Source organism: Sitophilus oryzae, unplaced genomic scaffold (genome assembly GCF_002938485.1).
Source record: "Sitophilus oryzae breed Bouriz unplaced genomic scaffold, Soryzae_2.0 scaffold_1508_pilon_pilon, whole genome shotgun sequence".
Taxonomy (NCBI): Eukaryota; Metazoa; Arthropoda; class Insecta; order Coleoptera; family Curculionidae; genus Sitophilus; species Sitophilus oryzae.
This window is the reverse complement of record NW_022146179.1, coordinates 1,576,824-1,721,002: the sequence shown is the minus strand read 5'-3', so window position 1 is coordinate 1,721,002 and position 144,179 is coordinate 1,576,824. Positions and strand designations below refer to the sequence as shown.

At 32.1% G+C, this 144,179-nt stretch overlaps 6 protein-coding genes across 7 annotated transcripts; 4 read left to right on the top strand and 2 right to left on the bottom strand.

Annotated features, from left to right (window-relative positions):
- The first annotated feature begins 5,185 nt into the window (after positions 1–5,185).
- On the top strand, positions 5,186–8,696 carry LOC115878315. The gene is made up of 2 exons (XM_030894768.1): positions 5,186–5,428; positions 8,439–8,696. Exons 1-2 carry the CDS (start codon positions 5,292–5,294, stop codon positions 8,662–8,664), a joined length of 363 nt encoding a protein of 120 aa, XP_030750628.1. The 5' UTR covers positions 5,186–5,291; the 3' UTR covers positions 8,665–8,696.
- Positions 8,697–33,882: 25,186 nt separating this feature from the next.
- Positions 33,883–75,952, top strand: LOC115878378. The gene is given in 7 exon segments (XM_030894855.1): positions 33,883–34,035; positions 49,735–49,883; positions 53,180–53,431; positions 63,777–63,907; positions 63,909–64,073; positions 67,938–68,217; positions 75,511–75,952. Coding segments are annotated over 6 exon segments (933 nt in total). The 5' UTR covers positions 33,883–34,035; positions 49,735–49,792; the 3' UTR covers positions 75,525–75,952.
- A 6,525-nt stretch (positions 75,953–82,477) lies between these two features.
- On the bottom strand, positions 82,478–90,171 carry LOC115878299 (odorant receptor Or2-like). The gene is made up of 6 exons (XM_030894755.1): positions 90,160–90,171; positions 88,471–88,700; positions 87,906–88,005; positions 84,533–84,634; positions 84,315–84,473; positions 82,478–82,796 (listed from the first exon to the last, which is right to left on the bottom strand). The coding sequence occupies exons 1-6, from the start codon at positions 90,169–90,171 to the stop codon at positions 82,737–82,739; spliced, it is 663 nt and encodes a 220-aa protein (XP_030750615.1). The 3' UTR covers positions 82,478–82,736.
- Positions 90,172–95,283: 5,112 nt separating this feature from the next.
- LOC115878377 (RNA-binding protein 41-like) lies at positions 95,284–97,260 on the top strand. 2 transcript variants are annotated; one of them, XM_030894854.1, is made up of 4 exons: positions 95,284–95,576; positions 95,633–95,923; positions 96,048–96,745; positions 97,077–97,260. In XM_030894854.1, exons 1-4 carry the CDS (start codon positions 95,431–95,433, stop codon positions 97,175–97,177), a joined length of 1,236 nt encoding a protein of 411 aa, XP_030750714.1. In that variant the 5' UTR covers positions 95,284–95,430; the 3' UTR covers positions 97,178–97,260. The 2 variants fall into 2 exon arrangements, with proteins under 2 accessions (XP_030750714.1, XP_030750713.1); XM_030894853.1 differs by having other exon boundaries at positions 96,045–96,745.
- LOC115878376 (RAC serine/threonine-protein kinase) lies at positions 97,182–116,264 on the bottom strand. The gene is made up of 12 exons (XM_030894852.1): positions 115,951–116,264; positions 115,038–115,158; positions 114,711–114,917; positions 114,427–114,551; positions 114,078–114,313; positions 113,840–114,021; positions 113,669–113,781; positions 112,115–112,209; positions 111,912–112,057; positions 111,302–111,389; positions 107,836–108,077; positions 97,182–98,339 (listed from the first exon to the last, which is right to left on the bottom strand). Exons 2-11 carry the CDS (start codon positions 115,148–115,150, stop codon positions 107,841–107,843), a joined length of 1,542 nt encoding a protein of 513 aa, XP_030750712.1. The 5' UTR covers positions 115,151–115,158; positions 115,951–116,264; the 3' UTR covers positions 97,182–98,339; positions 107,836–107,840.
- A 733-nt stretch (positions 116,265–116,997) lies between these two features.
- On the top strand, positions 116,998–126,570 carry LOC115878375 (atypical kinase COQ8B, mitochondrial). The gene is made up of 11 exons (XM_030894850.1): positions 116,998–117,116; positions 117,170–117,277; positions 117,347–117,635; positions 117,770–118,164; positions 118,216–118,429; positions 118,486–118,613; positions 120,744–120,927; positions 121,043–121,219; positions 121,269–121,471; positions 122,862–123,014; positions 126,183–126,570. Exons 3-11 carry the CDS (start codon positions 117,359–117,361, stop codon positions 126,456–126,458), a joined length of 2,007 nt encoding a protein of 668 aa, XP_030750710.1. The 5' UTR covers positions 116,998–117,116; positions 117,170–117,277; positions 117,347–117,358; the 3' UTR covers positions 126,459–126,570.
- Positions 126,571–144,179: the final 17,609 nt, after the last annotated feature.

The following is a 144,179-nucleotide window of genomic DNA, read 5'->3' as shown; positions in this document are numbered from 1 at the left end:
ATGTAAAAGGCATTATGTGGAGTTCTACCTCGAAAAGCAGCTACAATAATTTCTCTCATGTTGTCGACAATAGTTGGTCTAGTTTTGTAAACACTGTGTTTAACATATCCCCATAAAAAAACCCAGACTAGATAAAATCAGGAGCATTTAAGTATTCTATTAATTGGTGAATGCACACTGCATTCACCAACTAAGAGAATCATATCAATTCTCTCTGATGTAGGATAAGTTTGAATTTTTTTTGTTTTAACTGACATAAAATGATAAACTAGTTGTTAAAGTTGAACTAATTAGACAACTATGTTGAAGTAACGTCAGGCATATCACAGCCACCTAGATTTTATAAAATAATAAAGATCTACTCCGTTCAAGTAATGTAAATTAAAATATCTAGGAAAATCTTTGTTTGAGGGGTAGGCAACCTTAATAGTATTTTGAAGAGATATGAATTCTCCATTGAATATCGGAATAATATACTGGGTGTTCCATTTAAAATAAAAGAGTAACATGCTTTTAAAGGTGACCAATGTTCAATATTAATTTTGTCCCACCCTGTATAACTTTTTGGATCAAGTTTTAATATGATTTAAAGTACAATAGTTAATCTAACTACATATTAGGTTATACTGGGTAAATTCGAATTAAGGTAGCTTTTATTGTAATTTAAAAAATTGTTCTTTATTTCTAGAAAATGTTAAATATGTCAAAATCCTTACATTTTAGTCATATACTTTTGTTATAAAATTTACCTTTATTTTTCTCCCAGAATCCGACAATCAATAAATATATAGGGTGTTCCATTACAAAAAACGAAACTTTGATATGTAACTTTTTTTGGGGACACCCTGTAGAACTCTCTATATTTTTAAAAAGTGCTCTAAATTAAACTACATATGCTCACAAAATTTCATTTCAATACAAACTGTCGATGTCGTTCTCCTTGGAGCCTCCGCGGCGTATGAGAGGCGCAACCCTGTATTACCCACTAATATAATTTATAAACCCTATAACTTTTTTATTTGCCTTTTTGCGGTACATCCTATATTTTACCTAATAATTGTCTGTTTCTATACATAAAAGCGACCCTGTATAAGTTTTATTAACTAACTGTAATAATAATCAATAACATTTTTTTATTGACAACATGAACCAAAACCACCAAATTATTGAGTCTGACCGACATTTTATTGAACCGGAATTTCAGTCAGCCATATTTATCCCCCACTGCGCGTCATCTAAGTTAGTTGATATGCTCCTTCTCTAATATTTTTGCTCAAAACTTATCCTCTATGACAAGCCTTTTAAATTGTATAAAAGTTTCATATAGAACATAGCCGAATACAAAAACTGTCCTTTCTATACAACTGGCAGGAACAAAGGACGCATCCGTCTGTCCGTTCTAGACGTTTGCCCTTAAATAATGGCCGAAATATTCAGAAAGTTTCTGCACCAGAAGAAGCGTTCCGGACGCGACCCGGGACCGGAGCCTCATATTTCCGGGTTTCCGGCCATCGTAATTGCGAGTCTGTGGAGTTATGTCACAGTGCGGCCCCTCGACAATCCAGACTTTGCAGGCAACCGGAAATGCATATCGGGGGATGATTTAATAGAAAATCGGGTAATAATGCGAAATAGATAATTTATTGGTATTTGTAGAGACTCTTACGGGAAACCCCTTCTAAATATAGATATATTGTTTTCCATAGCAACTGTTAAAATTACCTTATATCTATCAAAAATAGTAGATAAAATAGTACTTTTACCGCAAGGGTAGATTAAATGATACTTTAACAGCGAGGATAGGTTGAAAACTTTATTTCTTCTGGCACGTTTTTTAATTGTTTCCATTTTTGAAAATTTTTGTATTCCTTTTCATAAGTTATTCGGGATTTAAATGGAGAGAAGTAGTTTGGGTATGGCGTTTGTCGCCTCAGCCTAAATATCTGTTGGTAATTTACTTATTTCGTTTTGAGCCATTTCTGGCTCCAATTCAATCAGCAATCGACACGAAAGAGAATTAAAAAATATTCACTCAAAACTGACAACTAAAGGGACAGTTTTATTTATTTGTCAAATTACATAGAAACCAACGCCAACCCAGCTCAATATTTTTTCTATTCGTAATAAATTCCTTGAATTAATAATTTCTGAATATTTTTTAAAACGTAACTCGCTATGGAAAAAAAAATATTGTTTTATACATGAGGATAAAATTGCATTATAGTCTCCCGAAATTAATTCACGAGCGATGAAATCGCGAGCCTTTTGACTTGCGAGTTTAATTTAAATTTTACTTACTCAAACCCGTGATAATTGATTGCGAAAAAGTTGCATTAAAAACTAAAAAACTGTGTTGTGAACTGTGAACTGCAAAAACGATCGTAGATCGTGGCATAACGTCGGTTTCCAATGTTTCATAGGTATTTCACATACAATTAAAAAAAGTTTCTTGTATGCAAAACACTGTATATTATGTATAAAATTAAAAGAAAATAATAACAAAATTGAATAGATAATATTTAGCGACATAATTCCGGAAAAAGTTGTTGCATTAAAAACTAAAAACTGTGTTGTGAACTGTAATCTGTGAACTGCAAAAACCATCGTGGATCGTGGTATAACGTCGGTTTCCAATGTTTCATAGGTATTTCACATACAATTAAAAAAGTTTCTTGTATGCAAAACACTGTATATTATTTATAAAATTAAAAGAAAATAATAACAAAATTGAATAGATATTTAGCGACATAATTCCGGAAAAAAGCTGAACCGATCTGAAATTATCAAAAGCTTTTGGGTCGCGACCGTTGCAAGAATAGCGCCAAATAGTATTTACATTGTCCTTATGGGCACTTTCCAATCTAAACTTGCTACCACCTAACAGTTTAAAAAGAAATGCTGCTGTCAAAAAATTATGATAAAAATATATAAAAATCTGACTTAGTAAGTCTGAAGTCATTATTAATATTAATTTGCATAAAGCATGTTAAAAATTATCACTAATTGTAGAAAGATTAAGAAAGGATAGAATGTTTCTATGATAGTGCAACCTTCCAAGTTAAATTAGATGATGACCTCAATACAGAAAAAATACCACTCGGCAAGGGCGTGAGACAAGGAGATACCATTTCTCCTAAGTTATTTACACTGGCACTGGAAAATGTCTTCAAGAAATTAGAATGGGAAATAGAGGTCTAAACATCGATGGGTACACCTTAGCCATCTGAGGTTCGCAGACGATATTGTCTTGCTGGGCACCGACTTTCAAGAACTGAACACCATGCTAAATGAGCTAAATGACCAATCCCAGAAAATTGGCCTTAAAATGAACTAGAAGAAGACCAAGATAATGAGCAACAATATCCATAACATTACCGTAGACAACGCTATTATTGGAAACGTAGATCATTATATACAGGGTGTTTCAAAACAAATGCGAAAAACTTTAAGGGGTGATTCCTTGTTCAAAATAAAGGGCAGTTTGCTTTATAAACATTGGGTCAAAAGTCAACCATTAGGGAGATATCGCGGTACAAAGATGGCGGAAAAATAATGTTTTTATTTTTTATCTTGAAAACGAAAAGAGATAGACTAATGAAATTTTATGGAAGCATTACTGTTATGAAAACACACTTTCAGGTAATTTTTTACTTTTTTAAAATGAGTGGAAGGGGTTGAAATAAACTACCCCTATCATTCTTGTTAACGAAATTTAAAGAAAAATCTTATCAAACACATGTAAATGCTTTAATTTGGATAGTTTAGTTTGTTTAGAAACTTTTTTACCTCTTGTGTTTTTTTGATAAAACTCACCGATTGGAAATTAAAAAATAAAATGCAAAGCATTACATGCCAGGACAAAAAACATTTTCTGATAAAGAATCTAGTGGGCTGCTGTAATTTTTTTAGGAAAAAATCTAGTCGGCCGCTGTTACTTTTTAGGATGTTTCTAATATTATTTTATTTGACATTACTCTACTGCAATACGTTATTATCTAGATGATTATTATTATCACTAGATTCTTAATCTAAAAATGTTTTTTGTCCTGACATGTAATGCTTTACATTTTATTTTTTAATTTCAAATCGGTGAGTTTTATCAAAAAAACACAAGAGATAAAAAAGTTTCTAAACAAACTAAGCTATCCAAATTAATTTTTTTGCATGTGTTTGATAAGATTTTTCTATAAATTACGTTAACAAGAATGACAGGGGTAGTTTATTTCAACCCCTTCCACTCATTTTAAAAAAGTGAAAAAATTACCAGAAAGTGTGTTTTCATAACAGTAATGCTTCCATAAAATTTTATTAGTCTATCTCTTTTCGTTTTCAAGATAAAAAATAAAAACATTATTTTTCCGCCATCTTTGTACCGCAATATCTCCCTAATGGTTGACTTTTGACCCAACGTTTATGAAGCAAACTACCCTTTATTTTGAACAAGGAATCACCCCCTGAAGTTTTTCGCATTTGTTTTGAAACACCCTGTATATTTAGGTCATAAAATCAAGCTGGGCAAGGAAAACCAACATACGGAGATCAAACGCAGGATCCATTTGGCATGGGTAGCATTTGGAAATATGAGCGATATTTTCAAGGATAAAAAGGTGCCCATGAACCTAAAGAAAAAGGCTTACGACAACTGCATTCTACCTGTGCTTACGTATGGTTTAGAGACTATGGCAATTACCCGAAAAACAGCAGAACAACTACGAGTAGCACAAAGAGCCATGGAAAGAATCATGTTGGGAGTCACCATTAGGGAAAAAATACGGAATACCCACATACGTTAAAAAACAAAATTAATAGATGTCGTTAAAAGAGTGGCAAGTCTGAAGTGGCAATGGATAAGACATCTGGCAAGACAGGATCCAGACCGATGGCCCCAAAAAGCAATCCTATGAAGACCTAGGGGAACAACAAGAAGTGTGGGCCGACTAAAAAAGAGATGGGTCGATGTTGTCAGGTCAGTGGTGGGAAGACAATGGATAAGATTGGCTAGAGATTGCGAAGCATGGAAAAACCTAGAAGAGGCCTATATCCAACACTGGATGGAACCAGGCTGAGAAAGAAGAAAGAAGAGGAATGTTTCTAGACACAAAAAATCTATTTCCAAAAAAATTGTTTTTACTAGTAGTATCTAGTATATAGTGGTACTGATTAATAACCTAAAATCTATCAAATCTGTCAATGCCATATATACAATTTGACAGTTCTTATTACTATTGTTTATTTACATTCATATTAACGCATTCTGTTTTCAAACCCATATCGGCTTAATATAAATTAAAATGGCTATACCAAAATCTGAGAAGAAAGTTAGAGACATTATGAAAGCGGACGAAATGTGGAAATCCTTAATACGAACCGAAGATGCATCCAACAAATTATGGGATAACAATTGGGGCTGGATACTAGAGGAATACGCGTAAGTTATACAGGGTGGCGCGGCGCCTCTCATACCGGGAGGCTCCAAGGAGAACGACAGTTTATATTCAAATTGTGATTGAAATGAAATTTTGTGAGTATATGTAGGTGAATTCAGAGCAATTTTTAAAAATATAGAAAGTTCTACAGGGTGTCCCCAAAAAAAGTTACATATCAAAGTTTCGTTTTTTGTAATGGAACACCCTATATATTAATTGATTTTCGGATTCTGGGAGAAAAATAAAGGTAAGTTTTATAAGAGAAGTATATGACTAAAATGTAATGTTTTTGACATATTTAACATTTTCTAGAAATAAAGAACAATTTTTAAATTACAATAACCAAACCAAACTTAACTTGGAATTTGCCCGGTATAGCCTAATACGTAATTAACTTAAGTATTGTACTTTAAATCAAATTAAAACTTGATGCAAAAAGTTGTACAGGGTGAGACAAAATTAATATTGAACATTGGTCACCTTTAAAAGCATATGTTACTCTTTTATTTTAAATGGAACATCCAGTATATTATTCCAATATCCACTGGAGAATTCATATCTCTTCAAAATACTGTTAAGGTTGCCTACTTCTCAAACAAATATTTTCCTAGATATTTTCATTTACATGATTTGATCTAGGTAGATCTTTATTATTTGATAAAATCTGGATGGCTGGTATGTCTGGCGTTACTTCAACATAGCTGTTTAATTAGACCAACTTTAACAACTAGTTATCATTTTGTGTCAGTTAAAACAAAAACATTTCTCAGAAATTTGCTGAAAATGTAAGCTTACCCTACATCAGAGAGAATTGATGTGATTCTATTAGTTGGTGAATGTACACTGCTAAATTGCTAAAAATGCTAAAATTAATAGAATACTTAAATGCTCCTGATTTTATCTAGTCTGGTTTTTTATGGGGATATGTTAAAGACTGTTTAAAAAACTCGATCAACTATTGTCTACAACATGAGAGATACAATATGCCTTTTAAAACTGAAAGAATATGCCTTTTAGTATGGAATACAATATGCCTTTTAAAATGAAAAGTTCCTTTTGAAAAGACAATCATTTTATACAGTTAACAGGGAAGGAAGCATTTTGAGCATTTGATTTCATCTAGCTAATTTTTGTCACATAATTATAGGTTTATATCTAAACCGCCCGTCGAATTAAATACCACAACGATTTTTTTACTCATTTTCAACGAGTAACTGTAACTTTGAAAAAAATGGACCGATTTTGTTGATTTTTTTAGCATATTAAAGATAGTTTTTCGTAGATTGATCTGATTTTTCTAAATTTTGTATGAGATTTAGTTTTCTATGATATACAGGGTGTGAAAAAAAGGAATGTAATTTTTGTAATATTTGTGTTGCCGCCATTTTGCCAAAAAAAAAATTAACTAGAATTATAAGTATTCTGGGTATAGCTAAGACTAATATCTCGGGACGTATATGGAATTTTTACGATAACTCATCTGGAATAAAAGATAATCAATTTTTGCTCTAACTTGTATTTTTTCTACCTTTTTAAGAGATATGCTAACAAAATTGAAATTAACTTTAAAATTGTAGGATATTCGTTACTTTTACAATGTGATATTAAAAAAATGGTTTAACTAACGCAGTTTTTAATTCAGGATCTCTTAAAAATACGACCAGCCAAAAAGTAAAATTATTTTTTAACCTTATGGGCTGTTAAGTTCAGAATATTAAAAAAATAATTTTACTTTATGGCTTGTCGTATTTTTAAGAGATCCTGTATTAAACTGCGTTAGATAAATATTTTTTTTTTAATTTCACATTGTAAAAGTAACAAATAACATTTGTTAGCATATCTCTTAAGAAAGGTAGAAAAAATACAAGTTAGAGTAAAAATTGATTATCTTTTAATCCAGATGACTTATCGTAAAAATTCCAAATACGTCCCCAGATATTAGTCTCAGCTATACCCAGAATACTTATAATTTTAGTTAATTTTTTTTTGGCAAAATGGCAGCAACACAAAAATTACATTCCTTTTTTTCACACCCTGTATATCATAGAAAACTAAATCTCATACAAAATTTAGAAAAATCAGATCAATCTACGAAAAACAATCTTTAATATGCTAAAATAATCAACAAAATCGGTCGACTTTTTTCAAAGTTACAACTCGTTGAAAATGAGTAAAAAATCGCTGTGGTATTTAATTTGACGGGCAGTTTAGTTTTAATTGTCTAAAATAATTAAAATATGTTTTAAACGTGTATCTTTTTATTACCGTTGAGTATTTTACTGTACAATCTTTAATTTTGTCAAGATTTTGTCAAATAATAAAGATCTACTGAAGCAAAATCATAAAAATTAAAATATCTAAAAAAAACCTTGGTCTGAGGGATAGGCAACCTTAATGATATTTTGAAGATATGTAAATTCCCCATCGAACACCGGAATAATATATTGGGTGCTCCATTTAATATAAAGGAGTAAATTGCTTTTAAAAGTTACTAATGTTCCATATTAATTTTGTCTCACTCTGTATAACTTTTCGGGTCAAATTTCAATTTGATTTAACATACAGTGGTTACTGTCATTAAATATCAAGCTATACAAGGTCAACTAAAATTTAGGTAGCTGTTATCGAAATTTGAAATTTACTCTTCATTTTGACAAAATGTGAAATATGTCAAAATTCTTAGATATTAGGTATATGCTTCTTTAATAAAACTCACGTTTATTTTTTTTTCCGAAAATCAATTAATATATAGAGTATTCCATTAGAAAAAACACAACTTTGATGTGCCACTTTTTTTGGGGACACCCTGTATAATTCTATATATTTTTATAAAGCTTTCAGTTGACGTATATATGCTGCCAAACTTTGATTTCGATATAAATTACCGTTCTCCTTGGAGCTTCTGCGGCGTATGAGAGGCGCCATCCTGTATGTTATAAAAAATAATAATCAGATTTTTTTTTTATTATTGTACCTACGCCTGTGAAATATTATATATTTTTATATAACTAGGTGTTTGGAAAAAGCTCTAAAAGAAAAAACTGAGAATTCGGAGTATTTAACACACGTTCTGGAAGAAAAGAAAGAAGATAATAGACAACTCACTAATTTTCCGAATTCTACAAATCACGTGTATGGTTGGCTAGCCGTTCAAAAGGGATTTGAGTTGGATAAATACGGACCAGATATGTTTAAAGCCAAACCTTTACCAGACATCTATTCCGTACCAAAACAATAGCTACAGAAAATATATATCAAATAGTTGAATTATTTTGTATAATTTATTTTACCTCTCCTTCAGTATTTTGCCAAGAATACAAAATTTTGAGCTTTGTGAAAAAATAACAGTACAATAAACAAGTCAGTCGTTTAATTAAATACATTAAAAAAGGAGTCACAATTTACTATTTTAAATCCATACATTAGTCACCAAAGCAACATTATAACCATAACACTATGTTTTGTTTATATATTTTTTTTGTTTTTTTTTTCCTAGACAAATTTGAATTTTTGTTGTTTTTTTGGCGCTTTTCGGTATTTTGTGCAATTTATTTTCACCTCCTTCATTATTTTGTCAAGATTACAAAATTTTGAGCCTTGTTAAAAAACAATACAACAAACAAGCTAGTCATTTAGATAAATAAAAACTAAAAAAAAATCATCATATACTATTTTAAATTCATAGATTAGTCACCAAAGCAACATCATAACAACTTTTGTTTTGTTTACAGTTTTTTTTGTCTTTTTTCTAGACAAATTTGAATTTTTGTTGGTTTTTGGCGCTTTTCGGTATTTATTTTATATTATTTCTTGTTACTCTCATAAAAATCAAGTTCTTTGAATTTTATACAAAATGTATAAATTTGGTGGTACTTTGTATCAGAATTCAAAACAGTCTGATTTTCTTTAAACAACCGGATATACGCTATTAAACCACGCCTTTAGGAATCCAAAAATAAATCAATTTTGTTTTTATCAGAAACTTTTACTTCTTGACGTAGCTGTGTGACGTTTAAAGCTATTTTTAAATCTATTTTTTACTTTTACGATATAAATTGGTAAACATATATAACTTTTACAATGATTTTGTAAATATTCTGAAAAATTGAGCATAGGTATTTCTGTTTCTGTCAAGTTTTCAGAATTAAAACAATATACAGTATGTCCCGGGATTGTCTTTACAAGATGAAAAAAAATTTTGTTGTTGACATTTTAAGAAAAATAAATAAAAAAATGTATAAAAAATTTTCGCTTGTTCTAAAATGGGTCGTAATCCGATTTAAGGTTGATTTTCATGCATCCGTTGTCCGACGATACGTTGATACGATATTAATTTTATTGGTAGAATTTAAAGACTTTCATTGGTTAGAAAATAACGCAGTTTTTAAATTTATTGCATTTTCATGCATCCGTTTATCGGGTATACGTTGGTGTTATTTTATATTTTCGTTTCCATAACGATTTTGCTATTTTACCGATATTTTTATTAAGGTTAGATTAAATTTGTCAAAAAAGTGTCAAAACGTCCGTTATCGTATGAACGGGTCCGTTGACGGGCTGAAGTAAAATATTTACGGATGAAAAGTGGCGCGAAAATGCTATGGCCAATCAGAGCACCGTCGGACCAACGCAACGTACCAACGTATAACGGATGCAAAAAAATCAAGCTTTTCATACTTTTCCAGATTTCCGTATTTTTTTAGAAAAAAAAATGAAATTATTGTTGAATTGGCGTTTCCATGGTAATGTATTTGGTTTTCATTCATTGATAGATTGTTATTGATAAAATTTTAAATAAAATCATATTTTTTACTGTTTGTTAAAGAAGCACAATATTTATTTAGTTACTCGAGAAACGGTGATAATAGTTATCGGAATATGTGATACAAGAGCAAAAACTATGACATTAACAAAGAATGAAATCCTAGATTATATTACCATAGAAACGCCTCTTGGTTTTTAGGACTTTTTTAGAAAAATATCAACCATATTTTCATGCTTTTTTAATTATCTCTAAAACGGTGTGGAAATTTGGAAAAATATAAATGGGATTAAGCATTTTAGAACAAGCAAAACTTTTTATGAAGAATGCATTTTTCTGAAAATGTCAATAATAAAAAGTTTGTCCTCTTGTAAAGACAATCCGGGGACACAGTAATCTATTAAATTATAAATTTGATATCAAAAGTAAAAGTTCATTCAAAGAAAAAAATAAAATATACATATATTGGATGTAATACCATATCATCGAAAACACGGCGTCAGCGATAGCTATGAAATGAATATGGGGAATTTTGTATATATGTATATATGGGGAATGTCATCGATTTTCATTTTATCATAGGTCGTAATTTCCAACATAACTTGATATCTTAATAACGAAAAAATTACATTTGTTTGTTGTTTGGATATTTTTGGCTAGTCATTGTAAATATAAATATCGACATCAGTTTCAGAATTTTTATTTAAAATAACATTGATTTTGGCATACTGTTTTGGCTAAGATATATACAATATGTTATGTTCTAAGGATGTTCTGACACTGAAAAAATCAAAAATAGTTTTATATTCATTTCTCAAACGTGTATAAATATTTTAAAACAATTAATAACTTTCAAATATAATTATTACGTAGTCCCACATCCATATAGTTCAAAAATAGATCATAATTTAGAATCTAATTGAACAATGACGCTAAGTATTTGGTGAACCAAAGCAATGGTTTGTTCGAATACTAAGTAACAGTGGCGCAACTAAGCATAGACTTTTGGGGGCGCTGGCGCTGAGGTCACGTATAAGATAATATAAATTTGAGCTTAAACCCAATATTAAATGATCCTACCGATGGGGACTAATTCTGAAGTTGGTGGCACCTCTTAGACCCCCTCGAGTTGCGCCACTGCTACGTAACTAGTTATACATACTGAAAAAATAAACTGTAACAATAGATAGGGTTTTGTTAGTGAATTTATTTTTAAAACAAGGGGAATAATACTGCAGTACTAATAAGTAAACAGTGGTGATATGTGTCTGAATGCCATTACAAATATTTTTAAAAAAGTGAAGGTTGAATATTTTTATCATTTAGGCACAGTTAAATTCATTCATTACAGTTAGCTTTCTTTGCATGCTTTTGGATATTCGGATTTCACCTATCGGGTCTATTCTCTCACACTTGTCAGTTTACTCTGTTTTTTTTCTCAGGTAAGATTTCAACAGACCACGACAGAAAAAAAGCTTATAAATAGGTTATAATTTTGTGTCAAATTCAATTCATTTTGGACTGTGTTATTACGTGTGTTTCGTGTTTTTTTTTAATTAAATGGAGGAAAACTCTAGGGAAAATTAAGTGTTGACCCAGACAATAGTTTACAGTTAATATTCAGTGCCGAGAGACACAATTTGCCAGAGACAGAGCCAGAGACTTGTATTAGCCACAAATAAAGTTTGTATACCATCTCGTATATGGTACCAAAAACTGGGCCCGTATTCTATAACTTTGACATAAAACGTTACGCTTTCAAAGCGGCGAGCGCAAGTATTCGATCAGCGAAACGCAAGGCAGTCGATTTTGGTACTCTCGTTGCAATGCGAATCGTGTTCCTGATACGCGTTGAGCACATATTGGCAACATCACAATTTCTAATGTAGCTAATAGTCAAAAGTTGATAACTGACGAATGAAAACAATGAAAAATGTCAATGTTACGTGAATTTCATAACCTATTGTTGAGTTATGCCAAGCTATTTTTCTATGGATTTTGTCATTATTCTTATTATAGGAGGGAAGTGTTGAAGAGTCTTTTCAGCATTTTCGATGTTTTGAACAATATTTATAGCTGCCAAGTCGTAAATTATCAATTACTTATTGAGGAATTTACAGAAGAAGTAGTAATTTTCACTAAAGAGCAAGATAACGCACAAAATTACAATTTTTTTGGTTTTCACTGATGACAAGTTCGACAAGCAAAACGATCCTTTAAGGCAACCGTTTTCAAAGCGCTCAGCGCAATCAGTAAAGACGCTAAGCGCGTCAGACGAGAATACCGAAATCGGTGATTAAGTGCGCGCTCAGCGAAAATTAACGTCATGTACGCTGAGCGTCTAAAAGCGCTTAGCGTTTTCAAAGCGGTGAGCACAAGTATTCGATCAGCGAAACGCAAGGCAGTCGATTTTGGTATTCTCGTTGCCATGCGAATCGTGTTCTGGATACGCGTTGAGCACATATTGGCAACATCACAATTTCTAATGTAGCTAATAGTCAAAAGTTGATAACTGACGGATGTAACAATGAAAAATGTCAATGTTACGTGAATTTCATAACCTATTGTTGAGTTATGTTAAGCTATTTTTCTATGGATATGTCATTATTCTTATTATACGAGGGAAGTGTTGAAGACGCTTCTCAGCATTTTCGATGTTTTGAACAATATTTATAGCTGCCAAATCATAAATTATCAATTACTTATTGAGGGTTTTATAAAAGAAGTAGTAATTTTCACTAAAGAGCAAGATAACGCACAATAATAAATAAATTTTAGTACTGCAGAGAGATAATGTCAAAAGATACTGGTTTAAAAAATTAAGATTAAAGTTAATTAACCAACTTTTAATTTTTAAGGTACAAAATTCAGTAAGTGTTATTATTAATAATATATTTTGATTTATTTATGTTGTGTTTTATTTATTTCTTTGCAATATTAATTTTTTTTTACTTGTACATTAGTTATATTGATAAATGTAATAATAAATGCAGGAAGTTGCTTCAGCTTGAAAGTAAGAAATACCTAGTTCTTTTTTATTTGTTTTTGTATAAACCTTTATTTTAACATCCTAAAACATGTCTCAAAACCTACATATGATAGCGTGTGCTTGTAGACTTGTAGATAACTGAGGTCAAAGGTCAAAAAATCGATTTTTTGGGCATTTTTTGCAAATATCTCGTTCCCTTTCACATTTACGCTATTTGTATTTACTACAAATATTGTTCAAAAATTTTTTGTACCTCAAACCGTTTTTGAGATAGAGGGCGGTGAGCGCGCAGTCTTTCATTATGTACGGTATCATTCAAGTTCAACCTGTAGTCTCGGTCAAAAACACGCCGTATAGAGTCCGTTAATTGTTAAAAAATATATAATTATAAATAATTTACATTTTTTCATAAAAGATCATATTGAATATAATAATTTTTTCATAAATTAAGTTATATCTTTATTTAATAACATTTACCTCTTCTTACAATTAGAAAATTATTAACAGAAATACTTTAATTAATTACATTTTAATTATAGTTAGATTTGTACTTACATTTTTTAAGTAAATAAAAGACAAGAAATACATTTTTAATTTTAAAAAATACATACATTTCTCATGGTTGAAATTAAAAAAATTGCGTAAAAATAAAAAGAACTCCATGTTCTTATTTTTAGTTTTTCTTCTTCTTCATCATCATCGTCGTCTTGTCGTTGTGGAATTTCAAATTCTTCTTCATTTTCATCTTCAACGACATTTCATTTGTCTCCAAGTCTTCTAGGATTTCGGGGTCAAATGTACGATCTTCATTGACATCACTCTGATAGGGTGAAGCATTGAGACAAGCTTGCCCATTACACTGGCCACAAGCTAAAGAGCACGGCAACCCTGATTTCCTGCATCCAGATCGCGAACCACAACCATTCTTGCAGTTGCAGAATATTGTGTTCAGCAGATTTTCTGAAGCTGGAGGTAGAATAGCTAGTGGTAGAATACTACTGGAGGTAGAATAGTATGGAAAATGTACGATTTTTTGACCTTTTACCTCAGTTATCTACAAGTCGCGTACACGCTATCATATGTAGGTTTTCAGACATGTTTTAGGATGTTAAAATAAAGGTTTATACGAGTTTACAGCGAGTTATCTCGAATTCCGAGGTGAAACCCCTAAGATGACTGGACTATTCAATTCGTTTTGGATTTAAATTGAAATATAGTTTTAGCAGACACATACATACAATGAAAACGATTAAAATAAGAAATGAAACGATTAAAACGCATTTAAATAAATTTATCCGGAGAGTCTGACCCAAATTGAATACGACAGTAAAAAAAGAAACACTTTATAGCTGGCTGGCATTGGTCAACAGATAGCTGTGTTCCAGTTTAAATGGAATCGGGGACAGATTTTCGAAACTTTAACGATTCAAAAACAAACTTTAGTTTATGTATGCTGTTTCGCATTAGAATATTAAAGGATTTTTGATACATTTAATAATAAAATTGATATGTTGTTTGGAAAAATCATAATTCATATTACAGGGAATTATAATTAATAATTTTTGTTTTGATCGAATGTGTATGAGTTTTTTACGTTTTGTATTAATAATAGTTATTCAGTGCCATAATAGAAAGAAAAGTTTGGAAAATAATGTAATTGTCTTCTTGTCTACTCCTGCAATTGTTAAAAATCACTGGGAGATGCTAGCAATTACCCATTGAACCGCTGAATATCGTATTTTAAAGAAATTTGCTACTACTACTACTTTTACTCGTAATTGTCAGTAGCTGTTAGTGAGAGTGACGTTTGCTAAAAGTTGTCACAGTAAAAACAATTCTATACAATATCACTTCTAAACAGAAAGACCTAGACGCTATCGGGTAAATGAATATCGATCGACACGAAGTTGTATACAGGGTGACGCACTTCATTCGCCTCGGTTGATTATAGGAATCCGGAAAGAAGTAGAAAAAATTTTATTGGGTATATGTAAGGAGGCAATGTGCACATTTTAAAATTATTTTGAAATATACAGGGTGTTTCAGAGCTAAGATCCATACCAAAGTTATATTTTTTCTTATGGAACACCCGGTATTTTATTTCATTTTTGGATTCTTGGGCTCAAAAAAGGTATTTATTATAAGGGTTTGGTTTGGTTTTTAAAAGATATTTAAATATGCATGCTACAATAGACGAGATTACATTTGAGGGTTAGTGAGAATAGAAGAGATTATCAACACCCTATACATTACTTCTTATAATTAATTCTTGTGCTAAGAGTTTAAAGGTAGAGAAATAAATCTACTGAAAAATTTTATTGCTTCTTTAATTTATACAGGAGTACCAAAAATTGCTGATCTATTTTAAATACATATTTTACAGAAAAACTTTGTTATTTCAAATGCAACACCCCATATTTTTTTAAATAAAGCGAAGCAGATTTGAATGATCTTTCAAACTATATCAGGAGAAACCCTACTAAACCGACTAAAAACTATTAACACCCTGTACATTACTTTTCAGAATTAATTCTTATGCTGAGTTTAAAGGTAGAGAAATAAACTTTACTGAAAAATGGTATTGGTTCCTTAAATTTATACAGCGCTATCAAAAGTTGCTGATCTATTTTAAGGATATATTTTATATAAAAACTTTGTTATTTCAAATGCAACGCCCTGTATTTTTTTAAATAAATCGAAGCAAATTCAAATGCTCTTTTAAACTATATTAGAGTTTCCTATACCTATCTATCTCAGATTTTGAATAAAAAGCGATTTTTCAATAAAATGACTGCTGGGTGTCGCCATCGCAATTTTCTAGTGACAGTTGGTAACTATTTTCAAAATCGACATTAGTTTATGGATATTATTATTTAGTTTTATAACAGTTTTCTTAAATTTATCTACAGTACTTTAATAAGTAAGTATTCGTTATTTTATCAAGAAAAATGAAGCAGTATCAGCTGGCGGAACGAATGGATATGTTACTAGTGATTTTAATTTGTGAGGAAAATTGCTTCTTGGTCTTAAGGGCTTATGCCAGGGCCTATTTTTCATCTTGTCGGGCCCTATGGCCCAAGCAAAAATTCGGGCCCTCTTATCCAATAAAATTCAAAATTTCTCTTGTTAGTTTGGGTTAAAAAAATAAAACAATAAAAAAATAAAAATAAAAATAATTGTTTTAATAAAAAAATAAACATTTTAATAAAAAAATAAAAATAATTAATTTTAAAAAATACATTAATTATATCAATCTAAAGCTTATTTTATTTAATTCTATTTCCCTTATCAGAGATAACTGTTTTTTTTTTCTCTGCTATGTAAATTTACATTTGAAATTATGAATATTTTACAACCTTTAACGGGCCCCCCAGACCACCGGGCCCAAGGCCTGGGCCTTATGGGTCTTATGGTAAAATAGGCCCTGGCTTATGCCCAAAGATATCCAAATAGAAATCTTCCTTATAAGTGTTCCTTCGTGTAAAACTACTTGTCCTCTTTAGCAGAGGTTGTAGTGATTTAAAAAACTTATTAGGCAGAAACCTGTCGTTTGGAAGTGAAGAAAATTAATTTGCCCTTTTTAAGATTGCACTTTATTCAAAATCTGAGCTAGATAGATATAGGAAACCCTTATATAGTTTGAAAAAGCATTTGAATCTGCTTCGATCTTTTTTAAAAAATACAGGGTGTTGTATTTGAAATAACGTTTTTATGTAAAATAGATATTTAAAATAGACCAGCAATTTTTGATACTCCTGTATACATTAAACGAAGTAATCAAATTTTTTAGTAAAGTTTATTTCTCTGGCTTAAAGCCAGCACAAGAATTAATTACGAAAAGGAATGTACAGGGTGTTGACAATTTTTTTTATTCTAGTCATTGCTATATTATATTATGTTAATTAAAAATATTTTATATTATGTAAATAACTGATCAAATTTCATTCAACAACTCTGCCATGAGAAAAGTACACCACCCAATGGCGAAACCGAGGTGTTAAACATCACAAAATACATGTCCACACCTTCAAGCCTTAGCAAACATTCGTACTGCTACCATTTCCCATCTCTTCCGAACAAACCTGAACAAATTAAGTGAGGAAATCGTTTGTCTCTCTGTTTCACCGAGGGTGGAGTGTGTTTTTTTGCACCCTCGCACCACGGCAGGGTGCGTGACGTATGCTCACGTCACGTGCCTCGGCCCTAGGTCACGTGCCGAAGATGCTCATTTGTTTGGAAATCGTTAAATGTCGCTTGGTTGGTGTTGGCCGTCGAGGTGAGCTGTGTGTTTAGAAGCACAAACTGAACTTTTGGTGGTTTGGTGTTATATTCTGTCATGGAATTACAAGTAAAGTTAATTATTTTAGTTAAAGATATTTTACTGTTTGACAGTTGTGATAAAAATGTTTTTTGTTTTTTATAATACTTACAGGATGTCCCTTAAATAAGTGTAAGTATTTTAAATAATGGTAGATCTGGACAAAAGAAGCGTATTTTCTATTAACTATTTGTAAAATCAAATAGTTATTTAACTTTGAAAATTTTAAAATACAATTAGGGCGTTATCAATCATATCGACACTAAAGCTTCATTCAGAACCTCGCAATTATTGGAATAAATTAGTGGTTTCAATTAGCATAGAAGTTTGTTCCTTTAATTTCAATGTAAGCATTCAGAACATCAAAATTAGTGGTAGACATATTCAATTAGTAGAAAAAGATATCATACTTTTAGCTTTTCCACTAATTATACTTCAAAATTTACGAGAAATGTCATTTTGGATTTTGACCTTTGGTTATCTTCCGTCAAGAGAAATTGTGGTTAGAAATCAAAAGTTCATTGTTTTATAAGCTAAATTCTCCTTCTTTCTCAGCCTTTCTCTATGGATACAACTGACTAACGCAAGCTGTTGCTAGGATATTCTATTAATTTTAATTGCTAAAAAGTATTAAGCAAAGAATATACCTAGCTAGAAAAAGAATAAACTCTGCCATACTGAAAAATGGTCCTACAGAAGTGGCGCCATCTATTGAGTAGGGCTTGTTTTAAATGGGTCAAAGCGCGAGCTTTTTAAATGAGCTTATTTATTGAATTTTACTCTAAAATAATTAAATTTGATTATTAAATCTTATTTTTTACACAAATTCAACAATACTAATAACAAGTATCGTTGTGATGTGTAAAAAATAAGATTTAACAGTACCTATAATTTATACGATTATTAAATAAAATTAAAGCCAAACATGTGAAATATTATTTATTATTGAAAGTTTTCATTTATAAGTCAAATATTTAAACATCGTTTATTATAATAAAACAAGACCAACGTAATACGCCCAAAGTTTTGTAAATGGAGTAAATATAAATAGGTACTTAAATGATGGCAAAAATAAAAGACTTACATTATATTTTTAGGGCCACAAACAAAAGGAATTGTCTAATTAAAACACATATAACAAATTATAGTTTGAAAAACATTTTGATAATCATTTATTTGATAATATTATGATTGGTGCTATGACAACGACAATATTTTTTGAGAATTTGACAATAATATGACAATGGCCGTTGGAAACTATGGAAACTACAAAAAAATTCTGATTTAACGCCATCTGGCAATAACTAGTAGCAACTTCTTAACCTAAAAATACAGTGACTGTTATAGTCACTGTACCTAAAAATTAATTGCACTACCACCTAGTGGCTAGGGCTGGAACTATTTTATTTGAGATTTCCGTGGAAACGGTGGAACCGCTTTTGCTATTTCACTTTCCCACCCCTGGTATTAAGTGTAATTGAAACCACCAATTTACTCCGCTAATTGCGAGATTCTGAATGAAGCTTAAAGCCTATAAACCTGACTAAATGAAATTTTGCCAAAAATCTTTAAATTTGTGGTATAATTTAAGATACCGAGCAGTTCTTCATTTTACTTTATAGAGCAAATAATTATAACAGATATTTTATATAGATTAAAGCTGAAAAAATTAGTTTAAAGCGATTTTTATTATCGCCATATTGGTCGCCATATTTTTATTATCACCATATTGCATACCATATTGCGCCGCGATCAGCAACGTTGTCGTTTATTATTTGACAATTATCATAATGTCAGTCATTATTTTATATAATAGCGTGTTGTTGTTGAATCTTTGGGAATAATTCTTGTTTTCTTCCCCATTTTTATAGTCTTTTTTTTAAATTGTACTTTAAGCACAAACGGTTCTTTTAAGAACGCCATTTTCGAGTTTTTATATTGCATTTCTTGAAATTGTCTGTTGAAAATATGCCGAAGCATTTAAAAAGTCGAAGCAAAGAGCTTTTAGCTTTCCTGATAAACTATTTTAAACGAGAACGTGACAATGAAGGTCCTTTATTACCCTTGACTGCAGTCAGAAAAGTAAGTTTGACTGGTAAGCACATTATACCACTTTTTCAAGATTTCTACTTATTTCGATGTGTAGCGAGTAGTTGCTGCCTTAAATTTAAATATATCTATTGTAAGTGTGGGTGACTATTGTCATAAATTAATTACTAAAAAATATTAATTATTAAATTAAAAATAAAACTTCACATAATAAATATATTGTTTCCCAATTTTGCATTAAGATTCATCTCATAAATCCATCACAATCTGGCAGCGCTGTCGCCATCTCTTTTCACTCAAAATTGATCACGTGCATCGGAAATTATTTTGCGATTATTTTATAACTACTAGTTAAATTCTTGAGTCTATTTAAGATACCCTGTGTATTATTGTAATATATTCTTTTAAGTCTTCTTCCTCTATTTCGAATTTGAAATTTTCAACAAAAAGTCAAGGTAAAGTTCTTATTTGTTAGTAGATTTTTCACCAAATCTAAATCATAATTTTAGTTTCGTTTAAGAAATCCTACCGACTGCGCCAATTTTCTTCTTTTTTATAATTCTATGAGTATTTCACCTGAAAATCGTGACAATTGGATATTAATTACAACGTTAATGTTAATTTAATAATATTAAAAAATTAACTATTTTTGAATATTATTTCTATGACTACTGATTTTCGATAAGAATTTGATATGAAAGAGATTATCGTCTAAATTCGCATGTATTAATAGATTGTTTTTCATTATTGTGGAAATATTTATCCATTACATAGTAAACAGTCCGAGATAGAAATTGCTTTTACAGTTTTATACGATCCACGCAGACCACCGTTTTCAACGGCTCTGTATATAATCTAAACCGCAAAACCTATAAACTCCGAATTTTTGGATAATTAAATTTCGCATTTTTTAGATTTAGCGTAAACTTAGCGCTAAATCATCATTTTTCTATTGAGTTTGCGGCTTCAACTACATCTAGCATCGGTTCTAAATATAAAACATACGTTTCCTTTGCTAAGAGTGTTTTCTAATAGAATAAAATAAATATGTACATACTCCTGTTTTGTTCAGTAGCGTTCAATAATAAAGAAAAAATATATAAAAAATAATTACTGAAACTAAACCAACTGAAACAATTTATTTTAACCAATGAAATAAATAACATCTACAATGTATTTTTTCTACAAACGTCAGTAAAAATATAATTTTTAACGCATGCTGTCAGTGTCTCTGTCACTGATGGTAAAAGTCGTTTACTTTTAGCACTGGTCCTAAAAGTAAGTCACGTGATTTACTTTTAGCACTGAAGCGATAATTGAAAAAAAAATAAGAAAAATCAGTCAACGTAAAATAATTATTTACTCAAATTAAATGTACAATTAGTGAAATTACAATTAGAATAAGGTATTCCATAGCGAATTTCATTTATAGCTGTAGTACAAGTAGAATGTATCTCTGACGTGAATCTTACCAAGATTTGACCTGCAATATTCGTTTTACTTTGTAAACAGTCTTCTACATAACCCTCCGCCACGGAACTGGACTTCCATCCACCGAGTCGCTTAATTGTATTAAGATTAGCCCCAGAATCTGCCAGCAAACTAACCGAGGATCTTCGGAAGCAATGTCCAGTATAAAGATGAGAATCGGGCAAATTTAGAAATTTAGCAATATTGGCAGGCATCTTACCAAATGTGTTGATTCCAACTGGAGTCGTGGCAAATTTATTCTTAATATATTTTATAAATATTCTTGAATGGTTGACGGTCGCTGGACGGAGAGCTATGTACTTTTTGTAATAATTCAAATATAATGTACCAGTAATAACAAATGTTCATTCCACAATATGCACGATTAATGAAGTTCCTACATCCTCGATATTATTTAATGTTAAGTTGCATAGTTCTTCACGATGGCACACTCCAAATATGCTCTGGTCAATATTTTCGACTTCTTTGGACGATATCCCTCACCTTTTCGCTTCAAAAAAGCAATAAGCCTGTAATATTCGCTTATGTCCTGATTGTTAATCTTTATCATCGCCTTGACCATGGACTAATTTGACCAAAGCGTTGACGATTTCCATATTTTGGACTTTTCTTCGAAGTATGCCAAAAGTACTTTTTCACTGAACTTGCGAGTGCTACTAACATTTTTTAAGTCACACCATCTCAAAATCGATTATATGAAAACTCGTACTTATCCTTGGACTTGCTGGGTAATAAATCAAAAGTAATTCTATTAGCCCCTCCTTCAATTTCTACTGCGAAACACTCAGTTCACTTTCCATCATTTTACAAGAGTTGAGGCACAAATTTGACATTAGTTGACAACAAATGATCAAATGTTTGGAATCTTTCAATTACCCTAGCCACCATAAACTTCATAATTATTTCGAATGATATTCATTAACGTAAAAAGTAATAATACCTTGATATACAGGGTGTGTTTCCTACGATGTTCTCTATAGGTATCTCGAAAACTACTGGAGATAGAGAGTCGGTTAAATGGGGAAAGAATTGCAGTTTTGTGGAGTCATAAATATGCGCCTTTAAAATTTTTGAAAAAGTTCATGGCTTACTAGATATTTCGAAAAAAACAAATTTCGGCTATTTTAAAAATTGTCCCTAATTCCATTATCAGCTATTTTAGACAAAAAGTTTTCAAATAAAAGTTGTAGATCATCATATCCTTTATGAGAATGTGCCCTCCGTTTTCTTCTAAAGCCTGTCATTTTTGACATATGACACAAACATATGTTTTTTTAAATGGAAACCATAGTTGGCCATGACTTCATAAAAAGCGCCATTTTTTAAGCTTTTCAGCGATATAAGCTATAATATGTTTTCTTCGAAAAATTACTGAGTTATAGCCAATTCTTATAATTTTTAAACAATTTCACTTAGTTAGCCATGGAAACAAGTTCAATCGTCGTTGCTCTCGAGTGGCGGTACTAGAGAAGTTTAATTAAGTCGACCGGTCCTTTTATGAGAATAGGTAGTAATTCAGTTTTAAAAAGATACAACTCAAAACAATGGCGGAACATTTTCTAAAATAACTTAAAGTGTATGCAGTGATATTATTTTTTTAAGTTATAGTTTGTTCAATGTAAATTGTAAGGAACCGTTCTTAATATATTGTGACTTTTTATAAGTTATAAATCATAACAGAATAAGAATACCATGCGATCTAATTGAAATTAGTCAAAACAGATAAGAATTGGCTATAACTAAATTTAACTTTCCTAACATGTCTTGAAAACCGTTCTCTAAAAAAAACGTAACATTCACCGGTCAACGTATCCTCGAAAATGTATGGTCAAGAAAAGTTGAACCAATAATCCAACACGCTTTTCTTCATTTGAAAAATTCATATTTACAATTTTTGCTTATTTTAATTTACGAAGTTTGGATGTGACAGCTTCACATTTCTGAGAGCAAAGGTGATTAAACTTGTTTCCATGGCTAACTAAGTGAAATTGTTTAAAAATGATAAGAATTGGATATAACTCAGTAATTTTTCGAAGAAAACATATTATAGCATATATCGCTAAAAAGCTTAAAAAATGGCGCTTTTTATGAAGTCATGGCCAACTATGGTTTCCATTTAAAAAAACATATGTTTGTGTCATATGTCAAAAATGACAGGCTTTAGAAGAAAACGGAGGGCACATTCTCATAAAGGATATGATGATCTACAACTTTTATTTGAAAACTTTTTGTCTAAAATAGCTTATAATGGAATTAGGAACAATTTTTAAAATAGCCGAAATTTGTTTTTTTCGAAATATCTAGTAAGCCATGAACTTTTTCAAAAATTTGAAAGGCGCATATTTATGACCCCACAAAACTGCAATTCTTTCCCCATTTAACCGACTCTCTATCTCCAGTAGTTTCCGAATTACCCATAGAGAACATCGTAGGAAACTCACCCTGTACATATACGAGCATAAACTTGTTTGTAGAAAAATAGTGTATGATATGTGTGCTAAAAGTGATTTTATTTTGTTCGAAGGGATGGGACACTTATATCAATATAATTTATATCATAAATAACTATTAGATAATAAATATGAGTTAAAACAAAATAATTCTTTACCACGGAAGCTATAGTTCGTATCAAATAAACTTTCAGTCACGTCATTAAGCTTGACCGGTATAGCTTGCACATGTAATTTTTAGACGGCCGACTATTTAGTTACAAAAGTGAAAACCATACATTCTCGTGGAGCCCATCTGCACAATATTTTTTATAACCAATATATCTTTATGGAGCAGCGCTTTCATGCAATCAAATAGTCGACCGATCGGCTCCGTAAGCGTAAGTATGTATTATTTTCACTTCTGCAATTAAAAAATCGACCGACTAAAAATTTTAGATCAACGCGTAGGCTTATTATTTTTTTGTTATCTGTTTCGAATTTTTCTTCAGCTTATACAAACTATTTAAAACCGTAAATCAGGGAATTCAGTGTCTTGTTTTTTAAATTAATATTTTTTTTAGAAAATATGTGATAATTGTTTTCAGTAGTTTATTATATATCTATTAGTGGGGTGCTTTAAGCCTTTATGGGATACAAACCTCGGAATTCATTTACTGTGAACGAATTTTTATAAAACTTTTTGCATTGAATTGTCAATAAGATATATTACAAAGTTTACCCATTTAAATTCGTTGCTTTCGCTTTAATATTTATATAACCACACATATACAAATGCATACATACAAGATGGCTCCGTATTCCGGAAAAGCTCTGTATCTAAACTATGTTTAATGGTAGTTCACATTTCAAAAATATTTTTATAGATATACAGGGTGAGTCAAATATATATCTATATTTGTTTAGTTCAGTGAATTTGCTATAAAATTCCGGTTCTAAAAATACCTTAATGCCATTGAGTATGCTAAGTGGTTTTTGAATTATGACCACGTCCATGAGGACGTCAATCTAGACGTCCAGGAACCTTCGTATGAGAACTTCTAATCGAGATGATCGACTTATTGTAAGTTTATCGCTAAGAAACTGCCGTTTGTCAGCTTTTCAAATTGATAATGAATTGCATTTATGGCACGCACATATTAACTAACGAACTATACGAAGAAGACTAAATGAAGCAAATCTTATGTCAAAAAGGCCTGCTTCGGGACCAGAACTTACTAGATGTGTTGACTAGGCCCAAAAGCAAAGACATGGTCTTAATGTAAAAATTACGAAAAAATGTGTGTCTTCTTCAAAAGCGAATATTTCCAACAAAAATAAAGCTAATGAGATGAACCAAAAAGCAAACCATCCAGAAAGGATGTATCTAGATGATAAAATAATTTTTAAATTTTTTGCTGTTTTAACACATTCCACAGGGTGTTTCAAACTTTCCCCAAAATATTAACATTTTGTTTTCCCTCGTATAATTAACGGATGGGGAGTTTCATTTTTAATTTAGAAGAAGACACTAAAAAGTCAAATAATTTGGCTACACACTGATTAGAAAATCATCAAAATCGGCCCATTAAAACAAAATATATTAACCTTTAAAATATATCAAAGTTTTAAGGTGCCCATTTTTCGTGCCGGTGAATGTATTTCAAAAACTATACATTTTAGTCATATACTTTTCTAATGAAACAAACCTTTATTTTTTTACTAGAATTTAAAAATCAATTAATATATAGGGTGTTCCATTACAAAAAACATAACTTTGACGTGTAACTTTTTTTGGGGACACCCTGTAGAAATCTACATAATTTTAGAAAATGCGTTAAATTGGCTTACATAAGCTCACAAAATTTCACTTCAATATAAACTTTTGTTCTCCTTGCAAAAACCGCGTCGTATATGACGCGTCACCCTGTATAATTCGATTTCAATCAAAATTTCAATGATTAGAATATAAGCAGAATAGGTATAGCTTATGCATTAGATTCATTTATTTCAATAAATTTATTTAGAAAAAGAATTAAAAAATCGAAAAATTAAGAAGGAAATAATTAAGAATTTACTAAAATTACAGGAATAAAAAATTAAAAGCAACGAAAAAAAATGGGTAAACATTTTAGTATTTTACCTATAAAACACAATAAAAGTCTCTAGGCACTCCACTAATACTCTATACAGTTTCCACTAAATATTACTACTGAAAACCTTAATGTACTTTTTTAACAGATAAATTTGTGGTCGCTTAAGAATGTTGGCCCAGTAAAGTGTCAAAACATTTTTAGATGACATTCGTGGTCAAAATAAATACATAATACTGTCTTTGGTCGAAATTAAAAAAATCTTCAAAATTAGAAAAAAAATTCATATCCATTCATTACAGTTTTATAAGTAACTATTAAATATTTTGTCTTTGGATAATATTTTATTTAATGCAATTGATATTTTTGCTATTATTAGTAATTGGTTTATTTTTAAATAGATTTTAAAGTTATCAAAAAATATCGATTATTTTCTAAAATATTTTACTCTTCTTGGAAATTATTCATTGGAAAATTTCTGATTTAATTATTTCTTTAATTTTTATTTTTTTTTGTTCATTTAGAATAAATGAAGAAAATATTGAAAATAAAATAAAAATTGCACGCTACTGATTCATATACGAATCGATATTTTTAAACATTAATTTATTGGCGTTCGGCATCCTCATAAAATGGCGAAAATTTTGACTTGTCCTAATGTTCAAATTGGACAAAATTGGCATCGGAACATGGCAACATACCAAATTTGTATAGGAATTAGGAACATCTGTTCTTGCGACGTTATGCCTTTTTTCTACGTCATAATCGCTATTTCCAGTTAAAAATTACGTATGTAGCGTTACTTTTTAGTTAAATATAGGCAAAGATCAAGTCGATCAATATATCTGTTGGCAAACATAAACAATATAACAGATTTACGATTACTGAGTATTTTATTGAGTTTAGGCGGCCAACATTTTTTAATTTCTTTTAGCCAATCATAAATATAAAATAACTGTTAGCTGTTTAGCACAGTATTGTGCAATAAATAAAGAATAAATAACAAAGCAGGAAAACCCAGAGCATAAAAATATAATTTAATAAATTGTTTCAAACATTATATAAATAAAATTTAATGTTTATCAATATAAAGGTCTAAACATAGATTGACGGATGTATTTTTTGAAAGTTTAATAGGTAACCGATATTTTTAATCCATTTAAAAATAGCCTGGAAACAATATTCCCAATATATATTTTGTTGTTGTTATAGTGAGAACGTCAGAACTAATATTAAAAGCCTTGTTTATTTTTCTCTAAGCCCGGAGATACGTTTTATGATGTAGATCCACTTTTTTATTTAATATAATCATTGATCGACTGTAATGGTGTAATTATGTTATAAAATTTAAGAAAGCAATTGACAATTTTATTAGTTTCATTTTTTTTATTTTAAGTTGGATAAAAGTTTGTTATAAAATACTGCTAGTCAGTGTTTTGTCTCACCCTGTATATGCCAAGAAATTTAGTCTATTTTAGTTAGATTTAGTTATACAGAAAATACTATCATAAGATACTTTGAGTTAAAAAATCATCTACAGTTTGCGATTGTTTCATTTTTTTTGGAGCTTTAAATATACAGGGTGGTCCGAACTCTATTCTGAAAACTTCGGCAGCATATTCTGCAGATAAAAATAAGTAAAAAAAGGTCGTATAAATGTATGTCCTAAAATGCTTAGTTTCCGAGATACAGGATGTAGAAATTTCATTTTTATTATTTGCAAAGTTAAGTATAGACCATCTAAAGTAAATACCTAATATAGTTTTGATTTCAGAACAGTTGTATTTGTAATCTTTTTTTTTAATGAAGGTTGAAAAATATAATTTATTTATTTATTTATTAATATCTCAGAAACCATCGAAATATATTTACTCATATTATGTAAAGTGATCTGAAAGGAAGCCAAAAATGCAATAATTTACAGGGTGTTCCATTATCCAAAACAATTATCTAGATCCACTCACACTTTTTTGAGCCACCCTATAGAAGTTAAAATATTTTCTGAAATACGTCCTTGTACATACTTTAGGTTTACACTTAAACAAAATTCCCAAGTTTTTTATTCTAGGAGCTACAGAATCCAGACGCACTATTGTCGGACCTTGAATAGAAAATTTAATTATTTGAAAAGGTCATATTTAGAATAGAAATTTTACGATTACAAATTTTACGATTATTCTATTTACAAAATAAATTTACTGTAAAAATATTTTTAAATCACTTTGTATATCTATGAAGACAGGGTGAGTCTTAAAAAGTGCAATATTTTTAGGGGTAGTATTTTGACCCCAGAAACAGGATTATAAGTTTTTTTCCCGAAATTTTTTTTTGGAAAATTTGAAATTTTTGGATTTTTTTTTAGTTAAAAAAAATAAATTTTTAATAATATGGTAACATAGGTAGTAGATTAAATTTATAAGAAAGAAAATCCAGAAAAGATCCAGCGGTTCTCAAAATTTTAGAAGAAAATATTTTTTTTTTCGGAAATTTTCAAACTAAGATAACTCGATTATTTTGAATTTACTTGAAAAAAGGTAAAAAGAAAATATGTTTCTTTTATTGCGATCTACCAGCCCTGAAAATATTTGTACTTATTTAAGACTCACCCTGTACATATAAATAGCAGAATGGAGTGAAATTAGATTGTGTTTTTTTAGACACAGATAAATAAAATTCTAAGAATTGTAGCAGAAAGCAGAAAAACAACACGATTTCTGTTTTGAAATGAATCTTACACACTGTAGATAAATATAGAAAAAGTTCTGAATCATTTTTACACATTTCAAATTATTAGAGAAAAAAATATATTAAGGTACATAATATGTTTGATGATGTATAAAATTAAAATAATAAGGGTAGGCAAAAAAAGAAAAATAATAATTTAATTGACGTATTACAGTACTAGGCATGTATTATCAGCATATTGAATGTGTATCATCAGCATCTAGTACAATGTTGGAAGAAAGTGTTAGCTGGTTCAGTGAAATCCAACAGTGTCTGTCCCACGGGAGGGTCCCTGACAGTGACATCTGTCATATTAATTTACAGGCAAATTTTATTTTCTGACGTTTTTTGGATGTCTTATTTTGAAACCTTCCGATAGTTTTATAAAGTAGAATGTTTAGAAGGGGGGTTAATTACCGCGACCTTACAGATTTATTGTGTATTTCCCTTTCTTAAGTTATAACGAGTTATAACTCATCATACAATCTCAGGGCTTTAACAAAAGCCAGTATCTGAGGCGGCTTCACTGAGGCCAGCTTTCCATCCTCGACATCAGCCGTACCAAAGTTCTGAATTGTGTCGTATCGAGCGCTGTAGTCGGCATTTTAAAAAATCGGTTGAAATGCACCAGACCTATACGATGTAGAATGTTTAGGAGGGGAGTTAATCACCGCGACCTTACAGATCTATTTTGTGTTCCCCTTTCTTGAGTTATAACGAGTTATAACTCATCATACAATCTCAGGGCTTTAACAAAAGCCAGTATCTGAGGCGGCTCCACTGAGGCCAGCTCTCCATCCTCGACATCAGCCGTACCAAAGTTCTGAATTGTGTCGTATCGAGCGCTGTAGTCGGCATTTTAAAAAATCGGTTGAAATGCACCAGACCTATACGATGTAGAATGTTTAGGAGGGGGGTTAATCATCGCGACCTTACAGATCTATTTTGTGTTCCCTTTCTTGAGTTATAACGAGTTATAACTCATCATACAATCTCAGGGCTTTAACAAAAGCCAGTATCTGAGGCGGCTCCACTGAGGCCAGCTCTCCATCCTCGACATCAGCCGTACCAAAGTTCTGAATTGTGTCGTATCGAGCGCTGTAGTCGGCATTTTAAAAAATCGGTTGAAATGCACCAGACCTATACGATGTAGAATGTTTAGGAGGGGAGTTAATCACCGCGACCTTACAGATCTATTTTGTGTTCCCCTTTCTTGAGTTATAACGAGTTATAACTCATCATACAATCTCAGGGCTTTAACAAAAGCCAGTATCTGAGGCGGCTCCACTGAGGCCAGCTCTCCATCCTCGACATCAGCCGTACCAAAGTTCATAGCACGATCGTCTCGGCACACTCAGTGATACGGTGATCAGGTGTTTTCCAATGTTTCCCACAGAATCTGCATTCGGCGTTATTCCTCAGCTTCAGCCTACTGAGGTGTACGTTGAGGAGACAGTATCCTGTTAGCAACCCCGTGACAATCCGAAGATTGTTTTTACTTAAATCAAGGAAGATCTTTAATTTTTCTCGGTCGTAATTTCTGAGGAACTTTTTCGAATGTCTTAGACCGTTGGATGACTACTATTCCAAGTTACGGATGGAGTCTTCCAGGTTCTTCAGTTCCGCTTTTAGGTGGTTTCCGCTTTAAAACAGAACGATTCTGGTCCAGTTAGTTTGGTGGGTTCGCTCCTTTTTCAAGTTAGATCATTTGCTTTTTCATTGCCTTCTATCCCTTGGCGAGCGGGCACCCAGAGTAGGAGGGCTTTATTTTCTTTGCCTAATTTGTTTTGCCTAGGCATAAAAGTGAAATAAATTTACGCCTAAGCACAAAATCAAAGAATATCCCAAGCACAAAAGTACGAAAATATATTATTAAACTGATATAAAAAGTGTCAAATTCAACGAGCTTAACCATAGTTTCTCAATATATAATTATTACTTACAGGGTAAAAAGCATACTGCGCACTTGTCCGAAGCGCGGCGCGGTTTTTCACCGCGCTTCGCTTAAGTGCGTGGCAAGCTTTACTTTTAAATATATTTTTTTATAATTTGCAACGTTTAATTTAAAAAAAAAAATAAAAATTATCTGTGACATTTGAAAAAATAGCATTTGTAAAAATCACTTTTTGTACATCGCCTGTAACGGTTGTAACGTCAAAAGTACAGCCTCGACACAAAAAGTGCCAATTTTACTCCTAATAAAACATATTACAATCTAACAACTAATACAAACATTTATTGGCTCTTATCATAGGTATATTATTAAATACAAACTAAACAATATAATTAAAGCTTTAATCATTGCCTGGAAACTTATATGGTGAAATTTTGATAAAATAATTTAGTACTCACTAAAAACACGGTATGTCGCTAGTGGTAGGAAAAATATTTTTTAGAGGTTACTAGTTTATTTGGTTGCCTGTGATATGCATATACAGGGTGTTTCCTAATTAATCTAAAAAATAAAAAATCGTTAGAGAACGGCTTAAGGCGGGCTCTTAATAAGTATATTTATTTTTTTCTCGGCAACCGTTTAATGAACAAGAAAAACTCAAAAGATCAATTTTGTTGAAAAAGGATGGCCAGCCAAGAAAAAAATATATTTTCTTTAAAAAAGCAGTAGTGTACCATTTATGTTAAGCAAAATATCGATTTTTTTTTTATTTTTAACACCCTGTAGATCAGAAAGGAAGTACTTTAGACCTAATGGTTATATAAAAATTGTTTTAAGAACACATGAGGAATCACACCACAATTTTTTAGACTAATTAGAAAACACCCTGTATATTGTCAACTTGACAATGATTGTTGATAAATCAAAAAATACCTTTTCTGTGAAAAAAGCCCGATTTTCGCAGGAACAATTTTAGTTTTTATTGAATTTGGGTCTGCGTCTGCAAATACCGGTATGTTTTTTAATATTCTATCTATCTAAATTTTAAATATCATAGTCAGAAATAGTTTTATTATTTATTAACTGTAAAAATGGTATACTTATAAGTTTTATCAAATATTGTGATTTACTTTCTACCTTGTAGTCAAAATTTATATTTAATAAACTGTAAAATATATATATTCATATGTTTTATTAAAGTTACTCTGATATACTAATATATCAGTGTAACTTTAAAACTAAATCCTTTAAAATCAAATATAAACATAAAAAATATTTACAGCAGAAAAGGCGAAGGCGCTGGGTGCAACGTAGTCTCTACTAAGAACACGGAGGGGCGCTTTGACCCAAAATTTTACTATTAAGTTTCATATCTATCTTAATAGAAGATTATTTTCTTTTATCTATGGCTTTAATCTACGACAATGTCATTATGACACATTTAACATTGTCATTTGGATGTCATTATGGCTTTCATAATAGCCACGCAAATTTTAAAATAAGAAACAAGCAAAAAAAGGTACCTAAATACGTTTATTTATTGTAAACATTAATTATAATATCAGTACAATTGGTTAAATTAATTCCAGACGATGACAGGTGAGTTGAATTTTTAGAAAGTAAATTTATTTCCTGAGTGCTTGAACTTGTTGAAGACCCATCATTGCCAGAAATGTTACCCAAAATATTACATGACACTTTTTTCTTATTTTCTTTGGAATGTTTTATATAGCTCTCTGCCACTGTGTTAGAGCGCCAACCACCATGTCTTTTAACAGTTAATAAATCCACTCCTGAATCTGCAAGGAACGACGCAGACGATCTACGGAAACAATGTCCAGTGTATTGTTGTGGATTTGGTAGACTTAGGAACAATGCTATTTTATACGTCATTTTCCCTAAAGTATTAATGTCAACGGGTTGCTTAATACATTTTCCATTTCTGTACCCCACAAAAAATCGAGTATGCTCTGTGTTGCTTGGCCGCATAGCTATATATCTTCGAACCATTTCCACCATATTTATTCCTTCAACATTCCCTTTCGTTATAAAAGAATCTCGTGATATCTTTGTTTTCGTAAATGAAATAATGACATGAATGCATTATCCTTCATCTCTAACATTTTGCAACTGTAGATTTGTCAACTCGATACGCCGGCAGGCTCCCGCAAGTCCCACCATCAATGAAACTTTTGTCAGGAAATAAGTTTTATAATCGGCTGCCAACAGAAAACAAGTTATGTCTTCTTTTCTTAAAATTCTCGATTTTTTTCACCGAAATCCTTCCGATTATATATATATATATATATATATATATATATATATATATATATATATATATATATATATATATATATATATATATATATATATATATATATATATATATATATATATATTTAATTTTTATGAGAATATCTCTGATATTTTAAATTAGATCATATCTCTGATATTTTAAATTAAATCAAATCTCTTTGTTTGGTGTATTCAATTTTTATGAGAATATCTCTGATATTTTAAATTAAATCAAATCTCTTTGGATCGTCCCTCGTGTCGCGTCGTAGATTAAATTTTGAATGATACATGTTCGATACGTATCGAACTTGTATCATTAATAACTATTAAAAATAGCTAAAAAGTGAGGTATTATATATATATATATATATATATATATATATATATATATATATATATATATATATATATATATATATATATATATATATATATATATATATATATATATATATATATATATATATATATATATATATATATATATATATATATATATGTATTATATAATACTAATATCTGTATTTTTCTTCACTGATATAACTGAACGTAGCATGGAATAATATACCCAAAGTGATGAAGCCTTCCTATGTTTTGAAAGATGTTCAAAATATGCCAGGAGAACCTTTTCGTTACTACTATTCTTGATTCCTTTCCCTTTACACCAATCTTCATGTTTTACATAGGCTTGCTCGTACCTTGATTTTTCGGGAAGTAGGGAATCGACAACGTTTTGCGCAATGCCTTCAATATCCAAAGGGACACTTTCAGAATCAGAAGCACCCATATTAATATTATTATTTGCTTTTTGCTAAAACTGAACGTTTAACACAAAATTGAACATCAATAATTGAGTTGTCAAAGTCAAAATGGAAACAATCAACAAGCACGGTTACCACGGCGTCGACTAGTATGGGCACCCGATAATTTTGAATTTTAATTTTTATGAGAATATCTCTGATATTTTAAATTAAATCAAATCTCTTTGGATCGTCCCTCGTGTCGCGTCGTAGATTAAATTTTGAATGATACATGTTCGATACGTATCGAACTTGTATCATTAATAACTATTAAAAATAGCTAAAAAGTGAGGTATTATTAAACTAGTATTTTGCAAAAACTGTAATAAATATACAACAAATGTAACAATCTGCAAATTAGTTACATTTGCCCATATCTGATGAATATTTACAAGGTTTTTAAAAGCCGGCTTTCCTAGACATTCTCTTCATCTAGTTTTGTTTTGAATGAAATCGAATGAAATCTAAATGAAATTGAAAAGGACCTTTTGACCGATGACGAGAAGCGCCACACCATCAGCGAAATCCGGTCGGCCGCGACGGTCAAGTTTTCGGCCGCTTTTCCAAAGACCGCTCCGTTTTAGCCCCAAAAAAGTACGCCCGTCACGGGAGGCTGACGACGCCGCGACCTCCCCCGCACGCCGCGACGTCCCTACGTCATCGACGCCTCGAAGAAGACGGTCCAAAACGACGCCAACCGTCCCGACGCAGTCAGTGCCGAACAGCAGTCGCAGATCTCGACTCGTTTTTTCGCCAACTTAGTAGGTTAGTAGCAAAAAATCCCAATTCTAAAATCAAAAGGATTGAAATTACAAATGAAAAACTAATTTTCAATGCGAGAAAGTGTTTTTTTCTTAGTATTGAGTGCCTTTTGAGCGCATAAGCTCGTACGTGAGTATATTAGAACTAAGGTTATATGAAAACTACAAAGGTTGAATAATCCAGGATTTAGAGACCTTTTTGTTTACAAGGAATATTTTAAAGTATTAAAAAATATTTATTTAGTTTCTTATAATTATTTTGTAAGTGTATTTTCTGTGACATTTTGAATAGAGCGTTTTCATTATAAAGTTGATACATTAAATCTCAATTATTTTATAGGAATTTAAATCAAAATTATTTTTTCGATATAAAAATGATTGAATATTTTTAGAATTTAGTAAATAACGTATATACTTACATATTATTAGTAAATTTAAAAATAATTTCAGAATACTAAATTTTTGAAACATCGTTATATTGACATGAATTTAAATATATTATAATAATTATCTTACATTTATTATTAGTTTTAGTTATGCTTTTGAGCTTAAAATACTTTATATAACGATAATTATGCTGACTCACACCTTGGACATCTTTACGTTAAGGACCGTTGTTAAAGTTACTTAAGTTAATATATTTCTTTAAAATATTAAATGGAAATATTAAAACAAATTTCCAATGAAAATCAAGAAGGTTGTTTTCCCAGTATTCTATTTTATTTATTTATGTTTTGATTGGCATTACTATATTAGGATAATTGACGTAATAAGGTCATTTTTAATGACTTAAGATGAAGTCTACCGACTTTTTTATAGCTGTGAAGGATCTTTACAGGATTGTTACGGGTTTTCAGTAAAATTATATTCAAAGGAGAATGTTTATGTAACATTTTCTATTAATAGAAATGTATCCAGGGGCTGGCTTTTGATATTTAATATGGAGAAAAATGTTCGTTATTTACTTTATTTATTCATATTATATCAATAATTAGATAACATAATATACTTATTTTATACAAATTAATTTCTTGCCATTATTAAACAGTTACTAAATTAGAAAATTGTTCTTTTTATTTTATATTTTTCAATTTATTTAATTTTTATTTGTTGTCCCGTCATTTTTTACAAATTTAATTACAATGATTATTTTCTATAATTTATATTTAAACTAACTATGGCGTATAGTTAATAAATATTATTCTGTATTATTGAATAAATATATGATATCACAGTATATTACAGTTGAGGGTTGGAACCTTTGGTGTTACACAGCAAAATAAAAACACTAAATCACCACAATACACCAAAACACTTTTACTTTTACACTGGACGCGCGTTTCGCTACCCATGTTAGCATCATCACCAGATGATTATAAACTAAACTGGTTTATAATCATCTGCTGATGATGCCAGTTTTGCCACTATGAAACCAGTTTATAATCATCTGCTGATGATGCTAACATGGTTAGCGAAACGCGCATCCATGGTAAAAGTAAAAGTGTTTTGGTGTATTTTGGTGATTTAGTGTTTTTATATCACAGTATACGTAGAAATAACGTTTTCGTTCAAGCTTTATTTTATTTCTTGACAAAATCTTTAGTATTTCGTCACTAAAATATAAATGTAGAAAGACTAGAAAGTAAAACAGTTAGTTTTTGATGCTTAGCCAATGAAAAATACATAAGGTTTTAGCGGGTCACATGTCGGCAGAAGCAAAAAAAACAAAAAGAATAAAGAAAAATTATTTAAAACATCCAAAGACTACTACTGAGAAGACGTTAGGTTTTCAACAACAGCACATCAAATCAAACTTAAAATTAACAATTACTACTTGATTTTATTAATATTAAGTATTCTGTATATTGTGTTCGTTTCAACTTTGTCTACGAAACATTACCTATACCTATAGCTTTCAAAATAATTAAGAAAATTTGTTTTATAAATTTATCACATGAAAAATTATCAAATTAATTAATGAAACAATTAATCGATTATATCTTATTAAAATAAATAAAACAAACCATTTAAATCTCACTTCCTATTAATAGTAAGGCATCTCGTAAAGGTCTTCCTTCCTTAATTACATTGACGTACTATACGATTTGACTTTGGATATTGTGTCTTTTTTTTTCATGGATTAGATTCCAGAAAACTTGTTTCATTTCTGAATTAATATATAATTTTCGTGTTACATGAAAAAAATTCTTGTAATGTATTGTATTACTGTAGAATATAACATATCTAACTAATCTCCACAACCATATGTATTTATAGAGAGTTGTCAAACTTATATGTTTAACAGTTGCATGTTAATTGATTTTTTTAATAGTTATTATTTTTTCTCCTTATTAATATTTTTAGTTATTTATGTCCTATTTTTTAAATAACATTTTTTAAATTGCACAAAAAAATATAACTGGTATCGTAAATGCCTTTCAAGCTGTCAATCGAGATAAAATTCTTAACCATGTTTGTCAACTTTCTCTAAAATATTAACAATGTTATTTCACTTTAGAGCTTAGGAATATAAGACATTTGTCACAATTTTGACCGGTATTAGCGTAAGCTGATGTATACGAAAAAAAAAATCGATGTCAATCTTGTATGTTTTACTGTTAATACTAATCTTACTTATTCCTAGAAGCTACATAAAGAAATTAGTCAAGATTCCGTATTTATCTTAATTATTGATAAAAAAAATAATGTGCTAATATTATCTATTGATAAAAATGCTGCTTTCATAAATATGTAAAAGCCGAAAAATATAGATTGAGTACTTGTCTGAAAGTGATAGACCACGAGTGTTTCAAATACGTCTTGAATAGCTAACCTGGCTTCAAATACTGAAATAAACATGTACAATTGCCTTTTAAAGCACGCTTGAACCTTCAAGTCCATTCCACTATTTTTGAGATTGACTGATTTGAAGGAACTGGTTTGGAATCGAATAAAATATGGATCAAATCTCGCTGCAATTAATATGAAATAAATGATTGCGGAGAAGGATTGAGATTGAAGCCTGGCTTCAAGTGGAGTTTGCTTGACACAGTCGAAATAAACATGGTCATAGACAATGGTGAATTCTTACATATAATATCTTCGTTTTCTTAGACTCGTGTACTTGGCAAGTATTTTTTGTTGGCCTACAGGGTCTGGCGGGAGTGCGGCGTAGTTCCTATAATAAATAACTTAGAAATTCTGTATAGATGCCCGACGCACCGTGTATACCCTGTATACCAATTACTAATGTTTGTCAAGTACACAAGTCGTGAGAATGCGCCTTAAGACGAGGTTACTGACCGATGTTAAATGAATTGGCGCATGAGAAAATCACTGATGATTTCAGGTGCTCATAAGCATATGGGTTCATGATTTCCGTCTTTCACAAGTTCTAAATGTCAATTCTGGGCTGACTAATGGTGTTCGGATGGTTGGATGATTTGATGAGTTTTGACTTTCCTCCTAAATTAGTATTGTTCCCCATTATTTACTTTAGATTCCTGACACTATACCGTGTGCTGATTGCTCCACTCATGTTCTACGATACATCTGTGCTGTTGCTACATGTTTCTGATGTCCCTCAGACTCGTGTTGATGAAAATCTCTCTTCATTTATAAGTTGCACCATTCTCACATGGAATTTTCTAAATGCTATTGTGTTGGTCTATGATATTTTCAGGTTTTGATTTGCTTTGGAATTGCTTGAATACTTCTTAATGTTCAGAATATTCTAGACCATTTACTTCTTTATGAAATTAGGATAATACTTCAAAATAATAAGTTTTTATTAATTCAGTAGACAATAGTTTACTCTCTCTTAAATTTACATATTTGTTGTTTTGTGGCTGAGATAACATCATCATCATATAATATATAAATTATTCACTGGATTACATAACGAATAATATACAAGGACTATTTTTAAAGGGCAGCTTCTGAAACTGTTTTGTTAAGACTCAAGGTGGCGTTTTTTGCTAAGACTCAAGGTGGCGGTTATCTCTGGTGGCATTTTCAAGGGTACCAGAATAATTGAATTAATTTCAAACGATATTTTTTAAATACAGGGTGTCCCAGAAATAAGTGCAAGTATTTTAACTGGTAGTATATTTTGGCCTCAAAAACAGGCCTATGAGGTATTTTTTTGCGAATTTTTTTTCAAAAATTTTTTTTTAGTTTTAAGTTAAAAAACGTAAATTCTTGATAATATGGCAACATAGGTAGTAGCTTAAATTTACATGAAAGAAAATCCAGAAAAGATCCAGTGGTTCTCAAAATTTTAGTAAAAAATCAAATAGCGATCTAATAGCATTTTTTGGAAATTTTCAAAGTAAAATAACTCAGTTATTTTGGACTTATTTGAAAAACGGTAAAGAGAAAAAATGTTTCTTTTGACCAGATCTAGCACCACTTAAAATACTTGCACTTATTTCTGGGACACCCTGTATAAATTTTTTACAAAGGTTTTCAAAAATAGATAGATATTTCTATATAATAGATATATTATAGATAAATATTTCTCATACAATGTATGCACGGTGTATTTTAGCGATTTTTATTATTTTTTTCTGAATCGTATCAGTTCAGTGTCTATTTTAAACCTGGCCGCGGCTCCGTTCTACAAAAATAGTAGCGGCGAAGCGAACCATTATGTAAATTTATTATGTTAGCGAAATTTTATACGATAATTTGTTTTTCTCTCTTACGAAAAGGTTTTTCTCGGAAATTTTTGGCAGTCAATCCTACACGAACGTTGCTAATTATGTAGCGATGATATTGGAGAGGATCTGCTCCACGGAAAACTTGTAAATTGTTATTTGCTTTTCTCATTCATGGTTCGAAAATTTGGCAAAATGTACTATGAAAAGGCTGTAGTTTTTTCCTTAATATTTCTATTATATAAGTAATATAAATTAATTTAAATTCATTAGGTAATTTAATAATTAGATTAAATCTTTACATGCCAATGAATTATGTATACAGGATGTCCCAGGCTGATCATTAGGGTACCTACATTGTGAAGCATCTCGATGCGATGCTCGCCGGGATGCATCCTACGCGCACTTACTCGCCGTTTTAAAACAGTGCTAAAAAGGGGCGCGTAGGATGCATCGCGGCGAGCATCGCATGGAGATGCCCCACTATTTTTATATCCTTTTGTTGAAGTTTCTGGAGAACTACAATATGCAGATCGGAAATTTTTTGCACATCATTGTGATCTATCGATTAAACATATTTTTAATATGGCGGCCTTTCTGGAAATATCGGAGCTTTTTTATTTATATGGGTGCCCCCTTTTTTTATTACATACTTAAATTCTCTCTAAAATTCTATATACCTAACATTAACCGTTTTTGAGAAAAAAAAATATTTGAAATTTTTGAACGAAAAAAACTGCCTGTCAAAAAAAATTGTATAGCCTAAAAGTCAAATTTAGTGATTACCACAGCCAAAGTGACAAAGAGAAGACATGTGGCCATCTATTCCAAAAATTAAATTGTTCGAATATCATAATATTAATGGCGGTAGCTGTCATGGAATTGAGGGATTAAAAAATAATCATAAATAATTTTTTTCAAATGGAAACTCCCTTTTTTATTTCACTAGTGAAAAGGTTTTCCAATACGTGACTTTTTAAGACATATTTCTACACCTAAAAAAATCGTTTTTAAGCTATTTTAGATTTATTTTTAAAACGTATATTTTTCTTGATTTTATCTAGCTTTCTTTGACATTAAGTGTCAAATAATCAGACAATTTATTTCCATCTGGCAGAAAATTAATTATTTGAATTTTCTATATTATAAGCACTGTCTACCCTTAAGAGTTTAAAAAGTGTATTTATAAAATATATCTCTTATTTTCGCTCTTTAGTGATATATCTAATAGTTGGTATTATTAATAATAGATCGAAAAAAATGGCGCCAAGTAGGCTTGGAAATAATGATCAATGGCCAGATCTATTGTTTTACGACACTTGACATAGGCTAAGTTTTTACATTATAAGCTAGATTCCGATACACAAATAAATTATCACTCGAATGAAATAAATGTTTTTAATGTGATATATTTATATTGTTGCCTGTTAGTTATTTGACAAAACTGATAAACAATTTTTAGCAGATCCCTCGTAATTTTACACCGGATTTGCGAAAAACAAACTGGCGTTATTAGAGAGAAGAAACAGGCGGGCACACGGGCCACGGTATGCCAAAAACCGAAAATTCGTTACGAAAATAGAAGCGCAAAATTAGATTGGCCTCTACACACTCTGCCTGTCCGTTTGAACGGTACTTGTGACGTCACGCGGGCCCGCCAAGTTTGTTTTAAATTAAAATTCCTTCAGAATTTTCGTGAAAAAAGCACAGCTTTGCGACTCAAAATTATGCTTTTTTGGCTATTTTGTAATCTAACTATTCGAAATAATATACCTGTACAATACCGCAGTCCATTTTGTACAAAGTTGTAATACATATATAATGTACCGTATAATCGAATAAAAAACCTGCGTCGGCGATGGCTATGAAATTAAGATCTCTCGCTGTCATTTTATATGTAAATTTAAAGGTTGATTCTCGCTATACCTTCCATATCAGCTACCTTCCGTTTCCGTTCCGTTTACATAAAATATTATATCATGTACATGAACAGGACAATGCACAGTATGCACACTATCCGTTCCGTTTCCCTTCCATTCCATATCCCTTCTTTCCATACGTTTTTTTGGCGGACGGACTGAAGCGTAACGGAAGCAGCGTTGTCAAGTTCTTACATTTGTACCAGCTCTGTTAACAATTTGCTGATATTTACTTATTCTTTCACCTCTTAATTAAATCTATTACCTTTTTCAAAAGAAATACATTTTTAAAATAAAACTTTTGTAATGACATAAATTGTACAATAAAAAGTACGGAACGGATATGGAATGGAAATGGAAGGTATAGTGAGAATCAACCTTTAATGGGAAAGGTCATCGACCGTGATTTCCCAGCCAACTGTACGCCGTTTTTTTTTCAATTATACGGTAGTAGAACTCATTATACTTAGGAGGTTAATAAAGATACCATACGATCGAAAAAATGGTGTTAAAGTCGGCTGGAGAATGATCATCGATGATAATTTTTGCGAGGTCAATCTCTGGACGTCGCGTCGCCTACTAAAAATTGTCATGACCCTGGTCAAAAATTAATACTAAACTAATTATAGAAAAATTAAAAAAGGATAGAACGTTTTCAAACACACAAATCTATTCCCAAAAAACCTTTCATTAACTACATCATTTAAAAATCGTTTTTACTTACATAAAAATAAATTACAACCTTCTTAAGACCAACTAGCAGTGAGCGCCATTAAAATGTAAAGAAAAGTACGGTCCAATTAATGACGTCTAGGGTTTGACCTCGGCAATATTATCCTGGATTGTCATTCCCCAGCCGTCTTTAACATCGTTTTTTTTCGATCGTATGGTACTTGGGTCTAATCAAAACTTATTTATAACCAGCCTGTCGGCATTCTATCAGTTGCATGAAAATTTGCGTACTTACGTAGTTATTCCCTTGTCTCGTTGAACAAGTCGTGTTCAGAGTTCTTTTGCAGCTTTGATGTTTGAACATACAATCGAGGTTATTGCTCTCATTTACTAACACGTGATAGCTTTTTTTGCTGGCTACCGGCTGTACATACAGTGGAGCGTCTAATCGTCCTGCAACCAACGCATAAAACACTCATTTTCTCTAATTTTGTGGAATGTGGAACTGAAAGCGACAGTGTTGCCATACTAAAATATGTAATATGTTTGACAAAAATATCTTTGGATGAAAAATCCAACAATAAACCATAAAAATATTTATTTTTATAGGTACTGAATATTTCGTATGATCAAAAAAAGTTGTTTAGTTGGTTTAGAAATAACAACTATTGACATTTACCATTATATTTCACATACGAAATAAGACCGATTCTTATTTCCAAAACAACTCTGACGCCGTTCTTTATTTAATCATATAATATTATACAGTGGCGGATACAGAGGGGGAGAGGGTGGCTAGGCCTACTAAAGTAGATTTTATCAAATCTACTTATTAATTATCAACATAAATGCCCCCCACCGTTTATTAGTGTTATAAATAACTGAACTGGAAACTAAACGACAAAGAGAAAAATTGTTATTGTGCCAAGATATTGTATAAATAGAAATGAACGAGATTGTTTTTAAAAATGAGCGAATTTTATGAAAGACTATTATTTTTTATACGCGCGTGAATTCTAACAGGATGTGGCAAGCAGTTAATGTTTATTTTTGAAAAAGATCACGGCCTTTGAAAATGAAAATCGATGAGAAATCCTGTCGAATTAAAACCTATGTCATTTGTTAAAAATTGACATATAAATTTGTCTAAAATAAATATTTAAGTGAAAAAAACAGTGAAAAGATTTCCACACATGCCTATCATTCACATGAAAATCTGTTAATTCACAATTAGGTATAGCTATGTTTTGAACGTGTAGATTTATGTAGGATATTGACTTTTGATTTAGTGTCAACTTTTCGCAAAAGTTTGTATGCATGAATATTTGTTACTCTTTCACGCCAAAACTACTGAATTATGAAACTGCAATAATGAAACTTTACAATATTATTAGATAATAGCATAGCTTATACATCAGAATCTTCTTCATGTAATAGGACGAGGTCCTGTAAATTCTGTCAATAATTGCCTTCTTATGATGTTGATGTTTAACTGTCATACCAACGCTTTGGGGGCCTACTAATTGGGCGTCTAGTCTAGTCTCTGGTTTTTGTGTTTTGGCCCACTTGGCAATTCGATCTGGACCCCTCCTGTCTACGTGGTCTCTCCAACAGCGACGCCTTGCCCATATGACAACCTACTATACTCCCAACTCTCTCAGCGTGCCAGTGTTTCGTATTCTGTCGAGCAATGCAATCCTTTTTATTGTTCATAATATTTTCATCTCCGTTTTTCTCATTTTCCTTTTTGTTTCTGATGTTTCTGCTCTGGTTTCAGCAGCGTCAAGTCAGTATGAGTCTTATACAGGTCTTATAAATTCGTGTCTTACTCTCTGTACTCATGTATTTATTTTTCCATATTATATCACGTAAATACCCTGATATTCTTGAGGCTTTTTTAATCTGATTGTCTACTTCAGTCGTTTTACTTCTGCTGCTCGATGTTGCTATCCCTAAATAATTGAAACTCATTACCTGGTTTATAATGCGCTCTGCACTACTAATTTGCACCGTATATTGGATCTTTGGATATTACCATGGATTCTCTGTGCCGCTATGTTAAATTTATAGAAGAGGATGTACAATCGTCTTCATTTTCATCAATCAGGCAATAACATGATTTGCGTAGCAAAGTATTCTCAGGTAATGCATTAATTGTTTACACTTTCAATTATTTGGTCCATTATTATGTTAAAGAGACATAGGCATCTCACCGTCTGATGCCAGTTAAAACTTTGAGTTTTCTTGTTAAGCCACATTCTGTTCGTATACTTGTTATATTATTTATATTGAGCTGTTTTACTAAGTTTGTGTGGTACTTGTTGACGTGTTTTTGGTTTAATCAATAAATAACATCGTAAATTTTACTCTATCAAATGGTTTATTGAATTCTATAGATTTCTCTTTCAGTTAGCGGTAATATGAATCAGATTCTTTACTTTTTTTCAATCGCAGCAAATGTATAGCCATTATTTAAGATTTTTTTTATTTCAACATATTTATAGTTAAACTAATTTGAAGGTTAAGCATAGTAGATGGAATAAAAAAACTAGATTTAACATTTCGAGATAGTGGCCTAGATGGAAGTTCACCTTGATAAACCACCTGTATATAATTTGTCTAAAAATAAACTAAACATGTTTGAAGTTATTTATAATCCTCATAGTTAACCGCTTTTCAAAGCTGCCGAAATGCATTTTAACAGTTATTGTAATGTTCCTCAACTCCACTAACGGTAATACTTCATAAACTTTAGTTGTTTTTATGTAAATAAACAGTATATATTTAGGCTTTCCGTTAATAACTTTACATTAGCGAGTAGCCTTATATTCCAAATTTTTAAGTCTGAAAAAGTTTGAAAGTGCTATACAATCTAACTAGATATTACGTGCTTCATAGAAGCTTCTCTTAAAAAACGATACAACATCGGAGATATATACAGATATATACATAAGCAAAGATGACCAGCTGGTAATGAGAAAGCTGTGGTTGGGACTTCAAAATGGTGTAAATGATGCAATCACTCTTTATCTCTGACTAACGTTTTTGCAAGGAAAAAAATTGGTATACAAAACTTTAAGATAAGGTTTTTTGTTGTAAATAAACATGATAACAAAGATTATTGCTGCGATTTATTTTCTTGGGAATTTTGTGTTCAGTAGTAAAAGGATAGTAAAATCACAATTGTCCGGTAATTTTCATTCGATCCAAAAAACAATGCCTTATGTTGAATTAACAGATCTACAGAGGGGAAGAATAATTGCTCTCAATGAACAAGGAATACCCCAAAGAGGCGTAGCAGAGATAGGCAAAATTATCCAGGATGTTGTATCGAAAACATATGCAAGGTACTTGGAATAGGAACTCTGAAGAACAGGCTCAGACAAAGTCGTCAAAGAATCACAGCTGATGAACAACTAGACCCTTTGTGTGTCAAATTGCTAGAAGAAATCCTAATGTTTCTCATCCAGAGCTACAAAGACAACTTCTGGCAGCTACAGGTGTGAACGTTTCAGTTGAAACTCTAAGTAAAAGGATTCGTGTTCGAGGGTTGTACAGTAGGAGAGAGTTACGGCTCCTACAGTTATCTTGGCTAAATAAAATTGACCGGCTAAATTGTTCTTTTTTCGGATGAGACCTGAATTGGCCTAAGATCCGATGACCATCAAATTCGGGTTAGGAAGACGAGCGAGACTCCAGGCTGCCCAATCTGTACTAAGATATAAAGGAGGAACAGGAATGTTCTGGGGAGGTATTATGCTGGGAGCAAAAACTCTATTGTTATCACTTTAACAAACTTTAACGGTTCGGAGGTATGTTAATTTAGTGCTAAAACCAATTGTTGGGCTTTGGAGAGTGGAAATTGGGGATAACTTTAACTTTATGCACGATAATGCACATACCCGTACCTGCAGAGTGAGTAGAGAATGTCTTGAAACGGAAGGTGTCATAGTTTTGGACTAGCCTGCATGTTCACCAGATCTAAACCCTATCAAACACTTGTGGGCCCAGCTCAAAAGAAAGCTTGCAGAAACAATTCAAGAAATCTCGTCCAGCTTATTGGTGCAACAATAGCAGAATGGGAAAACATACCCCAAGATAACATTGATAATTTAATAAAAAGCATGCCAGCCCAGATAGAAGCTAGAACAAGGGCTAGAGGTGGCAACACGGATTATTGAAATAATTAATTTTCTTTTTGTTTTTGGTTTTTGACCATTAAAAACTTAAATCTTATTTCTACTGGTTTTTTTATTGCTTTATATGGATTATTTTTCAATAAAAATCTTTGGTAAGGACTGAGTGTTAGCCATAAACACAAAATGTTCATGCACATATAAGTTTGCTTGTGTTTATTATCAATATCTAAGTGTTGTTAGGTTCTAATTTACAGTGTTAGTTTGAATATTTATACTTTATTAGTGTCATGTTAACTTACTTTTCTAAGAGAACAATTCTAATAACGATAAAATAAGAAGAAAACAAATATTAGAGAATAGGATGGGCAAGGCATTGTATATTTTTTACATCACAACACAATGACTTAAAAAATATCGAAAGTTTTGAATTCAAAACCATGACGCAGAGTAATTTGTTATTTTTAAGGTTTGTGACACAGAAAAATTTAATCGTGGCTTAACTCTAAATAAACAGACGCATGTAAATGGTATGCAATTGAAATTCTATTTTGGCAAAAACCTCATGAACCGCACTTCAACCTGTCAGAATTTAGCTGAGTAAACACCGAAATATTTCAGCTCGGTTATTCAAAATTTCTAAATTAAGATCGAACAGTGCGATACGTGAAAGTGAATGATGCGTTTGAGGATTAATGCAATCAGATTGCTCGCAGACGACCTATTTAACTGAATTTAATTTGGACAGTGAATTTTCTCAAGGTCTATTGAATTTCAGCTATGCAGTAGCAGTTAGGTCAAATATTCAGCAGCGATTTAATACATTACAAGGTTTTAACCAAAATTATATATTGTCAAAGCAGTGACTAAAGAATACAAGGATCAATAACACCCGAGACCAAATTGTTACAGTGTCTCCAAACACATATTTTTCTTAGCTTAACTGTTTGAAGAGATATTTATATTTTTGATAAATGTTTTGACTACACCTATGGTGTACGCTGCTTATTAAGCTAAGAGATACAAGGATCAATAACACCCGAGACCAAATTGTTACAGTGTCTCCAAATACATATTTTTCTTAGCTTAACTGTTTGAAGAGATATTTATATTTTTGATAAATGTTTTGACTACACCTATGGTGTATGCTGTTTATTAAGCTGGTATCATACTAATTAATTATAAAAAAAAACTATTAAAATATTAAAATATTAACAAAAGATACAAAACTAGTATCAATGTATATAAAATAGCACAAATAAATAAATACAAGTACATACACTAATCGGCAAAAGTCTTGCACCCCCCAGATAAATTTATTTCTTTGCATAGCGTATTCTTGTAGCTATGTGTACAAATACCTTAATATCTGTCTACAAAAAATAGGTCATAAAAGCAATGAAAGAAAACTTATTGATGGAATGTATATGGTTTTGCTATTTGCGGTCAAATTTTGTTTCTCAGTTCGAGTTCAATCTTGTAGTAAGTGTTGTGAAAGGCGACAAAAATGCCAGGGCACGAAATTTCTGCCTTCGATAGGGCCCGAATTATCGCTTTGTATGAAGAAGGTCTCAGCAGGCATGAAATTGCTGATCGTTTAAATTTCGTGTGAAGTACTGTAAGCCGAATTATACAACGGTATATGGACACCGGAAATGTAAGATCTCGTGCTGGGTTGGGCCGTACAAGGGTGAAACGTACTGAACGACAGGATCGCTACTTGGCTCAATTTACCAGAAGAAATCGGTCAGTTCCAATTCGAGAGCTACGATCTCAGTTTCAACGAACTTACCACCGAGTGATATCAAGCCGAACCATTCCCTGGCGACTTTCTAATGCTGGATTGCGGCGTAGACGTCCACTGCGAGTCCCTCTATTAACTTTACACCATGGGCAAAGGAGGCTACAGTGGGCTAGAGAACACCAGAATTGGTTATTACCTCAGTGGAGAAACGTAATTTTCATTGACGAAACCAGGATTGGTTTGATCAGTGATGACTATATCGCCAGCGAGTATGGAGGGAGGCAGCATTGCTTGAATACAACCCTTGCTGTTGCTCCTTATTAGGAGGAACTGAGATGTTCTGGGGTGGCATCATGTACAATAGACGAACAGAGCTCATTCATATACTTGAGGTGATAAACGTCCATTTGTATGAGGAAACTGTAATTAGACCAATAATTTTTCCACTGCGAGAAGAAATCGGCAATAATTTTATTCTCATGCATGATAACGCTCGTCCTCACAGACCTAGGATGGTCCAGGAAGCATTAAATGAAGGGGAAATAACTCGTCTGGACTGGCCTCCACTCTCCCGTGACATCAATCCTATTGAACATGTCTGGGACTACATCACCAGAGCTGTATTTCGCAGAAATAACCCACCAAGAAATCGCCAGGAGTTGATCATTGCCGCTCAAGAAGAATGGCAGAACTTACCCCAAGAAACCATAAACAACCTTATAGTGTGGAGGCCCCGATGACTTGATGCACTCATAACAAATCGAGGAGACAATACTTTATATTAGTAACCTTAATTTTGTCAGAATTTATTATTTATTTACATATTTTCTCTTTTTTGTCAAACATTTTTCTTTATGGAATTTGCATTTTTTTTTGTATTTTGGCAAAATATATTACTAAACTTGGTGAAAGTTTTTCCTTTTTTGTGTTATTTTTTAACATAACTTTAGCATCTATTGATTTCCACGAAAAATTAGTTTGAAATGTAATTTTTTATTAAAATAGTAAGGGGCTGCAAGACTTTTGCCAATGAGTTTATAATATCAGAAAAAAAATTATCAAATTGAGTAAGAAAACGCAAAAAAGGTTGAGTGGACTGTTTATCATATACTCTAAATAATAATCATTCGTTTTAAAAACAGTGTGTACACTGTGTACGCATATTTGAAGTAAAACTTCTTACTAACAGCTATTAAATTAAAGGATTTGAAGGACATGTTTGAAAAAGTGACTTATAATACTTTTTTAATATAAATATTATTTTCAATTTTTTTCTGTAATCTGTACATTTTCGGTTTCCTCAATAGTCTGAAAATGTTGTGGAATACCACTCAAAATACACACTTTTATAAATGCCTAATAATGTTAACGCTTAAATTTAAGAAAAGAAAAAATTTTGAACCTAACCAACAATTCGTATTTATAGTGGTTTACAGTAATTTTGTTAAACTATACGAATATTCTCGTTGACTATTGGTGTGAAATAAATATGACAGTATCCTGCAATGAAAATGCGAGTTACTGACCCTAATAATTCTAATTCTAAGCTGGTAACTAAGCTAGATGCTTTTCCTAGACCGTTATTCAGAAGCTACAAACCTATCGATGAAAATATGCATGAAAATTTGTTTCCTATCACACAACTAGAGGATATTGGTATACAGGTACAGTCAAGTTTATTACACTGATTTTCTTAGCCGCGTATATGGCACAGATTGTTACTCAGAGCGAGTTAAATTGTCTTACAAAGGGGTAGATCTACCTCGAAACGGGTAGCTGTGGCAACACTGCCTTTACCATTTTTCCTGACGCTAGTTCATGATACTATTAACAGAGGATAAGATAATGCGCATGTAGTGGGCGGAGCTTAACAGAAAATTACTACTCAGGTGACGTCATGCGCACGGAAAACCGATTTGCGACCGCCGAAGATCTTATCTTTGTTTATTGTATTATGACGCTAGCTCTTGTGTCAATAGCATGAATTTTTACTCCCAACGCGCGTAAAGAACTTTCACTTCAATAATGTCATAATATTAATTTCGGTAGATTTCTGTTGTTTATTTTTCGTGTCAAACTCTTTCAATAACTCTTTCTTTTATCCTCTTTAGTTTTGACGTCATCCTTAAACCAGTTTGATTGATCAAGAACGGATGGATCCCACACAAAGAAAAATGTTTATCGGAAATGTAATTCGTTAAGAACAGTCATACGCGGCGTCTACGTCAATGATATCGGCGATTTTAAAAATAGCAAATAAAAATTCGCGCATGGCCCGCCCGCCAATGACTGCCTATCTATCGCTCATTCGGACCAAAATAGTCCGCGCTGGTCATCCAACAAAACGATTCGATATGGGATCGAACGAAATTTGGACTTTTTTCATCTATTCACTCGCCATCGTCTTAATCGGTGTATATTTCGCGATTTTAAGCTGAAAACTTAACTATAACATTCTCCTGGACACATGTATACTCACTTATATTCACAACAAAAAGGTTATATACTATAGAAAAAAACACAATTTTTGAAATGTAAAGTTTCGATTTATTTATTTATTTTTTTCTATTTCAGACGAACGACATAAAGCCAGTAGATAAGTAGCCGAGCAAATTAAACACAAAACGACATCATGTTTAAGAATCACTTGGAAATGATCAGTCTCAACGAGACCCCATCGAAAAAGGCCAAATTCTGGCAATCCTTTGTAAGATCTCTCAAAGGTAAGTGACAGGTTCCTGTAATGCGCCTGTTCAACGTTTAAACTGCAGATGGCGTAGGTGTATAAATATTGCCGGACCATGTATTATACCTCGACAATTATTAGTAGAATTTGAAATAGCTTTGAGACTTGCTTTGAGACATAGATTAAACAAAATAACCATATTTTAAAATAGATATGAAACTTAATAGAATAGTAAAATTTTAGGCCAATTTTGCGCCCTCCGTGTCCTTAGTCAAAACTATGTTTAACCCAGCGCGCCTTTGCCTTTTTTGCTCTAAAAGTTTTTTATATTTATATTTGAATTCAAAGGATTTAGTTTTAAAGTTACTCTGATACATAAGTATATGTCAGAGTAACTTTAATAAGACATAAAAATAGATAAATTTTACAGTTTATTAAAAATACATTTTGACTTCAAGCTAGTAATAATTATATCACAATATTTTTGATAACACTTTTAATATGAAAAATATTCACGGGAGTGTAATAAAACAATTTAAAAACTTTACCTTTCGATGTTGAAGACGTTTGAATATCCATAATAGTTTATTAAAAATACATTTTGACTTTAACTTAGTAATAATTATATCACAATATTTTTGATAACACTTTTAATATGAAAAATATTCACGGGAGTGTAATAAAACAATTTAAAAACTTTACCTTTCGATGTTGAAGACGTTTGAATATCCATAATAGTTTATTAAAAATACATTTTGACTTTAACTTAGTAATAATTATATCACAATATTTTTGATAACACTTTTAATATGAAAAATATTCACGAGAGTGTAATAAAACAATTTAAAAACTATACCTTTCGATATTGAAGACGTTTGAATATCCATCATAGATGAGACTTTTTATTATTTATACTTTTTAAAATTTAAACAATCACTGGTTTAATAAATTTTGCTGGGTTAAATTACCTTTATCAAAAAAACAATAAAACTTTACTGTAATAAAAAAATACTAAAATAATAAACCAAGTTTAGGAATGAAATAAATATAATTTATTTTACTTTATGTGCTAAAATTAAAATAAAATGTAGTTCTATTTAATGTTGTAGCTCATAAAGGTTGTTTATACAATTTAATTGTCGGTATAAAAATCTTGAATGCCAAGAATGTAGAATATAAAAATATTTACGTTTGTTTAACCTTTGAAATTTACGTCATTGTTGTAGAAAAACACGTTATAGTTTGGTACATAAACACGTATTTTATTAATGGTCTATATTTAAATTTTATAAACTGTACTATCCCATAACCAAACATAAAATTAAAATATAAGTTAATAGAAAACCACATAACTTATATTTTTTATATTAACGCTAAACTTTTATTAAAGTTATCGATCCCCCCCCCCTCATAATGAATAAATGAAATTAAACTTAAATACTATAAACTAAATTACTAACAACTCCAACTTATAAATTTTTGTAGTTAAATAAATAAGATACATTAGGGTTGAACTATAAAGAGTATTGAATAATCATAAACAAATAAATTGTGGAAAATAAAATTTAAAATAGCTTTTGAAATCAAGCGAACTTAATAATAATATGATTTTGGTAATTTCAAATAAAAAGGCAGAAAATACATTAAATGAAAATTATTGAAACTATATAATTTTTGTTAAAATATTTTTATGCGAATATTACAAAATTATAATTGAGTGATTTCTAATCACTTTAATGTCCCAAAATATTGATACTGCAATTTGAACTTTTGTAATTAATTTCCTTGTAATCTTTATTTTCAAAGTAGTTTATTTTAGTTTACAAAGAAATAAGTTGGTACAATTGGAGCGCATAGCAGAAAATTAATATACTATTTAAAATTTCAATGACAAGTGATGATGACAAGGCAGGCACGTATAGCCGCCCATACTAAAATATGTTAATAAAAAGCAATTTTTTTTACCTCAAAAACTGCGACTTTGACTGATTTTGATGTTATTACAAATTTTGTTTCAAATATTATTCCTAATCTTAAATTGAAAACCGCGTTTCGCTAGCTACTGTAATTTTGGAGTTACGATTTTTAAAAATTTTTAACCCCCTCCCATACCCCCCTACCAACCTTGGTTAAAATCGGTTTAGAGCTTTTTGAGTTATCGTGTTAAAGACGGACAGACGGACAGACGGACAGACGGACAGACACAATGAAAATATTTTGTATTTGTGCCATTTATGACCCAAATAACTCATTTTGAGTGAAATTAAAAAAACTTTTCTTTCTATCTTAATAGCCTACCATAGCTGTTGGTATGGTCGGCTAAAACTGTATAAAATTGAAAAAATCTAATCGATTTATTTTATTAAAAACAATTACAGAATGTGTTATTACAAAACAAGCAAAGGTGCATTTAAAAAAAAACACCACATACCAAAAAAAGATATAAAAACGATTTCCTGCTTTAAAGTCGTGTTTCAAGCTCAAGCGGCTTCTTGCATTTATTGTTACATTTATAAATACAACTTGTAATATAAAAATAAAAATATATATATATATTGCAAAGGAATAAATAAAACACAACATATATAAAATAAAATATTTTATTATTAATAACACTTTATACCTTAAAAGTTGGTTAAAAGAATTTTATACCTGAAAAGTTGGTTAATTAACTTTAATTTTTGTAAACCAGTACCTTTTGACATGATATCTCTGCAGTACTAAAATTTATAATTTACTCATCGTCTACTTCTATTTTACAGTTTTTGGTATCATATACGAGATGGTATACAAACTTTATTTGTCGCTAATACAACTCTCTGGCCATAAACTCTAGCGGTCTCTGGGCACCGAATATATATTATATATTAACTATGGTCTGAGTCAGCACTTAATTTTCATCGAGTTTTCATCCACTTAATTTTAAAAAACACGAAACACACGTAATAACACAGTCGAAAATGCAAAATGCAAAATATTTATCATTGTTGGCAAGAGTTTGACAATTCAAAACTCAAAAATCTTAAGTCGAGTTCATACGCATCAGCGTCCGTTTGTCGTTCATCGTCCCGTCAAACCAATAACATTAAAATATGATCTGTCATTTTTAAAATATACTAATAAAACTGGTTAAAAACAATAAGAGATGATGCCATGACGGATTTATATACATATAAACTCATCCATAGGTAACTTAAATAATATTAAGAACTTATTATAGTGAAATAAATGGATTGTTATGGATGCCATCTGCTTTTTTTGTTATCGTCTGTCGAAATCTTACCTGAAAAAAAAACAGGGTATTCTAAATTATTTATCTTATTTTCATTGCAGGATCCGATGACCTGAGAGCCTCCGACCCCGTATCCGCCAGACCCAGAGGCATCTTCCGACCAATCAGCGACCTGCCCGAACTGTCCAGCGGCTGGCCCTTCGGCAAGTCTATCTACGACGAGCCCAGCCACGCCGCCGAGCGCATCCACGTTCCCGGATACCGTTACGATCCCCTCCACCGCGACACGTACGGATACTCGCCCAGGCCCATCTTCCCACACAACTACGGATCCTTAGACAGATACAGGCCCGGTAAGTCGACCTATTACAGGCGCTAAACAACATCGAATTGTAAAGGGCTTCGTAAAAACGGTCAGAATTACTAAAAACAAGAAAACGACCATCCTAAAATCCGATATTATGAAAACTAAGTTTGGCGATTAAGAAATAATCTTATATTCTACCGTTTTTCAGCCCTATTTACATTAAAACTATTTAAGAAATCTGCCGTTGAGAGTGCCTTTAATGAACTATTTTACGTTATATTAGTAGCTTGTGTCGTTCGCTAAAGCCAACACATAAAATTTATGTATTATATGTTGATATGTATATGTATTAGAAATGTAAAATATGACTGTATGTAATCTACGTATGATATAATTTGATAATGACGATTGTACAGCCTAATCACTCAATAAATATTTTCTAAAAGTATTTGGACACTGCGCGCCCCCCGCAAACGCTTGAGCTGACTTGATTCACGTGATACATCTGTCTCCGTTTGTTTAATTCGATCCATGTAGCCTACTTTTTACTGTATATAACAAGTCTATCAAATTTATTTTATATACTATACAGGGTTGTTTATCTAATTCGATACGGAATATTACCAGACGATTAGATTTTTAGAAATTGTGAGTGATTATGAGCCAATTTAAAATTATTTTCAAAAGGTTCAGAGTGTCTCAAATGAATAAAAAATATCAAGATTGTATTTTTTTAAATGGAACATCGTGTATATTATTACATTTTTAGTTTCTGCGATTAAAATAAAGGCAAATTTATTCAAGTTTTTCATTTACCGCACTTTAATATTACTGTTTTTGAAAGATTTGCGATTTTGTGAAAATACTGAAACAATTTTAATGCTTCTTACCCAGTGAGCATTTTATTCCTTTCAGGGAAATGTGTTTTAGGTGACGTTGTTGTTACGTTACCAGGTCCATCTTTTGCCTGTTTTGAAGCAATAAAACGTACATATGTAACTATACCCTAAATGTGACAAAACTTTGCTCACTGGGTACTCTAAGCGTATTTAAGTTTTTGAAACCAAATACTGTGTACTGAAGTTTTTCAATTTACTAGATTTTGTGTTGCAATAATAAAAATAATACTCCCTCATACAGTGTGTATAAAATATTCCATATGTACATATGGTATATTGATAAATGAGGTCTAAATTATAAAAAATGCATTTTCTACAAACACTTGAAGAGATAGGTAAAAAATGGTATAATACAATTTGATAGACAATTAAATTGCGCATCTGATTCTCGTAAAATATTCAGGGTTATTCAATTTAAATTAAACTAATTATTGTTTTGAAAGCTAGTAATTATTTAATATAAAATTTATCTCTGTATAAGCTAGTATTATTTTTAATATTTCAAACACCAAATTTAGTAAATAGGAAAACTTCAGTACAATATTTGGTTTTAAAAACTTAAATAGTAGGGTGTCCGTTATTTCCCAAGATTTTTTTTTGCTGCCGCCCTCTGAAATTTTAGTCTTTGCTCTAAAAAAGTTATCCAACGTAAACAATGCGTTGCCATACTTTTTTCAATAAAACAATACTTCCTTACCAACTTTAACATGGAAAACTAATATTGCACAATCCATTATCAATTGATCAAAACTATAATTTAAGGTTTTTGTTTCATTGCCTTTCAGTGTTCGTAAATTTACTTACGAATACTTAAATTATAGTAATAATAGTTTTCCATATCAAAGTTGGTAAAGAAATATTGTTTTATTGAAAAAAGTATGGTTCTAGATCCCTTTTTAGTCAAAATCAAAAAGCGCAATTAGAATTTACAGTGACTGATAGAAAAATTTGATTATAAAATATGTGCATAATTTTGACCGCGAATAACTTTTAATTTATAGAAAAAAAACAAAGAGACCTTTTTTGAAGAGCGAAAAATTTTATATTAGAATATGTCTTTGTCGAAGCTGTAGGTTCATTTGCTCTGGAGATAAAAAATTAAATACAAAAGGTCAGGAAATCCCATGTTATTTAACGGGAAAAGTATCATGATTCCGGCACGGTTTAAATTAAAAATTAAGAGCTTGTTTACGTGGATAATTTTTTTAGAGCAAAAACTTAAATTTTAGAGGGCGACAGCGAAAAAAAATCAACTTGGGTAATAACGGACACCCTACGCCAAGAGAAATGAAGAATTAAACTTTTTACTACATTTCACAAAATCGTAAATATTTCAAAAACGGTAATATTAAAGCGGGGTAAACCTTAATCAAATTTAAATTTATTTTAATCCTAGAAACGAAAAATGTAATAATATACAAGGTATTCGATTTAAAAAAAAATATTTTTTTCTTTAATTAGGATACTCTTCACCTTTTGAAAATAATTTTAAATTGTAGTTTTAGTAGTGTACAATATTTTGTGTTGTGTAAAGAGGTGATTAACCCTGTATATCCAATACTATATATCATAATATTTTAAATTTAATACTTAATATAATATAAAAAGGAAACTTACATTACTCTACCAAATAAACATTTCACACTATACAAGGTGTTTCAAATAGCTTTGTAAATAACAAAATTAACATATTTTTGTGTTGTCACGTTGCATAGTAAGTAGTGATTTAAAGCAACACTATGAATTTATATGTATGTTTTTAATGAAATGATGTCATTAGAAAAATATTCTTCTGATTTTACATGATTCAAAAGTACATTACCTTTAACACCAGCGTCATAGAATAATATTTTAGTACTGAGAACATGCTTTAAATTGATAAATAATTTTACTTTTATAGAAAAATAAAATAAAAGGTTTGTTATCTACAAATAAAAAAAATAACAAAATTAATATGCTTTTGAAACACTTTGTTTAGAAAGCAGTGTTTATTTTTCTTAATGTTTTGTGACGTACTCTATACAAACTTATAGTAGGCAGGCACATTTGAATGATGCACCTCCTCGCAAAAAGTAGGCTTTAATCAAATCATAATAAATTAATAATTATAGCTAACCCGGGCTTCTTAACATCACTTGTGCCGCTCCAGCATTTGCCAGGGCGATGACCGATAGTTTTCTTTTTTGATTCGACCCCCTTCCTTTTAATTTAAGAACTAGTGGAATTTTGTTTTGAACGAAGGGATTTTTGAGGGAGTCGTTCGTGAGGAATCGCCTTGGAGGTAAGAAATGTCGCTTTTCGTTCACTCATTCCAGCTCTAATTGCCTTTTAGGTACTAACAATTCAAGCATGGTTTTATAAGTAACATGTATACCTGGTGCGTCTCAAAAGTGGCTCACCCTTATAAATTTTTTATTTTTTCAGATAAAAAACAAGATTTGGTATGTTAGTATGTTGGTATGTTCACTTCCTGTTTTACCGGAAATTATTAAAAATTTTGATTTTTAAATGGCACTCTTTGTATAGTTTTTCTTTATGCCAGTGGCAACTCGTGGTCATTATTGTAGGGAGGTCAATATCTAAAAATATTGCGTCGATTTTTTTTAAGATGCGCCCTCGGACGCGCCCAAATTTAATTGGTTTCTTACAAGGTACTTGTACGTTTAGTTAAAGGAAAATAAATCTAAAAATAAATATAAATTCTGTTAAATGAAACCTACCCTTACATTTTTAAACAGGTGGTCTAGCGTCATTTCACTAAAAATCCAGTCAATGTTCTTTACAAAAATTTTCCACTGTAGGATTTAAAATACACATAAATAATAATGTCACAAAAATATAAGTGCATATACAGGGTCCGGCAATAGTGCGTCGGGCATTTGTAACTCCTAGAATAAAAAACTTAAGAATTTTGTTTAAGTGCAAATCTAAAGTATGTTTTAGGATGTATTCCATCCAAAAAGTGTGAGTGGATCGGGATATTTTTTTAAATGGACAAAAGGTCAGGAAATCCCATGTTATTTAACGGGAAAAGTATCATGATTCCGGCACGGTTTAAATTAAAAATTAAGAGCTTGTTTACGTGGATAATTTTTTAGAGCAAAAACTTAAATTTTAGAGGGCGACAGCGAAAAAAATCAACTTGGGTAATAACGGACACCCTACGCCAAGAGAAATGAAGAATTAAACTTTTTACTACATTTCACAAAATCGTAAATATTTCCAAAACGGTAATATTAAAGCGGGGTAAACCTTAATCAAATTTAAATTTATTTTTAATCCTAGAAACAGAAAATGTAATAATATACAAGGTATTCGATTTAAAAAAATATTTTTTTCTTTAATTAGGATACTCTTCACCTTTGAAAATAATTTTAAATTGTAGTTTTAGTAGTGTACAATATTTTGTGTTGTTGTAAAGAGGTGATTAACCCTGTATATCCAATACTATATATCATAATATTTTAAATTTAATACTTAATATAATATAAAAAGGAAACTTACATTACTCTACCAAATAAACATTTCACACTATACAAGGTGTTTCAAATAGCTTTGTAAATAACAAAATTAACATATTTTTTGTGTTGTCACGTTGCATAGTAAGTAGTGATTTAAAGCAACACTATGAATTTATATGTATGTTTTTAATGAAATGATGTCATTAGAAAAATATTCTTCTGATTTTACATGATTCAAAAGTACATTACCTTTAACACCAGCGTCATAGAATAATATTTTAGTACTGAGAACATGCTTTAAATTGATAAATAATTTTACTTTTATAGAAAAATAAAATAAAAGGTTTGTTATCTACAAATAAAAAAAATAACAAAATTAATATGCTTTTGAAACACTTTGTTTAGAAAGCAGTGTTTATTTTTCTTAATGTGTTTGTGACGTACTCTATACAAACTTATAGTAGGCAGGCACATTTGAATGATGCACCTCCTCGCAAAAAGTAGGCTTTAATCAAATCATAATAAATTAATAATTATAGCTAACCCGGGCTTCTTAACATCACTTGTGCCGCTCCAGCATTTGCCAGGGCGATGACCGATAGTTTTCTTTTTGATTCGACCCCCTTCCCCTTCCTTTTAATTTAAGAACTAGTGGAATTTTGTTTTTAAACGAAGGGATTTTTGAGGAGTCGTTCGTGAGGAATCGCCTTGGAGGTAAGAAATGTCGCTTTTCGTTCACTCATTCCAGCTCTAATTGCCATTTAGGTACTAACAATTTAAGCATGGTTTTATTAGTAACATGTATACCTGGTGCGTCTGCAAAAGTGGCTCACCCTTATAATTTTTTTAATAAAAAACAAGATTTGGTATGTTAGTATGTGACATAAATTAGGATTGATTGAGGTATTCAATTATTTTTAAAGCATAGCGGGAACGAAGGACAACATGAAATTTTGACCGGCAGTAGAGAAAATGGTTAAAATAAAACCTTTTTAAGCGAAAATTGGACAAATTGATGATTTTTGGGAATAGTTTAGAATATCTTTGGATGAAAAAAGTTATTTACAAAAAAGTATAATTTAAATAGGTTTTTCCTAATTTTCTTCTGATTTTTTGGGGGTCATTGACCATTTGACCTTATGGTTAAACCGCCACTGCTTTATTCCATGACATTTTGACAGAAAATGACATTTGGATTCGAATAACATATCATATTTTGTCAACTTTTAACATTTTTGCTTAAAAAATCGTATTTTAAATTTCAATCTAGAGTGCTTTGACGGGGTTATAAACACTTAATTTTGGTTAAATTTTAATCAAGGAGCCTTGGAAAATAGATCTGATTGTCTAATATTTTTCGTGCCTTGTCATAGCAAGTTAAAAGATACTCAAATTATATTTTTAATCATATCTCAATTTTTAAACAGGACAATATTTCTACAAATAATTTGGTACCACACATTTGGTATTTCGAGTCAAATTGTCTTTATGAACCGCATGTGCATATGCAAAAATGTCAAAGTTGACATATGATATGTCATTTTATCGAATATCATGTATGTCTATCGAGTAAAGTAAAAAAAATACCGAGGGTGTTATTAATTTGTCATATTATACTAACATCTCTACAAAAAAAAAAAAATCCTATACGGGTATTTCGCAACTGCAATGGAAGAAAATCTACAAAATAAAATAGTTATTTTTTTGTAAACACTTCTGCGTTAAACCCAAACGGACACTACTTGTTAGAAGTTATGCTTACAGTAATACAAATTTGCCTAACAAAGAAAAAATGCTTATCGTTTCGGAAAGTTTATCTCTTTCCGTGGTCGGAAGCAAAAAATACAAAGAATAAAGAAAAAAAAAACTATTTAAAATATTTAAATTCGACTATTTGATAGCCTCTAAAAAGAAAAATAAAAAGAGGCTTTTTAATTCAATCTAATTAAAATAAATGTATTGCTCATGCATCTGTAGATGTTAGTAATGTATGGCAATCGCTTCTTTGATTTTAAAAACATTTTTTTTTGTTTGTTAGAGAAGAGGGGAAGCGATTTACCACCGAAGTGTGGGGTTCGATGCGACGATTTTAAAGAACATAACATAAATAAACATAACATACGAAAAATTTAAAAATAATCATACAGAAAGTTTGGGGCTTTTGGTTTTACCTTATTAAGTAATTGTTATCAGGTAGTAATTGTTAATTTTGAAATTTAACTTGATATAATATCATTTTAACAGAACGTCAACGGTTTCTTGTAGACGTATCTGTTTTAAAAAAGTATAATGTTCTCAAATAGTTCAATTTAATTATTTTAAATAGTTTTTTTCTTTATTCTTTGTATTTTTTTGCTTCCGACGACGAAAATAGATAAACTTTCCTAAACGTTAAGCATTTTTTTTTGTTAGGCAAATTTGTATAACTGTAAACATAACTTCTGACAAGTAGTGTCCGTTTGGATTTAACGCAGAAGTGTTTACAAAAATAACTATTTTATTTTGTACATTTTCTTCCAGTGTAGTGGTGAAATACCCATATAGGATTTTTTGGAGAGATGAATACGCCACATATGTATAGACATTTTTATATACTAACATACCAATTTTCGTTTTTACCAGAAAAAAAAAAATAAAAGGGGTAAGCCACTTTTGAGACGCACCCGGTATATAATGTAATAATTAATAATAATAGTAGTGAGATAATAATAATAAAAAGTATTATTGAACCATAAATTAATATTGAAGTAAAATATTTTATGTATAGGATTTTAACAATGTTTGGTAAGTACAACTAATAAAACTATTTTGTAGCAGTTTTATGGGCATACAAATTTATTTTTATTTAACGTATGCAGTATAATTACTCAAATTCAAGGACGCACACAAATTCCGTTCAACACGACCTTGTACACCGAATTTTTCAGATAAAAAACGACACTGAAAAACAAATTTAAAAATACCCTCGTACATATCGGTTTTGTGTAACTAACCGATGCTTTTCAATAATCTGGAATCTAAATTTGTACCTCGACTTCGCCGTGCGAGCCTCGGTTGCGTAACGACGCCTAGTCAAAAAATAGCCAGCGCGCGGATTTATGAGTTTAGACTGTGACGTGGTGCGCTAGAAGTTAGTGGGAGAAGCACCTCTTCTCTCGTTTTTCGTAAACGATTCAATTCGAGCAGCTTCAGTCAGTGGCCGGTTCGCAAAAGTAAATATGGGTAAGCCCCAGCACGATATATCATTATAATTTTAAATTTTCGAAGCCTTAATTTGGACAGTGTGGTGAAACCAGTGGATTTTATTGTTGTGTTTATCTATAAATCAAATTACTTCATTTGCAAACAGTTTAAATTCAGTATTAATTACAAAAATAATACTTTCATTTAATTAAAATTATGTGCTTAATTTTTTTTATTTTCATAATTTTAGGGACTATGATCGTCATTTTATTATAATATTTTTTAAACTTTGAATACATTGTGTCAGGTTTATATGTTTTTAATTTGAGTTATATATTTAATAATTTGTTTTTATTAATGTAAATAAACTGCTATTAATGCAAGTCAATAAGTGTTTAACAATACATAGCTTTTATAATATATCTTTGGATGAAACTAGTCAAAATAATTTTGTTTATTTTGAGCTACCACCCACTGTGTTTAATAATACCACAAATATAAGAATATCAAATTACTCAATTTAAAAAAAAGTAATACAACAATCGCTTTAGATAAGCACTGTTCTTAGTCTCTTTAAGTTTAATAATACATATTTTTGCAAATTTTAGAATAATTATTTTAGTACCCTGATTAATATTTTTTTAATTTTGAACATACTTTCTTGGTAATAGTACTGTACATGCTTTTGATCTAAAATTGTGTGCAGTTTTTATATGCATTGGATTCTTTTGTCCAATCTTGTACTTGAGGACGGTTGTAATTATAATTCAGCAGTAAAAATAAACTGGAATTATTAAAATAATATGAAATGATCTAGAGTCAATTTTTAATGAACCATATATTCATCTCTCTACATTCAAACAAAAGTTATATCATATTTTGTAATAAGAAATAAAGCTTTTATATTTATCAGCAATATATTTAGCTTGGCTACTTAATTTATAATTTAATTATGATTTAATAGAAATGGTTCAAACTTTCAATAGAAAGATTAAGCAAAAAATATATGAACAAAACTAAAGAGACTGCAGAGAGATTTTAATAAGGCTTACTTGAATCTTAATTTTTCAGGGCTATTCTGTTTATTTAACATTTGAAATAAGGTAGGATAGGCTCAGGACTTTGCTGGTTTTGTTTTACGTTGAGTCAGTCAATGGTTAATAATTATATAAATTAATTAAGAGACGTAATACATACTTCTCAAGTTAAGTTAATGAAATTATTTTGTACACAACAAAAATATACAAATATACTATTGAAACAACTAAGTAAAACTCAAATAAGATAATAATAAAATTAAAATATCATAATAATTTTTGATAAGTAGTACAACATAGGCCATAAATGGAAAAACAAAAACACAACTACTATACTCTAATAGTTGTTTATAATTGATTATTTTACTTCTCGCAACAAATGTAATTACTGGAAAAGTTTTAAAAATACTTACTGATTAGTTTCTTGTTTTAATATGAGAACTATTTTTGAAGCCTCTTCCTAACATTTACAATAATCTGACCTGCAATTCAAAACCCGATTTATACACTGTAAATAATTTACCACTCAATTAGATAATAGACTGAAAATAAGTATAGTATTTACAAAAAAAAACACAAATTGCCTAACTCACATTCGCATAAAAACAAAATTGTAAAAAGAGAAAATTCTAAACCAACTGTCAAAAATGGAGATTCGATGACGTCAATGAATGTTTAAAAATAGCAATTGAATTATTTACTTCTATGCAATGTAATTAATGAAAAGATAAATAAAATGAAGTAAAGTAAATCAAAATATTAAGAAAATTAAATAAAGAATTGGTTGAGTCGGCAGAACTAGAAAAAAATGTAAATAATAATTAGTTGTGTATAAAGAATATACCTATACAGGGTGTTTCAAAAAACATTTGCCATCTCTCGTTGGGAGATTCCTCACGGAAAAATAAGATTTATGCTTTTTTGTTTTGTAGCTACAGGGTGTTTACACTAACAGCAATTTTAAATAAAAAAAAATAATTACATAAAACCTAATTTTAAAAAGATTTAACATCCTGTAACTCTGAAACTATGTATATATTTCTATTCCCATGTTTATAGGAAATTTTTTCATTTTTTTATGAAGAATCAATGAGTACCTATTTAAAACTTTAGCAAGTTAATGATATCAAAGTTTTTTAAAGGTTGCTATTAGACTCGAATCAAGGCAAATTAATAAAATTGCGTTTATCTCATCAAGGAGGCCGAAATCTTTTTGATAAGCAAAATATCAAGAGACAACTTTTAATCGGCATTAAACTGCTTACACTATTTTGCTAACAAGAGAAAAAATCAATGGCGTATTTGCTTTTTTTGCAAGATATTCCAGTGATAATCCATATGCACCATATGATATGCATCCCTAGTTAATACGTCGACACTCTTTTAGCTTCAAAATATGTCACATTTATAATAACTTTTACCCTCAAAATTTTATTCGAAACGCTAAAACTACTTGGAAGAAAATTATAATAAATCGAAAAAATATCAAGACTTAAACACTCTGTAGCTATGTTAGCTCGGACCTATGTTAATATGAAAAATAAATCTTATTTTTACGTGAGAAATCTCTCCACAAGAGATGGAACATTTTTTTTGAAATACCCTGTATATAAAAAACAAAATTATTCAAATTTTAATTCATTTTAAGCGACATCATAGATAATAAACTAAACATTTTAGACAATACCATAGTGTGTCCTCGAAAGAAGTCTTCGAAAATTTAAAAAAATCTTAGCACAACCCAAAAAATTCGTGGCTCTAACCCAAATTGTAGACTTTAGTCTTGAACCCTATTCTTCCCTTTTGATTAGCTTACCACGTAACAAAACCGAGACCTTTTGACGCCGATGCCGCTTGGAGAGACCACATCGACCGCGTCAAGGGTCGCGAACCCAGCCAGTGGCCCAGCAACATCTTCCACACCACTTACCCGTTCTCGCGCCTACCCACTCTACTTGGTCTACAGCAAGAGGCCCCCACCAGCTGCCGACAAATACGACCCCCACCGCTCCTGGTTGGACCACTTGGACCGTTTGGCCGAACTGGACAAACTGTACCCGTCCCTGTGGCCTCTTACCGGAAGCAAACTGAGTCCAACACCCATTAAGGTCAGTACCATTTAAGATATACATACAGGGTTCGGCAATAGTGCGTCGGGTATCTGTAGCTTCTAGAATAAAAAAAAACTTAAGAATTTTGTTAAACTGCAAGTCTAAAGTATGTAGGAAATCTAGCATGCATTTCATTCCATATTAGAAAGAACATCAGGATAGATCAATATGAGGCAAAGTTTGGTTTGGTTTGGCAAATAGCACAAGTTTACAAATTCGTGTCAACTTTGGGACCCGAGCAGATGAGAACGATTCTTAACGTTATTTGATGCCCTGAACTCAGATCTTCAATCCCTTTGTCAAGATTGGCTCTAACTTTCGAGTTAGTGCATGGCAGTAGCACTGCGCTCTTATAGCGGCCCGGGTAGTTGACGCACGGTCAGTTGACGACGTTGCATTAAACATCATTTGGATTTGTATTGTGTTTGTGCTGCGGAACGTGTGAAAATGCAGAGAAAACGTTGCAAAGTCGATTCAAAGCCTCAATCTCGAAGGACCAGCTTTCCAGTACTTAACCAAGTTGTTTCCAAAACTGTCATACGCAAAAATCAAAGAAGGAATATTTGTCGACCTGATATTTGAAAACTAATGGCTGACGCAACGTTTACAAAATGTTTAACTCTTGATGAAGCAGCAGCCTGGGCATCGTTTCAAAGTGTTGTTCACAACTTTCTCGGTAATCATAAATCACCGGATTACAAGCAAGTAATCGACAATTTGTTGCAAAATTACGACAAGATTGGAGCTCGAATGTCTCTCAAGATACATTTTCTCCATTCACATCTTGATTTTTTTCCACAAAACTTGGGCGACACGAGCGACGAGCAAGGAGAACGGCTACACCAAGATAATATAGCGAAAATCGAAAGGCGATACCAAGGATTTTGGGACGAAGGCATGATGAGCGATTACTGTTGGACCCTAATCCGTGAAACAGATCTCAAGCAGTATAAAAGACTCAGTTCGACCTCTGTTCATTTCTGATTTATATTGTTTAATTCAACAAATGACCGTTAAGGGTCAAAAATCGTAAAATAATAAATTTATTGAATATTTCGAAAACTAGAACCAATCTTAAAAAATGGACTGCTGATTTGGATTCAACTCCAAAAAATATCTTAGAAATTGCTTTTAGTTGCTCAGGTCCAAAACCGTGTATACTTGTGTAATCAATAGCAGGATTAGTTTGGCAAATAACCAAACAGTATAACATTGAAAATGTTTAGTCTGAAATTTCTCGAAGAGGCGTCTTAACAACAAGAGAAAAAGTACTTCTGCCAGGCATTGCGGAGTCGGTATACTGGAGAAAAAAAACTCCTCTAAATGTATGATTTAAGGAACATAAAAAACATACACTAAGTTGTGAAACAATTAAGTCAAGTATTGCAGATCTATCAGACTATAGACTATGCCAGAAACTGGTGTAAGCTCTAAAGTTTATCGTAATGGAAAAACCGAGCTTGGTTTTAATTTAAAGAATCAATTTCTATATCAAACAATAACAACATCTTTAGCAATCCTAGTATGGAAATGTTCACAATATTACAACTACTTATAAAACGTACCAATCGTTCTCAGTGGAACACCTCACTTCACTCTGGTCTATACATCTTTTGGCTAATTTTACTGAGCTTATAAGCTCAGTTCTTTTAAGATTTTGATTAGTTCATATTTGATAGCGGTCAATGATATGACGTTTACTGAAACATTGCTAATAAATTATCAAACTATAGGATAAATAAATGTTGAAAATTAACACTACTCTTATCTATTTTAATTCTATTCATGCTTAAATTTTCGGTAGTTTATAAATGAACTTTAACAACTTATTGACTGGACAGTTACTCTAATCCAACTGGTGAGTCATTCTGCGGTATGTGTAGTTACTAACCAGTGACTCAAGAAAGCAAACGATCGAGCCAAGGTTTCTTTCGACTGTCAACATTAAATAACGCCAAGGTTATTTATTTACTCGAACGAAAGTTTGTAAATTGTTATTTTTAAAGTCTTTAAAATAACCTGTACGAGGTTTGGAAATGTGTAAAAGCCCGTCTGCACATAATGATTTACCTGTCAGGTAAAACGGATTAATAACTAGTGTATACACTGGAAATTTTACCTGCGATTCTATAAATTATAGCATTGTGTTAGTGAAGTTGAAAAGAAAAAGTCATGGAATTTTACTACAAAATTTTATTTATGGTTTAAATTTCATTATTTGTAAACACACAAAACTAATTGTGAAGATTGTATCGTTTGGTAATAATTGGTAAATGTGCAAGAACATATGAATATGTCGATAACATAAAATCTCTGCCGAAAATTAAATAAATGGCTTTAACCATGTCATAAAAGAGGAGCAAAAAGTGTGGATCTTAACAATCTCCTGAAGGAGATAGTAGAATCTCTGCTGATTTAAGTTGAAAATTCTGACGACACTGACTTCAATGAGGATGATTTATAGTTACATATTATTAGGTATTTTAATTATTACATATACCTAACATTAATTGAAATGTTTTTCTAAACGTGTGACATTGTTTTTTTGTAGTTTTCTTATTTATGATTTGTAACCTGTTACATTCATTTAACAATAAAAACATTAGATTTCTTATATATCTCGTATAATCCAATGTTACTGAAAATAAACTAAAATCATGTGCACTCCCCCGGAAGATCACAACACTGCTATAAAAATCGGAGAAGAACTATTGGAATATGTAGCGGAATTCAATTACCTCGGCTGTTTGATTTCGGAAAACGCCAATATCGACTCTGAAATTCAGCAGAGGATTAGCAGCCCCTTAAGAGCATTCTGGAAATTAAAAGATATCTAGGGTTTTCTACAACCATGACTTGAGCACAAAAACGAAACTTGCAGTGTACCGAGCAATAATAATCCCCACTATGTTATATGGAAGCGAAATCTGGGTGCCGTACCGCCGACACATGAAGGCATTAAACAAGTTGTAACAGAGACACCTTAGACAACTTATAAGAATCAAATGGTTCCATCATGTTTAAAACGTATCGGTCCTTGAAAAAGCTAACTGCGAGAATATATAGTCTTGGTTACAAAATCGTATTTAAGATGGACTGGTCACGTATGCAAAATGCAAGAAAACCGCACACCAAAATCTCTGCTTTACGCTGAGCTTGTAGACGGGAATAGGAGGTCAGGTGGACAACTCGAAAGGTACAAGGATATTTTCCACGAAAACTTACGGGAGTTAACATGCAGAATGACTGGGAAGAAGCAGCTCACAATAGATCGCAATGGAGAACAATTGTAAACTCAGTCAACAGCGACAACCAAAAAGTAAAGAGGCAACAAAGCAATGAGATCTTTGAATGTCCGGATTGCGGTAGACAGATAATATCACGTATCGGGCTTTTCAGTCACAGAAAAGCTCATGAAAGAAAACGCCTTGCGTGACCATCTTCTGATGCGTGTCATATACTCGTCAGCGAGTAATAGCAGTATGCATGTATGTATGTATGTATGTATGTATGTTACTGAAAATGCCAATAACGGATAAATACATAAATATGTATTTCTCTATTGTAATACGAGAGTTTGCTATTGTTATCGACAAACGTACAGGATGTGTTCATGTACAAACGTGATAAAGCTGTCTGAATTTCATTGCAGATATACCCTTAAAATAAAATTAGTCCTATCTTTTGTCATGTCACACTGTATACGACAAGCACAAGACAATCATTATAATGCAAAAGGCGTTTTGCATTTATAATGACGGTCTTGTGCTCTCAATCTTTTAGAAATAGCCTATAATCGTTGATTGAAAGAACTGCTTATTTCCTTCAATCAACGCTATAATATTGTGTTTTCGTTTGCAGCCCGGTCGCTACGCTCCCCGCCCCTCCGAGGTGGCCTTCAACTACGCCGGCCAGCCCATCTGGTCCCCAAGTAAGAGCCTCTTCAGCGACCTGCTCAACCCGTCGCCCTCGCTGCCCATCTCGGCGGTAACGCGCGACCCCTTCTGGTGGGACTCGCCCTCCCTAAAACCGGTGTCGGCTCGCACTCCCTTCGGCAGGTCGCCCTTCTATCTGCGCGACTCCTACCTGTCGCCGGTCAAAAGGACGTTCCTGTGGGACAAGCACCCCATCAGGCCGTTCGGTAAGTCAGCTGCCGGCTACTGACCGGGCACGGATCGATGGTTTTTAATCGATGCGCGTTCAGTACCGTATCGATTAAAGTCGCCGAGTCCGAGCGGTGGGAGAGTCTAATATAAGCACTTTGGCGTAACCGATATATACAGGGTGATTTGCGACGGTGGTAGGTTAGACGTTTATAGAGAACGGGTGATGATTTTTACATAAAGGTGTTTCATCATCGATCTAAATTATTTCCAGCGTTACATCAGTGATGTCGCTTTTATTGAAAAGGGCTTGTATCTTTATTATTTTAAGATGCGTCCAGACCTGACGAGACGAGAGCGAAACGAGCGCGAGACATTCCAAATTTGCCAAGTGTGGACGGGACACCCACGGAGCCTTGTTGCTATCCGTTCTCTGTCGGTTTTGCGATGGCCGATCAAAGAAAGCTCGCGGCACAGTCTGGTATACTACCGATATATACAGTATATAGTCTTTGGTAGGCTCGCTCGACTGCGAGATATTAGCTCTGATATATGAATTTCGACTACATATTTAAAATTAAATAATCTCAAATTTTTTAAATGGTACATCGTATTTATTATCATTTTTTCGGATAGAATTTATAAATTCACTGATAATTTTTACTCTACCGAAATCTAACATTTCTTTAAACAAATTGAATTATTACAAAATCTATTAATTTTAGATATACTTTTGAGACGCTTTAGGTCATCCTAAAATAGGATTGATTGACGTATTCAATTGTTTTCGGTCACTTTCTGTTTCACCGGAAATGACTACAGCTTTTGATTTTTAAATGGCACCCTCGTTATTTTTTTACTTCATTTGATAGAAAATAACATATTGAATAGAATGACATATCATAATATGATATATGAAAGTTAACAATTTATGTCAACTTTTAACATTTTCGCATATGGTTTATTTGATATTATAGAATGCGGTTGATAACAAAAAATTGACTCGAAATATCAAGTGTGTGGTATCAAATTATCCGTAAAAAATGCCTTTTCCAAATAAGCTAATGAGCCATCCTCGTTCCATTTGAAAAAAATGAGATATCATTAAAAATAGGATTTGGGCATCTTTTAACCGGCCTGGACAAGACACTAAAAAGTCATTAGACGATCAAATCTATTTTTCCAAGGCTCCTTGATTAAAAATTAGTGTTTTTAACATAACCATGGCACTCTAGATTCAAATTTAAATTGCAATTTTTTATTAAGCGAGAATGTCAAAAGTTGACATATGATATGTCATTCTATTCAGAATGTCATTTTCTATCCAATAAAGTAAAAAATAACATTTAAAAATCAAAAGTTGTAGTCATTTCCGCTGAAACAGGAAGAGACCAAAGACAATTGAATACGTCAATCAATCCCAATTTATGTCATATACTAATATACCAAATATCATTTTTTATCTGAAAAAATATAAAAGTTATAGGGGTGAGCCACTTTTGAGACGCACCCGGTATAATATCATATGCAAAAAAAGTTTTAAAATATGCTTTTTAGACTTTCCTATAACTTTTCTATTTAAAATTTTGTTCTAAAAACGTTAAAAATAGTATTTTGTAAAAGACTTTTGTAAGAGGGTTAAAGGGGAAAATAACCAAAGGGGAAAACCCGACGATGAATAAAATACGACGAACCAAATAATATATTAAAGATACAAACATTTATTACTGTATGCGTTATTATTTGGCCATTGTTTGTTATATTCAGTTACAATTTAATATGTGTTTGGGTTCCTTTCACTATGATCCAATTCGCTTGTCTCGTTTCAGACTTGCCTCAAAAAATGGATTGAAGATGTCTCGCTCTCGTGTTGCTCTTGTCTCGCTCTTGCTTCGCTCTAGTCTCGTCAGGCCTGGGCGCACCTTTAAAGGGAACACCCGGTATATTCTAAGCGGCAAGATTGCATCGCTGAAAATATTTACATAGATGGAGTAAATGCCTTTTTGTATAAATCCAAATTTTGAAGCACATTCTTCCGATTCTCCATGAACGCCTCATCTTCAATCGCCGTGAATTACTCTATAGAGTAAAGTGTCTTTCGTTAAATTGAAGCTTTGTGTTAAGTCTCTATATTTCTCATAGCAGCAGGAATAATAACAATGTTAATACAAAACTAATTTCGAACTTTCATTGTTTTGAGTTAATTTAACTTACACCACGTTTCGGTCAGATATATTACTGACAGTTATCAAGTGTGAACTGGCTAAGCTCATAATGGTCAGCAACGCTATAGCAATTCAGACTTAATAACAGTCAGCTGATAACATCTGATCAAAACGTTGTATAAGTTAAATTAAATAAAGATAATAAAAGGCCGAAAATCTTTTATTTTCAATACTAAACAATGTGTCTACAGCATTCAATAATAACAACGTAGTATATTTTTAACACTCTTTGTTTATCTTCACCTCTATTAGCCTATGTTTTCCAACAGCGATAAAAAGTCAACTGATTAGATAAAATAAAATTGTTTTAAGTATAGGGTAGTAATTTTAAGAACAAAAAAGATAGCAAGAGGTTGCCTGATAAAATATTCAAAAAATAATCATGTGAGTTAAAACTTTTCGAAATTATATTTAATAATGGCACCCTTATTTCTAGATGAGGCAAAAATAAATCAATTAATTCAACGAAAGACATCTTTAGCCTCGTCTTTAGCTATATTTTTATTTGTAATTATTAACAATAAAGCACGCATTTAACTAATCGTTTAACTTTAACGCTTTAAGCTTAGGTTATTAATATTAGTTAATAGTAATTTTACAATGGTCGTAAATTTATTAAGTAGATTACTAAACACATTTTACTTTTTACTTGCCACTAGTTTCCTAAAAAATGTACATATTTATCTGGGTATATCATTATATTGGGTATATACAGGATGGATCAACGATAGTTCTCAAAAGAAGATCAAATACCTTTATATAAAAATTAATATTTTCTAAAAATCAATATTAAATGTAATGTGAAGGTGGGTTTTGTATAAATATTGCAACATATTATTTTTCTAATACGTTTTAATTACATTAAAAGAATTACTTTTGTAAATATTATAACATATTAGAGAGGAATATTTTCTCATTCCTAAGGTCTACAGGGTGTTTCAAAAACCTTGTGCCTCTCTCTTGGGGAGATTCCTCTCGTAAAAATGAGATATATTTTTCGTATTAACATGGGTCCGATTCTGCTTTGCTTCCTAGCTACAGCGGGTTAAAGTTTTCATCTTTTTTCGATTTATTATAATTTTTTTCAAAGTGCTTTTAGCGATTCGAATGAAATTTTGAGGGTAAAAGTTACTATAAATGCGACATATTTTAATGCTAAAAAGTATCAATATATTCCCCAGGGACGTGCATATGAATTACCACTGGAATATTTTTCTAAAAAAAATATGTGCGCTACTGACTTTTTGTTCTTTTGTTGCCATAATTGTGTACACCTACTGTATGCAGTTGTTTGGGTCATTCTCTGTACTAACCAATGTCATTTATTTAATATAACACTTAATAGATATTTATTATAACATTTCGTTGATATTGTTTATTATAACACTTAATATACAACTTATTAATTCTATTCATAAGTATTTAATAGAATCCAAAAGGTAAAATTAACACCATTTAGTACTTTTACGTAGGTACTTAATGTCTACGTTTGTGTCGATTTCATTTCATTCAATTTTTATAGTATATCTTAACATTACTAAAACAAATATAAAAAAATTAACTCAGTAGTTTGTACCAAGCCAAAGTGGTTAGTAAAAAAATAACTTTTATATGTACATAACAAACATACTATACCGGGTGCGTCTTAAAAGTGGCTCACTCCTATAACTTTTTTATTTTTTTAGATAAAAAAACGAGATTTGGTATGTTAGTATATGACATAAATTAGGATGGATTGACGTATTTAGTTGTTCTTGGTCACTTTCTGTTTCAACGGAAATGACTACAACTTTTGATTTTTAAATGGCACCCTCGGTATTTTTTTACTTTATTCGATAGAAAATGACATTCTGAATAGAATGACATATCATACGTTGGCATGATTTAAATCATGCCAATCCTGTTATTCACACAGTTATTTTTTTTAGACATAGTACATGCTCAATTTTTAATTATATTATTTATATTAAAATAAAGCAATTTTTGAAACTTATTAAGTAATATATACCCAGATTGAAAAATATGCAATATACAGGGTGATTCACAGCCATGGCAGATACAAAAACGAGATTTGGTATTATTATATTATATTGGTATTAGTATATGACATAAATTAGGATTGATTGAGGTATGCAATTGTTTTTGGTCACTTCCTGTTTCACCGGAAATGACTACAAATTTCGATTTTTAAATGGCACCCTCGGTATTTTTTTTACTTTATTCGATAGAAAATGACATTCTGAATAGAATGACATATCATATGTCAACTTTAAACATTCTCGCTTAAAACAAAATTGAATTTTAAAATTCAATCTAGAGTGCCATGGTTATGTTAAAAACACTAACTCTTAATCAAGGTGCCTTGGAAAAATAAATTTGGTTGTCTAATGTTTTTAGTGTCTTGTCCTGGCCAGTTAGAAAATGCTCAAATCATATTTTTAATCATATCTCAATTTTTTCAAATGAAACGAGGGTGGCTCATTAGCATATTTGGAAAAAGCATTTTTTTACGAATAATTTGGTACCACACACTTGGTATTTCGAGTCAAATTTTCGTTACGAACCGCAAGTTGTAATTTCAAATAAACCATATGCGAAAATGTCAAAAGTTGACATATGATATGTCATTCTATTCAGAGTGTTATTTTCTATCGAATAAAGTAAAAAGTACCGAAGGTGTTATTTAAAAATCAAAAGTTGTAGTCATTTTCGGTGAAACAGGAAGTGACCGAAAACAATTGAATACGTCAATCAATCCTAATTTATGTCATATACTAACATACCAAATCTCTTCTTTTTTAACTGTAAAAATAAAAAAGTTATAGGGGTGAGCCACTTTTGAGAAGCATCCGGTATGTTAAGAAAATTTAGCCAAAAGTAAAGCTTTGTAAATATTTGTTTCAAAAATAATAATTGTAGATTCAATCATCCAAAATGCATTTAATTACTTAACAAGAATTTACAAGTCTATTTATTTGTTTATTTGTGAATTTCTAAAACAACATATTGGTTACGCCAATGCTTATCTCACCAGAATGGGAGTGCGCTACTGACACTGTTTTAAATTGTATATTATTCAGGAAAAATCACATTTATTTTTATTGCATTTAAAAGATTTAATCGCAGCGATACCGCCATTTATTGCATTCCATTTCCAGCAATTCCTAGATATCCTATAGGTAACTTATCACTCTAGGATTTCTCAAAATTGGTAATATTTTTTCTTATTTTTTGATGTTATAAAATTAGTCGTCCATCCTTATAGTGTGTCTTTTATCTGTGTTGTGGTATTTTTTTAATTTTAAATGTTTTGTAGTTGTAAAATTCATCATTTATCTTTGCCTTCACTTGAGCAAGATGTATGCAATTTTATTAAAGTTTCCTAATAACTTAAACAATGATTTCTAAATATTTAAAATAAACCTAAATAGGTATCTAATTAAACGACAGTATTAAAAAGGAAATACCCGATTTTAATCTGTTACCTACTGCATTTTTTAATTTTCTGTTTATATTTTATAAAAATACGTAGGTAAAATTTAACAGAAAATGTCATTAAAGTCTACTTATCCTTTAATAAACAAAAAAAAACGGCGTCAGATATGGCTTGGAAATAAAAATCGCTGTCATTTTGTATGTAAAATTACATACCGTGCTGGCAACTGTTACTTTTGGGTCGGCATTTACATGTGTGGAAGTAAATCGCATAGGGATCTTATTAAGTCGGAGTGAGAGAAATGCGACCGACCGACGCGACGCGCGACGGTGTGCTGTTGCGGCGTTGCCGATACGCCTTTCCCTATCATGTAAAGTAAAATCACGATCGCAAACCGCTTATTTTTAAAAGACTTTTTTTTCAAGAGATAACTAGAGAAAATCATTAGACATGTTTCTGAGTATCTGAAATGGAAGTATAAGGATATCGTTAGGGTGTCATTTTTTTTATAACGAGAAAACGTCAGTAATCGCGATAATTTTTTGCCAACTCAACTTTTTGCCATAACTCAAGAACCACTTTAGATATTGAAACTTTTTTTTATTTTCAAGATCGGATATTTTACAATATGTTTACATAAGAAAAATTCGATAAGGTTGTTTTTTCTATTCAAAAATTGTAAACAATCCATCCATTTACTTTTAGAGCATAGCAATTTTCAGCAATCGTGTAATTTTTTTATTGATAAAGATTTTCACATACTGTCTACAAAGAAAATACAGCAGAAATATTAACAAAGTTCTTGAAAAAACTCCAATCTATTATTCCTAATAGATTTAGAGATATCGATTTTTGAATTCAGAGTTCTAATAGCGCGACCACTATCGAACACCCACTCAATTCCACTTATTTTTACCAAAAATGCAAGTGTTTCTAGCTTGCAGTTAAAAAAATTCAAGCTATAGGGAAAATTACAACGATTCGTTAATAAATGAACAAATTAAGTATCACGAGACGTAATTAAATCGTGAAGCTGAACGCATGATGTACACTTTCCCTGGAACTCTAAGTACTGACAGAGGTACTGATTGGGTCGACCGGTCAACTGCGACAAATCTGCTATATCCCCTTCCACGTCTCTTAGCGATGTGCACAGTTTCTCTTTATTTCATACGTTTGGCAACGTGTTTACTGTCCTCTCTTTGTTCAGTACATTATAAACGCATTGTACTCTTCTTACATACGGAAATCCCGACCCAAGACTAACCTTTGCCAGCTCTTAGTATACATATGACGAATGTCATCGACCGTCCTTTCAAAGCCAACTTGACACCGTTTATTTCGATTGTACGGTATTTTTTTTTTCATACACTTAATGTCTGGGATTTCAAAATAATAAAAAAAATTGGTAGTTATCTTCGTTTGAAACAGATCTAAACTAAAATGTATTTTTTTGCATACCTACCTCTTAAATAGAATACTTTTTGGAACATATATATATATATACTTTACCTACCTATCGTAGTTTCAGTCCTTCCTTTATCTTAAAAATTACATAAAAAATGTGATAGATCCCCACTAATAAATATCCCTATAGACTAGCATTTATTATATGTATATTCCCTTATAACTTTTGTCTACTCGTATAATTCAACAAATTCTTTTTTCAGCTGCCGTCTACTAAGTTCTAAAACCGTAAGAAGTCGATGATCACAACTCAAAAATAATATCAAGCGACTCTGACTGAAAAAAAAATCTAAAAAAATGCAATCTACTCGCATTTTTTGAAGTATTGTAATCAACGACAGGTGTTCATTTACTTAATATATCAATTGTCATCTTTAACATCAAAACGAGTGCCTTATAATATACAAAATAAATATATTTATTTGATATTATAAGTTTTATTTTCACATATATTTGTACTCGCCCTTTGAGACCCATATAAAGATGTACGTGTCTCTCCATTCCATCTAAGCAAAAAAGTCTTATATGGTCTCAAAGGGACGAATTCATCGTTTTATTTTATTGTTATGTTATATTTATTTATTATATTGGTCTAGATTTTTGGGGCATATGTAAAATAAGACAAATAAATTTATTTAAACATTACACTTGATTTTTTTTTCAATATTATACTTTTTCCAATATTATTACTTTATATCTACTTCTTAACCCATGTTATAACATTCTAGATGCAACAGAATATTCTAATATTAAATACAGTACTTTCCGTTTATGATTTCATATTTTGAATTTTCAGCGCAATTTTGCTTGTATTTTTAGTTGCCACCACAATATAAAACTTGTTTAATATTTTTATTTAAGAATAAAAATATTTTTAATCTTAATTTAATTATATATCAGAGAAAATTTTCTTTTTTGTTATTATAATGATAAAAAATGTCTATACCTATGTGGCGGATTCATCTCTCCAAAAAAATCCTTCATACGTATTTCGCCACTGCACTGCAAGAAAATCTAAAAAATAAAATAGTTATTTTTTGTAAACACTTCTGCGTTAAACCTAAACGGACACTGCTTGTCAGAAGTTATGTTTACAGTTATACAAATTTGTCTAACAGAGAAAAAATGCTTAACGTTTCGGAAACTTTATCTCTTTCCGTCGTCGGAAGCAAAAAAATACAAGGAATAAAGAAAAAGACTATTTAAAATATTTAAATTCAGCTATTCAAGAACACTTTACTTTTTTAAAACAGATACGTCTACAAGAAACCGACGACGGAAAAAGATAAACTTTCCGAAACGTTAAGTTAAGTGTTTACAAAAAATAACAATTTTATTTTGTAGATTCTCTTGCAGTGCAGTGGCAAAATACCCATAAAGGATTTTTTTATTATAACGATATAAAAACATTTTCAGATTACTTGACAAAATGGTGAATACATTTTTTATATAATTATAGAAATAATAAATTAAATAGTAAAAATATAAATATTTTAGCAATTTAAATATGCAACATATATGCTGTATATAGTGCTTATTTAATAAATAAGTTCTATAAATAAAAATATAGAATACGTTTTTATAAAAATATAGAATATGAAAAATATAGACATTTATAATAATTTAGTTTGTGCTAATACCTATCAGCTAATACCTAACTATAGATAGAGGATATGTTTTATTTTTATATGTTAACTACCTCTTAATATGAGTGTCATCTCCAAAATACTATTTCAAATAGACCATAGCTCTCATTAATTTTAATTAAAAGTTTGATCCAGATTCCAAAACCCAAACAAGGCTTCGATATACAAAATCAGGGTAACATTATAACACTGCGGAATTAAATGACTATACTATTACTATATTTCCATTCATTTAAGTATTAACACAGACTAACTTATATAGTCTATGGTATTAATAATTAATAGATCGCTGAATTATTCTATACCACAGAGTTGTTGTTTCGATAGAGTTTTAGCATTGCCGAAGGTGTGACTTTTAAGTTACGTGATGAAGGGAAAAAGTTTGTCCAGTGTAAAGTTCTGTAGCGATGAACAAGTCTACTGTGAGAGGAAAGTCATACATTTGACATAAAAGGCATATTCTTTAAATGAAACTTATACTAAGTTGGTTTGGTCAGTTCAGGTTATTGGGAAAGTTACCTTATATTTAACAGCTTTTTGAAATATAACTTATATATATAACTTATTAATAACTTCCTTTTATGAGTTTTAATTTTTCGTTGTTGTTTATAATACTTTTATTTTAGTTTCCTTTTAAAAAATTGTAGGAATTAATGTATTTGAGCACAATTCATGCGGCTGTGATACACATTTTATGAACGTTTTTCAACTAGAATCAACAACCTTAAGTGTATAAAAAGTATCTTTCAGTATCTTTTAAAATATATGTTTTTAAAATTTTACATTCTCAAGAGTTTTTAAAAGGTTAATATTATTCATAAAGTTGTTAAGCATATAATTAAGCATATAAGTATATGTTATATGTTATAATGCTACCAAAAAGTGCTGGATCGTCTTATTTCACATATACAGGGTGAGTCTGTGTGAAACAGTAAAAAAAACAAATTGTATTTTAAATTTCAATCTAGAGTGCCATAGCTGTGTTAAAAACACTAATTTTTAATCAAGGAGCCTTGGAAAAATAGATTTGATTGTCTAATGTTTTTAATATCTTGTCCTGGCCGGTTAAAAGATGTCTAAATCGTATTTTTAATCATATCTCAATTTTTTCGAATGGAACGAAGGTGGCTCGTTAGCATATTTGAAAAAGGCATTTTTTTACGAATAATTTGATACCACACACTTGGTATTTTGAGTCAAATTGTCGTTATGAACCGCATGTTACAATTTCAAATAAACCATATGCAAAAATGTCAAAAGTTGACATGTGATATGTCATTCTATTCAGAGTGTTATTTTCTATCGAATAAAGTAAAAAAATACCGCGGGTGCCATTTAAAAATCAAAAGTTGTAGTCATTTCTGATGAAACCGGAAGTGACCGAAAACATTTGAATATGTCAATCAATCCTAATTTATGTCATGTACTAACATACCAAATCTCGTTGTTTTATCGGAAAAAATAAAAAAGTTATAGGGGTGAGCCACTTTTGAGACGCACCCGGTATAGGTACTAAATTCAATGTGTTCAATATTGATTTACACGAGCTAACAGAAACAGCTAGAATTTTAAGAAGAACATTTTAAACGAACTTGCCTTGAAGACATTTTTATCAGGATTAAGGGAGCCTGTTGGTACAACATTACGTTGTATGGGCTCTCAAAATTTAAGGATAATACACTACAGTTTGTGAGCAAAAAATACAAATATTTATTATTTACAAAATTGAAAAAAATTTATGCCTAAACCTCAATTGTTTAATAATTTAGCTAACAACAGTACACATAATTTTAAAACTCAAAATATATTTTCTAATAATTTTAGATCTAAGTTTCAGCCTATTTTCAACCATATAAGTTTAATACTCATAATAACACATAAAATTATTTTGCACAAAAGCCCATTTTTGCACTCACAACCTATTCAAATTAGGTGTAATGTAAATACACAATTTGCAAGTTTTTGGAAAACCAAATGTTTTTAGACCGAATCCAAATTTGCTAAAACTTAAACCCACCCCTATGAGCATTTCAACAAACCCAACTCTAATATATTTATGCCGAATAACAATCCTAATTTTATATAGTTACATAATACCAAAACGGAAAATGAACAAAAATCTGAATCTGAGATTCAGAGTGATAATTTCGTAAACGACTATGAAATTGATTTTTATTATACCGAAAACTTAAACAATTTTTCACAAGAACAAGATAACGAAAATTTACTGGACAAGCAAAGAAACATAACACCAGAAATTATTTTCCTTAATGTGTATAGCCCTAATGAGTTAATTAATACTTTATAGTTAATTTTCCCGAACAAAATATAAAGATATTTATTAATTCAGGTTCAGTTAAATCATTTTTCGTCAGCTGAAAAATTCTATTCGCAAAATATCGTAAAAGATCCATGTATAGTGCCAACAGTTTTTCAAAAATTAGCACATCAATATAGTGCAAATATTCCTATTTCAAGAATAATCAACTTATCTGAAAAACAAAGATTAAAATTCTATTTATTTAAATTTCAACACGTGTTTGATGGGCTTTTAGGGCTTGATAATTTAAAACTTTTACAAGCTAACTTAGATTTTCAAAACGGATTCTTGTTAACACCACACGCCAAAACAATATTACAGTATAATTGCACCCAAACAAGGTTGAATTGGGTTACATTATCGCCACGTGCGAAGCAGATCATTAGAACTAAAACAACTATAAAAAACGGTAAGATCATACTACTTTATAAAAAAAATGCATAATTATAGAAAGATATCCTAGACTTTAACTATAGCTCAAATGGAAAAGCTCAAAAATAAAAAGGGAAATACAACAATTCTGAATAATACCGACAATTCTATTAGTTTAGATTTTTCCAAACCAATCGAAGTCGAAAAATTTGATTCGTTTTTTTTTGCGTTTCAATTAAAAATTTTAATTTTAGTAATTTCGATAAAGAATCTCTTGATGTTCCAAATGACAACAACGACGGACAGACTCTTTACTTAAATGATGAACAACACCCTATTGTAGGTATTCCACTTGAAGGTGGACGTCTACATTCAACTTTGTCCGGACATATAGAATTATTAACCTCAAAAGGCTTCTTAAGAACATCTGTTAAACAACAAATTATTAAACTATTTTAGCATACAATCATACGCTACATTCTTCTACAAAACTAAAACCAATCGAAATTATAAACGGTAAAAAATTATAACTTCTAATCCATATAATGATTCATTCGACCTTAAACTTGATCAATTTCTTTTAAAGAATTATGTAAATGAACATAAAGAAAAATCGAAATTGCTGCATTCACAATGAAAATTTAATTAAACAAAAAGTTAAGTTTTAAGTTATCTGTGAAATAAATAGTAAAGACCGTGACCACCCAGATTTATTTGAGGTAGGTCAAGAAGTTCGAGTCAAGAAACATGTCCGACAAAACAACAGAGTCTCGCGATAAAGTACACCTAAGTAATATTAAAGGACCGCTTAGAAAAATGTATAGTTTTGATTAGTAAATATTTAATTTACAAAATTATAAACTTGTTATCATTTTATTTTTATTTTTAGTTTATTAATCGGCCTAACGCCGGCTTGTCAAGACCAGATTGTAGAAATTAGATGTTTTATTGTAAATAATACTATTACTAATTTATTCGAGGTACCAATGGTACAACCAGACAACCTTATATTCTATTCCAATAGAACATAAGAGTCATTTTAGGGTTATCATTCCAAAACAAAAATATTTTCTAAAAAAAATCACTTCACATTTTCTAATGAGCCCCGTCAAGAAGTATCTGAAAACGATTTTTATGCTAAACCAATGAGCTTACAGAAATCCCAGAAGACGCACCCCCTGTATTGTCAGTTTGTTGGATATGCCAAAATTTACACCAAGAAATTGTCATCAAATCGAAGTACATTTCTACAAATCGATTATCAATCAACTTGACATTGACATCAATGGATACTCTCGACTCCATTCAACAGAAGTACCTAGATTATGCAATATTATTTATTTGATGCGGACTACCTTCAGTTCAAGAAAATTAGACGGATTTGCTACATGAAGAAACCGTTTTAAACTTAATAATAATTTTTAATAAATAAATTTTTCAAAAACGAATTTAGCCGTTCTAGTTATTTAACTGGCGCAGTCGGCGGGATGCTTTTGGGATTCTAGCGTATCGTACGTTCAATTTTTCGTTTAACGATCAACCAAAAACTGTCAAAACAGAGTAGTGATCAAGAAAGTATATTTTGGTCTACCGAAGATTGGTTTTCAGAACGTCAACTCTACAGGGAATTTGACCAGCATCGTCGAATTTCGCAAGAACCAGTAATTTGAGAAGACAGCATCGCTAACCATAGACCTGATTCTCATAGAAAAGGAATGACAAAAACTAAGAGTATCTAAACTGTGTTCCGTTCTTTCACTTTAACCCAAATAGTTTCAATAGGTACTTAGTAGCTTGTCAGAGTCTAATTGATAATTTTTATATTGCAGCTGAATTTGACCGTTCTAGTTATTTAACTCATGTGTATATTTTATATGCCACTACTCAAAGGTATAGGTATATTTGGTAAATACACATTGGCTTATTTCTGAACATATCTATTTTATTATGTCATTACAAGTTAACAGATTATATTATTTATGCCTACTACAACTGATTCGTAAGAAAAAAAAATCAACAAAAATTTGAATGAAAGCACTAATAGTCCCCATTCACTAGAATATTTGGTTTACAGACATGGCATGCGGATTTGGCGTTTAGATCTTTGCTGGATTAAATATTCTCGTTTGGGACAAAATTTGATGTTTATAGCAGTTTTTATACAGATAAATGTTTATCGGAATAAAAATTGCCGCTTAGAAAGAAAGAGCGTTATAAGTCCGTCGATTTTGTCCTTCTTTCATTTTTGGGCTTGTCACGTATGGCCTGGTCACCTTCTTTCATTGGGTTGGTCACGTATGCAGGATGCAAGAAAACCGCCTACCAAAATCTCCTCTTTACGGTGAGTTTGTAGACGGTAAGAGGAAACCAAAAAACCGGGTAGACAACTCAAAAGAAACAAGAATATTTTCCATAAAAACTTCAAGGGAATAAGTTGGAGCTTCAGTGGGAGGAAGCAGCGCACAGTAGAACGCAATAGAGGAGAATTGTAAACTCAGTTAACAACAACAACCAAAAAGTAGAGGCAACAAACTAATCAGATTTTTGAATGTCCGGAGTGCGGTAGAGAGATAACATCACGTATCGGGCTTTTCAGTCACAGAAAAGCTCATGAAAGAGAATGCCTTGCGTAACCATCTTCCGAGGGGTGTCTCACTCGGGTAAAAAATGTACACGTACTGCCAAAATATCCTTCCACTGCTAAGCGACTGCCAGTGACTATGAAGAAGACTGCCTATGACTGTCATGTAATTATTATAGGCGACTGCCATAAGACTGTCAATGACTGCCAGCGACTGCCAAGAAAATGTACATGTAATTCCAATAGTGAGACACCCCTCGCCATCTTCTGATGCGTGTCAAATACTCGTCAGCGAGTAATGGCAGTAAGTAAGTAAGTCTTTCATTTTTTATAGACAAATATAATCTGACAGAGCAAGTCTGTGCATTTGGCATACTACAGACTTGGTCAGTCACACATACACATAGTTTTTATGTGTAGACCAAGACCACAGGCCCAATCCGCAGGCCAAACCATTTTAGTTATTTTTATTCAGTGCAAGTGATCATATTAGTTGAAATCACATTTATATTATTTTTTTCCTAGAGAATCTACCATTAAAGTGACATAGGAATATGCAGCTTTCATGACCTAAAACAAAATTAGAAAAAAATTGTAAAAAATGTCTATTCAAAAAGGTCCTATGGGTATTTCGCCAAATCTAACAAATTAAATATTAACAATTTGTTTCATTTTAACAAAACGTCGGCCGTTTTTATAGACGTGTCTGTTTGAAAAAACTAAAGTATTTTTGAATAGTTCTATTTAGATATTTTAAATAGTTTTTTTTGTTCTTTGTTTTTTATTGCTTCCGACGACCGGAATATCTATACTTCCCTATGTGTTAAGAATTTTTTTGACTGTTAGGCAAATTTGTTTATTAGTAAACCACTCTGATAATGAGTCTCCTTTGGATTAACGCAGCAGTGTTTACAAAAAATAACTATTTTATTTTGTAGATTTTCTTACAGTCAGTGGCGAAATAATCACAGAACTTTTTTGAATAAAAAATTATAGATTTGCGTATATTATACACACTACTAGAGATGAGCAAAACTGCGATTCTCCAATCGCAATTGAAACTGCTATTTCGATTTTTAAATCGCAGATACTGTAACCTGAAACTGCGAGTTTAATATTTACCAAACCAAATTGTTCATAAAAAAATGTTTTTTTTCTAAATATGTCAATAAGTCACCTTCGTTCTACATTGAAAAAAATGAGATATGATACGATTTGAGCATCTTTTAACTGGCCAGGACCAGACGCGAAAAACAACAGACGATCAAATCTATTTTTCCAAGGCATCTTGATTAAAATTAGTGTTTTTAACAAGCCATGACATTCTAGATTGAAATTTAAAATAAGATTTTTTTAAGCGAACATGTCAAAAGTTGCCGTATGATATGCCTTCCTATTCAGAGTCATTTTCTATTGAATAAAGTAAAAAAATACCGAGGGTGTCATTTAAAAATCAAAAGTTGTAGTCATTTCCGGTGTAACAGAAAGTGACTAAAAACAATTGATACGTCAATCAATCGTAATTTATGTCATATTAACATACCAAATCTCGTTTTTTTACAAAAAAAAATAAAAAAGTTATACGGGTGAACCACTCTTGAGAAACACCCGGTATATTATTGATCGTGGCCCTAGAAAATAATACCTTCTCTATAAATTAATAATATCAGAGAGAAAATTCAATCGCAGTTTACTATAAAATGCTTCAATAGACCACAAAATTACATTCGCAACAATATCGAAAATCGCAACTCCCAAAAATTCAAACTCGCAGGTAGAAATCACGGTCCCAGATTATAAAATTCCAATCGCAGGAAAATCGAAAATCGCAACAAAATCGCAAATCGCAACAAAATCACAAATCGCAACAAAATCGCAGCTATAGTAATACTGGATGTCTAAATCGAAACTCGCAAATAGACGAAATCACAATAGCAGTTTTCTTTGAGCGTCAATCGCTGATTGCGATTGCGATTTTCAAATCGCTGCGGTTGAATCACCAGATTGCGTTTTTTTGCTCATCTCCTACCTACTACTACCAATTTTTAAAATATTATAATTTAAGTTGCTTATTTGAATTTATTTTACCGTAATAGCCGTATCGGTTGTCATTGGCGTAAATGGTCCTATAGTAAGTTCTGCTGGTTTTTGCGCTCTCAAAATAATCATCGACATCATCTGACGTATTTCCTTATTATATTCTTCGTACCAGTTACTATTATAAGCGTTAGTAGCTACTGCGACACTCTAAAAACTATAATTTTGTAGCATATGGTAAACAGGATTTCTTTAATAATTTTGTTTACTTGTACTTGTATCTCGTTCGCAGTAATGGCAATAATAAAAATTTGATTAACTTGTAAGCAAAAGAAAATAACTGCAAATATCAACTTGGTGTAATCTGAGACCTACAAAAAAGTTTAGATTAATTTTTCAAGAAAATTAAATATGTCTTTGTATAATAAAATTTATCTAGAGTATTTTGTTAAATTTTAACTAAATATACTACTACTATCGTATAGGTCTACCCCAGTATCCCTCAGGCAGACATTTAAGGCGGGCGGCCACTGCGAGCGAAACTAAACTACGCCAAGCGAAGATAAGATTTGTAAAAATCAGCTCCCATACTTTTAAGTGCATCAGCGGCCACTTGAGCGAAACTAAACGAAGATTCAAATCTTAGTTTAGTTTCGCTCGCTTTAGTTCGTGACAGGTTCCAGCGAATTTTTCGCAGCGATTAGTTCTATGACAGCATACAGAGAGATACTCTACGAGATACAATACGAAAACGCAGCTAACTTAGCTGACTACTAAGCGAAAATCGTTCCCAGTGGCCGATGAAACTTATTTTCGTTTAGTTACCGTTTCTTTCTATATTCTTAGCTTAGTTTAGTTTCGCTCGCAGTGGCCGCCTGCCTTTACGCTATCGAAAGATCCGTACAATTTATCTTAGATAGGAACTATCGAAAACAGGAAATTGCCATCCTATCCGATAGCCAAGCAGCACTAAACGCGATCAACTCAGTAACCATTAATTCGAAGTTGGTCAAAACAAATTAGGCAAAGAACATAAAGTCCTCCTACTCTGGGTGCCTGCTCACCAAAGTGTAGAAGGCAATTAGAAAGCAAATGATCTAGCTAGAAAAGGAGCGAACACTCCACTAACTGGACCAGAACCGTTCTGTTTTCCAAACGGAAACCAACTGAAAGCGGAACTGAAGAATCTGGAAGACTCCATCTGTAACTTGGAATGGGTGTCCTCCAACGGTCTAAGACACTCGACAAAGTTCCTCAGAACTTACGACCGAAAAAAATAAAAGATTTTCCTTGATTTAAGTAAAAACAATCTTCGGATAGTCACGAGGTACCTATTTAACAGGACAGTGTCTCCTCAACGAACACCTCAGTAGGATGAAACTGAGAAACAACGGTGAATGCAGATTCTGTGGGGAAAATGGGGAAACACCAGAACACCTCACATCACTGAGTGTGCCGAGACGACGACCATTCGGGCCATGAACTTCGGTACGGCTGATGTCGAGGATAGAAAGCTGGCCACTGAGGAGCCGTGTTAAATACTGGCTTTTGTTAAAGCCCGGAGACTGTATGATGAGTTATAACTCGTTATAACTCAAGAAAGGGGAACACAAAATAGATCTGTAAGGTCGCGGTGATTAACTCCCTTCCTAAACATTCTACATCGTATAGGTCTGGTGCATTTCAACCGATTTTTTAAAATGCCGACTACAGCGCTCGATACGACACAATTCAGAACTGTCTGACTACTTTATTTCAAGGCGTCCGGGTTACCATGTTGATCGCATTGAAATACCGTATGATCGAAAAAAAAACGGCGTCCAGTTGGCTGGGAAATGACGATCAATGACATTTCGAGATTTTTTTCTTCGATGGAGAGTTAAAAAATGAACATTTTTTGTATTTAAAGTATTTCAAAGTTTTTAAAGGTTCCGCAGATACACGCAGTATTATTTCATATGGCTCGGTAAACGGTAAAATACGAGAGAAAAATCATTGGGTCGCTTTGATAAACATTTACTGTGTGTTCTGGTGCTTTCTCATTTTTCCCACAGAATCTGCATTCGCCGTTGTTTCCTGTTGTAAACCCCGCGAAAATCTGAAGGTTGTTCTTACTTAAATTAAAGAAAATCTTTTTTTCTTGGCCCTAAATCCTGATAATTTTTTTCAAGTGTCTTAAACTAGTGATGGGCAAAACTGTTATTTTTAGATAACAGTTGAAACTGTTATAGTTATTTATAAAAAACAGCTTAAAATAACAGCTTAAAAATAACAGGTTTCTTTATTTTATTGCAAAATATCCGAAAGAGTATGAGGGTCACCGCCCGCAGTTGCACGTTGCAACAATGACGTGCTTGGTGGTAGTATTTCCAGGCTGTCAAAACATTTCTAAATATCGATTGTTATCTATAAAATACCTCTCTAAAAACGGTGGTTGTTTACAAATAAGTGCTGTTTACAAATTTTGCGATATAAAAAAAACAAAATGCCGCCACTCGTCTATATCTATACATTCCGATCTACCTACGCCCTGCCCCTCTATCCGCCTGAATTGCGTAGCAGTGTACAGGGTGCATCTCACTCGACGGGCGAGAAGCTCTTAGTTATGATTTTACCATTTGCAGTCAAAAAATAGCAATATAAGAAAATGTGTAGTATATTCTTTATAAGTAAACCAACTACACACTAGAGTTCGAATTAATTTTACACTTAAATTTGAAAAGGAGAATTTCTACTTAGGTATTTATTCTGAAAATTTTTCAGAATAAATAAATACCTAAATATTGAAACTTAATAACTAAGTACGGAAACATACAGCGCCATAATATCTCGATCTCCGCCCGTTATGCTCGTAACAGGTTGAAAAACAATGTATCTAAAACAACTGATGCGTTATTCTCCAACCTGTTTCGAACCTCCATCGACAATCGACCGATGCAGCAGCGTTACTTCCCCACTCCGATTATCTCGACCGCCGCCTGTTATGCTTGTAACAGGTTAAAAAACAACGTATCTAAAATGACTGCTTCTTTTATATCCTATCTCTGATCCTATTATTTTTAAGCTGTTGCAAGCCCAACACGACCATCGACCGATGCAGCTACGTTCGCCGCGCCGTAGCGCATTCCCCCGGCTTCGTTTCACGAACGGTCGATCTTTACGTGTCGTTATTTTATATCTGTTATTTTTTAGAAGTAGTAACGGTTGCGTTAAGTTATTTCTAAATAATTGTTATAAAATAACAGATAGTTAAATAACAACCCATCATTATCTTAGACCGTTGGAGGATTCTCATTCCAGGTTACGGATGGAGTCTTCCAGGTTCTTAGTTTAAGTTGGTTTCCACTTAAGAAGCAGAACGGTTCTGGCACCCAGAGTAGGAAGACTTTATTTTCCTTGCCTACTTTGTTCAGTTTTTCTAGACATTCTTTGATCAACTTCAAATTGACGGTTATTGAGCATAAGGTAACTCTTCAATAATCTTTTAGGATAGCCATTGTTCGTAAATAATTCGTATAATTCGTTTAGATTGTCATTAAGAAACATATCACCACAAATATGCGGTCCTTAATTTATCATTGAAATTATTTTGTTGATTTTTTAATTCATCTCTCAAAGAAACTTAATATATTAACATATTACCGTTATTAGTTGAAAAGCTATAGATGCTACATTAACTGAATTTATAAGAAATTCGTATAGAATAACATACTTGATTGCCGTATTTAAATTTTCTACATATCTGAAAAAAAAACAATAATTATTTAAAACCAAATAATTTACTATGAAACTCATACTTTATTGTTTTTTGGTGTTCGATAATAATAAATCTTAACCTTAAGAATGGATTGTCTTGAGGAGTTGATTTAAAACTCTTAAATGTTCTCAGATAATATCCTATTAGCTTAAATTTAAACGAGGCAAAGTTTACAAGGGTATAGAGGGTAGCCTGGCCAGCTACGTTGGCAACGAAACCAAGCATTGGAAAGTAAATATTGGCTAAAAAATAATGTAAATATGCTTTTCGCGGATTATATCGGGGAAATATAATTCAATAAACAAAGCGTCGTTTTGGTAATCAAAATTTTTCAATCCTGTTTTGAATATATTTTTGACTGAAGCAATCAGCATAAAGCTTACAGTACAATTTGTAACCGCGATGACGGAAATAATAATCAATAAATTATATTTTTGAAATTGCTGGTACATTCTCTGCATTTCCTTGTTCTTATTTAATGCCATGTCCTTTTCTATAATTAGAATTTCTTCAAACATCTTTGGCACATCATTCTTTTTGTATACAATCAGTTTAACTAGAACCGTGGAGGCTGCAATACTAATCATAAAAGCCTGCATTTTCCTCTCCAAAGGATAAGGATATTTGGATATTCTCACACTTTCAATCGTTAAAGATGCAATTGCCAATGCGAAAGATACCTGGAAAAAGTATTTATACACAAAATAAATTCTTTTTAACGATGGCTCCACATATTTCTCCGAAAAAATTCCAGAAAATATCATACATTTTTTAACTAGAGAACCTGAAGTCTTCATTTCTCTTTAAAGAATTTAACAAAACTGAAATGTTCTTCGAATTTATCTTGTGACAGATGTTTGCAATTACACTATGAATGTTGAAGTCTTTGTGAATAAACCCAGTTGAAAAATGAATAATTATGCTCGAAGGGTTATGACTAATAGTGATAAATTTTATAGTTTTTAAAAATGGATCTATATTTCGTAATTTATTTTATTCTGACTAGGTGGTCAGTTCTATAATACGTCTGAAATAAACGACATTTGTTTAACTAATACCCTTCTAATACACAATACGATCGAAAAAAAAACGGCGTCAGCGATGGCTACGAGATTAAGACCGCTGTAATTTTATATGTAAAATTATATGGGGGATGATATCAAACGTCATTTCAAAGCCAACTGGACGTAGTTTTTTTTATCATATGGTAATTTTAGTTGGTATCACTTATCAGTCATCGGGAAGTCATCTATACAAGATAACCGTACTGAAAGGGTTAACTCAGAGACAACCTATGGTTTAAACTTCTTTTTAAATTGGACTATTTTTTTTCACATGCTTTAATTATTCCAGTATTAAAGAAAATGAAGGTGAAATAAAATAATAAAAACGAAGAAAGCAACAATAATCAATTGAAGGAAAAATGCATTTTCTTTTAACTCTGAGTTTTGTGCCATTTAAATTATATGATAAAATAAAAACCTGAGAATCAATAATTCATGTTTAAAAATCCATAGTAATTGTATACGCTTGTAACAATTCCGCACATTATTATTTCAATAACTTGACGATTATATAGATACTAGGTCAGTGTTTTATTAATTATTCAGCAGATATAACAGAGGGTTCATATACGGAAGGGTAATGCGGGTAATTGCCAATACGAAAGACACCTGAAAAAAGTATTTATACACAAAATAAATTCTTTTTGACGCTAGTTGTACATACCTCTCTGACAAAATTCCAGAAAATATCATATTTTTTTAAGTAGAGAACGTGAAGTCTTCTTGAATAAAACGCAGTTTAAAATGAAAATTCAGTTATGCCTGAAGGTTTATGACTAATAAATAAACAAGGCTAATAGTGATATAAATTTTATATACTCAGAAGCAAAAAAACGCAACGGAGAAATTTTTGGTGAAATTTAAACCGTTTTGTTATTTTCAGCCCTATTTTCATGAATTTTTAGCAAGCTGTATAAAATTATATCAACTTTAATTCGTAAACCCAGTTTTTTTATAAACTTTCTTATTTGGCATATATTATACAGGGTTAATCGAGGGGTTGTTTTTTTACCTTAAGTTTAAAACACCCTCTGCAATAATTTCGGGTGTGAGTTTTCCTAAAATATAATTTTACGGTCAGAACCATGTTCCCTGAGGATTTTGTTTTTTGGATCATGTCAATACAAGCCTTGGTTAATTTTTAAGAGCGACATGAACCGATCACGAGCAATTTGCAATTTTTTCAATTATCAATACATTTTGATGTAACGTAAAAGTAGGTCTAACTGGTCTCTACAAAATGTATAAACTCTGCAGGGCAATAAGTTGTTAAATCCTATGATATATGCCTAGTAAAAATATGGAATACACGGAAAGAACCTGATAATTACCAGTTGTCTAGTGCGCTCCTGTAAAATCAGTGAAATGGCGCTTATCATATTTTTTCCCTTGGACCCTTCCAATAATACCAAGGATAATACCAAATAATACCTACCATTAGCAACTGTATTGGACATATATATCTATGGACTTTATATTGGACATGCTAAAACTGACATATTTGAAGGAAACTATAATATTATATCTAGTACAATATGTTAGTATTCCTACCATTCTTAATCATATGACTTTTTTTAATAAATGCATGCAGTATACCGATGGTATTCCTTTGTTATAAAAACAAAATAACTTTCCGCATATAAAAATATAAAATAAGAAAAATGGGTATATTTCAAATACGTTTAAATTACCTATACGGCTCACAGTGGGGTATTTGACACAGATAGTTGATCGAAATTTTTTTATGTAGACCTTATATAAATTATTGCTATTTTCAATTAAAGAGGAAATAATATGACCAAAATAAATGATAATTCGTCGATTCTAAAAAAATAAAGAAAAATCACTGTCCCAGTGTTTCCACGGTCAATGCCAGTAGTAATATCGCAACTAATACTACTAATGCTACGACTGATCCGCGAGCAATGCCCATGCCACTAAAGTCGCTACTAATGCCAAATTGTGCTATACTGCTAATGACACTAATGCGATCGCTTTGTACACAACAATGCCATCGCGGTTTACACCTCGCATTAGTATATCACTGATTGGCAAATTAGAGGAAACCAAGAATGTTTTTCTCATTTTATCAGCAAAGTCGCAAAAAGTCGCAGTATTTTATTTTACTGTATGAAAGCCCAATGTTTACTAAGTAAAACGTATATAGACAATATGCTGAATTCTTCGAAATGCGCAACTAAATCTCTAAGTATAATAAAAATGTCACAAATTTAATCAAATTTTCTGAACGCCTAACTTTTAGTTGCAAAAAAAATCGTTAGTATAGAGAATATCAAAATAAATAATACGTTTTTGTAGAATACATACCTGCAGCTTGCTGAACCACCATTTTCAATCAAAACAATAATATAAACGTAAAAAGAGCACAAGAATAACAACAATTTATAATTTTAAACATAAAATTTAGCCATTTACCTCTTATCTGTGAGAAGTAACAACTTTGATGTTTCGTTGAAACAAATGAATGCAACTAAACACACCCATGGCAACGTCATTCATGGCAGACATGATTTAACTTATCATTTATCTTTTTTTGGGAAATCTTAAACACATCTGCTTTTTCGAATTTCGATCACCTTTTTCATGCTAATACCCCACCGTGCGGCGGCCTCCCCATTAGAGCAATGAGAGAATTTATGTCCCAGTATTGAAGGAGGACAGAAAATCGAGTCGAACGGTTTCAAGACATAGGTTCATCCTTGTTTAGTCAAACCTCCTACCACACAAGGATAGACTTATGTAGGAAATGCATTGAAATTCTATAGCCATCCTTTAACATTGGGACAGGAATTTAAGCGGTATCCTCCGTATAGGTAATTTAAACGTATTTGGTATATTTATTTAAAGGTTACACTTGATTTTTTATTTCCAATATGATATTATTTAAAACATGAAATTATATTGTTATCTGTTTCTTAACGTTGCTATGAAATTCTGAATGCAAGAAATTGATCTAATATTAAAGGTGCGTTTGCACGAGTCGAATGAATTGATCAAGTCGTCACTTTAATTCAATTCGTATGAATACAATATGACCGTCTAAACTCGACAAATAATGTCAATTGATCAAGTGAGTTTCCATTCAAGTCTCAGACTGCTATTTTTGACGATCAAGCAGGTCCAAGTTTGGGTTCAAGTGGTGTTTTTAAAATGGCGACAGGAGGTGCAGGTCAGAAGAAAATACTGTAAAATTTCCAGTCAGAATACAAAACTAGTTAAAGAAGAAATAATTAGCTTAAGCCGAGTACAAATAACTTACTCATTAACGTTCTCATTAACGTCTCGTTTTTAATGCTGGTTGAAATATGGCGATTTTGACTGGCTACATTAAGCCGCACTCAATGCGAACTCGAACAGAATTACAATTTCGACTGGTAAGAGCAAAGCAAGAGCAATGTATGTTCGACTCGCACAGACCCGGTGCGGATTGTTTTTTCGTTCGGCTGCATCAGAGCAGCTTTGTAAACTAGCACTCAGTGCAATAATTTTGGAACCGTCATACATAGTCGGTTCTGTCCAGTTCGCTCCAGCACTGTGCAAGTGCAACTCTTTGAGCAGTTGCTCGCCCTGAGAGCATTCGAATAGAACCGGTGCAGCCCAGTCGAAATCGTCATTATGTATTAAATTATTAAGGGGCGTCCAGACCAAATGAGCGAGCAGTAACGAGCGCGAGCAAACATTTATTCAAATTCGCTTGCTGCTCTCGAGCACTTGATCAGCTTCCGTCCAGACCTAACGATTATTTGTATGTTCGGCGTTGATGGGTGTGTGGCACTTCATCTTTATAATGTCGGAAAAAATTATTGCTTGTGCGTCTTTCATTGTATTTTATAAGTTGTTGAAACATCAAAAGAGAAAACAACTGCAGAGGAGATGGTGGAACATAACTCTTTTTAAAAATCGAGTTTCTCATGGTGGTAACAATTTACTAAACGATGTTGAAACAGAAGATTCTGGAAAATTTAAGAACTTTTGTCGGATGTCACTTACAGATTTTAATACCTTATTAGTTTTAAATGACATAAAAATAATGAAAAGTGATACCAATTATACCGAAAAGCAATTTCACCTAGAGAAAGGCTAGCTATAAATCCTTTTGCTATAACCTTACGGGTCTTGGCGATTTCTAAACAACTCCATTCGGCCATTCCATTTTTGATATTGGATCGCAAACGTGGTAAACAAAATCCCGTCCAAACCGAACGTGCAATAGTGCGAATTTTCTTTGATGTACCGACACGGCGTGGAACAGCGTCGAGCACGAGCAAGCAATCATTCGCTCGCTCGCAGAGCCGCCCACTCCAGTTAAGCGTTTCTATAGAACATACCCGAATTCTTACTGGCTCATCTGGTCTGGACGCCCCTTTAGAAGCACCGTAAGAGCGCTTTTACACACGCTGGCAAAATTGGTGCCGGTGTCGGAGTTGAAATGAATTGCAATATAAATAAAGTCAGTATAAATTAGTCAGGGACCGGCAAAAAATACAATAGAATTAAATACAACTGTCGGAACGCGTGCAAAGCCGGCACCGGATTTTTCCAGTGTGTATGCAAGCGCTCTAAAGTAGCTCTGCGGCTAATCCAATTTCTGATCGATAGTTCTTTTTTATATCTTAGTTTTTTACGTAATAAACTTTCTGTTAATTATTGCCATAATCAGAACCATAATTTTGACAGTTTGAAGTACAGCCTAACGCACTATCGCCATTTTAAATCAACTGCAGTCAATTACAGAACCTTTTTGACATGAAATATCGTTTGAAGTCCAAAATACCTATCTGCCTTACCCTTTGGCCTTACCTATGAAATTCTGAACAAAAAAGCAATTTAAAAAAAAAATAATTTCTTTTCTTGTGCCTATGTTTAGTACCATTAGTAGCGTACTACAACAAACTATGGTAAGATAATTTATTTAAATTAAACCAAAAATGTATTTAACATTTCCTACTACGGAATGTACAAATTAGAATTTTGATACCCTAATGGTGCGTTTAGACTTGAGCACGCACGCACTGATCCTCCGCGAATGCTCAAGTGTAAACGGCTGTGCGCGCACGCTCACTCTGAATCTGCCTGTGCGCGAGCAGCCGCGAACGTGAGCCGTCTGGTGTCGGTTTTTGGTCCGTGCTCAAAGGGATTTTATCATATGATTTTATGTGTGCGCCAACGCTCAATTTGCACCGGCAATTTGTTTTGTCTGCGTTCGTGCGTGCGTGATTTTTTTCGTTTTCTTTATTAAAATTATGGAGTGGATCAATGAATCTTCGTTATTATTAATTGAAGAATATGAAAAGTTGCCTATATTATAGGATGTTAAACATTCTTTAGTATTATTAAAAAACCAAAAAAAAAAAGCATGGCAAGACCTTGTAAATAAAATTAACATTGAATATGTCGATATTAATGAAATTGCTATTCTAAAATTTGTATCTTTTGTTCGTAATTTTTGGTGTTATTAAATTTTGTAAATATTCAAAGTCGGGCCTGGTGATTCTTGTAAAGTTTTTGAATTGATCATAGCCCTCCTCAGACACTAAGTTGTTGCAGTAAATTATATCGATTTCTAAAAATTTGGGTTTGCCACCAGCGACGATGTTTTCGATTTTTCTCCTTTTTAATAATTAAGCTGTGCATAACAATGACTGCAGCCTCGACTATTTCTTGGTCGTCCATTATTTTCGCCAACACAACTCTGCTGTGCGCGCACAAATGGATCACTTCATTCGTCGAAAAATAAGTTTTTAATCTGAACGGAGCCGAGAGCGCGAACGAATGCCGTGCGCGCACGCTCAGCTCGTGCGTGCTCAAGTCTAAACGCACCATAATATAATTTATTTAGTTATGTTACGTGCATTTATTTATGATATACATTAACACAATAAACAATTAAAGCCAACCAATGTTTTTAGCACGTTTTTAGGTATAAAAACATTTTTTTTCCAATTTAACCTAGTTCTGCCAGGCTACACCAGGTGGCGTATATTTTCAATTTTTAACATGAAGTAACCAGTTCTTTAAAATACATGATCTATGGTTCTTTATGCTCATCCCTAAGGATCATATATAATTTGCGATCATATGTAATAATTACATCCACAGATTATTTACAATAATTAATCCACAGAACACAATGGTTTTCTAAATTAGTCTATGGATTTTCGAAGTCAAGGTTAAAGCTGTCAAATGTCAAATAAATTAAAATAAAAATAAAAATATTTATATTGTTTTATAGTTTTTTAAAAATCTATTCTAATTTATGGTTTCTTTGATAGTCTTTCTGTTCATAAGTTAGATTTTTAGCAGTACAGTGACAAGCATATAAATAATGTATTCAATTTTTAATGGCAAAGCTAAAAAACATGATTATTTAGGGGAAGGTGAACCTCCACCGAAAAAGATTGTAACTGAAGGCACTATTTTGATTAAAAATTTAGCAAAAAAACAATTAAAAACCAATGCAACATTAACAGAGTAATTTGATTTTTAATGTGCGTTTCCAACCTTTATTATCATGATTTAAATTTCAGACAACTGTTACAAAAAAAAGAATTTGTATCGAGTGAAAAATATACAGATATTACCAGTCACATAAGTGGAAAATCTAATTTGACTGATTTTAAGACGTCCATAAACAATGTAGATACGTGGAATTTGTTTAAGAGTAAAAATATTAGTGATAGAGATATCGAAATGTATAAGGAATATATTAGCCACAATAACAAATTTTGGGAAAAACATAAACACATTAATAAGGATGTGTTAGTTAAACAATTAAAATGCATTGAAGATCTATTGGAAACGACTGACAATGTGAATGAGTAAGCAAAAATTATAAAATTTCAATAATGTAAACAGTAAAAAGTAATATTTTCTTTTTTTATAATTAATATTTTATACTGATTTTTTAATTTAAATATTGATTTAATATTTTTTTTTCAGCAGACCTCTACCAACATTATCTAGACATCAGCAACAATATTTAAATTCTTTAAAACCAAACAGCATTGAAACAAAATTGTTAAAATTTGCAACAGAAAACATTCAAAACACACAGAAATTAGTTTCCAATGGACCAATGGATGAACTGTCTAATATGGAAAAACAAATTACTGAATCTATTCAGCAATATACACATTTGGACTATAAGAAAATTCGAAAAAAGGCAAGATCTCTGGGAAACAAAATAATAAGCTTAGAAGATGATATCAAAAATATAGGGAATTGTGATAACAGTACAAAGCTAAAAGATAAGTTGCCCAACAATTCTCTGTGGGATATAAAAGAAAAACCTACCATTCCAAATACTAAAATAATTGAAAAATCTAAAACATACAGTTGTAAGCCTGAGACTCTTTATACTATAAAAAACGATCAGATTATTAAATTGGATGATACAGAATTGAAGAAAAATTCTCAAAATAATTCCTGCAAGTCAAAGCTTAGCATTGAGGAAATCAGAAATATTCAAAAATTTTCTGATTACGAAACAGGAATTCCTTCCAGAATGTTATTCTTGAAAAATTTATCAAAAAATGTTAAAGACACTGATTTTGACAGTCTTTTAGAGAACATCCATACTTCTTATACTATAAAAATCATGAAAGGGAAGATGCGAGGCCAAGCATTCATAGAATTTGTAGGTAAGGAAATAAATTATACCGTTTCATCGAAAAAAAAACGACGTCAGAAGGCTGGGGAATGACAATCTACAAACTTAACGTGAAACTTCAAAAATTAACACTAATTAAAGAAACTAAAAAAATCGGCATCACAGTGGCCTTTGAAATAAATGTTTCAGGAAAAGAGGGCCTTTTTTCTAAATTCAACATTAATTTTTGGTGAATTTCAAGTTATTTCTAAAAAAAATTCTTCGTTGATGAGATTATCAACATTTGAAAGACCTTTGTTACGCCGTGCGCCGTTTGTTTCGATTATATGGTAATATAAACATCAATTAATTTTTGTTTTTAGATGAAGGTGAGTCATCCAAGGCTTTGAATATATTAAATGGTGTTATTTTAGAAGGCAAGCCTGTGATAGTACAATTTGGAAAGAGAAAAAGTAAAACTTGAGATATCCAGATAATAAAGATTTTAATTTGTCATTTGTACACTCAAAATATTAATGCAAAATAAAATAAATGCTAGAATCTGTACTATTTCTCCATATTATTCTATTATTATTTCCTATAGGATAACAAATTATGAACTATACACAACACTGTAAGCGACAAAGTACCTATTGTTTATGTTAACTATAGTTAAAAGCCATCAATGACAATATATAAATATGAGATAGGAAAAAATGAACTATCTACTTATATTGTAAATAAATATTAGTTGAAAAAGTTCAAATTAATATCATTTGTAACCAGTTCTTAAAAAAGAATTTATATATTACATACTATGAATCAATAACCAAATGATATAACCCAGATCATTTGGATAAGTTATGTGAAATGATTCACCTAATAAATACATATAAACTTAAAATATACCGGGTGTACAAAAAATTTAAACAAATAACTTTTTATTGAAAAACATGCATCACGCAGAATTACTTCAGTATGCACAATAAACTTTTCAACTCCCCTCTGACATATTTCAATATGTTGTGATCTAACACTTTGCTTATATAAAGAAGATTTTGGAGATTTGGGGCTAAGTCTCTAAAGTAATTCCGCATATTTTTTTTTCTCAATAATGCAATAGTAAAACATACCCATTTGTTGCGAACTGATAGGCACACCCTGTAAATCATAAATTGTAACCATGTAAAGAATTCAATCTGAATTTTAAAACACTTTGTGTAAGTTTTTCATTTAATCAATAGTTATATCAAGTAAATTTAAAACAAGTCAACTGATAATTGATGCAACACTCTTAAATTACCTACACTGAATTAAAATTTACATCTTATACAATTAAAATCATTACACACCTTGTGCAACAGTTATAAATATAAAATAAAACACTGAAGTACCGACCAGAATTCTTATAAACTTGCTAGAATCTATATATCAATAAGCACAGTAAGAATAATTAGATATATGAACTGTGGTATTAGTCTTCTTGCATTAGCAAATGTTACAACAATTCTGGTTTACAGCACTTTTTAATTCTATGTACATATGTACCAGGCCAGTCATGGCAGTTAGTAAAGAGTAAAAAAAAGTATCACAATATATCCATTAGTAGTCCATTCCTGCATTTACCGTTTACTGTAAGTATGAAGCTGAAATTAAGAAAAAAAAAATATTAAAAAACAGGCACAGAATTACCTAACTAAAGTCTCTAGATAATATGAGTAGACTTACTGAATGCATTTTGTCCATTTTTTAAGATTTTCAACCAAAAGTAGTATTCCAAACTACATACACAGAGTTACAATATGATGCCAGAAACGACGTGTTAAATACATTTTATCCCTAGATCCTTTATTACTAGAGAAAATGGGATACAAATAAAACAAGTAAGTTCGTCATTTAGAGCCACCCTGGTGGTCTAGAAGAAACTAATGGAGAGTTTTGGCATAACATATTTTAGCGTTTCATTACTTAATAACGCTAACCAAAAAGGTAAGGCTAATCCAAGAACAGTTAACCTAATAGGACTGCTTATTCAGCCAAAAGTACTACTCGCTTTGTGACGTCATTGTAGCCCTTGTCATGGTTATTAGTCCTTATCCGGCAACCAATGATACACACACGTGCATTATTGGTTAGCGAATGCAAAACGTTCATTATTTAGTTTATTTATTTAAACACCTTATATGTATGCAGTATAGAAAATTAACTGTATAAATCGTATTAAATACTCGGATAATGCATTTTTAAGAACAGCAGTTCCCAGCATCACCTTTTGCAAGCATTCTTTTTAGAGTACTTCCATATTTTGCTTTAAAATAATTAATAAACAAAATCGTGGGCACTTAGTATGCACTTTGTCACAATCCACAACACAAAATGAACGTATTTATACACTCTATAGCTCTAAAGACTTTAAAGACACCTTTTTCACATTTAAAATTGACAAAATAATTAACTCAAAATTTCTCAGCTGTTATTTTTATAAGTTTACCATAGGCAACTAATAATACACACTATCATGACAAGGCCACGAAGTCTTTGACAAGGGCTACAATGACGTCACAACTGTCAGCTGAAGCGCGGGATAGCTGAGCAATCCAGGATACATTAAAATACGCAACCAACCGTCCAATCAGATGAAAGAGGTACGTACCCTATCGTTGGGTATTGTGCAATCACGTGATGCTCATGTCGTATGACGGTTAAATCTTTGGTTAGAATTTTTGTTGTTGTTTTTAACTGTTTTTACAGTTTTTACTTTATTTTTCTATTCACATCAGATTTATATTTTGTAATTGCCTATCAGACAATACGTATTTAGAAAAATAATAAGAATTAGGATCGTGTTTTTTTTTAAATCCTGGATATTAATTGGAACCCTTGATAACATTACTGCTTTTGATATAAAAAGTGCATTTTTTATTATTTACTTGGGCTAGGATATTAAAATATCGGTTGGATTGTACGACATAAATAGATGTAGGTATGATTATTTATATATATGTATGTATTTATAAAGCTTACTATCTGATTTGCATTTTCAGTTTTTGATCAGATATTTCATTTTATTTGTGAAATGCCCACAAAAAAGCTTCCAATGATTCAACATCAGTGTGTTTGCTGCATAATGGATCATTCCTGCTGAATTTTTAGATCATTTGAAGACTACACGGAAAAAACCAGATAATATGTTACATTTTCATAGAAATTGATAGCTAGACAATTTTATAGGCAAGTGCATTATTCGAGGCACCATCAAAGAAAGCAATAATAATATGCTTAGTCCCAGAGATATTACAGCTTAGTTATTTTGCCCTACAGGAGAAAAACCAGAGTAGTTCACTCGTAATTGCATTTTCTCGGCTCCAGTTAAAATGAACAAAGCTGGTTTTTCCTGTGGTCTTCATTTGAAATAACGTAAATAAATGTTTATACATATGTATGTGATGATTAAATTGGTGTTAAGGAAATAAAAATGTTTTTCGATATTAATATATACCTATATATGTAGATTTATTTTGAAATAAATTACACTTTTAACAGTTTAATAGAGTTTTTAAAGCCAGTTATAATATTTATATTTTAAAAACTTGAAATCATGTGGATGTAGTCACGCATTAAACCACAGACTAACTTATATAAGTCAAAAAGTAGATTTTAGTGTTAACTTTATATAACTTGTAAGTAAAATAATAAATAAAACAAATATGAAAAAACCAACAATTCTAACGTATATATTAAAAAAACAGTACAATAATAGGTATCTGATAATTCCTCACTTAACGTAGAATAATATTCTACCCAACTCAATACTATGTCCAACATGAGTTTCAAATATATCGGGCCCTAATCGTTCCTGAAAATAATATTTTTTACATTGTTATACCATATTCTAAACTATTTAATATTTCAGTCACTTTAAAAAGTTAATTTGTATTGAATAATTGTCTACCATTAAAGCAAATTTGGACTAGTATTTTTAATGGGCATATTCTGTGTATGGATGCATATTCTGTGTATGGATATAGGTACTTCCTCCAGATTTTGGGTTCAACCAATTTATTCTTAAAACCTGAGACATCTACGTATAAAAAATAGACAGGTTACTAATTATAATAAAATTTACCCCTTAGAATTATACTTTTTAACAAATAATTTCCATTGGTATACTTTCCATGGCAAGTAATCAACTTCCCTAACATTTTTAATTGATGTAATACTTCCTCATGATGCGAAAAAGAAAATCTTTTCTTTAGCACACAAAGGACAAACGATATGTTGGCTTACTTTCAGATTAGTTACTTTTCCATAGATATCCTCATGTCAATTCAAAGACGATGAACATGAAAATGATCATCACATGAAACATCACAAACTAAAAACCTAATAAACAAGTTTATATCGAATATAGAAATAAATTTAGTGTTCTTACCTATTGTAGTCCAAATCCACGTTAATAGATAATTATTTTTTTGGATTTTTATCTTTTATTTTTAAATATATTGTTACGGATTCCGTGGGTCCACTAATTTAAACTCACGATAAATTACTTAACGAATTTATTTTCTCACTTTATACACAATTACTAACTTATAACACACAACAAACTAACTATTTATAAGATTCCTTCACCAAATTGTCCGATTAAACTTCCCCAACTGTCGTAAGCGCTCCTTTTATATAGCTGTGGTGAGTGTTTCGCGAACAATCTAAAATTATCGGGACGGGTCCGCCATCTACTAGTACATTCTATTGTCTGCTTCGCTTACTTGTCGACTTGATTAAGAGATGGCGCTACAACAAAATATTGTCTTCAGGTTTCTGGACACGTTGCGGTTTTAGTTGCTCGCTTCTCCGACAGATGGCGCCACATACACCTTGACATTGCCCCCTTCTCAAATTTGATCGTCCCGATCAAGGTTTCCTGTCTGGTATCTCTTCAATCGATCCAGATGAACTACTTTCATCTTACTTCTAGGGCTGCGTTGAATCCGGTACACTACATCATTTATCCTCTTGATGACTGTATAAGGACCTTCCCATGCTGGAGTTAACTTTGGGGACCTTCCTTTCTTGCGCTGTGGATTATACAACCATACTCTATCGTCCTGTTGAAATCCCGTAGAATTAGCTCTGAGGTCGTAACGAGCTTTCATCCGGTCACTGGCTAGCGTAATCTTACTTCTCACGGCCTTATGAATTCCCAATAATCTTTCCTTCCTAACGACTCTTTCGAACGACCGTCCAACGTTATCTTGTTCCATTTTTCCTCCAGATCGAGTACTTGGTCCTTGTCTAGCTGCGCAAATCTTACAACGTTGACACCATTTCTTAACATCTTCACAATAATCCACCCAGTAAAAACGGTCTCTCAGCTTGCTCAGGGTCTTGTTTACCCCAAGATGGGCTCCATTTTACCACCATGAATTTCTTCCAATACCTGGATAACTTTCTTCCTTGGTACCAGTAACTGAGTTGTTACTGTCCTGCCATCCGCACTTTCCCACGTGCGCTTTAACAATCCATTCTCAATCACCAGTGAATTCCACTGAGCCCAGAGAGCTTTGAAAACGAGCCCTCTGTCCGCAATATCCTGCCACGGTGGTCTCTCGCCGTTACCTTCCTTGAGCCGTAGTATTGCTCCGATGTCTGGATCTTCCATTTGATCTTTCCTCAATTGTGTCGTCGTCCACTGTTCATCAGCTCTCAGCTTAAAACTCCTTATTCTGATAGTGCTTTCGCGATGTTTCATTTTCTTGTCCAAGGTAGCTCGTCGTCGATCTAGGTCGTTGTCGATAATTTGTACCCGTCCTACACGGCACCCAACGGTTTTCTCTAGTTTCCCGAACACAGTCTTCTTGGTATCACCAGGTATCATCACAATTTTCGATAATATTTCTTCCATATTTCCTGGTCTCTTCTCTTTAGATACAGAAAATTCCTCATTTCCGATTTTCAGGATGTTTCTATGGTGATCAAACGAAAAACCATGTTGACTGATCACATCCATACCCATGATAAAATCATCTTCAATGTCCGCCACTAAAACGCTATGCCGAAACTTCAAATTCCCTAACTCCAATTCCATGAAAGCCTCTCCCCGTACAACGGCCATTTCCCCCGTAACTGTACGTAAATACACTCTTCTTCTAAGAGGCATCATCTTCAATCCTCGCACTGAGTTAGTCTGCACCAACGATACCATAGCGCCTGTGTCCACAGTCATTCGATTTCTTCTACCATTGACCTTCCCGTTGATCACCAAACTGTCAGCGGTTTTTCCTAGACTCCTAACGGAAAACATCCTAGGGGCTCTGTTTTCTTCAGCCAATACTCGCTCATTAGTGTTGATTTCCGGGTGCCTATGTTCTCTCGATGGTAAACGGAATCGCATTTGGACGCGGCAATCCCGTTTGATGTGGCCATTCCTGCCACATCTATAGCAACTTATGTCCTGGGATCTTCCGATGTGCCGATGTTCTCTGGATGGTGAATGGAATCGCATTTGGATGCGACAATACCGTTTGATGTGGCCATTCCTGCCGCATCCATAGCACCTCATGTCCTGGAATCTTCTTTGGTTCTCTGTCTGGGTGTTGTTGACTTACTTGTTTATTAGTAGCTCACATAGTTTGTCGAATTTTCTACACATCTCCTCCAAACTTCTGTGGGTACTCTCGGGCTGTTCCTCTACCGTTACCGATCTTATCTTCGGTCTAGGGATGGCGCTAAAAGCAGCTTCGATTTCCAGCGCCCTGACCAGTGCTTCGCTGCTGGTAGAAAATCAGGATATTTGCAGCGCCCTCTGCGCCTGATAAAGCACTGAGCAGCGAGTTCCTCCCTAAATCCTTCCGGTGCTTCAGGATACGCTAGGTGTACCAGCCGACGTAAGTCTGCTTCAAATTCCTGCAGACTCTCTCTGGACCTCTGCAGGCGTGTCTTGATCTGGGCCTGGTAAGTTGGCGTCGATGTTGGTCGCCATATCTTCTGTCCAGTGCAGCGACCAAAGTTTGGTATTCCTGCTGTTGGGCTGCAGGAATAGTTTGCAACAGTTCCAGAGCAGGGCCACGCAGCGCGATGACAAGTGCCGCTGCTTTCTCCGGGTCAGTCCATCCGTTGGCAGCGGCGGCTGCTTCAAACTGACGGTGGTACATTGTCCATGTCGTTTGTCCATCGTAGGTTGGGGCCTTAAGGTTCGCTGTTCCTTGAACGCCAGGTGTCTTTACTTGTACCTTGGTCTTCTGTAGGTCCATCTCCAACCTTTCTATCTTCTGCTGAAGGCGCTCCTCCAGATCTTCTACGGCTTCTTGGAAGTGATTCTGCTGTTCCTGGCAACGCATTTCCAACATTGCTTGTTGCTTTTTTTCCATGTCTCCGAAGCTTTTCTGAAGTCGAATTTCCTGATTTTCTAAGATTTTCTGAAGCCGGTCCTGTTCTTCTTTGCTTTTCTCTCTGACGTCGCTCCTCCAAACGAATTTCCAAATTACCCAATATTTTCTCAAGCCGGTCCTGTTCTTCTTGTTTTCTTGTTGTCGTTGTTGTCGTTGGATTTTCAAATCTTCGAAAATTTTGTCTTGATTTTCTAGAATTTTCAGTAAGCGGTCCTGTTCTTCTGCTTTCTCTTTTTCTAGTCGGGCTCGCTCTTCTTCTCGTTCTTCACGTAGTCTTTCTTGTTCTTCTGCCTTCTCTCTTCTCATATTCTCCATAAAATCGCCCAATAATTTGCTTACTTCTTCCATTTTCTTCGATTGCTCCCTTGTACCAACCATAAAAATACTCTAATTCGGTCTAAAAATCTTCCAATCCACTTAATTTCTTCTTAAAATCCTCTTGAATCCCACTTCTGACACCAATTGTTACGGATTCCGTGGGTCCACTAATTTAAACTCACGATAAATTACTTAACGAATTTATTTTCTCACTTTATACACAATTACTAACTTATAACACACAACAAACTAACTATTTATAAGATTCCTTCACCAAATTGTCCGATTTTCAATTTCCACGCGGTATATTCAAATTTCAAAAACTTTAAACTTCCCCAACTGTCGTAAGCGCTCCTTTTTATATAGCTGTGGTGAGTGTTTCATGAACAATCTAAAATTATCGGGACGGGTCCGCCATCTATTAGTTACTTTTCCATAGATATCCTCATGTCAATTCAAAGACGATGAACATGAAAATGATCATCACATGAAACATCACAAACTAAAAACCTAATAAACAAGTTTATATCGAATATAGAAATAAATTTAGTGTTCTTACCTATTGTAGTCCAAATCCACGTTAATAGATAATTATTTTTTTGGATTTTTATCTTTTATTTTTAAATATATCTTTCGAACTACTGGTTTTAGTAATTATTAAATTAAACGAACTAAAAAGTCAAAAATAATAAACAATTCTCTTGTTAATTGTCAATTTTCTCCAGGCACCGAACATTATCGATAACGCACGATCTACCACGATTACTCCTTTGATCTGATTGGACGGTTCAATGACGGTTGGTTGCGTATTTTAATGTATCCTGTCCTATTAGTTTACTGTTCTTGAGGCTAATCAAGCGCAAAAATATTCCTTGTGAAATATAAAATAATAAATATAGACTTTTTTACGTTTTATGTTTTATTAGATCATTAGAAGTGTAACATAGTAAAAAAAAATAAAATTATGAATGCATACAAAAATAAAATGAATTAAACACAACAATAGCGCACATAGCACTTCTTTTTTTATATGATAAACAAAAACCGCTCAAAAGACGCCCTGGTCTGTTTCGTATCATGTACCGTCAATATACGACGCGCCGCCTGAAGTCGCAAAACAGTATTCTTAAGGCTGAGGACACACGAGGCGGCTTATAAGTGACGGCGGCACTTTGTTCTTAGTCGCTCATACCCGCTTCGGCGGCCACCGCCGTCCGTGTGTTTTGTACCACTGAAGTCCCATTGAAGAGTCTACGCAGGTGGCACAACTCGCGGCGCACAGGGAGTTGGATGGTCATTCTAGCGGGACAACAATCTTGTATTTATTTATTTATTAAAAAATTAAGTTGTTAATAAATTTAACTCTATGGTCACTATACAAGGTGGTGCGAATTGTATTCCGGAAACTTCGGCAGCATATTCTGCAGATAAAAATAAGTAAAAAAGTTCGTATAAATGTATGTTCTCAAATGCTTACTTTCGAAAATACAGGGTACAGAAGTTTCATTTTTATTTCGATTTTTCCCAAATAATTTATGAAGTAACGTCAATATTTGGATAAAAATTGGTGCCCGGGAGTTTTTTGATATGAGAAATTTGATTTTGATGTTAATATGACTCCTAATTGTAGAGGGCGTCCCCTACATAATTTTAACTGGTTTGAAGTGTAATTACTTTTCGTCCGTACCTGTATAAAACTACTGAGTAAAAAAATATACATTTACGAAGTTTTTTACGTAGAAAAGGTCTCTTGGTAAAAATCGCTGCGAGTAATGGTTCTCGAGATACTTGGAATCGAAATTATCAATACATATCATAATTGACAAATTAAACAATGAAATCATAAATTTGAAATGTTTATGTGCCAAAAGTTCAACAGAAACTGCTTTATCATCATTTTAACCCAGAAAAGTTTATGATTAATTTAAAAAAAATTAAAATTTCCCAAATTTATTATTTCACTCAAGTAACTATATCTACTCAACGTGTTTATTTTTTGTCAATAATGAGATGTATTGTCTATTTTTATTCTAAATATATTGAGAACGGTTGCTCGTAGGGTTTTTTACCAAGAGACATTTTTTACGTAAAAAATCATGGAAATGTATATTTTGTCACTCCATAGTTTTATACAGGTACGGACGAGAGAAAAGTTATTACTCTTCAAAACAGTTAAAACACATGTAAGTGGCACCCTCTACGCGTAGGTGTCATATTGACTTCAAAATCAAATTTCTCATGTCAAAAAACTTCCAGACACCAATTTTCATCCACATATTGACATTACTTCATAAATTATTTGGAAAAAATCGAAATAAAAATGAAACTTCTACACCCTGTATTTCCAAAACTAAGCATTTTAGGACATACATTTATACGAACTTTTTTACTTATTTTTATCTGCAGGATGCGCTGTCGAAGTTTCCGGAATACAGTTCGGACCACCCTGTATATTATTTAATTTTATTTAAATCTCAAACATCGCTACATGTTCTGTCCCGCTAGACTTACCATCGGTCTCAGTGTTGCGCGCCGCTTCGACGACGAAAAGCCGCCTTATGTGTCCTCAGCCTTAATTTTTGAAACAGTTGTGTAGGCCTCCGCGGCTGACGTCGATGAGACCATGTATTTTGTAATGCTTAAGTACCATTAAGGTGTGATTTCCTAGCGACGCGACGTCTGGCGTACGCGTCTCGCCGCACACTGGTTCGTTTTTATGAACGTACGTGGCTAAAACCTGTATTTATTATACCTATTAATATTAATGAAAAGTAATCACACTTTTAAGGAGCCTACGTTGGCTGCGCAGATACTCGCGACGCCCATAAATCGCCGCGTGTGCTTTAGCTCTTATAGTCGCTTCTGTATAGCTCAGACATTCTTAATCCTCAAATTGATGGAAACGGATATTTTATATAAAAAAAAACTGTGTACATATTTGAAGTGAAACTTCTTACTAACATCTATTAAATTGGAGGACTTGAAGGCATGTTTGAAATAGTGACATATAATGCTGCTTTAATATAAATATTATTTTCAAGTCTTCTGTCATCTGTATCTTTTGTTTCCTTAATATCCTGCACATTTTGTGTAATACCATCCAAAATACACACTTTTATGCAAATGTCTAATAATGTTATGCTTAAATTTATAAGAAGAGAAAACATTTTGAACCTAACCAACAATTCGTATTTATAGAAGTTTACAGTAATTCTTTGTTAATTTATACGAATATTCTCGTTGATTATTGGTTTGAAATAAATATGATGATGGCCTCCAATGAAAATGCGAGTTGATTAACTCTAATTAAAAAAATCCTGACAAAAATGTAAAAAATGAAATTAAAATGGTAAATAGAGTAATTTCAATTCAAATTTGAACAATTGAAAACGTTGATTATTAATTTTAGTTTTATTAGTTAAAACGTCCTTACCCTATTTATTGCATATTTCCAACACTTGCCATGCTACCTCCCATATGACCTGAGCTACCCAGAGTTGAAGAAAAGTCTTGGTAACTGAACTGGGTGAAAGAAAATTGTGGTTCTTCTTGGATGAAACCGAGAGGACCAGAATTATCTGGCGGTGTCAGTTGGACACTCTCGCCTGTGAATTCTTGATCGAAATATCTTGTATCTGTGTCGGACGTTACCTGTGGCTTGAATGGTGGTGTTATCTGAATTAAGAGAAATAATTCATGTTTAAACATTATATAACAATTATAAATGCAACATGTTATTCACAAATTCGTCAACGTTAACTTTTATCTTTAAAACACTCTGCAAAATTTTCCTAAAACATTATTTTTCGTTAAAAAACAACCCTTTGATTAACCCTGTATAACAAGCAAATACTAAAGTTTATAAAAAACTTAGTTAACGAATTAAAGAATCACATTAAATTTGAAGAAAATATTTTCTGTTGCGTTTTTAACATAAGGAAATAAATTAAATTTATACACCAGTCATTAACAGAAAACCCCCAGAAAACAGCATTAGTAAAGGAGCTTTACTAATTAGAAAAATTATTTTTTTGCTTCATATAAGATATTTTTTACATGTAAAAAAATAGTTTTTTACATGACGACTTGTTACAAAATTTGGTCCACCAAAAATTACCCGTGTCGCTTCTATATGATTAAATAATTAATTCTGTGTAAAAGATGAGAATTTGCAAGGTAGCTATAGTATTATTTTTTCAAAAGTTTCCTTAAATTGTCGGTATAAAAATCTTTAAAATAAAAAGTTGTTACTTAGAACTGGAAACGTCGTATAATAAAAATATAAAATGTTACTGGCCTTATCGTTGTTTGGACACTAGGAAACTAGCATATATTTTTTAATTTTCTTAAGGCGTGTTCACACCGGCTGCACCGCTCCGCGCTGGGCCGCCCTAATCATTTTTCTGACATGTACTTTGGAAGTGTATTTTTTTAGTGCGCACAAAAGCATATGTTAAAAAAATTATTTGCGCAGCGCGGCACAGCCGGTATGAACGCACCTTTATATTACAAACTTATATATATATATATATATATATATATATATATACAGGGTGTCCCAGAAATGAGTGCAGATATTTTAAGGGGTGGTAGATCTGGTCAAAATAAACATATTTTCTCTTTACCATTTTTAAAATAAATTGAAAATAACCGAGTTATTTAACATTGAAAATTTAAAAAAATAATCGCAACATTTTGAGAACCGCCGGCAGATATTGCCAACTACATCCAATTACCCGGATCAAGCCCGGATTTCAGTTAATTCGACGCACTGTGTTGCCATATGGACGAGAAAGTATATGTTTAAAAGTAAGTCATAAAATCACAACACCTGAGGAGTTTGCAGAGATGCATTACATTTTTAAGATTGTGATATTATTAAGATTGTGATATTATTACATAAAATAAATTAAAAGTTAAATATTTAAAAGTTAAATTAAAAAACTTACCCAACATTAAAAAATATACTTATGACAGGTCGATGTAACTGCGACAGTTCTCTTTTTCGATACGCACTTAACTAAAATACACTTCATTGTGCTGCTTTACTTGTATGTGCTATTATAAAAACTGCTAAAATAACAGTCCCCATTTTTAACTTAACACATTATTTTCATATAGGCTTCATCACAATTTGAACCACTGATTTACAAAACACCTTGAAAAGCACACATTACACATTACTTTGAATACCTTTCTGAATGAATAAATGTTGAGAATTATTGTCTCTTACCGCCACTTTACAAACTACTTTCAATCTAAGAAAATACATGTTTCACTCAACAATTTTAAATACGTATTTTGTTTTTTCGCTATTTTTTCGATGTATTTCGACAATTCCGTCGACAGCCCAACCGTCAGCCAAGACAGCCGCACATCACTGGTTGGTAACTGCTCACTGCCCCTTTGTCGCGCCGGCGTGTCGAGCTTGCATCATGCAAGGTTGCCGTAGTTTCAACAATTTCAAATTCAAGACACTCGAAGCAATCAAATTCTTATTAAATTTAAAAATAAAACAGAAAACATGAAAGGAAACAAACAAAACACAAATGAATTGATTATTGATAAGGTCATAAAAAAGAAATTTATAAAATGTTTATCGTAATTCAGAATTCAATATATCGAAAACAGCCCGACGAATAATCAATTCATGTTTAATTAATATATATATATATATATATATATATATATATATATATATATATATATATATATATATATATATATATATATATATATATATATATATATATATATATATATATATATATATATATATATATATATATATATATATATATATATATATATATATATATATATATATATATATATAAAATTTAATACAAATTTAATTATTTCGAATGTCTTGAATTTGAAATTGTTGTAACTACGGCAACGTTGCTTAACATCGTCGTCTGACGCAAGCCTGCCACGACGGCGCGGCTCAAAGGACCAGTTCACACGCGGCACTCTTGGTCGACGCGCGACGTTTGGGCTGTCGAAATACATCGAAAAAATAGTGAAAAAACAAAATACGTATTTAAAATTGTTGAGTGAAACATGTAATTTCTTAGATTGAAAGTAGTTCGTAAAGTGGCGATAAGAGACGGTATTCAAAGTAATGTGTGCTTTTCAAGGTGTTTTATAAATCAGTGGTTCAAATAAAACAGAGAAACATAAAAGAAAACAAACAAAACAGAAATTAATCGATTATTCGTTGGGCTGTTTTCGATATATTAAATTCTAAATTACGATAAACATTTTAGGAATTTCTTTTTTGTGACCTGGTTGTGAATAATATGATGAATCATTTTCGTAAACGTCATAAACGTAATGTTTTAGTTAATTTTCGGTGGTTTTTGTTAAGTTTTCATTGAAAGGGTAAGTACTAAAAATAATTAATGTGTTTTTTTTTCTATAATAATTATTAATAATGAGCACTGATAAAAATTTAACATTCCTAATTTTTGAGTAGAAATTTGTCTATGAATTTATAAATGTAGAACTATGTAGAATGTGGATAACATAGGAGGTTGCAACACTGCAAGGTTTAGATACACCGTAGAGAAATCTCAGTGAATAAACAAGTGGCTCTAAAAAGTTTTTTCAAATTTCCCGGAAAATGTCAAGAAAATTTTTAAATTTTCAACATTTTCTTTTCGCAAAAAAAACCTCATAGGCGTGTTTCTGGGGTTGAACTACACTACCAGTTAAAATATTTGCACTTATTTCTGGGACACCCTGTATATATATATATATATATATATATATATATATATATATATATATATATATATATATATATATAAGATAATTCAAATTAGGTATTATTAGCTAATATCTATTATTTTAATAGAAACACTTGAAAAATAATTTATTGAGAATAAAATCATTACCCTTTTTAATTCAAGGTCTTTCCAGTTAATGCTGCTGAAGAATGGATGAGCCATAATTTGTTTGGCATCATCAGGACCTCCCCCTAACCTATAAAAACAAATCATACATTTTTGTAATAATAACAAAGAAACATACCGTGGCTGGTCATCGAAACTATGTCATCTAGATTTTAATGCGCGACAGAGAATATAAATGACCAGTTGACAGACAAAATCAAAAGCGGCATACAGTGTAGCCGGTTTTTTACGTTTATAAGGAAATGTGTGTAGAAAAATACAGGCTATTTTAAAAACTTTCATGTATGCTACTGAAGTGAAGATAATATATCTAAGCTGAATACAATCTATTACAGCTGTAGTAAAACGACTAACTAATAGTGAAAAATAAAGTTCCAACCCAAGATGCAAGATTTTTCGTAAACGCCTACTTGTGCGGTTTGAAATTTTGATGCGAAATCCGACAATACCGCATAGGAGAAATGTATCGACCCAATTTTTATCTCTTTTTAATACATTTGATCTTCCATTAAGCTGTCTACATCACTGTCTTACACGTTAAAATCCAGACCGCGCAGTTTCAATGACTAAATCAGTATATCACCAATGATACCTTTTTGTTGGATCCTTAACAAGCAATCCGGAAAGCAGATCTTTGGCTTCTGCACTTAAATTTCTAGGAAACTTCACGTCAGACATCAATATTAATGTAAATAAAACATCATGATCCCTGTTGTAAAACGGAAGTCGGCCGCACATCTGAAATAAAATTTAATATAATAAGGAGAAATGCACATTCAAAAATACTATTCTTACCATTTCATACATGACAACTCCGATGCCCCACCAATCAACAGCTCTCCCATAATCGTTATCTTCCAAAACTTCGGGGGCCAAATATTCAGGAGTGCCTAGATATACAGAAAACATATTCAATAGGGTTTTCTATACCTATCTAGCTCAGATTTTGAATCAAAGTGATTTTTCATTAAAATGGCAATCAGGGTGGCTGGTGTCGCCACGGCAATTTTCTAATGACTGTTAGTAACTATATTTTGAAAATCGACATTAGTTTATGGACGTTATTATTTCGATTTATAACAGTTTACTTTAATTTGCCCACAGTAGTTTAATAAGTAAGTATTCATTATTTTATCAAGAAAAATAAAGCAGTATCTGCTGGCGGAACGAATGGATATGTTACTAGTAATTTTATTTTGTGAGGAAAATTGCCTCTTGGCCTCATACCCAAATATATCTAAATAGGAATCTCCCTGATAAGTGTTCCTTTGAAAAACTACTTGTCCTATTTCGCAGAGCTGATACCTAGTGTGGTTTATAAAAAATCTATTAGGCAGAAACCTGTTTAATAAAGTGAAGAAAATTAATTTGCTGTAATTGGCTCTTCTATAGAAAATCCTTATATCTACAAGTCATCGTAAAAAAATCAAAGAACTACTTATATATACTATTAAACTATAGTAGGTAAATTAAATAAAAGTAAACCGCTATAAATTTAAATATAGTTCATAAACTAATTTCGAAAAAATAGCTACTGTCACTTGAAACTTGCCAGGCGACACCAGCCCTCTTGGTTGCCATTTTATTAAAAAATTGCTCTTTCTGCAAAATCTGCGCTAGATAGGTATAGGAAACCCTAATATAATTTGAAAGAGCATTTGAATCAGCTTCGATTTATTTTTAAAATACATGTTGTATTTGAAATAACGAAGTTTTTATGTAAAATCAACATTTAAAATAGACCAGCAATTTTTGATACCTCTGTATACATTAAACGAAGCAATTAAATTTGTCAGTAAAGTTTTTATTTCGCGGGATTAAAAGTCAGCACAAGAATTAATTCTGAAAAACAATGTACAAGGTGTTGACAATATATTTTTTATTATAGCATGTATATTTAAATATCTTGAAAACCAAAGCTTGTAAACATATTTAACTCTTATAATAAATGCTTTATATTGTGTCCAAGAATCCAAAAATGAAATAAAATACTGGGTGTTCCATAAGAAAAAATGTAACTTTGGTGTGGATCTTAGTTCTGGCATATCTTGTATATTTCAAAATAATTTTAAATTATACACGTTGCCCTCCCAATTTTGTTTCTACATCTTTCCGTTTTCGTATAATCAACCGAGGCGAATGAGGTGCGCCACCCTGTATAAGGAGCAGTTAGTTAATTTTATAAAATAAATGATAAAGGCGCAAAAAATTATTAATTAGCCTTTATTGTAATATGCTTATTTGTTGTATAATTAAGTAGTGTATTGTAGGTTTTAGTTGTTTAATGAATTTACTAAGTGTGTTATCACGCAGATCACAAGGATCCCCCCAACCTGTAACAGTACCTACCACAAAATGTTTTAGTTGTCCTTCCATAAGTAATGTCTTCTTTACAAAGACCAAAGTCTGTTATTTTTATATGACCATCTTGATCCAGGAGTAGATTTTCAAGTTTTAAATCTCTGAAATAAAATAGTTATTCTAAATTGTTTCTTCTTAAAAATTTGTAAAAAATCTTACCTATATATAATACCCTGTGAGTGTAAGTATGCCAATGCTGATATTATTTCAGCCCCATAAAACTTTGTCCTTTCTTCTGAAAACACTTTCTCTCTTGACAAATGGAAAAATAATTCACCACCATTGACATACTCCATTACAAAACATAATCTATCGTTTGTTTGAAAGGAGTACTTTAATGACTATAAAAAAATTAATTAAACAAATATTTCAGAATTAAGAATTAAAAAAAACATACTGTTAGAAAAGGATGATTTGTGGTTCTGAGTACCCTATTTTCAGTCTGGGTATGAGCAACCTCATCTTTCTGAATGATAACTTCCTTCTTCAATATCTTGATAGCATACAACCTTTCTGTTGCTTTTTCCCGACATAAAATAACTTTTCCAAATGTTCCTTTACCCAAAACCTTGAGGAACTCAAATGATTCTAAGGTTACTTTTCTCTTTCCAGAAGTACTTGATACTGAAGTACCTACAACAAATATTTCTGTCAAATAATGCAAGAGAATTGCAGTTGAAAATGAACAAAAAACATGAAAAATAATAAATATAAATGATAATAAAATTTTAAGTAATAATTGGTACCTTGCAAAGAGCATTTTTCCCATAAATCACCTAACATATCAGGATTGGATGGGTTCATTTCAACATCTTCACAATCATTTGTCAACATTTCAGACACTGATTTTATTGCCATTACCCACTGCTCTCTGTTATAAATATTATAATATCAATAATCTAAATTAAAAAAGCTCTATAATTGAGAACGCAAATCAAATTACAATTGTTTTTTCTTCCCAAATTATGAATTTCTTTAACCATAGAAAACATACATTTGTAAAAATAATTTAGTCTCAGAAATATCTTACCTCTCTTGTGGTGTATCTACATGAAACATTCTCTCAATAACTGTTGTCCATTGTAATCCTCTGATTATGAATGTATTAGGTTTTGGTCGATCTGTTGTCATAATTTTGCACCCTTTTACAGTAAAATTGTTCAATGGGTCACTATAAGAATCATCTGGTTTTGCTTTAAAACCATTTAAAGCTCCATCCTCAAATAACACAAAGTATCTAAAAAAAAGATATGTATATATTTTAAATTATTAACAAATATTATTTCTCTAAGTTTATAATGTGCTAAAATATAATTTCTTCATTTGTTCAAAATATATGACAATATTAAATGTATACCTGGATCTCCATGTCTTTATATGCTCTCCTCTTTTATATAACCAACCCTCCTTAACAATTCTGACTTTGCGACTAGACCCTGAGGGTCCTACATCTACTGGTGCTGAATTCATATTTCATACTAAAATTTTACAGATTAGTATATGTTTTGATTACTTATCTTTATACAGTACAACAATAAACAAATTTAATAATAAACAGATATGAAAAAACATTTAATAGTCGTACACCTGCTTTATGTGAGAATTTAACATTAAAAATAAACAGATAGATAAATATGTATGCAAAAAGTTGTCTTTAAGTGTAACTAATTGCTAGTTTACATATAAATTGAATTTTATCTATGATCTATGCTATGACCTCTCTTAGCATAGACTTCAGACAGTCAACTATTTACAACAAAAAATATGTAAAAAACAAATAATACACAAAAACAAGTAAACGTAACTTTAGGTATTATTAAATATAAATAAATGGTTCTTTAGTAGATAAACTTATAAAATTTAAAATATTTAAATATAGATACGTTTATTTAGACATTTAAAATCAAATTATCTGTTATTATTGTTGCCGAAATATCCTATTTCAAGTTAATAATTGTATAGCTATGTTGTGTAGGTACTAATATTTGAGCATTATGTAATTGTTGGAAAACACATTACTCCCATTTGCTTACATAAAATATTAATGAAACATAATATATATATGCTAGTACATACGATAATATTGTTTATTAAATTATGTACCTATTAACGATATTTTTTACGCATTATACAAGTACAAATGTGAGGTTAAGAGTCGTCAGATTTGGACTTTCTGATTTTAATTAAATACTTATTAAGTTAATGAACATCTAGGTTTGTACAAAACGGTATAATAATAATAAACAAGAGTATAATAATATGACGCTTACCAATAGTTGTAAATTGCAGCATTATTTAAAAATATATTTTCGAAGTGAGTGCTTTGACCTTCTACAATTAAACACCAACTGTAAATTGTTGATTGATGAAACTAGTTGGTAGGAGAACCAAAAATAAGTATTCACAAGTGTATTATAGTTATTATGCTATTAACACCTATATTTTTATGAAATTCCACAGTTCAAATTAGCAACACGGATCAACATTTATCTTAATTTATCTACACAACACAAATAATAAAAATCTCCATTTTAATTTACAATTCTTCTTCTTCCTCTTTCCTCACAGGCACCTTATTCTTTCATAAGTGGTTTTACGGCCTAAGCTGCCAGGACCCATAGGTATACTTTATGTTGCTCACTTCAGACTGCTTCAGTGAGGAGCACCCACGGAGGAATAAGAGAGAGGAGGCCCAGGGAGGCCCTTACCCGTTTTTATCCTACAGAAATAGTAGCAAAGTATAGTCACAGAACAGATACAAATTTTGTATCTGTATTTTGTAAAAAAAAAAATTGTATCCGTTGACGCGTGGTAGCGTCTTAAGCCCCGTTCTCAGAACTGCGTCGTGTCGACAGCGACACTGATTGACACTTCAAACGACCAATGGGAGCTGTACTAAATTTAAAATTGACAGCTGTTTGAATTTTGTACAAATCTCATTGGTCCTCTTGACGTGTCGCTGGCGACAGTCGCTGTTCTGAGAACGGGGCTTTAGATGGTAGCGTCTTCCCTCTCTTATTCCTCCGTGTAAGAATCACTTTTAATCATATATAAAAAAATGTATATGATCTATTTATGAAGAATAATTAATTTACAAGAATGGCGTAGTAAAAAAAACATAAGAAAAACATTTTTTTTACTTTGTGAAAACAGCATTTAAAAAAATGAATCAATACTGTTAATATTTTACCTGTGATTTTACCTTCCCTAATGCAAGGCTAATACCCACCACTTTGAACTAAGTTTGAACCAAGTTTGAACTAGACCCATCCTTTAAACTTGGTGTAATAATTTATTTAGTCTATGGTGCAGTGTGAAGTAAGTTCAGAGAAGAATAATGTGGTAATTTTGGAGATAACCTCTTTAGGGATATTTGATTTCCGATTTCCGATTTCCTAGTCCTAGTTTTTTAGTGCAGTTTTGTTTTCTTTAATAGGTATCTACTAATTTAGCTGGATTTATTTTTAAATAAAACTAATTTGGTTTTAGTACTTTCATTAATATCTAAACTAGAATTAGTATTCTTTACTAGTTGATTATCAAATGTGTAGGTAGAAACACCTGTTTTAATTTATCTCTTTTATGCAAAATCTAAAAGTAAGTTTTATACATTAAGCAATGTTTTGCATATTAACGCTTTTAACAAATATAACTACTCTTTCTTAGTTCTAAATTCTAATGTCTACAAGCAAAGATATAAGTGGTATTTTGCGGGCGTTAAAGCTGATAATTGAGGCCCAAATTAAACTTCAGAAAGAAAATTTAGACCATATTTGTAAAACATCTAGTTTCAAACCTCTTATTCGGCAATGTATAGAGGATAGTCAAAATTTACAAAGGTCTGTTACAGCTAAAAATGTAGAGGGTTTAGCTAATGACATTAAAGATGGTGTTGAAAGATTAAATGTTGTGGCCCAGGGTTTAAAAGTCTATGCAGATTTGTCACTAGGGAGTGGTAAGATCTTTACTAATTACTAAATACTAAATATTGTTTCTACTAACTTCGCAAACTAATAGTCTCTCTCCCTAAAGATTAATTAATTATCCTTAATTTTCTAAATATACCTATGTTAGAACATTTTGTTTTAGCCCCAAGTAAAATTGACAGTAAAGAACATATTCATATAAAGAACTTTGCTATTAAACCAGTAATACCTGATCCTGTAGTACAACCACAGATACATCAAGCGCAATTGTTCACAAGAATTGCTCCAGTAGAAGTGTCTGATAATAACTCTATAAATTTATCTAAACTCAGTTCTAATAGAGAAAGCATATCATCTTATGAATATCAAATAAAATTAACTGAAAGCGATAAAAAGTTATTACAAAGATTAGATATGGAACACAGAGCAAAGCTTGTAAAGCAGGTTGAAAAAGAAAGGCAAAACGAACAAAAGGACAATGAAAAAACTGTTGGAGAGACTATTCAAGAAAGTAAAATTAGGCCAATAGTTGTACCTCATCCTAAATCTAAAGTTCAGGTGAAATTTAAAATTGTATTTTTTATGTTTTTTATTATGATATTTTTTTAGTTAACTGATACAGCCAAGCAACAAAAAGTGCCTTCAAGTAAAATAGGTCGGATGTGGTCATTTGGAACTTTAGCTGCCGGCTTAAGCATTGGAACAGCTGCTGAATATTTGAAAAAAGCTTTTACAGTTGATGATGTTGCTACTGATGGCACTAATATAATGTTGAATGAAGCTAATATGAAAAGAATTGTAGACACATTATGTAAAGTCAGAGGTAATAATTTTTTTCAATCCTTAATAATAACGGTATTATTAGATGTGTTTTTGCAGGTGCTGCATTAAAACTTGGACAAATATTGAGTATCCAGGATGATTCAATAATTAATCCAGAATTAGCAAAGGCACTTGAAAGAGTAAGAAAATCAGCTGATTTCATGCCAGACTGGCAACTAGATCAGGTATAATTTTATATATATTTTTTTTAATTTTAATAGGTAATAATTGAACAATATTCATATAACATTGTCATGGGCATTATATAAAAAGACAAATAAAAAGATTATACAGGGTGGCGTATCTCATTCGCCTCGGTTGATTATATGAAAACGGAAAGATGTAGAAACAAAATATTTTATGGGTATATGTGGGAAGGCAATGTGCATAACTTAAAATTATCTTGAAATGTACCGGGTATGTCAGAACTAAGATCCATACCAAAGTTATATATTTTCTTACGAAACACCCGGTATTTTATTTCATTTTTGGGTTCTTGGATATAAAATAGGGCATTGATTATTAGGGTTTAATATGTTTAAAAGCTTTGGTTTTTGAGATATTTAAAGATATTTAAATATGCATGCTATAATAGAAATGTTTGTCAACACCTTGTACATTACTTTTCAGAATTAATTCTTGTGCTGATTTTTAAGCCAGAAAAATAAACTTTACTAAAAAATTTGATTGCTTTCTTAAATGGATACATGATAGGGATAACAAAAATTGCTAGTCTATTTTAAATATTTATTTTACATAAAAACCTCGTTATTTCAAATGCAACACTATGTATTTTTTTAAATATGTCGAAGCAGATTTAAATGCTTTTTCAAACTATATTAGGGTTTCCTATACCTATCTGGCTCAGATATTGAAAAAAAGCGATTTTTCAATAAAATTGTAATCAAGATGGCTGGTGTCTCCATGGCAATTTTCTAGTGACACTTAGTAGCATGCTTAGTAGCTATTTTCAAAATCGACATTAGTTTATGGATTTTATTTAAATTTATAACAGGTTATTTTTATTTAATTTACCTACTATAAGGTTAATAAGTAAGTATTTATTATTTTATCAAGAAAAATGAAGCAGTATCTGCTGGCGGAAGGAATGGATATGTTAGTTAGTAGGTATTTTATTTTGTGAGTTGTCAAGTGATCAATTGTTTGTTGGCCTGATCCAAATAGAAATTTTCTTGACAAGCGTTCCTTTGGAAAATTACTTTTCCTATTTCGCAGAGCTGATTGTGATATATACATGAGCTGAGTGGTATATGCAAAACCTATTAGGTAGCAACGTATTATTGGAAGTGAAAAAAATGAATTTGCCTTAATTGGTTCTTTTATAGAAAATCCAATATATCTATACGTCATCGTAATATAAATCAAAGGTAAATTAAATAAAAGTAAACTGTTATAAATTTAAATAAAGTTCATAAACTAATGTCGATTTTGAAAATACCTACTGTTACTAACAAATTGCCATGGCGACACCAGCCGTCTTGATTAATATGGTGGGCATAAAATAAGGCTTTTATTAATAAAGACCTTTTAATTTTAATTTAATTTAATTAATAAAAGCCTTATATATTATTAACAAAAGCCAAGAATCCAAAAATGAAATAAAATATCGGGTGTTCCATAAGAAAAAATATAACTTTGGTATGGATCTTAGTTCTGACACACCCTGTACATTTGAAAATAATTTTAAATTAAGCGCATTGCTTCTCTACATGTACCCATAAAAATGTTGCTTTTACATCTTTCCGATTTCGTATAATCAACCGAGGCGAAAGAGGTGCGCCACCCTGTATAAGGAAGAAATTTAATATTATTTTTATATTTATTCATTGTACATACGCCATGAAAATACATTCTTTTATCAGTTTTGTTTGACATATTGGAATTTGATTTAATTTTCTGGATTTGTCGTACTTTTCCCAGTTTATGTTATTTTTTGTATATTTTACTATTGACTTTATGCAGAATGTATGAATCTGGAAAGTCATTGTGTAGATTTGACTGATATTGTAAATCAATCACACACAATTAATTATGAAAAATGTTTAGAGTTAACTAAATTATGTCTTTATTGTAGACTTTTATCATTTATTTACTACTTATTTGGGGTATTTATATCTATATTTTTGTTAATGAATAGTTTTATTGACGTTGCGACCTGGTCGTCAGTGAGTTTGAGCCCTAACACATTAAAAAAGTAAAACTCCACTAATATTTAGAGTTTTAATCTCGCTAATTTTGTTTTATATGCTCCTTTCTAAGTCTTTTTTCTCTGATTAAACTGATTTTAATCTTAGGTGATAACTTCAGAGCTTGGCTCAGAATGGAGAAAAAAGTTTACGGAATTTAGGGACAAACCATTTGCTGCTGCTTCTATTGGTCAAGTACATTATGGAAAATTAGATGATGGTCGTGAAATAGCCATTAAAGTCCAATATCCTGGTGTGGATAAAGCTATTGAAAATGATTTAGATATGTTGGGTAAATATAATCTTCCTAAAATTCAAGAGTATAATGTTCACAAGTACTCCTCATAAATACTCTTAACTGTATTGACTTTTCTTGGTATTATTTTTAATAATTTGTTCTTTTTAAGGTGGTATAATGAACATGTGGAACATATTTCCAAAGGGGATGTTTTTAGATAATCTTATGACAGTGGCTAAAAGAGAATTAGCCTGGGAAGTTGACTACATCAGAGAGGCAATATGTACGAGAAAATTTAAAGAGATATTAAATAGCTATAACGAATATTATGTACCAGATGTTGTTAGTGAGTATAATTAAAAATCTTAATTTTTGTTTTTAATTTAGATTTTCAGATACATTGTCAACTAAGAAGGTTTTAACAACAGAACTACTCAATGGTATACCAGTTGATCAGTGTTTTGACATGGATTATGAGTCGCGCCATTTGATCGGTGAGAAAGTTCTGGATCTCTGTCTTTTGGAATTAATGCGGTTTAACTACATGCAAACCGATCCAAATTGGGCAAACTTTTTGTACAATCCTACCAAGAAACAGGTTAGATATTTATTAATACATTACCTCAATATACAGGGTTGCTTTTATGTATGGAAACGGTCGATTATTAGGTAAAATATAGGAGGTATTGCAAAAAGTTAAATATAAAAGTTATAGGGTTTATAAATATCTATTAGCGGGTAATAAATTTAAATATACAGGGTCGGTCATAAAGTCGTGTCACATCAAAGTTTCATTTTTTTTAAATGGAACCCTCTGTATAATATTGCATATTTCGGTTTCTTCCTTCAATTCTAAGCAAAAATCGAAACACACACAATGTACCTCAAACCAACCGTTTCCGAGTTATTGGCTTTTGAAAATATCTCTTAAACAATTTGATTTAATTTCGATATGTTCAGTTTCATTGAACGATGCCATTCTGTCAAAACTGCGATACTTAATAATATTTGACATTAGTTCTCAAGTTAGCATTTATAGATGTATAAAATGAGAGTATATCAAGTCTGGAAATTACAAAATTTTCGTTTAACATTTCAATTCTTCAATTTATGTACATTGTGTATTACGATTATTGCTTTGAAGGAAGAATTGAAATATGCAATAATATACAGGGGGTTTCATTTAAAAAAAAAATAAAGTTTGATGTGACACAACTTTATGACCGACCCTGTATACTTTAATTTACTAGTAGCTAATAGGAATTTAAAACCCCATTACAACAGTATTACAGTTTCGGCAGAATGGCATCATTAAATCAAACCAAACACATCGAAATTAATTAAATTGAATCGTTTAAGTAATATTTTCAAAAGTCAATAACTCGGAAACGGTTGGTTTGAAGTACATTGTGTGTATTTCGATTTTTGTTTAGAATTGAAGAAAGAATTGAAATATGTAATAATATTCAGGGGGTTCTATTCAAAAAATGAAATTTTGATGTGCCACGGCCACGACTTAACTACTAATTTAACTAACTAACTGAACGATCCTGTATACTTAAATTTATTACTCGCTAATAGATATTTAAAAATCCTATACCTTTTGTATTTAACTTTTTGCGGTACCTCCTATATTTTACCTAATAATCGACCGTTTCCATACATAAAAGCGACCCTGTATTTTATCTATACAGAAGTGACAGCGGCCTTTGAAGTATGTGTCTCAAATTTTGTGTGTTTCAATTTTTTTACTTGATGTCACATAATTACTTTTGATACAATTTTTCAGACGTTTACATAACCAGTAACAAATCAAAATTTGATAAGACAGCATTAAAATTTTCTTAATATATTCTTTGATTTAGTGCAGATTATAGCCAAAAAATGACCTACGTCCACAAAAAAAATCGCCAGTATCTGTTCTGTATAGTTTGGTAATTTTGTAACATGACCGTCCTGTCTATTTATTTTTTCTACCTACCCATTAGTTGCTTTTATTGGATTTTGGAGCCAGTCGAGAATATTCAAAAGAATTTATGGATAAATATGTGGTTATTCTGAAAGCAGCGTGCGACGGAGATACCGACACTGTGCTTAAGAAGTCTCGTGATATAGGATTTTTGACAGGATATGAGAGCAAGGTATGAAAACAGAAATCATTTTTTAATATTATATTTATCTATAAAAAATAAATTCTTACTTAGTCATATATGCAGGGTCAGGGGTAAAAAGCAGGTAAGTCAATTTCTCTCCACATATACCCGTATGTAGATACACTTATAAAATTGTGTATGACAATCAAAGATATTTAAACTCAAGACATACAATTGTTTACCTTTTTCCTTCATCGGCCATTATTCTATCCTTATTTTCCCATCTCTCTTACACTGAAAACATTTGCCAGATTTACCTGTATATTGGTATTAGTATTCGATTAAATACCACAACCAATTATGAAGTTATAAATAATTTCGTTATATTTCTATAATATATCAAGTACATTAATTTGCTAACGTCAATTTTTTCATTTAATGCTTAACTGCTTAACTATTTTAAATTTTATAATGGAATAAAAAATATCATGGTCGTGTTTCTTTTAATAATAAAAAGCAGTTTGGCAACGTCAGTTTTAGAAATATGCCAGCGTAGTGCTTGAGCGTAGTGCAACGGATTTCGAGGATGAATGAAAATTCCTAGATTCTACTGTTGCGATGTTGCTATGCCGCCGTTCAAGCTCCGTATTCTTTATTTGCAGTATTATAGTATTTTTGCGTTATTTTGTGGACTTCTGTGGACATTAATTTGAAAATATGGTGCATTCATGTATTCTCTACAAGGGAGTCTATCATTTATATGCAAATTTTTTCGCCGGTAAATAAAAATAAGTAGGGTTAGGTATTTGTTAGGTATATTATTATATCCTTTTCTCTGTAGATCAGAGGCGCACCTAGACATAAAAAGTAGCAGATTTCTAAATTATATTTATTTTTAGGTTTGTTTTTTAAATTATATTAATTAAATTTCTTGTAGGAAAAAGGTACACGGTACATACTAATTACCAATAAGTTAATAATTTCTGTTTAAATTTTAAGAAAGAGTATTGAATGTTAAAAATTAAATTTAAGTTCTATAAACCGCCTGTAATTTCTAAAATTACAAACATCTATTTTCGAAAAACCGTACTTTCTTATAAGAATAAATCTGTTCTAGGTACCTACTTAGGTTTGACAAACCATTGGCTACCTTTTGTGAAAATTTTATTGAGGTGGAATTTTACGGCCTTACTTTTTTGTTGCCGTTACAATATTTTTATACCGTTTTTGTTTTAAATTTTGGTTGCTATAATGTAAATGGACATCTTTTGACATACATAAAATTAATGTACTTATTACATAAATTTTATGACTTTCTTACATTTTGTTGTATTTTTACATTTTATTGTATTGAAATGCTTTGCACATGCACTTTTTATTATTTATAAACAATATGAATTTACCTTTGCAAACAAGAGAAAAAAACTAAATATTTTTTTTAAAACTAAGGGAAGTTGTAAAATTATCGCTAGTCTTTTTAGATGGGGGTCATAATGAAAGTCATGTTGGACCCACTCTATTGATGCGCGAGTATCTAAATTTAACTTTTCTAAATCCGTTCTCTAAAAAACGTAAGTAACATTTGCCGGTCAACGTATCCTGGAAAATGTATGGCCAAGAAAAGTTAAACCAATAATCCTCCACGCTTTTTTTCTTTTGAAAAATTCATATTTACAATTTTTGTTTATTTTAATTTACAAAGTTTGGAAGTGACAGTTTCACATTTCACGACGATTGATCTTGTTTCCATGGCTAACTGACAGCGTTCTTCGTGTTTTTTCAAGATAGCCGTCGGAGGAACTCCATCGGACGGAGCATACGCGCCCAAGTGAAATTGTTCATATAAACTCATGGTACTTGCTCGAAATCGCGGACGCTCCGCTCCATCTGAAAGCGCTGTAAGCTTTGAATAAGACTAAGGAAGGAGCATATCAAAAATCTTAGGTACACCGCGATGGGCCTCAAATATGGCCGACTTAAATTCCGGTTTATCAGTGTCGTTCTAATGTAGGGTAGACGTGGGGTAGACTCAATAATTTGTTGTTTTATTTTACGTTGTGAATAAATGTTTTATTTGACGTTGTGAAAAATTAAAATTGTTATAAAAATATATAATTCTAATAAAAATAGATAAGTTATAATAAGTATTTATTAACACAAACATCCGATACGCTACTGAAGCAGGTAAGTCAAATTAACGTATCTAAATTCTTTGACATCTAATCTTTGACAAGTAATAAATAAAAGCTAAAATGCAAGAAAAATATATAATTTAGTTAATTTAAGTGAATTTCATAAATGATCGGTTTACTACACGTATGTATATTATATAGTCACTTATTACTAACGAAAAGTTGTTCCATTATTTCACTCAATTTTTGCCGAGATCTACCGCACGCTACACAATCAACTATTTTAGAGTCTTTTTCGATAAATCGCGATAGTGTCACTGTTAATTTAAGTTCTGCCACAATTTCCATCTAGATTTACTACCTTTATATCAGTAGTAGAATAAATAATAAATAATATAAAATAAGCTCCGTAAAGACTGACAAATCCACAAAATTTCAAATCAAATTCAAATGTGTCAAATGAATCGTCAAACAGAACTGTCAAGGATCCCCACCCTGAAGTTCTTTTTCCGCCCACCATGCATGAATACATGGATAGCATTATGCTCCTTCCTTAGTCTTCTTATTCAAAGGCTGTAAGTGAAATTGTTTAAAAATGATAAGAATTAACTATAACTCAGTCATTTTTAGAAAAAAACATTATAGCTTATATCGCTGAAAAGCTTAAAAAATGACGCTTATTATGATGTCATGGCCAACTATGGTTTCCATTTAAAAAAAAACATATGTTTATGTCATATGTCAAAAATAACAGACTTTAGAAAAACATTGGAGAACACAAACTCATCAGGAATGTGATTATCTACAACTTTTATATGAAAATTTTCTGTCTAAAATAGCTTATAATGGAATTAGGGACAATTTTTAAAATAGCCAAAATTTTATTTTTTTAAATATCTAGTAAGCCATGAACTTTTTCAAAAATCTAAAATGTGCATATTTATGATCCCACAAAACTGCAATTCTTTCCCCATTTAACCGACCCTCTATCTACAGTAGTTTCCGAGATACCTATAGAGAACATCGTAGGAAACTCACCCTCTATATTATATTTTAACACAATTTCTTACATTTTATGTTTTAGATAATGGAAGAAGCTCACGTCGATTCCGTCATGATGCTCGGTGAAATATTCCGAACCGAGGGCGCTTACGATTTCGCACAACAGAATCTCACGTATAGAATTCAAAATCTGGCTCAAACCATGCTGGTTCATCGTTTGTGCCCTCCCCCCGAAGAAGTTTACTCCCTACACAGAAAGTTGTCGGGCGTATTTCTGCTGCTATCCAAGTTAAAAGTAAAAGTAAACTGCAGAGATAAATTTTTAGCGTTGTACGAGGAATACATCCGCAAAAATTGACTCAGTATTGTCTCCAGGAAGTTTTTAACAATACTAATATAGGTGCTAGTCTGATTGTTATGTAATAAGATTATTTATGGATTTTATTTTTAATAAAGATTGTTAACAAAAATATTTTTTCATTTGTGGAAACCCGGAAAATCGGTTCTGTATTCTGAGTCACTATTTTTGGGGGGTTTTTATATTTTATATGACATTTTCCACTGTAAATTTTTATTAAAGCCACCCAATGATTTTTCTCGTATTTTACCGTTGAAAGAGCCATATGAAATAATCGCGAGGATTTGCGATGCGAGGATCTGCGAAACCGCTAAAAATTTTGAAATACTCTAAATACAAAAAATGTTCATTTTATAATTCTACATTTATTAAAAAAATAATATACAGGGTGTTCCCCTATAATTTAGAATTTTTTTAGAACACCCCGTACGATTTAAGATTACGATATTTATGGCAAAGTAAGTACAGACCATCTAAAATAAATACTTAATTTAGTTTTGATTTCAAGATAGTTCTTGAATTTTTAATATTTTTTTAAGAAGGGCTGAGAAATACATTTTTTTATAATCTATGAAACTATTGAAATATATTTACTAATATCTTAAGATTATGTAAAGTGGTCTGAAAGGAAGCCAAAAATGCAGTAATATACAGTGTGTAAAATATATCCCGATCCACTCACTTTTTGAGCCACCCTGTAGAACTTAAAAAAATTGCCAAGTTTTTTAATCTAGAAGCTACAGATGCCGACTCACCTTCCCCTAGGAGACGCAAGACCTTGTCGTTGGTGGGAAAGCTTCTGGTCAGGTGCTGGGGAGAATCCCCCCTAGCGCTTGGCTTGGTCTAACAAGCATCTCACTCATCGTCTTGTCCCTCCCTGGCTGTTGTGTCGTGGCCAGGGAATGAACCAAGACATATAACGATGCCGGACGGGGCTACCCCTGTTCGTCATATCAGGCACCCTCTACTGACTGTGGTCATATCTCGCGGGTAGAGGGTGTGGGGGTCTTGGCTTAACCGCCTGGACCAAGAGGAGACAACCTTACCAAATACCTAAATCCTACGATGGCGGGACCAGGTCAAAGGGATGCGTTGCTAGATAGAGGACTAGCCATTACTGGCTTCAACCTTGGGTCATCAGGGGGCACCCCATTGTATTTACCCCTTACTTCTGCATGCGGGGCTCAGTAGAAGTGGACCGACTATCCCTAGCGACTCGTGGGAACACTATGAGATCTAGTATTAAAAACACCACCGGTGAAGCTGTTTATTGCCGTGACGCACTAGTGCCGCCCACTAGCGACACTGGGGACATTACAAATGAAAGTTCCAAGGGACCAAATCCAAAGGAAACTACAGGAGGGGCGGCTGACACTTGCTTGGGATCATCCTCCACAAGTGGCACACAAGCTACCACCTTCTCCAGCAAGGGTTGGGAGCCTACCTCTAGAACCAATAAGCGACATAAGCTACCGTTTCGTCTACCCGGCCTGGGTCAACCAGGCGGGCTATACGATCCTCTGAGAGTAGGTCTTAGTGGAGCAGAAGCACGGAGATACCTCCGACTGCTCCACGAAGGACTTGCTCCAGAGGAAGCAAAAGCGAAAACACTCCTCCGAAAAGGGGAGAGTAAAGAAACCGAGAAACAACCTGACTCATCTCCATCAAAGGGCAAGGGAGGGAGCCAGAACCTTTCACCTCTTCTCCGGCAGGGAGAGAAAAAAGCCAGGATGGAAAGCCGTCCAACACCGGGATGAGGCAAGCAGGGACGTATCACCAGCTTTGCTACTATTCCTGGACAAGTGAAAATGGGGTGCTGCCAAAGGATTTCCCAGAGGTTGCTCTGACCACCGACCAGCAAACGTCTCTAGAAGAGGCTCTACTGGACGAAGTAGTGGCGATCGGATCGCAACACAACGATCTACAAAATGTGTGGGTCAGCTGCGTTTTGCGGGGATACACTTTCGGGTGGGCATGATCCTCATAGATTGTGTATCTCAAGAATCGACGAATTGATTGGTGAAAATCGCACCTAACCTTAAAAATTGGCAAGGGCCGGAAAAATTGACAACGGCCATAACGGTCTTTCTGCCGAGGAGCAAGGGGAAAGACACCACTTACCTGCTGAGCCTTATCCAAAGTCAGAACTCATGGTCAGGTCCTCACAATAGGAATTGACCTCAAATCCAAGGAGGCAATAGAGAAAGAGGGACATATCCTCTATTATAGATACGGGACAACACCGGTATCAGGTCTAAGGAGAGACCAAGTTAAAGAGGTGGAGAAAATGGAGACAGATCCTCCAGCCTCCACCTCACGGATTCCTCAGCCGGAGGCAAGCCCCTCGACTGTGAAGAGCGGCACGGAGAGCCAAACTCCAACCGTGGAAGGGTGTGTACCCTCGGAGGAAGAACTGTTGTCTGTTGAGATGAAAAATACGATTATTATTCTTTCTTTCATTAAATTTTCATCAATGTATTTGGATTAGAGTGCGATGAAAAATTTAAAACGTTAAAAACATCGAATTTGTGTGTTAATTATAAGAAATTTGCAAACTTTTCAAACGGAATCGTTATGCAAATTGTACACCATTGTTCTTAAATTTCACCAGTCCAGCGCGGTTTTGTTATGCCGGTGGATTTAGTCATTTAGTGAAAATGCCATAAATTAGGAACCCGACCAGACGTATCATATACGCATATGTGCGCAATGTATTTTTCGCTCAACTGCATTTCTAACTTGAAATCAAATATACAGACGGCATTCTCCTTTGTTAGTTAAAGCGGATTGAAGAAAAGTATCAGAATACTAAAAATGATGTCAGTGGTGTAGGTTACTTTTAATATAGGATAAGGGAAATCATTTCTTAGATAGGTACCTTTTCTTATGTATTTTTCAGAATATTTTGTTTTATACAGGGTGTTCTTTAGTGACATGCTAATATTTAGGGGGGTGATACTTTAAGCTATTTTAAGAAAAAAACTTCATATGAATGTATGTCCTAAACATCTTAACTTTTGAGATCAAGAGTGGTAAAATTTTCTAAAAAAATTTAATACAGTTTCTGATGAAATTTTGACAAAAACATTTATGATTTCAGTCTAATAGCTATTCAGTCAACATGTTTAATTTATGTCAATGATGACAGGTATTGATAATTTCGATTCCAAATATCTCGAGAACCATTACTCGTTACCATTAAGTCTGGAAATTACATCGTAATTCGGAAATTGTTGAATTTAGGTATTCAACAATTTTCAAATTATGAAGTTTTGATTTTGAAATGTTAAACGAAAATGTCAGAGTATCTGGTTAATAGAAAAATGTATTTTTTATAACTGCTATTTCAAAACATCCACTTTGATTTTAATGCCTTGCAACTTATTTTTATAGCGTGGGAAAATAGTTCAGCTGGTTGAAATGTCTTTGAACGGAATGTGATATAACTCCGCCTCTCTGTCAGGCAAGTTTCGTTACATTTTACCCAATTCACATTAGGTAAATTAGTTTTGGACGGTCTGCTGTTCTCTAGATCGTTCAATGTGTCATTAGTGGTACTAACTGCATCGAGGGTAACGAGTTAATTTTACGTAACGTGGAAACTTGCCTTAATATCTACTATCTACTTGAGCCATAAATATATTTCTTATAAATGTAGACGATATTAAGCATAGAGTTAAAAAATAAATCATATACAGGGTACGGCAATAGTGCCTCGGGCATCTGTTGCTTCTAGAATAAAAAACTTGGCAATTTTGTTAAGTGGAAACCTAAAGCATGTACTAGGATGTATTTCAGGAAAATATTTTAACTTCTATAGGGTGGCTCAAGAAAGTGTGAGTGGATCGGGATGGATTTTTAAACGGAACACCCTGTATATTCTTGCATTTTTGGCTTTCTTTAAGATCACTTAACACAATCCTGACATGTGAGTAAATAGATGTCGATAGTTTCAGAGATATTAATAAATAAATAAAATATATAATATTTTTTTCGGCCATTATGTAAAATGATTTAAAAGGAAGCCAAAAGTGCAATAATATACGGGGTGTTCAATTTAAAAAAAATCATCCCGATCCACTCACACTTTTTAAGCCACCCTATAGAAGTTAAAATATTTTCCTGAAATACATCCTCGTACATACTTTCCACTTTAACAAAATTCTCAAGTTTTTTATTCTATGACCTACAGATGCCCGACGCACTTTTGCCGGACCCTGTATAATCATATTTTTGATGATATACAGGGTGCCCCAATATTCCGTGTACTAAAAAACGCCACCGCGGGAACTTTTTTAATGTAAATTTTATAATTGGAAATGGTTGAATAAGCTGAGAATGATGATGGTGATGATGGTTAGTTTATTTATTATTTACTTACATTTTAATAGTAAACAATATAGAAGTTCAACAATACAGTTTTACTTCAAAATCTTGTGTATTAAAGACCGTCATAACCATATAAAGGGTGAGTCTTGTAGAATGTGTAGAATGTATAGAATGTTTAGGAGGGGAGTTAATCACCGCGACCTTATAGATCTATTGTGTGTTCCCCTTTCTTGAGTTATAACGAGTTATAACTAATCATACAGTCTCAGGGCTTTAACAAAAGCCAGTATCTGAGACGGCTCCACAGAGGCCAGCTCTCCATCCTCGACATCAGACGTACCAAGGTTCATGGCACGAATGGTCGTCGTCTCGGCGCACTCAGTGATAAGGTGTTCTGGTGTTTCCCCATTTTCCCCACAAAATCTGCATTCGCCGTTGTTTCTCAGTTTTCGAAAACAGTTTCTCAAACCTCGTGACAATCCGAAGATTGTTTATACTTAAATCAAGGAAAACCTTTGATTTTTCTCGGTCATAAGTTCTAAGGAACTCTTTCGAGTGTCTTAGACCGTTGGAGGATTTTCCTCGAGTGTCTAGACCGTTGGAGGAATTTGCATTCCAAGTTACGGATGGAGTCTTCCAGATTCTCCAGTTCCGCTTTCAGTTGGTTCCCGTTTGGAAAACAGAACGGTTCTGGTCCAGTTAGTGGAGTGTTCGCTCCTTTTCTAGCTAGATCATTTGCTTTTTCATTGCCTTCTATCCCTTGGTGAGCAGGCACCCAGAGTAGGAGGACTTTATTTTCTTTACCTAATTTGTTGAGCTTCTCTAGGCATTCTTTGACCAACTTCGAATTGATGGTTACTGAGTTGATCGCGTTAAGTGCTGCTTGACTATCGGATAGGATGGCAATTTCCTGTTTTCGATAGTTCCTATCTAAGATAAATTGTACGCATCTTTCGATAGCGCAAATTTCAGCCTGAAGGATACTGGGGTAGGTGCCCATTGGTTCGGAGTATTCAGTTTTCGGCCCAAATACTCCTATCCCTGTCCCTGCTTTGGTTTTGGAGGCATCAGTATACCACGTAATGGTATGGTCTTTTATATGCTGAGTAAGCGTTTCTTTCTTCCAATCCTTTTTATTACTCAATACTACAGTGAGGTGTTTCTCAAAGTTGTAAATTATTGGTATGTCATCCACTGGGAGTTGGAGAAGTGGAATTTTCTTTTTGAGGGTGTTCCAAGCCCCTGACCTGAATATTCTCCCAGTACTGTTTCCGTCAGTAACCATTCTAATCATTGTCGCATTGGCATAACTACCGACGACAATGTGCAGTGGTGTTAGGTCTAGAATGACCTCCATTGCTGCTGTTGGACATGTTCTCATGGCACCTGTGATGCAGATACATGCCAGTTTCTGTACTTTGCACAGGTTTTGCCTTGCTGTACGTTGCTCTAGTTTTGTATACCAAGCAACTGCTCCATAAGTAATCATGGGTCTTACTGTCATGGTATACATCCAGCGCAAAATGTTAGGGACGCAGCCCCACCTATTTCCCGCCAGTCTTCTGCATAATCATGAGAGCCTTTGTGGCTTTGCTGGTAATGTTCTTAATATGCCTGTTCCAGAGAAGTTTACTATCCAGGGTTATTCCCAGATATTTCACTTCCTGTGATGGCAGTATTTCCTTTCCATCTAGATGGATTCTTTTCAAGTTTTTCAAACTTCGCTTTCTGGTGAATGGCACTACTGCGGTTTTATCTGAGTTAATACTCAGCCCGACAGTCCTGCACCATCTCTCAGCGATGCGGAGTCCTCTTTGGATAATATCACACAGGGTGCCTTCATGTTTCCCCCGTGCAATGATGACTATGTCATCTGCGTACCCTATGCAGTGTATTCCCGCTAGAGTTAATTCTTCCTGTAGTTCATCCACTACCAAGCTCCACAGTAGGGGGTCAACTACAGTTTTGGTACCTATCTCAGCCTCTGCTGTTCGTGTTGAGAGCATTTCCCAAAACCAGCGAATTTTGTCTTTTTCTTTTTGTCGAAGGGTGAGTCTTAAATAAGTGCAAATATTTTCATGGCCGGTAGATCTCGATAAAAGAAGCATATTTTCTCTTTACCGTTTTTCAAATAACTCCAAAATAACCGAGTTATTTTACTTTGAAAATTAAAGAAAAAAAATGTTTTTTTGGTTATATTTTTGAGAACCACTGTATCCTTTCTGGGTTTTCTTTTATTATATTCTCATCCTTTTCTGTATCTACTACCTATATTGCCATATTTTGAGGATATTATGTTTTTTAACTTAATTTTAAGTAAAAAAAAAACATAATAATAAACATAACATAAACAATTTCAAATTTTCAAAAAAAAATCGCTAAAAAGCTTTTAGACGTGTTTCTGGGTTCAAATATACTACTTTTAAAAATATTTGCACTTATTTAAGACTCACCCTGTATAAATTAAATTAACACTGGATCATTCGGTGGTTTCGATACTCAGAAGGCCGATAAATCTTAAATTGCAACTGGTGTCTGGTGTAACAATGGCTTCCTGCTGTATAACCGCCAGTTCATTGTATTAATTATCTCCGCATAGTTGATCGTAAAAAGAGAGTTTTCACTCTTGTCTGCTACCCGAAACCTAAAAACCCATTGCGGACCCATTCCACCGTCCAGTGTCATATGGGAAAAAGGTCGGACACAATATATCTGTTGGTTAGCGAATCGAGAGTAAAAGTTACGCAAAGTATGATCTTAGTTATTGCATGGTCGTGGGATATACACGCGGTGTCCCATATAAGAATGCATTCTACGTGTATCTCATAAACCAGAAGAGATCCAGACCTACAACTAATTAGAAGAAAGTTGTGCCTTGCAACTTTTATAGACATCATGTTTCAAAATCTAAAAAGATCCGATTGAATGAGTGTCGTTTTACGTGGAGGTTGCGTTCCTTGAAAAAAAAGCTTTTATTGAAACAAACTTTTATTACATAAACTATACCTATAATAAAAGTAAAATATCTGTATTGTGAAGAACATTATTTTTCAAGTATGTATGTGAATATTATATACTAAGGGCTGGCAAAGGTTAGTCTTGGGTTGAGATTTCCGTATGTAAGAAAAGTACAATGCGTTTATAATGTACTGAACAAAGAGAGGACAGTAAACACGTTGCCAAACGTATGAAATAAACCGAGAGACTGTGTACATCGCTAAGAGACGTGGAAGGGGATATAGCAGATTAGGTCGACCGAATCAATACCTCTGTCAGTACCTGTGGTCAGTACTTAAAGTTCTAGGAAAGGTGTACGTCATGCGTTCAGCTTCACGATTTAATTACGTCTCGTGATACTTAATTTCTTTATTTATTAACGAGTCGTTGTAATCTTCCCTATAGCTTGAATTTTTTTAAGTGCAAGCTAGAAACACTTACATTTTTGGTAAAAATAAGTGGAATTGAGTGGGTGTTCGATAGTGGTCGCGCTATTAGAATTCAAAAATCGATATCTCGAAATCTATTAGAAATAATAGATTGTAGTTTTTTCAAGATTTGTTAATATTTCTGCTGTATTTTCTTTGTAGACAGTATATGTGAAAATCTTTATCAATAAAAAAATTACACGATTGCTGAAAATTGCTATGCTCTAAAAGTAAATGGATGGATTGTTTACAATTTTTGAATGGAAAAAACAACTTTATTGAATTTTTCTTATGTAAACATATTGTAAAATATCCGATCTTGAAAATAAAAAAAGTTTCAATATCTAAAGTGGTTCTTGAGTTTGGCCTGTTATGTGTTAAAAAGTTGAGTTTTTAAATTATCGCAATTACTGACGTTTTCTCGTTATAAAAAAAATGACACCCTAACGATATCCTTATAATTCCATTTCAGATACTCAGTAACATGTCTAATGATTTTATCTAGTTATCTCTTGAAAAAAAAGTGTTTTAAAAATAAGCGGTTTGCGTTCGTAATTTTACTTTACTTGATAGGGAAAGGCGTATCGGCAACGCCGCAACAGCACACCGTCGCGCGTCGCTTCGGTTGGTCGCATTTCTCTTACTCCGACTTAATAAGATCCCTATGCGATCCCTGCACACTAGACCAGTACCAGCACGTACCGCCACAAGCCACGACCGTCAAAACAGGTCGTGTCGATCAGGGACAAATATGACCGGCAATATTTATGCCTGGTCGTGCTGGTCCGACCTAATGTGCGCACCGGCGAACCAGCACACCTCCACAAACATGCAAATATTGAAGGGTTTGTCAGTATTTCGAGTACGCTAGCTGGCTCAAGTCGCATGATGTAGGTTAGATTTCGTTTATTTTTGTTCGAACCTTTAAATCGTTTTAAATATGAATGAAGAAAAGCTTATTTTACTGGTACAAAAGTATCCAGAGCTGTGCGATACGAGCCAAGCATTTTATATATAGAGACCAAGAAAGAAAAGATATGGGAGTCGATAGCAAAAAAAAATAATCAAATTTGATTTGTGACATTCGAAAATATTGGAAAAACTTTTCTTCGAATCTTTTTAATTTAGGAAACAAATGATGAAATTCGCCATATTGCTTTCTCTTTTGATGAAAGATTTTGGGTTAATCTTCTTTTTTTCTTAGCTTCCTTCTCTTCCTCCTCTTCTTCACACAATATGGCTAAAATAATAATTTCTTCCTCTGAACTACTCATTTTCAATACTTCTATGTTGCACGCTCTAGTAGTTGAGCCTTGACCACTGTACTTTTTTCGAAACTCTCGCTTATGTTGCTGGTCTGTGGCGGTAAAGTGTGCGATGTCATGCAGGATGCAGCTTTGTGCTGTGCTGGTTTGGTTTGGTTTGTGCTGTGCTGGTCCGTACTGGTCCGTGTAGGTATAGTGTGCGCGATCTTTTACTTCCACACATGTAAATGCCGACCCAAAAGTAACAGTTGCCAGCACGGTATACCGGGAGCATTTCAAAAGTGGCTCACCCCTATAACTTTTTTATTTCTTCAGATAAAAAGACGAGATTTGATATGTTAGTATATGACATAGTTATTTAGGATTGATTTATGTATTCAATTGTTTTTGATCACTTCCTGTTTCAAGGGAAATGACTACAACTTTTGATTTTCATGTGGCACCCTTGGTTTTTTTAATTTTATTCGATAGAAAATGACATTCTGAATAGAATAACATATCATATGGCAAATTTTGGAATTTTCTCATGTGGTTTGTTTGAAATGGTAACATGCGGTTCATATCGACAATTTGACGCGAAATATCAAGTGTGTGGTACCAAATTATTCGCAAAAAATGCATTTTCCAAATATGGTAATAAGCCATCCTCGATCCATTTGAAACATTTTCATTTATTCATTTTTTAACCGGCCAGGATAAGACACGAAAAACATCAGACGACCAAAACTATTTCTCTGAGGCTCCTTGATTAAAAATTAGTGTTTTTAACACAGCCTTTTTTAACACACATTTTTTTTAAATCGAAAATGTCAAAAGTTGACCTTGGTACGTTAGAATATGAAATAAATTAGGATTGAGTAATGTATTCAGTTTTTCGTCACTTCCTGTTTCACAAGAAATGATCACAACTTTTGATTTTTAAATGGTACCCTCGGTATATTTTTACTTTATTCGATAGAAAATGACACTCTGAATAGAATGACATATATGTTAACTATTGAGATTTTCGTATTTTAAATTTCAATCTAGAGTGCATTGGCTGTGTTAAAAACACTAACTTTTAGTCAAGAGGTCTTGGCAAAATAGATATGATCGTCTAATATTTTTCGTGTTTTTTCCTGGCCGGTTAATAGATGCCCAAATCGTATTTTTAATGATATCTCATTTTTTTTAAATGGAATAAGGGTGGCTCATTAGCATATTTTGAAAAAGCATTTTTTTACGAATAATTTGGTACCACACACTTGGTATTTCGACTCAAATTATTGTTATGAACCGCACAAGGTTATTATATTAAACAGGTTGCCTCGTAACTTTGGACCAATCGCAGTAGTTGGCGCGATGATTTAAAATATAACATTAACAAAATATGTAATAATAATAACAATTACATTAAGTTAAATTGTTCTTCAATAAAATCTTTATTTATTATTCTCTAATTTTGCTGACGTTTAAAATTTTTAATTAATACTTGTATGCGAAAAAAAATAGTTTCAGTTTTTTACCTTGTTAAAATATCGAAAACTACTCGAAATAATTTATTATACGTATACATCACCAAAGATATAATTCTGTGTTAACTATAATATTCTCTGACATCACTAAGCAAAAACAATACTGAACATTATAGTCTGTTATAGGTATGATCCCTATATGTAAGAAAAATTTGATAAATAATTTAAATAATAATAATATTTTTATATCTAGTTCATCACTTTAATACGTTAAGTATACTAAAACTAAAAAAATATAGTATGTCCACTAAAACTGTTCTATAATGCACTTAATACAAGGAAAACAATATAAAATTATTTGTAAACAAGCTGAAAACGGCTTAGTACCACACGATCACGCGCAATATGGCGGCTAATGTCAAGTTACTAGACGAACTGTTTAATTTAATAACAACCGCATCGTGTCATTTAAAAATTGAAAGTTCACTCATTTTCTGTGAAACAGGAAGCGATAGTTAGTAATATACCAAATGTCATTTTTTTATCTGAAAAAATAAAAAAAAATATAGTGTTGAGCCACTTTTGAGACTCACCCGGTATCATGGAATTGGATTATTATATATCCAAAGAAAAAATATTTAAAACCAAATTATAACGCCAATACTTAACGGACTAAGCTCATTTGAAGTAGATGACATGTGTCTATTAGTAGTTATTAATAAAAAAATACATAGTGCACGCAAGACCTCAAGAGCCTTTCATGCTTGGTCTTGGTCTTGCAACCAAGATTAGTCTCGCTCATCCCCCTAATTTAGGCATACGATTATTTTCACTAAAAAAAGACAAACTATAGCGAGAACACTGTGAGCAGTTCTAGGTCGGGGACAATATTTCATATTTCAAAATTTGAAAATTTAAGGCTGTATTCCGTTGCAAAACCAGGCGAACCAGACCGGTAAACTACGGTAAAGAGCGGTTCCTGAAAAACATCGGTTTGATATGGGTTTGATACGGAACGGTTTGGTAAAATACTGCAGATGTCAAATGTTGACGTTTTCTAAATTTCAATACCTTTATTATAAAATTTATCTTTTTAGCATTTTTAATGTACTTATTCTCTGCTTTTACGTTTGCTTCTTCTTTTCAATGGAGTTTGATATTGTACTTTATTAATAAACTGTTAAACTCGTTAGACATCAGCTCAAGTGAAGATTTGCAGGTCCAATATTAAAACAGATCAATAATAAATAAACAAATCTAATCAATATTTATATTTTATAGCTTACAAAACATTCACGATTACTTGTTGTCTTGTTTTTCGTGTTTTCTTAAAATGTTCCTGACTTTAAGAAACAATGGCTGCATGATAATTTTAAATGGTCCTAAAAAGTCATTCTATTTAGTTAATGAAATTTATTTACCTTTACTGCCTACCTCCATTGCTTTTGGATGTAAATCTTCTTCTTCCTGTGCCTTGTGCTTAGCCGCACGTTGGCGATTGTCTGTACTCTTCATACAATGTGTAGAGTGCCGTTTTCGGCTCTTCGAAATATGGTGGGTGCGTCGCTGATGTTACACCAATCCCGTATGTTTCTAAGCCAGGAATGTTGTTTTCTTCCTGGGCCTCGCCGTCTCTCTATTTTTCCTTGTAGAATCAGCTTAGGAATGTAATATTTGTCTTCTCTAAGGATATGGCCGAGGTATGAGACTTTCCTTTCTTTAACTATATTAAGCATTTCTCGTTCATAGCCTGCAGTTCTTAAAACTTCTTCGTTGGTGGCATGTGCGGTCCATGGCACACGTAAGAGTTTCCGGAGAGTCCACATTTCGAAAGCCTCGATGCGGTTCAGGGTTCTAGCCTTGAGTGACCAGGTTTCTGCGCCGTATAGTAAGATGGGCCATATGTAGCATTTTACTACCCGCAGTCTAAGTGTTAGCGGGAGACTGGCGTGCTAATAGGAAGTTTTTAAGTTTAAAAAATGTTGACTTTGCAGATGTCAAATGTTGACGATCTGCAGTATTCGTTCTAAGTTTAACTTTCTCATCGCAGTCCCATCGTTCATTGATCATTACACCCAGATATGAATGTAAATATAAAATATTATTACAAATTTTAGAAATTAAATGAGAATTTTACTCGAACTTCCAATATTTGCTTGATTTCTGTCGCATAAATATGACATTGATTGACAAACAAAACCAGAAAAACCAGCCTTCTCGCGCTGTTTAGTTTGGTGACAGTTATATAACCGAATTTTTCAGGTATTGGTGATTATCAACGTGTTTCGTAATAAGAAAACTTTCTGGAAGGAAACCGATAGAAATGGAACATAAAAGCATAACCAAGGTAAGCAACGGAATACACCCTAAGTTAGACTTCGACAGTATGTCATTCTGAAAATAATTTATCCTTCCCAGCTTGAAACTTTTTGGGTGCATCCAATAAATCGCATGCATCAACACACTTAATTATACATTAGATCCTGTTAACGGCATTGGAAACACTTAATGCTGCACACCTTGTTTATAGATTTTATCCGAAGTGAAAGGGGTGTACTTATCGACATATTTTAATCGCACATGGGCGTTAATGGCGTCAAGCTTTTACAGCTTGGAACCGATAATCGAATAAACTAAATTATCTAACACCATTAAATTCCAGTGTAGAAACTTCAAAATGGGCATTAAATCGACTTTGTCAAGGTTGAATAAGTACACTTTAAATTCATAGAATAAGCGCGTTATTCCAGATGGTTAGATATTTAATTCAAAGCCAAACCATGCTAACTACCTAAATATATTATTGTTAAAAGTTAAATAGGTTCGTAGGGTTTTTGTTGATAAAAATCTTACTGTATTTACAAACACAGCAACACAATATAGTTCCCTTTTATTAGTATTATCAGTAGTTAAAAAATAGTATATTGTTATAAAACAATATACTATTTTTTAACTCTTAATAATAAGAGTAAAATTACACTTTTTGTGGCGAGGATATATAGGGTGGCGCCTCTCATACGCCGCGGACGCTCTCATACGCGAAGGAGAACGGTAGTTTATATCGAAATGAAATGTTGGCAGCATTTTATAAAAATATATAGAATTATACAGGGTGTCCCCAAAAAAAGTTACACATAAAAGTTGTGTTTTTTCTAATGGAACTATACTCTATTTTTTTTCTCAGGTAAGATTTCGACAGACGGTGACACAAGAAAAGCAGATGACGTCCCATACCAATCTATTTATTTTACTAAAAAAAGTTTCTAATAATTTTTAAGTTAACTATGGATGGGTTTAAATATAAATCCGTCATGCGTCGTCTCTTTTTGTGTTTAATCAGTTTTCTTGGTTTATTTCAAAAATGACAGATCGTATTTCAATTTTATTGGTTTGACGGAACGATGAACGACAAACGGACGCCGATGCGTATGAACTTGCCTTTAGATTTTTGACGCTTGTCAAAGTCTTGCCAAAGTAAAGGTTATAATTTTTTGTCAACTTTTGTCAAATACCCTGCATTTTGGAAGATGATGCATTTTGATTCTTGTTATTACGTGTTTTGTGTCTTTTGAAGTCAAGTGGAGGAAAAATCGAGTGAAAATTAACTGTAAACCCAGAGCACAGTTTATGGTTAATACTCGCTGCCCAGGCAGAAAGTCTTATACGCCAATAAGGTTACCATCAATAAAGTTTGTATACCATTTCGTCGTAGATAAGTGCATCTCGTATATGGTAGAAGGATCATACTAAACACATACTACAAACTGGAGTAGCTGTAAAATATCGACATCACACGATAGGTAAATAATGAATTTTAGTACTGCAGAAAAATAATGTCAAAAGGTACTGGTTTAAAAAAATTAAGATTAAAGTTAATTAATCAACCTTTAAGGTATAAAATTTGGTAAGTGTTATTATTAATAAAATTGTTTGTTTTATTTATGTTGTTTTATTTATTCCTGTGGAATATTACAAAGTCCAAATTTGTATTTGTACATAAGTTATTTTGATAAATATAATCATAAATGCGGGAAGTTTCATGAAGCTTGGAAGTAAGAAATAGTGCTTTTTTATATTTTTTTGGTATGTGGTGTCTTGTTCTTGTTTGTTTTGTATTAACACACCGTTTTTTGTTAAATAAAATAACTCGATTACATTTTTTCAATTTTATACAGTTTTTTCACAATATTTTGAAGTAATCACTTGTCTTGTAACTACTTTGAAAATAAAATGACAGACACATCTATCACTGTCACGGATCTTCTCGTTGGACAGACTATAATAATTTTTATTATTGCAGCACAATAACTGATCAATAAATAAACTTCAGTAAATATTTAGTATTAAAAACTTTGATACCCTCGGAGAAATGAAGCCTTAAATTTTATACTGCAATTTCATAAAATTGAAAATATTTCAAAAACGGTAAGGTTTAAGTGTAATAAACCTTAATCAAATTTACCTTTATTTTAATCGTAGAAACTAAAAATGTAATAATATACAGGGTGTTCCATTTAAAAAAATACAACTTTGATATTTTTTATTTATTTGAGACACTCTGTAACTTGTAAAAATATTTTTAAATTGTAGCTCTAATAGTCCTTCAACGAACCCAAAACTTAGAATTTGTAAAAATCTAATCGTTTAGCTACAATATTCCGTGTCGTATGTGGTGAACAACCCTGTAGATATGGTTGATTAAATGGCCAAAGCGCGCATAGAAATAAGCATAGTAAACAAACTGGGCAATAATACACTTCCACGCGACTGATAAGTTGGTTAAATTAAAGTGGTCGATTTTGCGACCACCAACCTATAAAGGGTTAAATAAAAACTTCTAAAATAAAGGTGATTTCTTCAAAATAACGGTATTTTTAGTAAGTTTGCAAAATAGCTGGTTAGTTTTAAAACTAACCAAGTAACCATCTTAGCCGTAACATTGACATTATCACCATTTGTCTTGCTTTTCACATGACCTAATTTAACAGGTATTCTTGTACTTCAAAACTAGAGAGTGTGTAATGTAATGACGTGTTTCAATTTAAAATTATGTATTAATATCGTTAAATTCTTACAGAGAAATCAGAATCCTATATATTCCTAAGAAATAGGTCTTGCCAAGGTCGGCTAATTACATTTTAAAATCGAAAACAATCATTAACGTATCTACGTTTACGATTTGCACAACATACAATACTGAAAACCGAAGCTAGGTGTGCAAAAAACGCGAAAAAATACCCTTGTTCAAGTACACGTATCGATACATACATTCGATACTCTGAGGTTTTCATTTGTGGCGAATAAAATAACGGTTACCTTGTAGTTAGGTACCTTTTTTAATTGTCTACAATTACATATTGAAATGTGAATGTGGCATAATACTCCTCGCAATAGAAAATTCGATATTATATAAATACCTGTAATTCGAGCAATAGAAACATTTCGGTGTCGTTTAAAAGGAACAAATAGAACTGCAGCAGCGATTGGCCGTTGTACTTCATTGTTGCTAGGTTAATGACATAATTTCACCGATTTTTTTTCTGGCCAAACTACAGTAATTCTTTTGGGTTATACAACTAGAAATAATTGCAATAGCGACATACATATTGAGTCAACATATTTCAGTATCTTTTTTATTATTTCACATTAGTCAATTAATTGATATAGATAATGTTTATACTTTTGTAACAGATTATTCAGTACTAGCTAGTAATATTCGCATATTTTTGAGTATCTGTGCATCTTATGTTGAGCCTTTTCCCCTAGGCACATTTACAGTGTCTCCTATGTGACATCGATTGCTCGTCTCTACCAGTTAGGAATTGCACTGCATCAAAGTGCACTCCAATCCCAAGTACTATATTAAACAGGTTGCCTCGTAACTTTTGGACCAATAGGAACGAAGCTGGAACTACGTCACAGGGATGCTACAGAACGTATAAAATCACAGATAAGGGAATAAAAAAATGCAACCGACAAAGAGAGAAGAGAGATAAATGGGCAATACAATAAAAAAAACACACATCAAACAACTGAAAACTATGGTCGCCATACACTATAAACAATAAAGTACACAATGAATACCGATTATTGTATTTATCAATGCACTGTCGGACTGTCGGCAGTTTTTATCCCTTTATCTATGAGTGGTAGCATTCCTACGAAGTAGTAGATGACGTTTCCGATAATGGCGGATCGAGTTATGAGACAACCTTATCTTTTAATACCCTTGCTCCAATCCCTCATCGGGCAAGACAAAAAAGGTGCCGAAGTGCGCCGCTGGAAACCTTGCTAATAGTATTTATTTATTATCGAACACTTTTCTTGTGTAGGTTTGAACTTAACTAGTAGATACTGTAATTTAGACTGTAGTTAATACCGTACCGAGAAAAAAAACTTTTGAGATTTTGATGATTAAAATTAACTAGTTAACTAGTTTAATTAATTTTAGTCATCTGCTGATGATGCTAACATGATTAGCGAAACACGCGTCCAGTGTTTGGTGTGTTGTGGAGAATTAGTGTTTTATTTTGTTGTTGAAACACCAAAGGTTCTAACCCTCAACTGTAATCTACGTAATAACTAAGAAAATATGATTTGGTGATTATCTGGTACAATATTCGCTCAAATATATTTACCTAAAAATAGTTTTTCCCCTCATACGTTCTATCGGCATCACTCCCATGATTTGAAACAGAACCAATAGACTTTTCTGTTAGATAGGGATCGAGTTGTTTGTAAACTCTTTTAGAATCGGCTGTTTCTATGCGAATATTATCGCTAACTCTTCTAGCAACAAACGAACAATCGGTGTCACATAGGAGGCATTATAAATGTGCTTCCCGTAGGGTACATCCATAGTGCACCGTTGTTGATGTTCAGCATACACTGTTTGCGTGTGAACGATGGCAGGTCTTTAGGGTACAATTCTGTATGATATCCGGCGGGAACTGTATCATCCGGAAAAGCTTCGGCGCCATATGCAACAACCAGTAGGTCTCCTGTCTATGACCGAAACCCTCCTTCATATTTATTAGTATTTATTCTTTATTCATTGGTGCACTCCAATCCCTCATCGGGCAGGACGATAAAGGTGCCGAAGTGCGCCGCGGGAAACCTTGGTAAACGTATTTATTTATTAACGAACACTTTTCTTGTGTAGGTATGAATTTAACCTAGCAGATACTGTAATTTAGACTGTAGTTAATACAGTACCTACCGAAAAAAAAAAACGAAAATAAACAAAAA

Excerpts from the sequence above, each read along its gene's own strand:
- LOC115878376 (XM_030894852.1), bottom strand. The coding sequence starts at position 115,150 with ATGAATTCAGCACCAGTAGATGTAGGACCCTCAGGGTCTAGTCGCAAA. Across the intron at positions 113,782-113,839 it reads TCACAGGGTATTATATATAG|AGATTTAAAACTTGAAAATC; the intron begins GTAAGATTTTTT and ends ATTTTATTTCAG. Across the intron at positions 112,210-113,668 it reads GACAACTAAAACATTTTGTG|GCACTCCTGAATATTTGGCC; the intron begins GTAGGTACTGTT and ends CTGTATATCTAG.
- LOC115878375 (XM_030894850.1), top strand. The coding sequence starts at position 117,359 with ATGTCTACAAGCAAAGATATAAGTGGTATTTTGCGGGCGTTAAAGCTG. Across the intron at positions 118,614-120,743 it reads CAGACTGGCAACTAGATCAG|GTGATAACTTCAGAGCTTGG; the intron begins GTATAATTTTAT and ends TTTTAATCTTAG. Across the intron at positions 123,015-126,182 it reads TGACAGGATATGAGAGCAAG|ATAATGGAAGAAGCTCACGT; the intron begins GTATGAAAACAG and ends TTTATGTTTTAG.
- LOC115878377 (XM_030894853.1), top strand. The coding sequence starts at position 95,431 with ATGTATTCAATTTTTAATGGCAAAGCTAAAAAACATGATTATTTAGGG. Across the intron at positions 95,577-95,632 it reads ACCAATGCAACATTAACAGA|ACAACTGTTACAAAAAAAAG; the intron begins GTAATTTGATTT and ends TTTAAATTTCAG. Across the intron at positions 95,924-96,044 it reads ACGACTGACAATGTGAATGA|CAGACCTCTACCAACATTAT; the intron begins GTAAGCAAAAAT and ends TTTTTTTTTCAG.
- LOC115878315 (XM_030894768.1), top strand. The coding sequence starts at position 5,292 with ATGGCTATACCAAAATCTGAGAAGAAAGTTAGAGACATTATGAAAGCG. Across the intron at positions 5,429-8,438 it reads TGGATACTAGAGGAATACGC|GTGTTTGGAAAAAGCTCTAA; the intron begins GTAAGTTATACA and ends TTATATAACTAG.
- LOC115878299 (XM_030894755.1), bottom strand. Across the intron at positions 84,474-84,532 it reads CGAACGAGATACAAGTACAA|AGTGTCGCAGTAGCTACTAA; the intron begins GTAAACAAAATT and ends TATAGTTTTTAG. Across the intron at positions 82,797-84,314 it reads CAACCGATACGGCTATTACG|GTCATGAAAGCTGCATATTC; the intron begins GTAAAATAAATT and ends ATTTTGTTTTAG.